The following is a 121,592-nucleotide window of genomic DNA, read 5'->3' as shown; positions in this document are numbered from 1 at the left end:
ACATAAAATTTCTTCCCAAACACTGCTTGGAAAACATTCAAGAGCAAAAACAAATATGAAATTGATCTGGTCACTTACAAAAAGGAATTCTTAATAGAACTTGACTCACTTTTCTCTTAATTCCAATTTCTCAGACTTCCAGTGTATAAGAGTAGCATAAAAAGATACAAGCATCATTCATAAATGTTAACTTTTCAAAGTGTGATGTCAACTGAAAAAATGGTTTATTCAAGTAAATGCTTCAAAATATCTTTGAGTGGGACTTGACTGGGCAGTTGGTAAGCAGAAGGAAAGGCAGTAGAAGAAAATGTATACACTTTGATACTGATGGTAGAATTTGGCATTCTGAAAATCTCAGTTGTACTCTGGAGAAAAACAGTAAAAGTTTTAGAAACCTGCTTTCAAACCACAGCAACCAGAAATTGTATGGACAATGATTTACCAAAGGTATGTGGAGAAAGGGACCAATTGGATTTGTAATGTGAAACAGAAATATTTCCTCTTTATACAATTAGGACAAGCAGAATGATCTTACTAAGAAAATATAGACAGTTACAAGGTGCCCATGTAGAATACAGCTTGTTTTTTTTTCTTGGCACAGTTTTAAAGGTAACTTATGATATTGCTTTGGGCTGTGTTGTTGTAGGATTCCTGACAGGGTTCTTAGTATTATATTTAGGTGCTGTCTTGAAAATTCTGGGGAAAGGCATTGGCGCAGCAGAGGCCCAGATATCAGGTGCCCCTTTCTGGCCAAGTTATGAAAACAAAGGGGACTGAACTTCAGCAGGGATCATGTAGCTCCAGAAATAGGAAGTAGATCAGTTTTGCACGACTTGGCTTGAGAAGCTGGGATTGTTCCAGCAATGTCCAAAAGCCAACAGGTACTCCTCATCTAAACTGTCATTTCCAAATTCAGAGCTCCTTTTCCCCCCTCAGAGTAGTTTTTGGGGAATTACCTCGCAGACTTCAGGCAGTTTGGATTCTGAGATCTTGAGAGTGTCTGAGCATATGCTGCTGACTTGAGGTCCTTATGGACGAAGATGCTATAGTAAGCATTTGGGGCTGGATCAGAACACCAAGCAATATGCAAAGAGACATCAACAAATATGTCCAGAAATTAAAAAGTTAAATAGAGAAGACCACTGTTAGAACAAAATGAAGGATGGTGCCATCAGAGTGCAAAGGTCAAACCCAAGGGGAATGCAAGCAAAAGGTTGTCTTACAAGGTTTTTTTTAAAATCAACGTCAGAATACTTTTTGTAAAGTTTCAAGCGTTTACTTAGCGTATTTATGTAGAAGAAGCAGAAGAAGAGTTTGGATTTATACCCCACTTTCTCTCCTGTAAGGAGACTCAAGGTGGCTTACAAGCTCCATTCCCTTCCTCTCCCCACAACAAACACCTTGTGAGGTAGATGGGGCTGAGAGAGTTCCGAAGAACTGTGACTAGCCCAAGGTCACCCAGCAGGAATGTAGGAGTGCAGAAACACATCTGGTTCACCCAATAAGCCTCTGCCACTCAGGTGGAGGAGTGGGGAATCAAACCCGGTTCTCCAGATAAGAATCCACCTGCTCTTAACTACTACACCACGCTGGTAGTGGTAGTAAATGTTTTAATTCTTACATAAAAACAATGTTGTTTTTCCCATTTTTTGTGACAAAGGTAAGAACTTCTTTCTCATTCATCTTTCAATTTGTTTAGCACAATTTTTGTTACTGTTTCTTTAATGGCTGCCATTATGGTCATGACTTTTTTAAGCCCCTGTACACACCCAGGCTTCTACACGCAAAATAGGACTTTTTCCTTTTGTTTTGTTCAGTTCGAAAGGCATCCCCTTACCCTAATTTCCCTTAACACTTATTTGTAGGTAACTCAACCCAATATAAAGTGTTGTGGCAGGATGGATTTTGGTCTAGGGCCAAGTTACCATCTGTCAGGTATATTTATGACTGAAGTTGATGGTAGACTATGTGCACAGATAGACAAAGACCAGCCAGTGCAAAATCCTTAAAACCTGTAGCAACAGATTATGACATGGCTTTGATATGAGGCAGAGTTTCATGGCTCAATACCTGACAGATAACCAAAACAAAGAGCCCGCTGTAATTCTGTCATCCCTCATTGGCAACAGAAATTCTTAGATAGGAAATGACAGGAAAGGAGAATGAAATCTTTTGGGCTCCTGGCATTAAATGACACTCTGTTTATAAAAATGTGGAGACCTAACATGATAACTTTACTTTTTTTCCTATTTTGAAAAGTTCATGTTAGGATGATAGGTTCTTGAGCTAACCTGTCTGATGGGTTTTTTTCCCCAAAGAAATGATAAGGGAAATCATATTACAGGAGTTTACAAGGTATTCATTCACCTTGGAAAAGAGAGTCTGAGGCCCCTTCCGCACACGTAAAATAATGTGTTTTCAAACCGCTTTCACAACTGTTTGCAAGTGGATTTTGCTATTCCGCACAGCTTCAAAGAGCACTGAAAGCAGTTTGAAAGTGCATTATTCTGCATGTGCGGAATGAGCCTGACGGAAGAAAATGGCTTCATACTTCATGTTCTTTGATCATAAGACACTAGCAGCCCAATCCAGACCCTGGGGTGGTTGGGGATGGTGCTGCTGTCATGCCGGCTCCAGAGGGCTTCCAGGCAACATGGGAAGGCAGAAAGAAGCTGAAATACCACAGCCTCCTGAAAGCCTTCCATAGGGCTTAATGGCGGGGGCGGCGGCGGGGGCGTAGGTCTGCCAACAGTCCTTCCAGTGTTTGCTGGGTCAATGCCTGGTGGAAGCTGACTAGCGTCTACCTCACTTCCCAGAAAACCCCCAGCTGCATTGGCCTCTATATTAGACTGGCACAGCTGTGAACTCCACGGTGCCTGCCCACTCCCTATTTGCCTTCCTAGCTAGTATAAGTTCCACTTATGCCGGCTGTGAGGACAAATGCATTGGGTGAGCCCACTGTGCCTCCCGTGGCCATTCACCCCCCCCCCCTTCCCCATCTGCATTGGGCTGCCTGACTTTTAGAATTTTAGACTCAAAATGACTAAAAAATGTACTCCTTTATTCTTTACCCATCCCATACACATTCATCAGTCAAAATTCCTCTGGCTTGATTCATATGTACCATTCCTTATCATACAACCATACTTTCTTAGGTCAGAGGCCGGAGTCCTTGCTCACTCCCATATTGTGGGAATGTCCTTTTTGGGACCACTTTATACTTAACTTCAAATGAACTATTTCGGCAAAAGTAAAAAAGGGAAAAGATAAACTGGACTTTTTATTCCTGAGACACCCTCTTTTTCTGAGGATGTTGATACTTACAATTCTGAAGATGGTATGTAACTTTGAATAGTTTAAAGCTTTAAAAGCTATGTGTTGGCATTTGGGCAGATGGTACGTAGTGAGGAAGATTTGTGCAAAGCAAAAGTGGGAGATCTTTAGCATCCTCAAAGAAACAAGGAAGAATAACTGTTTTATTGCTTGGCTGAAACCATACCCATATTATCCTATGGCAGTGGTGGCGAACCTTTGGCACTCCAGATGTTATGGACTACAATTCCCATCAACCCCCCGCCAGCATGGCCAATTGACCATGCTGGCAGGGGCTGATGGGAGTTGTAGTCCATAACATCTGGAGTGCCAAAGGTTCGCCACCACGGTCCTATGGGGTCCACCTCTTGTGGTAATGCAGGTGGGAGTGTCTACCTGTCAAGGGTGGATTCCACACAGGTGGATTCCACACAGGTGGATTCCACACAGGTGGATTCCACTACAGCAGCATCCTACCGGCGTATATGATGCCGTTGGAGCCCCAGGGCCGTTTGCACACTGAAGTGAGAGCGGCCCCAGAGCAGCTGCGGCCCGCAGCAGCGCCTCCACATGGAGGTGCCTCCATTTTCTTTCCCCACACTTACCTTCTCTCCCTGCGGAGCTCTGCAGGGACAGGAAGGCACACCTATGTTGCCCTCCGACCCCCAGGGAGTTCCGCAGGGAGAGAAGGTAAGTGTGGGGAATAATAGAGGGAGGAGCCGAAAAGCAGCACCTCCAACCCGGTGTCGTTCCCATGGCACTGGCAGGGAAACGCTATTTACCAAAAGCATTTCCGCCCGGGGGGGGGGGGGGCACAATGCTGACTCGTTGTGGAGGTGGCAGCCGTGCGAACAGTGCCCATGGAACAATGTTTTTACTGTTCCAAGAGCGCTGTTTTTGGCCTGTGCAGACTCTGCCATGGTAACGTAGGCAAAGGGCTTTTAGATTAATGACAGAATTTTGTCTTGTGTATTTCAGTTATATTAGGTTGTATCTTTGAGAAGCTCAGTTTCATTTGCTTCCCAGAAGGCCTTCTGGTCAGGCAATTTACCAGACCAAACCTGCTTAGCTTTAAAAGGAGAACTTAATCAAACTTTTGCCCATCCATCCAAGTCCAGTTTTTATCACTGGACAGTGGGTGTTTGGAGAGGCCCTCATCTTGAAGAAGGCAGTGTTTGACCTGTCTTTATTAATTCCACACTACTGTTCCCAAACACGCCTGAAAGTTTTCTGTACTTCTTAGATTACTATTTTTATGTTTCCACCAGAATTGTGGACGAAATCCTTTTTAAAAAGTGCATCCAGTTTTTTGTTTCTTTTGACACTATTTCAGCAGGCTTGATTGTTTCAAAGAGATTGTTGCTGGAGAGCCTGGTTCTGTCTATTTGTTTTCACTGGCAGGACTTCTGAAGAATAAGGTCACTTCCAGGTCTCTCCTGCAAAAGGCAGGTCTCCTCATGGCAGCAAGCTTTCCATTTAATTCTGCCTAGGAGGTTTACAAGACAGTTTCATAGAAATATTTCATGCAATGTTAGGTCCTGGTTGCTACACAAACTCTAGATGGCTGGTGCCTGATATATATCAAAATTAATATCTTGAAATGCTTCTTTGCTAATAACTAATTTATTCAGCATTATAAACAAACATGGATCATGCTAAATCCTCAAGGTCTCTTTTACGTGCAGACAAACAAAAAAACTAGTTGCCGTTCAGTTGGATTTGCCCTGGCCTCAGTCAAAATTTAGATTTTGGCCCACGGCAGGGCAACCCCCAAGGGAAAAGGCAAGGCTAGTGGAATGAATATTCTCTTAATGCAATTACATGAATGCAGATTTCATTTCTATTGCCGGTGAGGACTCTGGGTTAAGCCACGATTGTGATTGATTCCTCTAATTCCTCTAATTCTAACTTAATGCTGTGGAGGTGAGATTAGTTCACATATTTGATGAGTACATTATGTGAGCTCAGGCTTCGTTTCCTGCAAAATGTATTGTGTTCAGTGTATAACCAAATGTGTTTTAGCAATTTAGTAGCTTTCAATGCCCCCCCACCCCCCAGCATAAGGTCTGTGTTTCCTTTAGCATATATCTAAATCTGAAATCAATTAAGGCAAACCATTTCCTTCAATGTTTCCTCCCTGTAATGTTTCTTTATTAGCAGGCTTAATGGTTGTTTCTGTTAAAAGGCTTGATGAAATGATGCGTCTTTAAATGTGTTGATGTTAAGAACCTAATTAAATATTGCTTGATTAGACTTTGACACTCTTCTTTAGGAGTTTTGAAAAAATGTGTAAACATGGGCATCCTGCAAATGGTGGCCAGACTTTGTAGCTAACTTCCTTGTGTATTAATGACTTCTAACCAGAGGTCATTTGAATAGGGGTAGAAAGAAGCCTGGGGAAACCTCCAAAGCTGCTCATGGAAATGAAAAAGAATCCACATCATGCAAAACCTTAACTTTGGTGTTCATTTGAAAACTGCCATTAGCCGTGATCAGGTGGTAATGCTGACTGAATGCAGAGTGGTGTCTCTCTACCTGTATGGTGAATGCAGAGTGGTGTCTCTCTACCTGTATGGTGAAATCATATGCACTGGAAAATAGTGAAAACTAGTTTAATTTTGTACCTGAACTATAGTGATGTGATTAATTCCTCTTTGGTGCCATTTCGCCAGTTTGAGTTATGGTGACACTCAAAACAGAGATCTCCCTGTGGTTAAGTTTTATCATTTAGCTGTAACTTTCAGATAGGATAGGGCAGTGGTGGCGAACCTATGGCACGGGTGCCAGAGGTGGCACTCAGAGCCCTCTCTGTGGGCACACGCAAACAGAGTCAACCCCCCCCCCCACACACACACACACACATCTAGGCTGGTCTGGGCCGCTGGGCTCGATTATTAGCATTAAACCTAAGACCATGTTTTGGGGAAGCAGTGTAGGTAACCCTGTTAAGCGCTGTTAAACCCCACTGATTTTCATGCAAAGAACAAAAGTGCAGTCCTTTACCTAGGAGTAAGCTCAGTTGCTGGCAATGGGGCTTGCTTCTGAGTAAACCCTCCTAGGGTCGTGATTCACCCGTTGGAAGAGATGCACAGTTGCTTCAAAGCAAAGCCACCGACAACTACCAAGCTTACTCCTGAGTAACGCACGCCTCGGAGCCAACCGTTTTTTCTAAACTAAAACTATTCAGGTTAAATTGTCCTGTTGGCACTTTGCGATAAATAAGTGGGTTTTGGGTTGCAGTTTGGGCACTCGGTCTCAAAAAGGTTCGCCATCACTGGGATAGGGAATCGACAGAGACTGAGCATGTTATTATGATAAATATAAAAGATTAAATTCTTGAGTGGTAAAATATAAACCATTCTACTGCTGATCAATAAAAAAATCAGAAGGCGGCACTAAATGTGAAAGCACAACTATTATTCTGTGGAATAAATTAGGTCTAAATAAAATATAGCTTTAAATATCAGATTAAATATCATACCTTCTTGCTATTGCAATCTGTTAGCGTATGCACATCAAACACAGAACATAGCTGAGCTAAAGCCAAAGCAAATATGAAAGCTGTATATTGAAGGCTCAGGCTTAAAACTTCTGGCATGGATAGCAGAAGGGAATCATACAGTCCAATCCAGAGCCCCTGGTGACTGCAAGCCAGTGCTACTGCGGTGCTGCCCCTCTGCCTCAAGGGGGCTTTTCAGTGGTGCGGGGAGGCAAGATAATAATAATAAAAAAAACCTTTCCCTGCCTCAAAAAGCTCAATGGGATTATGCTGCCCAGTTCCACCCCTGGCCAATAGTGTCCAACCCTTAATTTTCAGCATCGTAAACACTGGCCTAAAATTGATCCTTACAAAAGGAAATTTGTTATGAGATGTAATACTAATACAGTCACCATAGTTACTTCACGTATAAAATTAAACTGGTTTCCACTCCATTTTCCCCATGCAAAAGATTTAGCATACAGTTATGGAGTCACTCTTCTTCATCCAGAGATGATGGTTAATGGTGGCTGTTAGTTGAATACTAGAAGCTGAGGTTTGGTATGACCCTGGCCCTTTATTCATTTCTCTGAACAGCTTTAAAGGATTTTTTTTTCCTGCAGGTTTCTTCTATCTTGGGACTTAAACCTTGGGGGTCATATGTAGGCAATACAGGCATGTTACTTGAGCTGGTTTTTAAGGTACAGCTGGTGTGGTTCTATGTATTGTTCTGAGTCTCTCAGAAACAGTGACATTTTGCACGGTGCTGGTGGCGTGGGCACCAATGTAACCCTTCTGCCACTTCCAATGTAGCCCCCTCCCCACACACACTTCGGATTGCACCATTAGTGTATGTACAAGGGTTTATTTTTTTAATAAGGTGTGGTTTTCCAGCATGCATACGTTTTTGAGTAGTAATAGGCAATAATGTCTGAAAGTTTGGCTTTTCATACTTTATACCCTTGTTTCCATTGTGTTATATGAAAATACCAAATGTAAATAAATGGAACAACTTTTAATTTTGTATTTTCCAATCACTTTAAATTGCTGGAAGGTACTTACAGAACAAATGATGTTCTGTGGGAATCTTTTATTTCGTTTTGTGTTACACTTTGAAAATCTTTATACATAGAATGTATTTCAAGCCAACTCTTGTCTTCAAGTTGGCAGGCATTTAGTTCTATACTTAGGTTTATGTATGTTATAATTCACGCTCAGTTTGGCAGCAGTCCTGAAAACACCTTTACTGTGAATAGTTTACTTAAGGCTATGGCATTATTTATGAACAAGTGATTTCCTAGATGCCCTTTGATTATTATTCAGCAAGGCAAATTTTACATTCAAAATGGAAGTTCTGTTTTTGTTTTTAGCGCAGCTATAAATTTTAGCCCCAGTCTTATATCTATCAGCCAGGTGTGGCCCCAGTACAGTGAGACAAACCAGTGCCACGGAATAGACTTCTTCAAGTTAGGGGAAATCCAAGGCTGCAAAAAATAAAAGTATTAAAAGTGGTTCCTCTATCTCCACTCAGTGTAAAGTATTAAAGTAAAAGTAAACAAAAGAGATTTCTCTGTCCCCATTCAGGCCTTTTCTGCACATGCAGAATAATCCACTTTCAGTCCACTTTGCAGCTGGATTTTGCTATTTGCAGAATAGCAAAATCCACTTGCAAACAATTGTGAAAGTGGATTGAAAGTGCATTATTCTGCATGTGCGGAAGGGGCCTCACTGTATCTGCTTGTGCTCAGATATCAGGGCAAAGGCAGAGTTGGGGTAGAGCTAGGGTTACTATAACAACCAAAGGTTGTATGAGGCATTGAGACATTGGGGAAAAGCATCCAGGAGGAAGGGTAAGATAACTGGGAGATAACAAAATAAATGGAGCAAGTGACAGTAGAGAGGCAGGGCCAGAGAGATTGGAATAGACAAGGAAGAAGGAAAAATGTATGCGTGTGTAGTGCTATCAAGTTGCTTCCGACCTAGAAGAAGAAGAAGACTTTATTTACAGTCATTGACCAGATATTCTTCCGACCTATGGTGACCCTATGACTCAATGGCCTCCAGAATGTCTTATCCTTAACAGCCTTGCTGAGGTCTTGCAGACTGATAAAATGTAGGTGAGGGGAAATGGACAGGGAGTGTAGTGGGGAAGGGGAAATATGTGGGCCAGTGGGCAAGAGTAACTGCTGTGTAGAAGGATTAAAATACTTGGGAATCTTTTATATACACAGATGTCTGGACCAACACCATTAAGTTTAGGATAAGCAGGAGACCCAACTGTTTGAACAATAATATGCCACAGTTTGGTTGATACCCTTTTGCCTGAACTGCTGAGTGCCAGCACATACTTGTGACATCTTGCAGAAGCAAATTTTATGCCCTTCTGACCATTCCTGAAATATTTCCTTGATACCACCACTGCTTGGTTTTGTTGCACTGGTTCATTCCCTGAACAGAAGCTCAGATATACTATAATTTGAATTACTGTGTTATAGTGCCGAACTTCAGTACACTGTTGGAATAGAAACATGTCTTAATTTTTCTTAGTAGACTGGATATTTATTAAAATGTTGCATACCAGAATGCTCCAAAATATTCATTTCCTTTTTCAGTTCATCCTGTCCTAATGTCTAAAAGAACAGAACATCCTGTTTAGTTTAAATTCTGTCAGTTAAATTTAGCAAGTATTTGTTATTGACTCAAAGATTACTGTGTTTTGAAAATTAACTAGAAACAGATTAAATTTATCTCAAAAGATTATATGATTCAGACATCAGAAAGAGCTGGTACTTGCATGTGTATAATTGACCCCCCCCCCCCCCCCCAAAAAAAAGGCTTTTCTGTATTAGGATTACAAAATTTGAGATACCTGTTTGTGCTAAGAATCAGAAGTCCAGTGTGGAGTTACTATTCTTAAATATTTTAAATATCTTTTTCATTGGTTATGGATAAGCCAAATTGAGAACAGTTACCTGAAGAACTGTTTCAACAGACCCCCAAAATTTAGACTGGTTTAAAGCAAGAAATGGAAACAGAAAATACAGCTATCCAAGTTCAATGAGGTTGAGAGAGAGAATGACGGATTAACACCTGACTAGTGTCAACCATCAAAGCCAACTCAAACAAATCTTTTACAAAGTTTATGAAAGATGTCTGGACTTCCAAAGGTCTAGAGGGGAAAGCATGTCTGCTATTATGCAGAAGTGGCCAAGAATGTATTCCTAGATGTACTTCTTGAAGTGCAATCCTAAACAGAATTTTACCTTTCTAAGTTAATTGAAGTCTGTTTCCTTAGAAAAGTGTCTGTTTAGGAATGCACCATTAAAAGCTTAAGATTGTTGAGAGCAATCCTTACCTATAATTGTCTAAACGATGGAATGTTGCGACGAAAAAGAACTCACCAAGTGAGTCCTGCTTGCCCATTGGTGCCCGACATTCCATCCACTCCCCCACCTGCCTTCTTCTGAGACAGGAGCAAACCCAGCTCTGCTAGGCCCCCCAACACTCTCCCGTAACGCCCCCACAACCCCCCACAGTCCAGCTTGGCCAATGGAGCAGCAACAACTTGGCACCCACTGCTCCACCAGCCTTCCAAAACCCTAACTAGGATCATGACCACCCAGGTTCACATTATCACTCAGCCTCAGAATCTTACTATGTGATCTTGACTCACCCTCACCCTCAGCTTCACCTACCTCATAGAGTTGTTGTGAGGATAAAATGGAGGAACATGGAATGATGTAAACTGCTTTGGTTCCTCATTGTGGAGAAAGGTAAGATATAAATGAAATAAAATAATAACAAATTTAGTGGAAGATGGCACCAGATAAAAGATTGGTGGGTGGGTGGGAAGGAGAGAAGAGAAATAGGCTATGGGGTCTTTCAGGGAGGGGAAAGAGGAAATGATGAGGAGTAAGAAATTAGGTACCCCCACTTGTTTTTATACTTTTATGTTACCACTACCATAGCATCTCTGTCATCTCTGTCATTTTAGTTACTCAGAATAGTTATGGGAGTATTATGGAAACACGGCTTAACTCTTTAAAGTACATAAAGGTACATGAAGATACGTACAATGGAAAAATAACTTTTCATTGTTTTGATTTATACTAACCTTGGGTTTATGTATATTTGCTGGAATCAGCTGTTTATATCAGGCCAAAGTTCACCTGAAACCTCATCATCCTTCATGACAGATGGGTTTTCTTTGTCTAAACATTTGTAGATTCTTTATTGAGCCTATTACCAGTTATGGTGACAATGTGGCTTTCTTTTTGAACGTAAAAAGCACTGCTAGTCTGTATTGATTGATGTGGAATTTCAGAACTTGTGTACTATAATCTCTCATGCTTGCTCGTATATTTAAGCAGATGTTAGTAATCTGGAGTCTGATGGGTTCAGGAGAATCTGTGAAGTATATGAAGGTTTAAAAAGTCAATATATTCAAAAAACAGTATTGTAATAGTCAAAATAACATACAAGATTAAGGGAATAATATAAATAGAGATTTTTGGAAGTCTGCTCATATATATATACATAAATATATAGGCATTATATTTTTATTTGTAGTTTGTTTTTTGTTTTTGTTGTTGTTGTCAATGTGTTTGTTTGTTTGTTTATTGTTATGTTTTTCTCTCTTTAATGTGTGTAGGGGTGTGTGGGGATAAGAATTAGGGTTAAGGTGGAAGATATATAAATTTATGTGTGTAACTCTAGGTGTATATAACTTTGTTGATATCCAGTGTCAAAATGTTTGTTTTATATTTATGTATCTTCTTTATATCTGTTGTTATTAATAATAAAAACATTTAAAAAAACAAAAAAAATAAAATAAAAAGACAATGGATCATAACGTAATTAACTCTCAATGACAAAGTGTATTCAAAACCTACTGCCCAACTTTCTTCATTGTTCTTGGTAGAAAAACATGTCTTATTGAAGGCCACAGATTGGCCTTTATAAAAGCATTAAGAGGAGGAGGAGGAGAAGAAGAAAAAGAAGAGGAGGAGTTTGGATTTATACCCCACGTTTCTCTCCTGTAAGGAGACTCAAGGTAGCTTACAAGCTTCTTTGCCTTCCTCTCCCCACAACAGACATCTTGTGAGGTAGGTGGGGCTGAGAGAGTTCCGAAGAGCTGTGACTAGTCCAAGGTCACCCAGCAGGAATGTAGGAGTGCGGAAACACATCTGGTTCACCAGATAAGCCTCTGCCATTCAGGTGGAGGAGTGGGGAGTCAAACCCTTTTCTGGGGAAGGGCTTTTTTGTTTCACTGATGAATGCTGAGAAAGTTTCACTGATTAATGCTGAGAAATGATGAGAAGAGAGTATTTAAGATTTTACCAGCTGCTGGTAAGATGATCAAGACAAGGCTATTAAGTTTTATGGTGCTTCTATTAATGGCACCACTTTTGATGCTACAATTGTAGAAGCTTCAGCATAGAATTACAGTATGGTAATTATATTCATCACGGAATGACGATATAGTAATTATATTCAGCCACTTGATGGACACCTGAATGCATGCAAATGTGCCTCACCCATTGTGAGGTGGATTAAACGTATACCCTACCACACAGTCACTCCACACTGTGCCATGGAGAGAAACACATCTTTACCGTGACATGCCTCTGAAGATGCCAGTCACAGATGTGGGCAAAACGTTAGCAGCAAAAACTACCAACCACAGCCCTCCAGCCTGGAAAACCCACAACAGCCAGACATCCTTCTATGTGCATTTCAGTAGGCCATGTTGTCTTTAAAAGATATCTAGCTGCTGGTGTAGAGTTTTTGCAACAACTAAATGATGACCAAAACATGTTTTTAAATCAAAATTTTAAGTCTCAGAGGATTGGAGCACTGAGTTGGGCTGGTGTCCAGACTCTCAGTAGTGAGCAAAAGCTTTATTTTCCACCCACATCTTGGGTCTGTCTTCTAAGAGCTAATAAAAGGATTTATAGCTGCTGTGGCATTTTATCTTAATAACAGAATGAGTAATGCAAAAGCCCACCCTGGAAAGAATGCTTGGAGCAAGAGCTGCTAGGTGGTTTTTTGAACTTGCATTAACAGATAGTGAGGCTGGGAGTAACTATAAATTATGGTATTCTAAACTCTGAGTCTCAAGAACATGTGTCTGATTCTTCTCTTTATTTCAGAATTTGTTGGGTTGGATATTTGTATAAGCATGAGTTGCCATCATGAGGGAAATTTGTAGGCCCTACATTTAGGTCAAATTTATGTTCTGAAATTTTAATGTAATATCCAGCATTAACTTTATACGGTAGAAGCAAATGAAGCTATTTCAAATTGAAAATGTAATGGGTTTTATTTTTCACATTAGAAAATATATTGTTAGTAAAGCAGGCATAAAGATGTCAATAGCTTTTAACTAAAACCGGTGTAGATGACTGAATTCTGGTCAGGTTTTTCAACTTGTTACTTGTTACCTAGCTTTATATCTGTTCCATGATGTGTTAGAATACAGAAAAAAAAGGGGGGGGATCATATTGCCAACTCTGGAACATTGCCAAGTTCATCTAGCGTCATGAACAAGCACTCCATGGTCAGATACAGTCTGAATCAGCACCGAACCTCCAAACTCACAGACCTTTATGCTGAAAGGGGTGAGATAGCAAACAGAACTTGAATCACAAGCCAAGGTCAGGTCAGGAGAATCAGCGTCAAGCACAGCAAGGTCACTGGCACCAGCACGTAGTGGAGACATTGCTACCACATATCAGCTCTTCCCTCGGCCCTGTTAGGTCCCTCCATTCGTTGGAGGAAAACCTGCTGGAGGTCTCTGACCCGAAAAATATCCAGCTGGCCTCCATGAGGGCCAGGGCTTTTCCGGCCCTGGCCCCTACCATTGTACAACTGGTTTCTGAAGCTTTGGCCTAGTGCCATTATGGGTGGTAGTTCTGCACCAAGTGTGGGCAAATAGCAGGACTCCTTCACTTGCCCCCAAGTAACTCCAGGTGAATAAGAAAGACATCTTGAAGCCCTCTATCTTGGTAGCTGGTTCCCTTCCAGAACCTTCTTCCACCAATATGAACATTAAGTCACGGAACCTTTCTCTTCTCCCCTCTTCTGCTTTCCTTCCTAAATTTCTTTACCTCTCTTTTGTGTTCCTTCCTAAATTTAACCCTCCCACCCTAACCCTCCCACCAGTTATTCGGTTCTCCACCCCATTTCAGGCTGGTCAGCCCCATTGCCAGGGGGCACTTCCCTGTTTCTTATCCTGGTCAGGGATTACGCCCTTCCTATCAAAACCCCCTTCTTTGCTTATTCTACTGATCCTACTTGGGCAACCTCTTCCTCTAGGTTGGGTTGTTCTGGACTAGCCAGAAAACCTTATTTTGGAACTGTAATCTAGTTTAAGGCACACAACCAGAAGCTAGTACTGTTCAGACCAGAAACCAGTACTGTACAAACATGAATTATATTGAAATTACTTTCCATCTTGTACTTTTGTTTTTATTTCCATTCTGTGTCATAGATAAGAGCAATACAGTTCCTTGCTTGTCTCCCTGCTGCCTCTTTTCAAAGGTTTATTCTGCTGCTAGACTGGGAACTATGTGTAGAACAGAATGAGGATTTCCTTTTGTGTGGAACTTGGGTTCTAGATTTTCACATGTAGGCAGTGCTTGTCATATGACACACTTGAGACAGGCATTGATTTGGGCAAGCACTATTGCCATCTGGAACTGATCTTATAGTACAGTGATGGTGAACCTTTTCGAGACCGAGTGCCCAGATCGCAACCCAAAACCCACTTATTTATCGCTAAGTGCCAACATGGCAATTTAACCTGAATACTGAGGTTTTAGCTTAGAAAAAATGGTTGCCTCCAAGGCACGCGTTACTCGGGAGTAAGCTTGGTGGTAGTCGGTGGCTTTGCTTTGAGGCAACCGTACAACTCTTCCAAAGAGTGAATCACGACCCTAGGAGTGTTTACTCAGAAGCAAGCCCCATTGCCAGCAACCGAGCTTACTCCCAGGTAAAGGATCACACTTTAGTTCTTCGCATGAAAATCAGTGGGGTTTAACAGTGCTTAACAGGGTTACCTACACTGCTTCCCCAAAACTAGGTATTAGGTTTAATGTTAATAATCGAGCCCAGTGGCCCAGGCCAACCTAGATGTGTGTGTGGGGGGGGACTCTGTGCGTGCCCACAGAGAGGGCTCTGAGTGCCACCTCTGGCACCCGTGCCATAGGTTCGCCACCACTGTTATAGAACTACAGTCACTACAGCAAACTCTGAAAAGGGCTGTCCTTGAAGACGGCCTGGAAACTTCAGGTAGTATTCTGTGTTGCCCCTACTTTGAGAATCTGTGGAAGCTGCCGATGTGTTTCCATGATCCACTTAAATTCCTCTGACCCGTAAATCTCTGAAAACACCCCAGGTAAAATTTCCTTCTGTATGCTCCTCCGCTCTAATACCGAATCCAACATTAAACCAGTCTGACTTCAGCGAGGCACTCTTTTCTGCAGAAGCCCAAGAACTTGGAATGTTCTGCTGAAAACTAATGTGATGTATAGTTTTGTGAATTGATTGTAGATGTTTTGTATTTCACAGTGAATTTTGAAATATGTACTGCAAGGTATTATATAGAATTCTCATAAATAAAATTACTTTTGCACGTCTCAGTGGCATCTTGTAGATCTAAGTGCATGGGTATCTCTTTAAGCACTATTTGATCTTTTTTTTGCCTTGATCTATAATGCCAGCCAAATCCATCATATGATTAAGATCATTTTGGAATGCAAAAATTGGCAGTACGAAGGGTGAAAAAAGGAGAGAAAGAATATTTCTAAAGAGAGGCAAAAAGAACTTCAGGTATATGTGATTTTTATTTTCAAATGCAACCCTTAAAGCATTAGATAAAACATGCCTAATTAATACTGGCGGCTTGTTTTGTTCATTTGTTTGGATAAAGAAGCCTTGAAGAAATTCCATTTAGGAGTTTAATAAAATTCCATACTAAAGAAACAACTCCCCCCTAATTATTTCTAAGCTGCTTGTTAATCTTCAGGTCTCCTTATTGGCACTCCCACTGGTTGTAATCTTTGTTCAAGCTGGGTTGTATGTTGTCCAAATAGTTTTCTAAAATACAAGCAATAGAAGCCTTCTAAAGGGGAGCATGTCCAGCTTCTAATTTAATCTTGTCAAGGGCTATTCTAATAGCTTTTTGGCCTTTCCAAGAAGGCAAAAGCAGGACAAGGCTACTCTGTGATGTTTGAAGTGATCAATTTTGCACAGCTTACCTTTAATATAGAACAAATTGGTAGGCAGTAGTAGCAGAAATGACTTCTGGATTAAAGATTAGAAAGACATGTTTGTGCTGTTCTGTCTTGAATGACCTTTTCAGTCACCATTTGTATATATTTTTCTTTCCATGGCTGCGTCTAGAAGTAGTATCTTGTTAGCTTGAATAGAAAGCTGTTTGCTTTGTGAAACATAATACACAACACATTCTGTTCGGCAGCATTGAACCTCAATCCTATATGTTCTATTTGGTGCTTCATAGTTTTATTGACTTGACTTCTCTGATTTCTGTGAACCACTTGAACTAGGTTATGTGGTTTCTAAAACATAAGAATGGGGCACTTTTTCATGGGAGCAGCATCTTGACTATGTAAACAAATCCAGTAGGCTTATAGAACCCCTTTCAGAAATTGATGAGTACCGTACTTCCCTGAATATTCTTACTCTAAATGTCAATTCAGGGAACAACTTTCAGTGTGTTATCTGCTAATAACTCTGGTAGATGTACTTAACTTGCTTATAGACCAGTGAGAGTTCATAGAACACAATATTTCATTGACCGTTTTGGAGATGGTATGCTCTCTAGGGATGTTTCTTTCTCTCTTATACAGCGGGACGTATACAATTTCTCTTGTAAAAGTAGAATCAGTGGTTTAGTATTTGTCCTGTCGAGGCCCTCAGGGGTCAAAATCTCATATTTGATCTTCAATATTTATTAAATGAGGTTGCCCATAGCTTCAAGGTTGACTATCACTCAGCTCTATATTTATTCCCTAACCAGGGTCTGGAACTTTGAGCCAACATTAGTTGGCTTCCTCCTGGCCGTTGATCCCATTGCCTGGCGACTGGGTTTTCAGACTATGCCACCGAAAAGATGGAGGAAGTCTGTTAAATCCAGTGGGGCTTCCTGCTGGCATGGAGTCTTTTTTATTTTTACATTTTAAGTCTCCCTATGTCCATGGTGGCGAACCTTTGGCACTCCAGATGTTATGGACTACATTTCCCATCAGCCCCTGCCAGCATGGCCAATTGGCCATGCTGGCAGGGGCTGATGGGAATTGTAGTCCATAACATCTGGAGTGCCAAAGGTTCGCCACCACTGCCCTATGCTGTCAGGAAGCCTCATCGGGGGCGGCAGGGTGGCTTGACCAGGCAACTGGCCGATTGAATGGGGCTGGCAGTTATTCCAAGTTGTGAGGGGGTTTCTGTGAGTGAGCCCTGATGACATGAGCCCAACTTGGGCTGAAGGCCCTCTTGTTTGTCAGATATTTAGTGCATAAAACTGTTTGCACCTGTGACAGCTTGAGCTCTTTTGTTACAGAAGATTAACATTTCCTCAGAATACGGCCTTTTCAGGTTTTCATGCATTAATTTAATTTGTTGCAGCTCAAGGATTCATACAGGTTGTACAGGGGAATGAGTCCAAACATTTCTATACCTCAACTTGCCCATGTTGGCTGTTCATAATTATGTTGCCTGAGAAATAGCGTTAGGTGAGTCATGAATATTCCAGATAAGCTTCCCTTTGCCAATATTATTTTCCTTCAGTTTTTCAATGTAAAATTGATTCAAAGTTTGTGGATCCGGCAAGCTAAAAGTCAAAGCAATTAAAGTTAAAAGGAAAACAGACTGAAATTGTTCTGACAAGCTGTGATAAATGTGTTATTCCTTGTTTTCATCCTTAGGAAAGATGTCCAGTGATCGTGCTCTGAGGAAACAGCAACAACTCAACAACCTGGTAGCTTTAGTGATAAAGCTGGCTAAGCCGGGAGATGTGATTGTGGATTTTTGCAGTGGTGGGGTAATGTATGTTTTCTTTAATAAAATGTAGCCTTGTTTTATTCTGGTCTTTCTAAGTCTACTAGCACATTCACAATGGAAACAGACATTGGAATCTGTTTTCCTAGTCTCTTGTCAGTATTCTTTTGAAATAGTTATTGTGAATTGGATCAGATCTGTGGGATTAAGATTCTGCATTTTCTTTGGTTTTTCACCAGGGACATGTTGGAATTGTTCTTGCTCACATATTGCCCTTATGTCAGGTAAGATGTCAATAAAATATCAGCACAAACTTTTGATAATCTGGAACTTATAATTAAATGCAAACTTTTTGGTGAGGATATGGAGGCTGCCAGGAGGAAAAAAAGAAGAAATCATTTTTGGGGGGCCGGGGGGGGGGCAGGAGAAAGTGTGGTCCCCATACAAGTCCTTGTGCTTTCCCTACTGTGCAGCTAGTCCTGACCTCCCAACAGGTACTGTGTAACTGGGACTGGCCCATTCAAGTGGCTGGAAACACACAGAATTTTCTTGGGAGAGGCTGCAAGGGGGGAGGAAAAGCTAATTACACTTTTTGTGGTGCTGAACAATCCTATGGCTGTTCCAGGTTTATTTTTCTTAATCAGAAATCTTGGGTCAGAGACTGAAGGGGCAGTTGCCCCTGTTTTCCCATTCCTACTGCAAGACTCCCTCAGGCTGTTTCTGCACAGCCAAGGGAGAGAGCCTGCATCGGCATTAATCATGCCGATGCAGGCTCTGGGGCCGTTCGCACAAAGGGCCCCATGGGATGCGCAGCTGTTGGAGCAAGCTCCGCACAGCCGCGTATTCCCCTCCCCGGCCTCAAACGCCTCCTTACCTTCTGCTGGCAGTCGTCGCTCTGAGGAGGGAAGGGGACACACACACCCCATGGCCAGAGCGACGGCTGAAGCACTGGAGGCGTTTGCGGCTGGGGAGGGGAGAGGAGAGGAGGGGGAAACGCCGGCTTCCACCCACTGTCGTTCGCATGGCAGCGGATGGAAGCCGGCGTTTGCAGGAAAACTCGCTCCCCAAGCAAGTTTTGAAAACACTGTTTTGGCAGCGGCGCCTGTGCGAAGGGTCCCTGCCAAAACAGTGTTTTACCGGGCTGAAGCCGTTGCTTTCAGCCCATGCAGAAACCACCATAGCTTATTCCTTAATGTCCTTTATCCCTAAGGAACAGCCTTCCTTGAGTGCAGAATATATATGTCAGACATGACCTGATTCAAGTAGCTCATAAGTTATAGCAGTAGATATTCACTGTGCATCTCTGTATTACACATTTGAAAGAGATCTTCTCTGAGAAATATGAGGTTGATCTTACTGGAGCCTATAACCTGAAAAAGCCAACCTTTTCCCAAAACCTTGAAAACAATCCAAGATGGCCAATAGGCATGGGCTCAAGTGAAGCCTCTAGAACTGTGGTGGCGAACCTTTGGCACTTTGAACCAATTGGCCATGCTGGCAGGGGCTAATGGGAATTGTAGTCCATAATATCTGGAGTGCCAAAGTTTCGCCACCACTGCTCTAGAAGGATCTTGCGTTGTATGGTGAAAATGGTTACAGTATTCCTGCCTCCACAGCAATAGCAAAACCTTATTCTAGGAATGTGGTGCACCAGAATAAAAGTTAAAAGAGGCACGCATAGGAAGTTGTACATTTTGGATAAAGAATCAGGTCGGGCAGAATTTAACTATACCAATGGCTAGATTGATACAGAAGTTGAATATCACAGAGTTGTGGTGGTGGTTGGGGGGAGGGGGGCAGGGTGTCTTCGAATTAACAGATGCATTTTTACAAATCAAAAACAGACCACAATATTATTGTTTCTGTGAAATGTAGATAATATTAATAGAAAACAAAGAGTTGTCACTGATACGTGCTAAAGAAAGAAGTGATGAATTAGGATTAAACAACATTTGGTTCATCCAAGCAAATATGGATTATTTTAAAGGAACTTTTAATATTGGGGTAAGTAATCGTAAAAACTTCATGCATTGCAAATATTTTTAACAAACAAAATACTTTAACCAATGTTTAACGTGTGAAAATATACATTTGTTTTCTATAAGGCCTGTTACGTTCAAGGTATACTCTTGTGGATGGCTCAGGCTAGTGATATTCACTCTGCAGCTCATCGAGGGCGACATTCACAATTGCATGAACCTAAAGAGCAAAATTACTCTGTACCCGGGACATACAGACAATTGGGACATACAGATGAGGAAAACGTAGTTAACTTTAGCGTTCTTGGTCTGACTTTTTCAGGTGGCTTTGCATGCTTGTGGAGTGGCAACAGACATGGTGATCGAACGGTGTACCAAAGTTTGTGCAGCGTTTGTCATCTGCCCTTGCTGCTATGGCTTCATTCAGAATACAGCCAAGTTTACATTTCCACGAAGGTGAACCCCTGTTTGTTATAATTGTATTGGAGGGACGTTTGGGTTAAAATGTGTGACACAGAACACAGAATCTTAGTAACTGTGTTGGTTGCATAGAACAGTAAAAAGTGAACAAGTTGAAAAAAAAGAAAGGAGTACTCTTTAGCTACCCCCAAACTGTTGGGGGGGGGGTCTTAGGACCTGAAGTCTCATGGGCCAGGAGCAGTAAAGAGGCCGGGAGATGGCTAAAATTGAGTAAAAATGCTGGTTGAATCCAACCCAACTTTTAACAGCTAGCTTTTAAAATACTGGAAGCTAGTTCAGAAATAGGCAGCATGATATAGTGGTTAAGAGCAGCTGACTCTTAACTTTGTTTGATTCCGCACTCCTCCACTTGAAGCCTGTTGGATGAGTTTGGGCCAGTCACAGTTCTCTCAGAACTCTCTCAGCCCATGCAGAAGCAGGCAGTGGCAGATGACCTCTGAACATCTCTTGTCTTGAAAACCCTACTGGGTTGCCATAAGTCAGCTGTGACTTGACAGTGCGCGCGCGCGCGCGCACACACACACACACACACACACACATACTTTAGAAAAAAATAATAATACCTCTTGGTAATGGAAATGTATAGCCCCAAAGATAATTTTCTGTTCATGCTTTCTATCTCTGTCAAATTTTTTATGCTACATTGTCTCCAAGGTGCTCAGAATATGCGACTCCCCTCTTTCTGATAACCCTGTAAGACAGGTTAGTATGAGAGAGTGACTTGCCCAGCAGTACCCAGTAACTGCCGTAGCTCTCTAAACATTGCAACCCATGTCACCCAGTTTTTAGTCAAGTCACTGTACCACATTGGCTCTGTTTTGAGGATTGACTGCATTTAATTGTACCATACGAAACAGAGCTTCTGACTGCAGTACTTCCTCATAAATAAAGGCATCCCGCTCCTTTTGTGATCCCAAACTACCAAGGGAGTATGTCAGAGGCTGTTTCGGCACACCCCCGGGACCGTTCGCACAGATGGTCCCAGTAGAGGTGGGGAAGATGGCGCAACCTGCGCAGAGGCTGCGCCATCCCCCGAACGCCTTACCGTCCCCTCCGGCCTTCCGGCGCGTCGCACAGGCCAGGGGACACGCCCCCCTGCCCTGTGTGACAGCTCTGGAGTCGCAGGGCAGGGGGGCGAGAACTAATATATCATGTGCAACATCACCTGAATGACTGAAAGGAAGAAGTGACATTAAAGCGTTTAAGAAAGAGGGGAATGTCGCCTTCCAGCCGCTGCCCGATCTTAAGCACCCTTCGAGGGTTCGCGGGCCAAGCAGCTGCTGCGATGCAATAGCAGCGGCAGTGTGAACCCCTCCCCAGGCACGCTGTTTTTAGCGTCCCTGGGGCGCTCTTTACCACCCGTGCAGAAAGGGCCAGAGAGAGAGAGCTGCATTTCATAATTCCAGCTGAAAATTACCTGTAAAATTTGTAGGGAACAAGTTTAATAGATTTTTTTAAAAAAAACTCTGGGCATAACAGAAATATTTTTAATATGGTTGCATCATTCCAATACAGTACAAAACTTTGCTGTTTGTTTCAGAAAACTTAGCATCCGTGTAGACTTATATTTTACATATTTAGAGAGCTTCCTTGTAAACCTGGCTATGCTTTTAAATAAAGTTCATGATCTAAAAATAACAAACTTTTAATGGGCATATGAGAAGCTCACAAAGCATAGCAATAGAAATCAAGCAGAGCTTCAGAGACGTAATTCAGATTGTTTGGGTTTAATTGAACCTTTTCATACATTCCAGTTATCTTTATTGGCTGTAAAATAGGCCTTTCGCTGTTGAATGGTTGAACTTTTCCCCCTTTGTTCTATTAGAATACAGCACTTTGAAATAGGAAATAATCTCTCTCTCTGCCGAGCTCACTTAATCTAAAGTATGGACACCTAAGAGTGTATATGTTTAATTTTCAAAAGGCAATAGCAACGAGTTGGCTCTTTTCTGCTAACGGAAAGAGGGGCATTTTCACTGCTTTGCCCCTCCTACTACAAACTTCCAATTTGTTCTGCATGCTACTCCTAGTAGTGCCCTGTCTCAAACAAGCAGCATTTTGGGGGAAATCAGTGGGCTGCAGTAGATGGTGGGAAGAACAGAAGTTCTGTGTATTATCGAAGGCTTTCACAGCTGGATTAAACTGGTTTTGGTGGGTTTTCCAGGCTGTGTGGCCATGGTCTGGTAGATCTTGTTCCTAACAAGATGCAGGCGAAACGTTAGGAACAAGATCCTACTAATACAATACAATACAGTACAATAAACGTTTACTGGCATAACATGTTGACGTGTGAATAAACACGATTACTGAATTTGAAGAAAGTTCTACCAGACCTTGGCCTGGAAAACCCACCGAAACCAACAGAAGTTCTGTTCCACCAACAGGAATGATTGGCAAGATTCAACTTTACATGCAGAGTATTTGGAAAGAGTCACCGCTACAATGTTTATTACCAATCAAGACACTATCTTTTATCAAATGTATGTTGACTAATTAGACCCTACTTTTTGAGGTGTGAGCTCCACACACACATTATGACAAACATAGCTTGGTCAAATGTGGGAACAGGCTTTGGGAACCTGTCCGGCTCACTGCTTGCTTACCGCTTACTAGCATAGTGAAGATTTCATGGTTCCCACAGAAGGTATAATTTATTGTAACCTTGGGTTTGGTCTCGTAGTTTGTGAACCGGACCACATCTACACATCTTAGGACCTTGTGTTATCCTTTCACCTTGGCAATGATTTACAACTGGCTTGGCCTGACCTGGTAGTCCCAGACTAGGCTGAGTTCATTAGGTCTTAGAAGCAGGGTCTGCCCTAGCGACCCCCGGGATATCAGGGTCATGATGCGGAAGCAGGCAATGGCAAAACATCTCTGAGGGTCTCTTGCCTTGAAAACCCTGTAAAGATGGCATAAGTCAGCTGTGAGTTGACAGCAGGAAACAAAAATTAAAAACCCACCTGGATTGTTATGTTTCCCCTGGAATATCAGCAGCAGTGGCATAGTGGTTAAGAGCAGATGTACGCTAATGTGAAGAAACTGGGTTTGATCCCCCGCTCTGCTGCTTGAGCTGTGGAGGCTTATCTGGGGAATTCAGATTAGCCTGTGCACTCCAACACATGCCAGCTGGGTAACCTTGGGCTAGTCACAGTTCTTCTGAGCTCTCTCAGCCCCACCTACCTCACAGAGTGATTGTTGTGGGGGTGGGGAGGGAAAAGAGTTTGTAAGCCCCTTTGAGTCTCCTTACAGGATAGAAAGGGGGGATATAAATTCAACTCTTCTTCTTCAAATGGTTGATGTAGAGAAAAATCCAGTCATGTGTGGATGCAACTCAAGAGAAACAAACCATTTTTAATGATTTTCATTATGTCTGAATTAGAGCCAGACATAAGAATTCTTACATTTATTAATTGATCTAAAATGTTTCTGCTTCCACCATAACAATGTCAAGGTAACTTATGGAAGTATAAATCCGAACAATAAATACATTTTGAAAATATAAAACTTAGCAACTTACTTTATCCTTTTTAAAAACATCAAAGCACCATGAAAGATAAATGTTGAAACCAGCAACTGTAAAGGAGTAGATTCTTCTACAATATCAGCGAACAGAGTAAAAGCATTCAAGAAGCAGTCAAGTCAAGGTAGATTATAGATAGTGCATATAATGTAGCAAATCCGTATAAAATGCAGAAGTTTTTTTTAAGTTTATCAAATTAATGTCTTATACAGTACTATGAGTTACTTCATATCTAAAATTATCTGAAGGGGAGAATGTCTGTGAATTGACATATTACAGACCTAATACTAAAATAAAAGTTGTTATATTTTAAGCATTCTATCAAAAAGAAAAAATACTGGATTGTATCCAGCCAGCTTTTCCACTCAGATCTTGTTGAATTTTTTACTGCAACCACATCCACATGGTTTTTGTTCATGTAGGTCCCATATTCCTGGATACATACTTTCAGGGGTTGAAAGAGACAATTCACTCGCTTTTTTCACCAACAGACAGTCTGACTGGATGCCAACAACTGTAATGCTTCTGAATTGTGCTGAATAATTTAATGATCAAAATGCATCTAGATTTTGTTTGGTACCAAGTATGATATATTGCTTTTCTTTTTAAATGCTGACCTCTCATAATGGGTGAATCCATCTCCTTTTCTATTTCAGTCATCAATTCAAGGAAGTTTTATCTTACAAGGTATGCAGAAGATGGCTTAGAGAAAATGCTACTGGAACACAGCCATACAACCCAGAAAACCCACAACACCCTTCTGACCCTGACTGGGGTAACAAGTTACCATGCCAAAGCTACAAATATTTTTTTTTCTGGATCAAGATTTTAAATGATGAACTTATTATATGTAAGAGGATGTTTCTAGAGTATAGGCTCCTTCCTTCTCTTTTTCTAACAAATGTCTTGAATGGGTTGTGCAGTCCAGTTCTTACAGGGTTTTCTATGCTGGTTTGTGTATCTGAAGAGTATCTCCCTACTTTTAGTTCAGCATGCTTCTGATATTTCCCTGTTCGTTTGATTTTCTTCTCCCCAGATTCGCTTTCATCAATATTAGTTTAAAGTGACTTCAACTGGTCATCTCAAATACAAACAATTCTTAATAAAAAGTAACTAAAATATTAAGTATATATAAACTGAGCAAAAGTTTTATACAAGCAAACAGTTGTAACAGTGGAGTCATAAGCAGCGTTACATTTTTCTAAATCAATTGAAGTCAAAAGGCTTAAGATTGCACTGTAAATATTTTTACGATATAATAATTTCTTGCAGAACTGTCCTGGCCAGAAGTGTTGGTTCATACATGAGTTGCATTCAACCAGCACATGTGCCTCAATTTCAGTGGAAGAAGCTATTTCATGCTTGTGTAAGCAGATGGGTGCCTCTCAGTGAAATAAATGATGGCCAACCATGTAGATGACATCTTTATATAGTCATTTGAATTCATGTAACCCAGATTTCAGGATCTGGGTTACTGGTTTTTCAGAATATCAGAAGTGCCCCACTTCTTATTCAGGCCTGTTGAAGGCATTATTTCACTAGAAAGATACTGAAATCTTTAAATACTTAAAAGCTGAGAGAGATCTAACAAGATCAGGTTAACTTGGGCTATCAAGGTCAAAGCAAAAGCTTTTAGCGATGTTAAAATCCTTTTTGGACACACACTGTGGCTTATTAATTGAAAACTAAACGCTGTATTTTATGGATTTTAACTTGGTTTTATTCCACTATATTGTAAAAAGCTACTGAGACAGTTTTACATCTTGCAGTGCAATCCGTTCCCAACTTATTAAGAAACTATTAACAAATGCATCTTTCGCTTAGAATTTTTTAAAATAGTTTCAGCACAATATGACAATTGCAAAGACAACATACCATACAGAGTTCTACCAGTTCCAAGAACATATTTTTTTTATAAAAGTTGTATCACTTTTTTTTACAAGGAGATATGCCAAGAAGCCACTCACGGCTATAAAATGAGTCCAGTTCACATGGTTTCTGTGGAACTGCACCAGATGTTGTCTCTGTCCCAGATTATACGGTTCTATACAATATGCATCTTGACATATTGCATCAATATATTCTTTTCAGTTACTGATATGTTGCCAATACTGGACTGTGGTGGCTAGACACTGTGTCACTGTCTCCACAGTTTATCTGAAATGTATATTTCCTTTCACTGTGAGATTCAAGGACTCAGCTCCTCCTCAAATGGAATCAGAAGAACTGCTGCGAAATATTGCCCCTTTATATACAAAACAGAAGTGGCAACATATTACTGAGTGAAGATTCAACATTCCTAGCTACTTATACCTGTTAGTTGCTGCTGTCCTTTGTAGGATGCATGATTGCAATAGATCAGTATAGGGTTGAGAACATATTATGTACCAGTGAATGTGCGTTGGACTATAACTGCTGATGCATTACACTAGTCAGGGAACGTTGATTGATAGGGATGTCAAATGGAATTCTACTGTTGACCTGAGAAGTGGAAGTTGAGAGTGTCTGCTAGGAAGAAAAGTGGGAAGAGGAGAGCGAGGGATCGAGGAGGATCCCGAAATGAAACCTTTCCTGAAGGAAATAGCTTCTAGGTGATCCCTATCAAGTGTTAAAGAAGGAACACTGGAACCTGTATGTTTCTGCCTCCACAGACTTCAGAAAGTTGTGTCAAATAAGCCAGTGCCTGTTTATCAAAGGAATAACAGCCAAATGATCTGTCGTACACACCTGTCCGTAGAACAAAACATCTACATTGTTGTGACATTCTTCTGTATATCATTATACAAACTTTCCTTCATTCCTGTTCCTTTTCAACGGCACAGTTTAAAACCTGAAACTTCCCTGACTGTCTGACTTTACCATTTCCCTGTAAAAGTGACATAAAACAGTTTATGTTGTGAATTCCTATCAGCCGCTTGTGTGCCATGTTCAGAAATATACCAATGAAGGGTTTTCAGTTCCTCAGCTTCCTAGACTAAGAATGTATCTATATACATTTTTAATGCCTGGTGGACAGACAGAGAAACAGTGGAAAAGAAAAAGGAGCTGCTCCACTAAGAAAAAAAGTGGCAAACTACCATAGCGTGTAGCAGAGCCAGGACACCTTTTCAAAAAGAAAGAAATTCAGCTCTGTAAGGAGGTATTTTAAGTGGGGAAAATGGTGTGGGAAAGGTGCTTAACGATTCCCCTCAACAAAACAAAAACCTGTGTCTTTGCTCCACTAAATATTGCATAGGCTTGAGCACCAATAGAATATCCGTAAATTTTGGGTTCGGGTGTTTTTAACTCGGAAAAACCTCTGCCAAAAATATTTGGCTTAAAAAAACACCATACCTGAAATTGGAGAGAACTTCCCCGTCGGTGCTTCTCAATGTCTGCTGGGCTTGAGAAACGCTGGCGGGAAACAGATCCTGCATGCACAGCTGATCTGCAACAGGCACTAGTTTATTTGACACAAATAAGAGACTTAGGGAGGTGGGTATGTTTAGTCTGGAGAAGAGAAGGTTAAGGGGTGGCATGATGGCCCTGTTGAAATATTTGAAGGGATGTCATGTTGAAGAGAGAGCAAGCTTGTTTTCTGCCGCTCCAAAGACCAGGACAATGAGTAATGAATTCAAGGTTGAGGAAAGGAGATTCCACCTAAACATTAGGAAGAACTTCCTGACAGTAAGGGCTATTCAACAGTGGAATACATTGCCTCAGAGTGGAGTGGAGTCTGCTTCTTCGGAGGTGTTTAAACAGAGGCTGGATGGCCAACTATCGAGAATGCTTTGATTGTGTATACCTGCATGGCAGGAAGTTGGACTTGACGGCCCTTGTGGTTTCCTCCAACTCTATGAGTGCAAGGGTCCCAACCTTTTTGTGCTTGTGGGCACCTCTGGACTTCTGACGCAGCATGGTGGATCCAGCCACCAAATGGCTGCCCCAATCTACCCCCAGTGACACATTCTAAAGATCTTTGAGCTGGGGTGGCAGCTGCTGCCAAAATAACATTTTCAAAAACCTGCCCATCCAGTCAAATCTCAATAGCCAGTCAGAAGACCCACATGGCCCCACCCACTTTGTAGCAACACTCAGTAGACACCAGGAAAGTTGTTAGTCGGCACCATGGTGCACACAGGCACCACATTAAGGACCCCAGGATAGGTGTGTGGTATTTAATGATACATTTATCAATAGCCATAAGTGTTTGATTATGTAATCCACTGCCCTGGAGGTCAAAGGTAAAACGTTTCATTCAACCACACTTAAAACTCCATACCAATAAAAGGCATAAAGAAATGCGTTATTTTTTTCCATTCGGGAGGATTTCTTCCCCGCAAATGAGATTGCCAAAATTCCATACAAACGTTTCCCCCCCACACACACATACTTAGTTCCATCTAGCTAGTGTTTCAAATGGCACTGTCAAGATGTGCAGTTCTGAAATGGTTCTAATTGCTGTGACTTGGCACTTGAAACTGCAGCTGTCCCAGCTAGTGCAGCTGTCAACAAAAGCCATGTCACTGCAGTAGTCTTGCTTGAGCACGTTTTCTACTTTAGGAAAGATCTACCACTTTTAAGGTCTTGCTTTCAGCAAGCTTCTGGGGACAGTTCAGGCTTGATTTGGTCTAGAACCCACCTTTTTTTTGCGGGGGGAGGTGACGGTCCACAATATCGATACCACTGTCTTCCAACACCACATTTCAAAGGAATCAACTTTCTTCCTATCCGCTTTCTTCATTCTCCAGCTTTCACACCCATACATAGTAATAGGGGATTCTGTGACATGAATGGGGAACACTGTGGTAAGATTTCCCTAGATCTTGGTTGCCAGTGAAACATCCTTACATGCAATAATCTATTATAGTTCATTCATAGCTGCCCTCTTTACTCTTAATTTCCGTTTGCAGTCTCCCTTTTGGTTGATGATGGAGTCAAGGGACAGAAAGTCTTCAACAATTTCAATGTCCTCTTTGTCCACCCTGATGCTGATTAATTCCTCAGTAGTCATTACTTTTGTTTCTTGATGGTCAACTGTTCTGTTTTGGTATATTCTCCTTTAACTTTCAGCAGTAGTCCTGTCAGATCTTCACTGTTTTCTGCTGGGAATGTATTATTGGAATATCGCAAATTCATGTGTCCTCCCCCTCCCCCCCAGCAATTTTTACTCCATCTTCATGTAAATCTAATCCATCTTTCTTTCTGATATGTTCTGCATACAGGTTGAAGAGATAGGGACATAAAATACATCCTTGTCTAACCCCTTTACCTATTGGAAACCATTCTGTTTCTCCATGTTCTGTCCTAACAGTAGCCTCTTGTCCAGAGTACAGACTACAAAATGCATCACAACAACCAGATGTTCAATTCAATTCAATCCAACCTTTAATGGCATATAGCACAACAGACAGCTGTTGTGGCAAAATAATTTCTTTCCAAACCATTTCTAGCTTTTCGTGATCATGTTTTGGTTTCCATATTATATTCCATATTGGTATATTTTCATGAAGATGTTAATGTACTCCATTTCTGTGGCTTAGAATAGCCCAGCTGATCTCCCATCTGTTCCTGGTGATCTGTTTCACCTAACTTCTCTCAGTACAGCTTTTGCTTCACTTTCTAAAACTGTGGGTTCTTCTTCAAAAGCTTCTTCTTGGAAGGAATCTGTCAACCTTTCATCTCTTCTGTGCAGTTCTTCAGCATATGGTATTCTGTCCAGTTAATGTATTTCCATGATGATAAGAACATAAGAATATAAGAAAGAGCCTGCTGGATCAGACCAGAGTCCATCTAGTCCAGCACTCTGTGTAAGGAATTCCATAGAAGCAGAAATAAAAGGCTCTTTGGTGAAAAAGACCGTTTATTCAGACATCTTAGAAAGCTCAAGTACACGCAGTGGCAGGAATGACACTTCCCGCCAGAAGCACAGGTTATAACTCTATTCACCCCATCCCCCCTTCCTGCTTCCCATGGGAACGGAGTCCTCATCTCCCGCGCAAAGATAAAGTCTCCTCCGATGAAGCTGGCCCATCGCCCGGGCTGTGGAATGCACTCAAGGTTACCTTACCATCAACACCATTGAAACCATTGAAACCTTTACACTCTGCTACTTGCAGTGGCCCACCAGATACCTTTGGGAGCTCATGAGCTTCCAGTGTGCCTAATCTGAACTGCCCCTAGAAGCTAAAATGACTAAACTGAGGCTGTCGTACTTTGATCCCATAATGAGAGGACAAGTCACGGGAAAAGACAATAATACTAGGAAAGGTTGAAAGCCATCCGTTTGCAAGACCTGAGCAAAGCTGTTAATGATAGGATGTTTTGGAGGTAATTAATTCATAAGATTGCCATAGGTCAGAAGTGATTTGATGGCATTTAACACACACACGCTCACAGGTACTCTTGGGTGCTATCCAAATCCACAAGTCCATAAACCACTAAAGCAAGAATATGCTGAAAAGGCAGCAAGGAACAAACTGCTAAAACTCTGCATAATAAATCGACAGGTGAATTGTAGATCTCGTGATTCCAGCTTGTTTTAACAGTTACTGGCACAGGACCCCCCCCCCCCAAACAAAAAAAACAAATCACAATCCAGAACATGCTTCAAAGTATGGCCCATTATGCATGGGATGCTTACCTTAGGCCTCTTCAGTGTGTAGTGGGGTCTCCTCATGTTTCTCTGTTTACACACAAGGAGGCACTCCCTCCTGGGCATGCAGTGTTTCTGAAGAGCTCCTGGGTCTGCTGTGAACCCTCACTGGCATGCTTTCCCTGGTTTTTTTAACTCTGCCCATCAACTCATTTCTTAAAAGCACAGATCTCATCACACTCAGTAGTCTCAAGATTGTTGCTTTTTAAAGAGCCTTTTAATCACAATATATTGAAATATCGATATTGTAACCCTTTCTAAAAATAACACCCCCTCCCCTCCAAATTCAAAGAGCAAAGCAATTCCCTGGACCACAGGCTGCTACAGAAGGAGACCATGCCTTAGGCCAGGGGACAGAGAGACTCTCTGTTGGGTTGGTGTTTTTGCTAAGCCTGTGTGAGTGAACTTCTTTTCTTTTACTTGAAGCAGCCAGCAATGGGGGAGGGGGCATGGATGACAGAGTGAGGGTGTGGAAAAACCAGCCGTGTTGGAGGGAAGATGTCCAGGGCTGGCAAATCTGCTTGCTCTGATGGTGAAGCAAAATTAAAGTCATGCTAGAAGTAATCTTGCTTGCAACGGAGAGAATTGAAAGTGAAAGCAGGGCTTAGGAAAATATGAGCATACAAAAAATCTTGCTGTGACAGACATTTGCCCTCATTGTGCAGGAAGCACGTTGTGCACATTCGCCCTATGTTTCCTAGCAGAAAGGGGGGGCGTGGAATCCACAACTCCAGTCATCCATTTGTACTTTAGGTATACATCATTCTTGAATGCTGCTACTAACATGGTTATTTTAGAACAATGTAATGGAAGAAGGCTGTGATTTTTTGCTGTTCTTTTATTTTTCATTCCAGGAGCACATGGTCCTCTGCCGATTTGCGGATCAGACAGCTGTCCAACTTCCCCCTGAACGCAGGCGAATAGGTATGTTTATGTACAGAGCAGCTGTTGAGTAGATTACGTGTACTATAATAGTGATGTGCTTACTTTACTATATATGGATAGTTCTAGTATGTTTATCAACAAGAAATGAAAGTTCTGCTTTCTCAGAATTTGAAGACTGGAGTCTGGAGAGAGCGTGAAATATTACACGATACTGAAATTAAATCTACAGCTGAATGTATGACAGAGAGGAGCTTGTGCTTCTCTTCATTTACCTTCTATTTATAGTCAAATACAGAAATTAAATATTGTGAAGTCCTTTGGACATATGCTATATAAATAAGGCTGAAGCAGGGGAAAGATGGGTTCACTAACAGTTTCTCTTTCCTTTGGCAGTTTGGGTGGGGGGTGGGGGGTGATATGTCAAGGAAGAAAAGTATTTATTGAGCCATCCCTCTGCTTCATCTTCTGTGATCATCACCTGAGGTAGCAATGTTCCAAAATGAACCTCTGTTTAGCACCAATCAGCTGCTGTTTAGCAACAACTTGTGGTTTTCAAATAAGCCTTGCAGAGATAATGCGCTGAGTTAGTTTTGGTTGTTGTGGGGTTTCCGGGCTGTGTGGCCATAGTCTGGTAGATCTTGTTCCTAACGTTTCACCTGCATCTGCGGCTGGCATCTTCAGAGGTATATCACAGACTGTGTGTGGTCAGACTCTGTGATACACCTGTAAAGATGCCAGCCACAGATACTGGCGAAACGTTAGGAACAAGATCTACCAGACTATTGCCACACAGCCCGGAAACCCCACAACAACCAGTTGAGTCCGACCATGAAAGCCTTCGACAATGTAATCAACATAGCTGGAGAAAACAATGTCCATGAACATGAACATTAATGAAGTTCAAAATAGTTCCTGGGGTTATAAGAGTACAGTAAGTGCTGAAATGATATAGTGATATCCTTGTTTGCTTTATTTTCTTTCTACTAAAATTGGCAGATCTGTAAAGCTATCACTGTATCAAAAAGGGAAAATTGGCTTTCAGGGTCACAGCTGGAAGTTCAAGAGGTATCACTGCATCAAAAGGAAGTAGGCATTTTTCTAGTATTTTGGAGATGCCGAAAGGAAATGTGTCAGTTAATCAGGAGTGGGGTGGAAAGCTATAAATTAACATTGAAGTGACATTTCAGCATTTCATGAGTTTTGATGCACCAAGACTGTGTGATTGTATCTTACGGTGCATAAAGTAGAAATCTGTGAACCACAGAAATCCTTTTACTTTGTTTTTTGTTCTCTTCATTGTTTCTTCTGAGGATATACTTGACATAAGGCTTATCTGCTCCATTAAAAGAATCTTTTCCATTTCAATCATCTTTCTTCACCTTTTAAACTCGCTAATGGGTGTGCGGTTGGTGTGGATTAAGTTTTGTTTTCAAATGACTGGGGTAAAGGTCAAATCAGATTAGCACCAACCACATGTTCTCTAGGGGAAACTCAGGTATTGAGATTCCACATAAGGTGCATTTTGAATTTTTAAAACAAAACAATATAACAAAAATGCCCTTTCCCTTATATTAATAATAAAACGGCTCATGCGGTGTTTTAATATAAATGTAGATGTACAGTCAATATGAATGTAGATGTATTGTTTTATATATAAAAAGTTATTTAGTTTTCTATATAAAATTCAATTAAATAATGGACATAAATTTAGTTTTACTAATAAGTTACATTAAGGACTGCAACTTATTCTACAATTTTGTTTGATTTTTTTTAAGTCTGTGAGATAAGCATGCCAAATGTTATGCCTACAGCTATTCAGTTTTAGCATATGGGATATTTTGCCCATTTTTTTCAGTATTGGTCTTTGCAATACAGTTGTAGGGAAAGACTTTAGCAAAGTTGGGCAAAGCGCAGATTACAGTGTGTCTGGGGATAAAAAGCTGTTAATTCAAGTGATATGCATACTCGCTAGATTTATGTAACTAATGATGGCTTGGACCATTCTTTTCTCCCATTGCTTTTTTCTGTGGAGGAAACTGGGCTTTTAGATAGTGGATACACCCTGTAATCATTTGGGTTTCCTCTGTGTGTGTATGTATGTATGCCTGTGCTATCCAGTCATAGCTGACCCCACAGGGCTTTAAAGGCAAGAGCTATTCAGAGGTAGTTGGCCATTGCTTGCCTCTACATCGCTACCCTGGGGTTCCTTGGAGGTTGCTCATCCAAATATTCTCCAAAGTGTTGACCCTGCTTAGCTTCTAAAGTCAGATGACATCGGGCTGACCTGGGGCTATTCAAGTCAGGGCATTCCAGAGACGTATCTAGGAAAAATGGAGCCCGGGGACAAAATGTGGATTTTCTGCCCCCCCCCCCCCCCCCCTTTCCCCACAGGCGCTCAGGTCTATCGTTTGCTGGGACACACAAGTAGTTTACCCTCCCCCAAATCAGTAACCTAGCTAAAATGCCTCAACCAGTCATTTCAAAGTAGTGTGTTTAAAAACAGACAGCAGAGATAAATGCCATGAAAACTGTAGCATCATTAATGGTCAGGAAAAACTCCTCTAAACAAAAGTGAATGGTCCAGCCTAGTGTTTAACTACCCCGTTTCTCCGAAAATAAGACATCCCCTGAGAATAAGACGTAGTAGAGGTTTTGCTGAAGGGCTAAATATGAAACATCCCCCGAAAGTAAGACATAGCAAAGTTTTTGTTGGGAAGCATGGCCATCAAACAGAACACCAGAGCATGCAGCTGTGGAGCGGAAAAATAAGACATCCCCTGAAAATAAGACATAGTGCATCTTTGGGAGCAAAAATTAATATAAGACACTGTCTTATTTTTGGAGAAACACGGTAACAGCAGCCCTCCCTGCAAGGTATTTGGTTGATCTTTCTCTGGCCCCTTACTTTCTGTTATTTTCACTCTGAGATGCTAGGAATTGCACATAGGGCCTTTTGTGGCTAAAGCATGTGATCCTCATTGATGTATGGCTCCTTTGATTCATGAGCATAGAATCATAGAGTTGGAAGGGGCCACACAGGCCAACCCCCTGCTCAATGCAGGATCAGCCTAAAGAATCCCTGAAAAGTCTTCGTCCAGCCGTTGCTTGAAGTCGGCTAGTGACGAGGAACCTCCCTAGACAGCCATTTCCACCGCTGAACTACTCTTACTGTAATTTTTTTTGTAGTGTCCAGCCAGTATCTTTCTATTTTTAAGTTACACCCAATCGTTGTGAGTTCTATCCTCTGCTGCCAACCAAAACAGCTCCCTGATCTCGAAGTGTCAGCTTCGAGGATACTTTAAGGATACTTAAAGAGAACATTCATGTTCCCTGTCAACCTTCAGAACGGCTTGATTATTGCTCTTCTCTGCACCCACTCCATTTTGTCTGTGATTCGTTTGATTCTGTAATACATCTGTGCATTTGTGAATCAGTCCGTCATTGGTATTTTTAGGTTACACCAGTCTTTCTGTTTATAATAAAGAGGAACATTAGACACTGAATAAGTAAACAATTTATAGACTATGAAAAGTAATTTGGAGCGCTTAACAGTGCAGTATCCTTCCACTCTATATAGCTAAGTTCTGAGGGCCTCCTTTCCAGAAAAGAGGTGATTGTTCAGTTCACGGCTTCTTCTGACTGAGGTAGACTCCAGACATACTTGAGTGGCAGACGACAACTCAGTATGGTTGTGGTGGGTTTTCCGGGCTGTGTGACCGTGGTCTGGCAGATCTTGCTCCAAATGTACAACTCAGTATGCTTGTTCATTTCACCGTTGCTAAGAAAGATGCCAAAGTGCCCACCACAAATACATACGATTTGAATATTACAGAGGACTTCATATATTCTGGTTTTGTGTGTGTTCTAGGCAAGCGTTGTATGGGGCTGGTGGATCTGGACCGGGCTTGGAGCGTGGAAGGATCATGCAACTACTCTGTCCAAGTGACATCCATGGAACCAGAAATGTGTTCTCCAAAAAACAACTTGATAGTGGGTGTCCCTATTTAGTTCGAAGGGTTTTTTTTCCTTATCAATCTGAATTAATGATCAGTCCTTGCAGTTCACAGTCCAATAATTTTTCGTGGAGGTTCTTACTAAATCTGGGAAGCAGACACTGTACATCTTGAATCCATTGTCTCCAGGAAAAGGAAGCCGAAAAGAAAGAGCTTGGCAGCAAGCGTGCCTGCAGAGCTTCTTAAATCCTGCTTGAAATGTGTGATTAAATGACAGCTGGTTCTCAGAAAAGGAACATCCTGAAAAATTCATCTGCCTGCGCAATAATGCAACCATAAAGGTTTGTTTTTCTCAGTTTCATTGGTGGGAAGGTGATATCTTTTTTTATCCTTGTGAAGATGGATCTTGAATGTTGGAAAACACGCTGTGCTAATGCTTTTGTGATCACGGACTCTTACAATGTAAAACAGTATGCAGCTACTGAATAAAAGCAGCCAAGTTTCCCATTTTTATTCTTTTATTGGGCAACGTTTTACTTGTTTTTTCTACATTGCAGACGTGCAAGTTCTACAGAAACATTTTGTGAAAAACTACACAATGATAATAACTTGGTTCATCAAGATACATTTCTAATCCTTTTTCCCCCTTTAGAAAAGCATTTAGGAGGGTGGTTCTAGACCAAATTACAGATCCTTCACAGATGTGCGGATTAAACCCTGATTACTGCTTCATTTAGGAAAAAGTAGCTTTGGGGCAAGGAAGGGAAGTGCTTATTATTTGCCTTGCCTCTCCTGCTTCATTTATTTGCTTCAATTATACCTTGCCTTTTTTCCCAATGGGAAGACCCAAAGCGGCTTATATCATTCTCCTTTCCTGCATATTATACTCCTAACAACCTTGTGAGGTGGGATAGAGCCCCAGGTCACCCGGCAAGCTTCTGTGGCAGAGCGCGGATTCAAAGCTGGTTGCCCAGATCATGTGACAATATCCTCTATACCACACTGTTTGGCCTGTGGAACTATTCAGGCATCAAGAGGGTTTTTAAATTTCTTTCCTTCCTGCACCCCCCGAAATCCTTTTTCAGGAGGTGCAGTGCCACCTTTGCTGCACTGTTCCTGGGCCCTGCAGAGCTCCCCCACCCCCAGTCTGGAATGGGCAACCTAAGCAGATCTACTCAGATGTAAATCCCATATTATTCAATTTGGGGGATTATTCTAAGGAAAGGGTCCCTAAGATTGCAGCCTAAGTATCCTGAACTGTACTTTTGTTAAGGTACGTTGAATGGAGCCTTGTTTTCACCTGTTGGTTCCCAACTGTCTACTCTCCATCAAAATCATGCATACGCAACCTTCCCACCCCCTACCCCCAAAGCTACTTTGGAAGGTCAGTTTGTATAAATGTACCTAACCCCACCCCCCACCCCAAAAAAAACACCCACACTTTTTTCACTCATAGTTGCTTCTGAAACCACTTTTTCCCAGCACAAATGACTGTTGGGATTTTAGCACATGCACTAAAGCACCAATAAATGTTCACATATGATATACAGGTCTAAACTAGCACTGGTAATCTGTTCTTCAGATTGTTAGCTGAGTATTTGACTCCCTCAAGCAGGATAATAAACAAAATTCTTCAAACTTTTTTTTAAAAAAGCTTTCTTTTGCATGTGAAGTGCTCTGCACTTCATTTGTGTAAGAGACAAGTAGTCTTTTTTGCAGTATTCTTTCCTGGCTTCTTGGGATTAGCAAAACTTTTTTTCTTTTTGAGAAGGATGTCAGTCTAATGTTGGGTGGTAAAGTGGTACTTGCAGTTTTCAAGGCTGAATGTTACTTTCTCTGTTTCTCCAGTTTAATTGTTCATTGCTTTAATGATTTCTTTAAAAACAATTCTGTTCTTTTTTTAAAAAAAAAATGAAAGCTACTGTAGGAATCTCTGTTCTGCGCATTGTGGTGTAGTAATCGAAGAATGAAATGCAATGTGTTTCACATTCAGCAGGGATGCTTCTTAAGAGAAAACTACTCATAACCATCATAACCCTGTGCCCTTTTTCACTGCTCAATTTACAAAGCAGCTCTCTTTTGAAACCTGGAGACAAGACTTTCCTTATTACTTCAAGTCCTACACCGCAACAGTATATAGCATTTGGAATACTGTTATTTTAAAGCCTAATATCGGAGATAAATTATATGATTGTAGTGGGGATATTATTCAGATGAGGATGATTTATGTAAAATGATTATGGGATACTGATTTTGGGAATGGCCAAGCTAGACGTTATACAGTTGATGTGCGAAGCAGAAAGCAGCCACCAAATGGCAGAGGGTTCTTTGTCCGTTCTCCATTTGTGTTTCCGCTCAAGTGTCCCCCTTCAATCCTGATCATTTGCCCTGCAGATTGAAAAGCAACTTGAGAAGAGAGACACTTGAATAGAAAACTAGCTGGTGGGCAAGGGGTTAAGCGTTCTCTCTCCTTGTCGTTCCTGTGCTCAAGGTCACAGGCTTGTCTGTCTGCTTTTCAGCTGAAAGTCGGGAGATTATAAACACATCTGCAGTGTGCTGTCTAATTTGGTTCGAAAGCAGGCTAAAAATATTTCTGTGTTTTGGTTTAACTCTGCAAAGCTTTAATTGACTTGATTGATCGATATATCAGCTAAAGGTTTTGGTGATTAGTTATTTTCTATGGAAGCGAGCTTTCATTGATGAATCAGAAGGTTCTATTGGATTCTACCTGCAATGAAATAAATGATTGAAAATGCCCATTCTTTCTTAAAATGTAGAATAGCATCTCTAATATTTCAGTATCTCAGAAATCTGTACTGCAAATTTTAATCAGTTTCTTTAACAGTGCCTGTTTTGGACATCTTCAACTTTTTATTTAAACATTCGCACCCCAACTTTTTTTTTAATCAGTAGCTCCATAACATGATTTACAACAATATACGACTATAGGAGACAAAGTCTAAATGTTGTAACATCAGTATAATAAACAATTTAGCACAAGGCAGCCAATAAAAACACCACCATTTATTCAGTTCGTTGAACCAATCCTATATACTTGGTGATTTCCAATGCACCTTGTCATTTGCTAGGGCTATGTGGTATGGAATTTTTTATTTGTGATCAGGGTTTCAAGTAGGAAATCTTTACCATGCTCACTAACTTTCAAGTAGGACATTACCGGTTTGGGTTTCAAATCCATATGGGTTTCAGGCTCTATTTGGGGTCATTTTTTCCAGTGGGGAACCAATGGAAAGGTCTGGGATAGTGGTTTTTATGGGTAATGGCAAGAAATTTGGCCAGCACATAACATAGTCCTTTCTCTAATCTACAGTTTTAAGTTAATTATACCAAGGAGTTCAATTCTACAAACTCCTGAAGGTATCCCCAGCCATCCTACTTGCTGAGGAAAAAAGGACTCCACACCTCCATAATGTAGAGCTGGAACCTCGGGGTGGGGGGAGGGAAAGAATTGAGCGGTTGTTTTTCAACCAAATATCATCAAAACTGTGAAGAAGCTAGTGCTGTTTCTCCACTTTTAAAAAAAAAACACAGAACCACAATTCTACCAGACCCTGTACCTCATTTGCACCAGAAACTGCCTTTCCTGGATCTGAGAAATTCAGCGACTCAAAGAAAAACAAGACGTCTGCTGCTGGTGAGCATCTGAATACAAATAACTATATGGATTTTTCAAAGGGGCCGTGTGTGTGTGTGTGTTTCATAATGTTTTAAGAATCCTGGATTTGTGTAACTCTTCTGGTAAATCACGGTAAATTATACCCAACAGCAATTTTCAAGTATGTTTTCAGCTTGGGAATTCTGGAATACACACTCCTCATACGTACTTCATTTATTTGCAACTGTGTTAGACCAGTGATTCTCAACCTTTTTTGGCATTGCGACACCTTGTTATGGTTTGATTTCACAACAGCCCCTTCTTAAATGAATTTTAAATCATATGTCATCAAAGTGCATTTTTTAAAAACTGTGTCATAGAATTCAACTAGGAACAATCAGGTTAACGTATTGCCTTGAAATGGCAATAATAAAGTTAAACTTAATAAAGTTCCATTGGTGGAATGGAATTTCCCAGTTTTCCTCCTCCTGCTGTAACTTACTGTGCTTCTCAAAATTAAGCTCTTGGGAGATGGTCGCCATTTGTACAACAGAAATGATGCTCAAATCCATGCCAGTGCATTTACAAATTTTAAAATTGCCTAGAAAAGAGTGCCGCATGGCATAAATTTTCAAAATATGTCAATAAAAAGTGTTTGTTTTGAGACTGTTCTGCAAATTTTGTGATGTCTTTTGAAAAAATCACAGCATACTCCTGTTGCATTGTTGCTCCACTCTAAGCTTACTGGAATGTTAAATACTGTGCACAGAGAGCCAGTGTGGTGTAGCGGTTAAGAGTGTTGGATTAGTATTAGAATCCCTGCTTGTGCCACAGGAGCTCACTGGATGACCTTGGGCCAGTTACACTCTCTTAGGCCCCTTCCGCACATGCAGGATAATGCACTTTCAATCCACTTTCACAATTGTTTGCAAGTGGACTTTGCTATTCCGCACAGTAAAATCCAGCTGCAAAGTGCATTGAAAGTGGATTGAAAGTGCTTTATTCTGCATGTGCGGAAGGAGACTTAGCCTGGCTGCATGACAGGGTTGTTGTGAGAATGAAATGAAAGAAAAGAGAATGATATAAGCTGCAAAGAAGAGGAGGAGGAGGAGGAGTTTGGATTTATATCCCCCCTTTCTCTCCTGCAGGAGACTCAAAGGGGCTTACAATCTCCTTGCCCTTCCCCCCTCACAACAAACACCCTGTGAGGTAGGTGGGGCTGAGAGAGCTCCTTTGGGTCCCCACTGGGGAGAAAGATGGGTATAAATGAAATAAATAAAATAAATGAACAGGAAGATTTTTTTTAGTTGGTGAGTTCACATAGCGAAAAGTCTGGGATATTAAGGAACTGTAAAAACTGAAAACGTGATACACAATTTTAGTTTGTATTGATTACCACTCAGACTGCTGTACTACATTGTGCCCTGCCCTACAAGTCTATTCCATTGTGAGTGCATAAATGAAGAATATAAGGTATACGTTGTAATACAGAGAAAGAATATAAGAGACTGGATTCTTGGCATCATCCAGTAGTCTTTTCCTTCTAAAATCTATTATTGAGGCCAATGGTCATGTAACCTCAGCTTGTGGGTTCTGTGGGGCAGTACTTGGAATGAGTTGCAACAACAATTTTTAAACAACAAAATGGTTTACTTTTCTGTACAATTAACACTTTTAAAACATCAACATTTAACGTTACAATTCAAGGTCCTGTTCAGGTTGCATTTCAAGTCCTTCTATTTACAGTCTACTGATATTGCCAAGTCCAAATCTTCTTTGCAAGTTGGCTGGCTCCTGAAGACTCCAAGGGCTTGATGAACAGGTTGCAACATGATGAAGGTTTCCAGGAGAACTCTCACCCATTACAACCACACAAGAAAACCCTTAACAAGGTGTTAAGGGCTTATAGAAATCAAGGTCCGAGTCTGGTAGCCTTGTTCTTCTGCAAAAGAGCTCTTTCAGCCTTCTCTGGCTGCTCCGAAGTCTCCACTTCCCCTTACTGGGTCAACCCATTCTGGGCCAACTCCATTTTGGGGCATGGGGGTTACATTCTCCCCACTAAAATTCTGTCAGTCCCGACAGTAATTGCAATGTGCAACTTTTGAAATCATTAAACAATGATTTCCCCAGAGATTCCTGTACTTGGAGGAACCACATTTGGTGCATCTGAATGCAGAACATTGTCTTTCCCTTAAGCTTTCTTAGCTGGCACTGGCCGCTTGCAAAACTCTCTTTACAGCAATTGTTGCAATTCAGCCAAGCAGTTTCTGCAGAAGGGATGGGGGATTGCAACTGAATCCCTTCCCTTCATGCAACTTCCAAACAGTGCTTCAAATTAACACAGCAACATCTCTTGAACTTCTACATCACATAACAAAACACCATTGTATGGGGATCAAAACCCCAACTCTGCTGCACACACTTCCATTGCAAGTAATTTCGAGTATTTGGTAATCTCACTTCCAAGCCCCACGCCTTGGTTGGGCACCCATTTGTAACCTCAGCTTGTGGGTTCTGTGGGGCAGTACTTGGAATGAGTTGCAACAACAATTTTTAAACAACAAAATGGTTTACATTCTTCTGTACAATTAACACACTTTTTTAAAACATCAACATTTAACGTTACAATTCAAGGTCCTGTTCAGGTTGCATTTCAAGTCCTTCTATTTACAGTCTACTGATATTGCCAAGTCCAAATCTTCTTTGCAAGTTGGCTGGCTCCTGAAGACTCCAAGGGCTTGATGAACAGGTTGCAACATGATGAAGGTTTCCAGGAGAACTCTCACCCATTACAACCACACAAGAAAACCCTTAACAAGGTGTTAAGGGCTTATAGAAATCAAGGTCCGAGTCTGGTAGCCTTGTTCTTCTGCAAAAGAGCTCTTTCAGCCTCTCTGCTGCTCCGAGTCTCCACCCCTTACTGGGTCAACCCATTCTGGGCCAACCCATTTTGGGCATGGGGGTTACAGTCACAGAGCAGAAAAGCAAGACACATTGAGATTTCCCCAGCAATAACTTAAACTCAACATTGTTGGCACATTCACAGCTCACCTATACAGTGGAACATTCACAACTCATTGTTGTGGGTTTTCCGGGCTGTGTGGCTGTGGTCGGGTAGATCTTGTTCCTAACATTTCGCCTGCATCTGTGGCTGGCATCTTCAGAGGTGTATCACAGAGGGAAGTCTGTTACACACAGAACAAGACCCACCAGACCACGGCCACACAGTCCAGAAAACCCACAACAACCCGTTGAATCCGGCCGTGAAAGCCTTTGACAATACATTCGCAACTCACCTACACAGTGGGAGAGCAGGTGGGTTTTATCGTTAAAAAATGGTTAATAGCGGTCATGTAATGTCATTTCACAAGTAACAAATCTGGGGAAACAGCAGCTGCTTGTGAACGACGTGGCTACTGAACATCAGGTCCAGCTGCCCAATGGAAGTTCATCAGTGAATTAGACATGGGCGAGAAAATAAGTCTCAGCCTCCTCCTAGGTACACAGAAGCAATTTACCACTGGAATGTATCCTAATGAGACATTAAAGAGAGAGTTTGCTGTCAACACCACCTGCGGTGTGTATATATACAGCCGGTAAGGCCTGGACATGGCTCATTATCTCTGGGCAAGAAATCAATTTTATGTTGCTACTTGTCTCCTCCATACTCATTTCCTTTGCCTGCTTTAGTCCCTTGATTGGTATGTGCCAAGAGAACTTGCTGTCTGCTTTGCAATGGAATTTGTTTAGCTTACTTACTATCTCTCCTTCAACAGCCTTGTGCAGATGTTCAAATCAGTGCCTAAACTGAACATGTATATGAGGGGTGCAGAATCTTGCTCACTGGCCCAGCAGTGGGCTGGGCTTCCATATATTTAGGTCTGTAAAGCTTCCTACGTGCATACAAAGGAATTCACATGGGATTTGCTGTACAATCCAAAAAAGAAACACAAGTTATTGGCCCTGGGTTCCATACTGTTAATAACTATTTTTTCCTTTCCTGCTTCCCCATATCGTAGCTCATTTGTTCCCCTCTTTTGTGCTCTCCCCAGCGTTTCTCTGATTTTTCCAAACCTGTTTCATTGTGATGTTTTGGAAAGGTTGCACTGAACTGATGAAAAGCTGTAGTATGAACGACTGACAAACTCTGGGTTGCCCTGCTTCACATTACTACAATAATACATAATTTCTGAGAACTTCTTTGCTTGCTATTCTTTGCATTTGTTCACTGCAGTGCAACTAAAGCTCATATTTAAAATCTTGCATCGTTTCCCAATCCAGACGGCTTGTAATTTCATCTCCTCAACAGTATGCTTTGTGGTTGTTTATTTTTTCCCTTTATCCAAGAGGGGGCACGGTTTAGGGTGTGTTAGCACAGCATTCCATAGTTATGTTTTCAAATTGGTAAACTAGCTTCCAAAGCATTTTTTAAGTCAAGGAATTTTTAATGCTGCATTTTATTTTTAGCTTTTAGCTTTCTACACGTTAACAAGTTTGTGTTATAAAAACAAAAATTGATGATCCTAATTTCGTTGACTAATTATCTTATTACATCATGTTCAGCATTTTGTTTCTACTAGTTCACAAGTAAAAGTTTGAAGGTGATGGCCAGATGTGATGGTGAGAGCCACTGTGGTGTAGTGGTTAAGAGCAGATGGACTCAGATCTGGAGAACCAGGTTTGTTTCTCCTCTCTTCCATATGACACCTGCTGGGTGATTTTGGGCCAGTCACAGTTCTCTCAGAGCTCTCTAAGCCTCACCTATCTCACAAGGTGTCTATTGGGAGGAAGGGAAGGAAAGGGGATTGCAAGGTGCTGTGAAAACTCCTTGTGGTTGAGAAAGGGGAGGGATATAAAACCAAACTCCTCTTCTTCATCATCCTCAGCATCTGGTGATCAGAAAAATACTGCTTCTTACGCTGGAATCATGAAAAGTCTATTGTCTCTTCCCAAATTTGCTATAGCCTAATGTAGAAGTGTAGATTGCCTTTTAGAAGCATCAGGATCCATGCAAAATCCCAACAGTTCTGGCTTGTCAGCTGGCATGTTTCTTCTCTGTAGGGTGGTTAGGTGAGATCACGATGAGCAGAGGCGTAGCTAGGGGGGAAAGTGCCTGGTGTACCGGTGCGTCCTCCGTCCCATCCCAGAACGCCCTTGCCACGCCCCCCAGGGGCACGTGCCCAGTGCATGGAGCCCTTGGAGCTACACCTTTGTCGATGAGTCCATAGTCACCCAGCACATATCATGGCTGGATTTGAATCTAGATCTTCTAATTCCTACCGCAGTATACCACACTGGCTCTGAACATTTCAGGCAGCCACTGCAGACACACAAACAGCAGAATTTTTGTATTTCCCCTTTTTGGCAAAGATGTATGGCTTTGTTTTCTTTTTCCTACAGTCAACTCTGTATTGAACACATGAAGGTAGACAACCCGTGAGCTTATGAAGACCATGAGCAGTACTTTGTGTATATACTATTATGGCTAACGTGGAATTTCCAGAGAAAACAACACTTGGAAAAAGTGGTATTTTATTTTGGAAGAAAAGAGTTTTAGCCAAATGCTTTATGTTCCAAATGGATTATTTTTCTGTTATGATAGACACATTGCTTTCATAAAAGTCTCCAGTTAAGATTTTTGGATAAACAATGCAAGAGGCTGTGGATGAAAAGTAACGCTAAAATAATGGTTTTGTTCTCCTTCCACATTTCTGAACTTATTTTTCCAGTTGTGGTAGCAGAATGGGCAGGAATGAAGGTCAGTGGTGGGATTCAAATAATTTATCAACTGGTTATTTACTAGCTCCATTTTAACAACTGGTTCTACCAAAGTGGTGCGAACCTGCTGAATCCCACCACTGGGCGGTCTCCATCTTCTACCACTCTCAATCCTTAATTTATTTTCCAGTATGGCATCCAGGATTGCCCCAGAGCCCATCAAAGCGTTTCCATGAGTCCACTTGCTTCTTTCCCCAAAACACTGAGTAATCCTGGCTATCATCACTAAAGCAGAAGACACTTCACAAGACCCAGAAGATATCTCCTTGGGGCTTTCAGGGAGCTCCCATTTGGAAGCAGCTGTTTCCATCACAGGAGCAGGCTTGAGCTTAGAACCTTCCAACCATAACTCCAAGTTGTGGCAGCAGCGTGGGGGAGGGGGGAATTGGCCTCCTGGGGTGCCACACCATCATTTCTGGCTAAGAATGTGGAAAGTGATGTTGCCATATTGTATGATGCCCTAGGATTTTTCCCAACTTCCATATTAAAAACCACAGAAGTTGGGGAAAATCCTAACGTATCACATGATATGGCAATGTCACTTCCATATTCCTTGCTGGTGAAACTCCTAGAGCGTCAGGATAGTGTCACTTCCAGGCTCCAGACAGAAGTGATGTAAACATGAGCACCTATGGGGGATGGGGAGTGCCCAAGGAAATTTGTTTATAGCAATCAAAAGGCAATCACATCTTGTAATTATGGCCATTCTTTTGTGGTGGTGTCCATTACCCTTTCTCAACATTCTAGTAATACCCACTGGCTTAGTGAGGTTCAGACCCCTTGCCAGTACGTATTGCATACCCTGACCTGGCTATCCCAATCTCATCAGATCTCATAAGTTACGGTAAGCAGGGCTGGCCCTGGGTGGGATGGGAGACTATTAAGGAAGTCCAAAGTCTCTACACAGAGAAAGGCAACAGCAAACTGTCTCTGAACATCTCATCTTGAAAACCCCATGTGTGACTTGACAGCAAAAATAACAAATCATTGCCCCAAGTAGGGAGTTACAGGCCCATCAGCAATGCCTAAATATATTCTGACTTGATTCAGTCACATAGTTTATATATTCAAAAATCACAACCAGATGCATCCAGAAGGACAGTGAACAGGATCTGCCCCTATAAGTGTAAGGATCTCAGTCGTTCTTGTTTCCCTTACAGCCAAACCTGGCCCTAAACTTCGTGAAACAGTGATCCTTATTCGGATCCCGCAAACGCTTGCGGATTGGATCGAGCTTGGCTCGCAGGTTGCTGCCTGTCTTGCCTATGCCCGCGCTGGAGGCCGCCCACGCCCGAAACCAGCCAACACGCCGGCGCCGGCCGCTAGAAAACCAAGCCCGGCCGTAGCGGCCGAGACCACGTCGGAACGCCGTTGCCGTTTGGGATTGTGCCTTTACTGCAGAGGTCCTGGCCACCTGGCTGCCAACTGCCCGAAGAAGCAGAAGCCTCCCCTCCCGGGGGCCCGCACTCCTTCTGCCAAGCCTCCACGCAAATCCAGCCTGCCAACTCAAGGATCGTCCAAAGCTACTTTTGATGAGGATGTCGAAGAGGAAGAAACTGCGCTTAGTCTTTCAGCGGCACCCGTGGATCTTAATCCTTCCCTGATCCGGTGAGTGAAGGCAGCGCGCCCATTACTATTTTGACTTCCTTAGCCAACCCCAGTAAACGTGACACGTATTTTGGCCTCTGTACTTGTGGACTCAGTTTGCTCCCCCTGTCTTATGAGCCCGCTAGTGGCGAGGAACTTCGGTTTAGACCGAGTTCCCTTGGTGAAAACCATTACTTTCACCGAAATGGACGGTAGCCCACTGGGTGGTGAGGGTCCGGCCGGTTCAAAACCCAACCGGTACTTCTCCGTTGCAACGATAATTGGGAAAAGATTAGTTTCATTCTTGCTCCAGTTGCAAAGCACTCCATTGTATTAGGTATACCATGGCTACTTTTACACAAACCAACCTTCGTTTGGAAGGAACGAATCCTTCAATTCTCAGATCCCCCCTGCGGAGATCACATGGATGGGGAAGATCCATCGGTAGGGAGGGAAGCAACGATCGCTACAGCTTTCAATGTACTGTCGGCTCCCCTTGCTGTAGAAATTTCAAAGGCGTATCAAGACCTATCCAGAGTTTTCCAGGAACAGGAGTGCGATCAACTTCCCCATAGAGATACCGATTGCAAGATCCTGCTACAACCCGGAGCCCAATTACCTAAGGGTAGGATCTATCGCATGAGTCCCACCGAGGAAAAGGAGCTCCGCGCCTTCTTAGATAAAAATTTAGCCCGCGGATTCATACGGCGAGCCACAAAACACACCCATGCCGCCCCTGTTTTATTTGTTAAGAAAAAAGGTGGTTCATTAAGACTTTGTACTGATTATCGTGGACTAAATGCTGTTTCCATCTCCAACAAATATCCTTTGCCCTTAATAAAGGACCTCTTGGATGCCCTAGGCAAAGGCCGGATTTTTACCAAATTGGATTTGCGGGAAGCTTATTATCGTGTCCGCATCGCGGAGGGGTACGAACATTTAACAGCATTTAATACCAAATTCGGGCAATATAAATATTTAATAATGCCCTTCGGATTAGCTGGGGCCCCAGGGGCCTTCATGGCCCTCATAAACAAAGTATTACATGATTTGTTGTACAAGGGGGTAGTCGTATATTTGGATGATGTTTTGATTTACTCACAGACCCTGGAAGAGCATGAGGCTTTAGTCCGGGAAGTTTTACAACATTTACTTGATAACTCCCTCTTTGCCAAGTTGTCAAAGTGCTGTTTCCACCAATCCTCCATAGACTACCTGCGCTATCGAATATCCTCTCACGGTATAGAACTGGATCCAGCTAAAGTGGCCGCAGTGGTTGACTGGCCTGCCCCTACCAATAGAAGGAATTGCAATCTTTCTTAGGCTTTGCTAGCTTCTATCGTGACTTCATTCCCTCATTTTGCCAAACTTGCCTTACCGCTCACTGATCTTTTACGCACTAAAGGAAAGGGCGCCCAAGCGGCCAAGCCCGAGCCCCCATCCTGAGTCGCAGGAATGCCAATTAAGCGTTCCAGCAGCTGAAAACAGCTTTCACAACTGAACCAATTCTGACACATCCCGACCCTGAGCTTCCTTTCATCGTTCACGTGGATGCTTCGGACAAGGCGCTGGCTGCCCTCTTGCAAAAAAATAAAGACAATAAATTGGTACCGTGTGCTTATTTATCCAAAAAATTTTCTGGTCCCGAACTAAACTGGACTGTCGGAGATAAGGAAACCGCTGCCATCAAACTTGCGTTGAGCACTTGGCGCCATTGGTTGGAAGGAGCCAAGCACCCCTTTCAAGTCTGGTCGGATCATAAAAATTTGGCTGCGCTTTCCACACCCCTCAACATGTCCGCTAAACAATTACGTTGGGCTGATTTTTTCTCTCGCTTTTCCTTTACGGTCCATTTTTTCCCTGGTAAAAGCAATAAGCTGGCTGATGCGTTGTCCCGCCTCCCCGAGGGGGGAGACGCATCCCCACGGGATATTCCACGCACCGTTCTCTCCCCTCCCAGCTGGGATTGGCTGTCACCAGCTCACAATCCTCTATGTCTCCCCACCCATCCCAGCCATCGCCTCCCCCCTTCCTCCAGGAATTTAAGGAGGCGGGATTACGCGAGCTACCAACAGAGGAAAAAGATGCACAGCCACGCTTGGAGGATGGTGTCTGGAAAAGGTGTTGGTACGTTCCTCCTCCCCTTCAAAAGCAGGTTCTTCAAGCATGCCATGATGCCTGCGTCAGGCTGGGCACTTCGGGTTTGTGAAAACCCTTCATCTAGCCCGCCGCCAGTTTTGGTGGCGCTCTATGCGCAAGGACGTTGAGTCTTACATTAAAGGGTGTTCCATATGTGCGGAGGCCAAGTCAATACCGGGGAAGCCTCATGGATTACTGAAACCTCTCCCCGTTGCCTCCCGACCCTGGCAGGTTATTTCAATGGATTTTATCACTGACTTGCCGGACAGTCACGGGAACACTGTTTTGTGGGTGGTGGTGGATCTCTTTTCCAAACAAGCGCATTTTATTCCTTGCACCACCATACCTTCAGCTCCCAAACTAGCCCGGTTGTTCATTCAACACATCTACCGCCTGCATTCCTCTCCTGAGAAGGTGGTATTGGATCATGGCCCCCAATTCATTTCTCGGTTTTGGAAGGCTTTCCTGGAGTTATTGGGAACCACACCAGCAGTCGCCGCCCCCTACCACGTTCAAAGTGACGGGCAAAGTGAACGGACGAACAGAACACTAGAGCAATATTTACGTTGTTATACAAACTACCATCAGGACAACTGGTGTGAATTGCTTCCCTTCGCAGAGTATGCTTACAATAATGCAATTCATAGCAGTAACAGAAACCCCCATTTGAAGTAGTCTCTGGTCGATCCTTCCCGCCGTTGCCCCAGCTGCCGGCGGAGGTATTGCAGCCACCAGAATTCAATCAATGGATTTTGTCACTAGCTGAAGGCTGGAAAACAGTTCAGTCTACCTTAAAACAGGCTCAAGAAGCCCAAAAGTTTCAGGCAGATAAACACTGCTCAGAATTTCCCTTACGTGTTGGGGCTTGGGTTTATTTGTCCACTAAAAACCTTCCAGACGTGCACAAATATTCAAAAGTGGGCAAGAAAGTTGTGGGTCCCTTTCGGAGTACGAAAGTGATCAATGATGTTACTGCGCGCTTAGATCTGCCTAATTCACTAAGTAACATTCATCCCGTCTTTCATTCCAGCTTGCTCAAGGAGGCTCCAGCTTCAGATGCCTGGCACGACCCTCCGGAGACACCCCCGCCAGTTATAATTGATGGACACAAGCATTATGAAATAGATGCTATCCTGGACTCTCGCTTCCTTCGCAAACGTATACAACATCTAGTGTCATGGGTTGGCTATTCTTCTGGCCATAATCAATGGGTGTATAAGGAGAATATCGACGCCCCCTCTTTAATTGCTGCATTTCACCAAGCTTTTCCGGACAAACCGGGGGAGGGGGAAAAGGGGGAGATTTCTTTTAGGAGAGGCAGAGTGTAAGGATCTCAGTCGTTCTTGTTTCCCTTACAGCCAAACCTGGCCTTGACGGAGATTCTTTTGGCCGGGCGTCCGGCCAGGACCTGTAAAAACCTTGTGAGAATGCTTATCTCGCTTTCGCATAGTAGAATTCCGTTCTCATGAGAACGGAGCCGGGGGGGATGGGTTAGTCAGCATTATAACCTGTTGTTTGAGCGGGGTTGCTCATTCCTGCCATGTCGTGTGTGTGTGCTTTCCAGGATGTCTGAATAAACGGACTTATAATCAAAAGCCTTTTTATTTCTGCTCTTTGGAATTCCTTACAATAAGACTCATTGAGTTCATTTTCAGGTTTCGGGGTTTTGCCTTAACCCTTGCCCTTGCCTGAATACTAACCCTAATTTATTTTATTTTAATTTATTCAGTCATAATTGTTCCCAAAATTGTAACAAAAACCCGAAACCTAAAACTGACTACAGACCAATTCTCAGATTGTGCCCTAGAACTCCACGTAACACTAAGGCAAGGCTGAGCCCCTGCCCTTGCGGTAACCCTAACCCTATTTTATTGTTTTTATTTAATTTATTCAGTCATAAATTTTTCCCAAAATTGTAACAAAACCAGAAACCAAAAACTCACCATAGCCCTATTCTCGGTCTGCGCCCTAGAACTCAACGTAACAGCAAGGCAAGCCCAAGCCCCTGCCCTTGCCTTAACCCTAATTTATTATTTTTATTTAATTTATTCAGTCATAAATTGTTCCCAAAATTGTAACAAAACCCCGAAACCTAAAACTGACCAAAGCCCTATTCTCGGAGTGCGCCCGAGAACTCAATCTAACAGTAAGGCAAGCCGGAGACACTGCCCTTGCCTTAACCCTAACCTATTATTTTTATTTAATTTATTTTTGCTGCAATTTTTGGAACAATTTATTACTGAATAAATTAGATAAAAATAATAAGTTTGGGTTAGGGTTAAGACAAGGGCAGGAGCTCTGGCTTGCCTTAGTGTTATATTGAGTTCCTGGGCGCAGTCCAAGAATAGGGTTATGGTCAGCTTCAGGTTTCAGGGTTTTGCCTTAACCCTTCCTCTTGTTTGAACCCCAACCCTACCTTTTACTTTTATTTAATTTATTCAGTCATAAATTGTTCCCAAATTTGTAACAAAAACCCAAAACCTAAAACTGACCATAACCCTATTCTCAGACAGCGCCCTAGAACTCAAAGTAACCCTAACCTATTATTTTAATTTAATTTAATTTTTGATAACAATTATAAGAGAAGTCTGGACACAGTGTATAACAGACTTCTTTATGTGATATACCTCTGAAAATACCAGCCACAGATGCCGGTGAAACATTAGGAACAAGATCTACCAGACCATGGCCACACAGCCCAGAAAACCCACAACAACCAACATTGGAAATGATGCTGTTTGGGGGGTGGGTGGGGAATCTACCCTGAAACAGCATCACTTTCAATGTTGTTTAAACTAGGGAGCCCAGAGTCTCCCTTTAAGTTGGATTTAAGTTGGATTTGGACTGTCTATTAAGTTGGATTTGGGCTCTCTATATTGGTGCTGTTTAAGGGTGGATTCCTCCCCCCCCCCCTCCAAAAATAGCATCACTTTCAAGGTTATTTAAACTAGGGAGTCCTGGTGTGTTCATATTTGTGTTGGGGCATGTTCTATTGTGACTTTGAGATGACCTGGTGCAAGAAATGTTTGGTCGTGGTGAGGGAGGGTGGCCTGCCCATAAGGGGTGGGGGGCGCAAAACTCAGATTGTGTCCCGGGCTCCATTTTCCCTAGCTACGCCTCTGGTTCGGATTTATATTGTAACAAACCGCAGGATTAAAAACTACGGGATCTTTCCCAGGCCGGATCACGCACACCCATTTGGATCCAATCACTGCCTGTTTGGAGCAGGGTAATAAGGGCAGGCACCGGTCTCCTTCCCTCAAGGAGCAGCCAGCGGTCTCCAGCGTCGGGGAGCAGTCGGGTCTTTTGCAAACTGGCCCCGGAGAGCGCGCGGGCGCCCCTCCAGCCAGTTGGGGGCATTGCGCCTTTTCCCACCGCCGCGGTTCCTTGGAAGTGAGGAGGGACGGAGGGAAGGGCTGGGGGCGGAGTGGGGGGGGGGGGGGCTCCTCGCTACTGCTGCTGCCGCCGCCGCCGCTTGTGGACGTCTCGCAGGAGCCAGGATTAGCAACACGCCGGAGGCCGCGGCGGTGCAGTTTACGGCGCGCTCTGCTGAGGCTGGGAGTGCCTCTGAGAGGCGAGAGGAGCCGCTGCGCCTTCGCCAACCTGCTGCTGCTGCTGACTGAAGAAGCGCGGCAATTCTTGGCGTCCCCCATGGATTTATCCCTCCGGCTCCTCGTTCTGTCCTGGCTGTACCTGGAAGCTTCGGGGGACTTTGACGGCAGGTGAGAAGGCAAGAGCTGGGGTCGCTTTTGCAGGGCAGGATGGAGGGAAAGAGGCGCGCGTGAGATTCCTGTCCCCCCGGGCTTCGCTTGAGAAAGTTGCCCGTGGGAAACTGGGACACCTTGCGTTGACACGGCCGCTTGGATTTGGCGACTGGGAATGGAAATCGGAGTCGGCAAAAAAAGAAGGGAGTCGGCATGAGCGTGTGCGCACTTTGGGGAAGAGGTGGGGTGGGGGGGATCGCGCGAATGAATCTCTTAGTTGGCAAACGTTTGACGGCAGAGAGGAAAGGGAGTTGTGTGTTGGGGTTGGCGACCGGAGCACCTGTAAATCCAGCAGGGGATCTGCAGGGGGCATCGAAAGCTAACGAAGAGGCAGGTTTGGGGGAGAAGATCGCGGTTCCCCCATTACGGTGCAAGAGATGCGCCTTGGAACACTTGCCGCTGGCCCCTGTCTTCTGTTTCCCTCGAAGCCACTCCCGCTTGCGCAAGGGAAGCAGTGCCCAGTTAAGCGTAGATAGAGTTTCAGCTTGAATGTGGATTAGGGATTTCTTCACAGCCTCACTGCCCTATTGGACTCTTGACTTGGCAGGGGTAAAGCAGGGTGAGGAAAGGGTGGATCGGGGCCATTTTTCAGGTTAAGGATTCTCATCCGCATCTGAGACTCTGCCCCAAGTCTGGAGGGCAGGAAAAATAGTGACTCTTGATTGACAGGGAGCACAGAAGTCCAGTGTTGTGTTCTCATGGTCCTATGCTTGGGCTTGCCTTAACTGTGTCCAAGCCATTTATTTTTTTCCTTCATGAAACTTTCAAAACATGTCAAAAAGAGCGGTGCGAAGAGGATATCGCTGACTCCAGGGTGTGTGTGTGTGTGTGTGGCAACGCTTTCCCCTCAATTCACAGAAAAACTGAATGGATTGTCTTAACACAATTAATTGTGACCTCCACTACTCATGTGTGTGATTCTTGAGTGGCAAGTTATGTGTGGGGTGTGTCAGGACAGTGCCAGCCACAGTGACGGTATCCCCGAGGTGAATTAGTTAACCAGTGATGAACCCAGGAAGAATACTTGTGACAACTCTTTTCTGTGTGAATGTTTCCCACGAATGTTTACATACATCTCAAATCTATACCTAAAGCCGAAATTAATCAGGAAAGACATAATGCTTAAGGCTAGACTGAATTCCTCTGTGTGCCATACATATTTCAGTTGTGCAGAGATCTGAGAGATGCATGCTTTGACAGGTTTAGGCAACCCAAAATTCTTTTAAACTCCGTAGCTCAGTCACTTCACCCCCATGGCGTACCTGATGCTCTTGGCCTATATATTATTCCTGTGGAATTCATCATTTGCCTCATGGATGCTTTGACCTTGGATAGAAAGCCGGTTCCATTTCAAACGTGGGAAAAATGGGTGACATTTGCTAAGGCACTTCCGTTTTGGAGGCTGCGGAGCGAGCTGGAAGGACGAGCAAATTGACCCTGGAGGTGTTTGTTGCTTTCCATGGGATTTGTTCAGCGTCCTCAGTTATCTCCCAAGCCAATAAGGGGATGCACACCTGGAAACCTTGCCTCATGAGCAGCATGCAAAGGAAACAGGCCTGTTAAACAGTTGGGCGAGTGCCTCATAAACAGTTTATGAGGACACCTGGGGATGGTCAAGCAGACCTCCTCGTGTATACAGTTTGGCAGAAGTTGGCGTAATCAGCTTTGCTAGATTTTGGAAGTGGATTTCCAAATACATCTGCTGTGCAAAAGTCTACTCTCATGTGTGTGTGTGTGTGTGTGTGTGTGTGTGTGTGTGTGTGTGTGTGTGTGTGTGTGTGTGTGTGTAGAAAAGTACTTGCTGCACTTTCAGGAATGCGTATGAGCATGTACACGATCCTGTGCTAAATTACTGTAGTCCAGATAAATGGGATTAAAGTGGAGTAACAGTGGATTCAACTGAACTACTCTGGGAAGATTGCTGGGCCTGAGGTAGCTTGATTGATATTCTTTTCCATTTGTTTGTTTGTTTGTTTGTTTGTTTATTTAACTTCTCTGTTGGTCTTCCTATCATGACAGGCTTAGAGAGGCTAACATCAGGGTATACATCAATAAAACATGTATCATAGCATACAGAAATATAACTTTAGACAATAGAACAACATCGCAATAAAGTGTGGTGCTTTAAAACAACTCCCACAATGGGGAATAGTTAAAAATTTCAAATTTCCTACTGGAAATTTCCTATCCCCATATTATGTTGAGGTGAAAGGAGGAGAGTAGAAATGCTTAAACTAAGGAGGTTGATTTTATCACAGATTGGGTGCAAACATGGCTGATCACTGTGAATTTGTTTAGGATTAGGGATGCTAGGGCTCCTGGAACCTCCTGGGAAGTTGGCAAGGGTGGTAGTGGATGTGACATCACTCTGTAGCGGTGATATCACCATAGAGTTCCTGGAGTGTTGGCTGATGCCCAGGGTTTTGCCTGAACTTGACATCGGCGCATAGCTCATCAGCATTTTCACCACCCCACTGATTCTTCTGCTAGGTCCCGATCCACAGAAGGGAGGGTGGGCGGGGGCACCATCAGCAGGAAGAGCCATCAGCGGGCATCCCTATTGAGGAGTAATGTCTGTGCTGTTTACTACATGTCAGAGGAACACCAAATTGTCAGAAAGATTCTTTGTAGCATCCTGTGTATGCTGCACATGTTGGGAGCCCACTTATGAGGGATACATGCATGAATGCAACCTGTACATTCATCCTAATCTGGCTGTACTCATGTGCAACTGTAGATTTGATCAGTTATACCAGGATGAGGATGCACATTTGAATGTACATCCTCATTGACAGTAATGCAATATGTATAAACAGCATTTACATGTATGTATGTATGTATGTATGTATGTATGTATGTATGTATGTATGTATGTATGTATGTATGTATGTATGTATGTATGTATGTATGTATGTATTTATAAAGGCATATCTGATTTGTTCCTACAGTTGCTAATCCAGCTGGAGAAACTGAGTTACATCTGGTAAAATGTCATGCGTAGGTACCCTTTTCTTTGCCTGCACATCTTGAACGAAGCAGCCATAGATATATCTGTAATCAATTAGCCAGGGCTAATTCCTGTGCCCTATCTCTGTTGCATTCCAACTGATCCCTATTTCTTCAAGATCGAACAGATCTACCAGAAGGCTTGCTTTTGCAAAATAATTCTCAATATATTCATCCAGTCCTATAAACCGATGATTTATAAGCCCGAAGTTGATGACTTCAGCGTGGAGTTGGTGAAATAGTACGTTGAGAAGATTGCATCTCAAGTTTAAACATGAATCCACATTAAGTGAAATGTGAAAGCGAATGCTGGAGAGCAGGAATGTGTGTGTAATTGGTGCTGCTGTAATGTGTCACAATGTGATGAAAAATGTTGATGCAAATAAGGGAGTCGTTCCTACAGAATGCAGAAAGATTGAGCAGGATCCTTTAGGGACAGCCTTAATTGCAGTTTTCATCATTATTTTTGACATCTGTCTCACATGGACATTTATGCTCAGATAATTATATTTTGATCACTTTGTTTTGAATTGCATTTTAAATACACTTTCCCACGCTAGCAACCTGTGGGACCTCTGATGCCAACTCAAAAGGCAGCGAGGAGGAAAATACACCAAATAGTTCTTCTGATTGTCAACATAATTTCTAAAGGCTTGTTTACATGCCTGCCTTTCTCTAAGAAAAAGTTGCATTCGTGTTTTGTATTAGAAAACAAACTGCGGGCTCATAGATTTCACATCTCAGATCTGATGCGGTGTTATGGTGATAGACGAGAAGATCGTGGCACAGTTCAAACTTGGTCCCAGGGAGTTAAGCAACAGGCAGCCCCATTCAAAGGGTTCCAGCAGCCAGGGATGATGCCGCTGCACCACCTCCTGAGGACTTCTAGGTGTTGCTTGAAGGTAGCCAACACAAAGAAAGCCCTGGCTGCCCAGAAAACCCACTTTTGGGCTCAATGGAATTACTTCAAGATCCTGGCTGGAGCACAACCAGTGTGAAAACCTGTGTGGAAGCGGACTAAAGTTGGCTTCATTCCGAAAATCCCTCAACCTGCCCGCTCCCATGTTGGTATCTGGTTGGATGCCAGCATAACTCCGCAGTGGCACCCACATCTGGATTTCACCACCACAGAGATGTGGGGTGGCTGGACACTGATGCATTTGCTGTCTTCTATAGTGGGGTGACCGGACACCAGTGGAGGGAGGAAATGGGTTGGTGCGAGACCGCGCTGCTCCCAGAAGCTGTCCTCCCCCCTCCACGATTGGGCTGTAACAATCGAATTCTTACAGAGAGAGATGGGATACTGTGCAGTGTCTATATGGTTTCCCTTGGATGAGACAAATCTAGATTCAAATCTGTGCTTGGCCAGGGGGTTCCGTATGGTGTAGTGGTGAACCAGGACCAATGAGACATTATTTACCCTAGAAAGTAATGGAACAGCATTCTGTACATGCTCATAATGGGCAAATAATGCCCCTCTGGGCCATCTTAACTTGAGAAAATGGCGCAGTGGGGAGGGCAGAGGACGCTGCTCTCCTCTGCTGCAGTCCTGATCCAAACTGGAGCCTCTGTAGTGCTCTGAGAATTAGTCCCCTGAAGCTGTTGTGTGGGCTGCATGGAAAGCGAACGGGCTTCCCAGACTCATCTTGTTTAAGAATGTTCTATCTAGTTTGACCCCACTGCTACCACCCTAAGCTGAAGTTAATGTATACAAGGGTGGTGCTGCCTAGGAGGGCACAGAAAAGAAATAAATGAATAAATGGTCTTGGGCATATGATGTGCTCTCAGCCTGGCCTGCTGGGTTAAGTTGCCGGGCTGCTCAGAGCTCCTTGGGGAATAGGCACGATTTAGTTGTAATGTGTAAGCATAAATATTGTGGCTCCTTATCCTTTGTTTTGGGTATCATCTTATCAGTTACATCATCAACAGAATAATTATCCGTTCTTTTTAAAGAGCTTATATCAGGCACTGTACTTTATTTCTCACAAAAAGATAATATCCAGTTCATAGCCTTGCCACCTGAAAGACAAATATGGCCCTGATTGGCCAAAATGCCTTAAGAACCACATATGAGCCACCTCCCTCCTTCATTCCAATCATCTTTGGAAGCCCTGCTTTGGTTGGCACTGCCATCTGATGAGAGAAGGAGAAGAGTTTGGATTTATACCCCACCTTTCTTTCCTGTAAGGAGACTCAAGGTGGCCTACAAGCTCCTTTCCCTTCCTCTCCCCACAACAGACGCCTTGTGAGGCAGGTGGGGCTGAGAGAGCTCCAAAGAACTGTAACTAGCCCAAGGTCACCCAACAGGAATGTAGGAGTGCGGAAACGCATCTGGTTCACCAGATAAGCCTCCGCCACTCAGGTGGAGGAGTGGGGAATCAAACCTGGTTCTCCAGATTAGAACCCACCTGCTCTTAACCACTACACTAAACCACTAAAAGAATGATTAGAAAACTAGCTCATGCATACAGGAGAATAAACAGCACAGTAACAACTGTCATGCACAGCAGTGTCTACATGGTAAGGATTTCAAGCAGCCTCCTTGTCAGGCTGTTATTGTGTAACTCTGTCCTAAGAGGAAAGTTAAAAGCATGGCAGAGATTCCTTTCTGATGAGGAAAGGCAGAGAGAACTGGGTATGTTTATCTAAGAAGAGATAATAAAGGGATATTTTAGGTAACTAAAATATTTAAGTAGCTGTCAAGGGAGGAGAAGTGCCCAATCGACTGAGGAGAAGATGAGGAACGCTGGGTTTATACCATAAGACCGATTTATCTTAAACATGTGCAGGGAGCACCTTTTATTGCACTCCTTTGGTATTTTTTCTGTACTCTTGTCCATAGATCGGTGGTTGTGTGGACTGGCTACAATGAGTAGTATTTCATTTAAAGCACACTTAAAAGAGTTCTTGCTGTGGAGTTACATCTATGACGCTTCCAACGTCAATGCAATGCTTGTGTCAGGACCATGCCTGTCAGTATATTGATGTCTAGCTGTGTGTGATTTGCAATTGTTTTCCTGTTTCCCTCTTCCCTTCCTAGCAATCTCCTGGCGCCAGCCCATCTTCAAAGAGGTGTGAAAGGTTCCCAGGTTCTTTGTAGCTTTGTAGTAGTAGAAACTGTAATGGACATTTGGTGTGGGGCAAAACGGGGGTGGGGGGGGGAGAGATTGAAAGATATAAGTCCTGGATCTGAGCTCTCTAGCTCAGATCCTGCTATACCCTGTTACTCTTCACATGGAATAAACTGCTTTTGGACTTTCCTACGGTCTCTGTTATTTCTACGTTCGAGAGTCTGACACATTGAGCTGTAAACATGTAAGAATCAACCCCACATCTACTCCAATAGCAGCTCATTACAATGGCACGAGCTAGCCAGAGTGATTGTTGGCTCCATAGAACTGTTCAATAAAAAGGTTGGAAAGGACAAAAATGTGGGTGCAGAATAGGTGGGATCTTGTCCTTGCGCAGCAGGATGGGCTTGATGGGTTCTCCCAACCACGATCCTTCGTTTATTCTGTTTCCAATGTATTGCATAGGTGGCCCAGGCAAATATTTTCCACGACTGGACTGTGTCGCTTTGGAAGCCGCGTCGACTGCTGCTGGGGCTGGGTCCGGCATTCGTGGGGCCAATGCCAACGTGAGTATGGACTCTGCTGGGGCTTTGAGCCTTTTCAGATCAGGGCTTATAATCTCTCTCTTAATGGCTTTCCCATCATCATAGACACTGACATGATGTGGGGCTTGTGATGTAGATGGGCCTTTTGCTTCTATCGAGAAAGACACTGGCAGGTTAAGGATACTGTGCATTTTAAGCTCCAAATGCCCATGTCACTGTTCTAAAATGAACCTATCTTACACCAACTCGGTTGGTCCTTATAGCTCAGAATTGTCTCTCTTCCACATAGCGGAAGCTCTCAGGGTCTTGGGCAAATAAAAGCCTTTCCCTAAACCTGCTAACCTGTATCTGCTGGGGAGTAAACCTGGAACCTTTTGCATGCAAACCACGTACCCTACCACTGAGCTATACCTTTGCTATTAGTAGGACTTTAAGTCACAAAATTTAAATACTAATTAATCATTTTCCTTAATTGCTTCAATATTACTTTTTTGTTTGTTAGGTTCCCCCCCCCCCCCCCATGGGATAGTTTTTCCCACAGTGTAACTACTGTTATGTTTTCCAATTATATTTTTTAAAAAGCAAAAAAACAAAACCATTTAACACCTCAAGCAACAAAGAAGACCTTCTTTGTTGTTGTTCTGTACTGAAATTGTACAGTTCTCATTGGAAATTAAAGGCAAAAAATTGTTTCCCAAATTTTACAGGCTATGCCAGGGGAAATACTTCTTTTTTTAACATCCAAATTATATTTCTGCATTTAACCTGACAGTGTCTTGTATTGAACTATATCCATATATTAATAACATTTCTCACTTTCTCATTGTCTGATCAACTTCTTTAAGCACTTGAGAAGAGTAGCCCTTAAATGCAGCCCGGGAAGTGCTGGCAATGCAGAAATATTGGCTTTCAGGGTCAAACCAACCAAGAAGCTAGAAGATCTATGAGTGGGTTGTGAATGCTTTTTTAAATTAAGTAACAACACTGGTGGGCCCCAGTTTGAGTTGAGCCTGTGACATGGGGAGGATATCTTCAATCTCCACCTTCCAACTTCAGATGCCCCATAGATGCTGCTTGCCATATTGGAGTTCATTTTGTAGAAAAATAGGTGGAACTGAATTCCCTCTTTCCCTGTGTGTGATCAGAACCACCCTTACAGCTATTAGTTATTGGAAAATGGAACTTATTCACAACTCTTCCAGTGCCTTATGTTTAGAATAGAGTTGCTCTGTCCAGGGCCACAGTGGTGGCAGTTTCAGGTCTGAATCCTGTGGAGACCCACCTATATTTCTGTTGCTTGCATGAATATTTGTGTAAATTGTGCAAGATTAGATCCACGATTTATGGATTCCGAAATGGAAAGGAACAGGTGCAAAAAAATAAAAATCTTGCCACGTTATAGATGATCAGCCACACAGATTTCTGTACCAGTAGAAGAGAGTACATTTCTTCCAACCTCAATCTGTCATCAGTAGCATGATGGAACGTGTTTGGTTCCTGTGTGACAAAAGTGCTCATTGCTGGCACAAATTGGCTCCTCTCGTGTCCAAAATAAATGTCGTTTCTTGGTTCTGTTGATTGATGTTTGGCAGCTGACTTGAATAAAATTAGCATTTAAAGCCTATACCCTGAACATGCAGCCAAAGTTAAGCACTTCTGGCTGAATTCCTAAGAAAACTTTCCTGGATGCAAGCCAAATTGAATAAAGGAGACCTTTCCCCCAGGTAGAACAGCTTAGGGGTTCTCCTCTCGTGACCCACAGCAATTCAGTGATTCCTCCCTGGGCTTGGGGCTGAATGACCTGGGTGGTATGTATGGTGAGAAAGATTCTATAGCTTCAGCAAACTTGAGTCAATCACTCCTGGGTGTGAGGGAACTTCTGGAGACGGAAGAAAAAGCAGCCTTTGATCAGTGTTTTCTTGAAAACATATCAGCAGTCAGGATGCTCCTATGGGAGAGCATCCAGCAGAAATTTCTCTTAGTTAAGGATCCCCACCTTGATTTTGAACTAGATCATTTTATCATCACTGAGTTGGAAGGATTTCTGAGGCAGCCTGAATAGTCATAATTAGCGTGATCTCATCAGAGATTGGAAGTTAAATGAGGTTACCAACAGTTTAGTACTTGGGTGAGAGAACACCAAGGAAGACAGTGGTTGCTGTTGAGAGGAAGTCATTGGCAAACCACCTCTGCCTGGTATGCCCTGTGATTCTGGGGTCTCCATGGCCCCTTCCGCACATGAAGAATAATGCACTTTCAATCCACTTTCAATGCACTTTGCAGCTGGATTTTACTGTACGAAATAGTAAAATCCACTTGCAAACAATTGTGAAAGTGGATTGAAAGTGCATTGTTCTGCATGTGCGGAAGGGCCCCATTAGTTGGTTGCAATTTGACAGCACATAATGCAGTTCAAATGTTGGGGTTTGAGGAGGGGTCATGTGCAAGAGATTGGTTGGCCGTTGCTGCAATTTGGGGACCAGCCCAGGCTGACCATAGCTGACTTTCTGGGGAGAGGGGCTTGCTGTTATGGTTTAGGTGGGAAAGCAGAGGCAAGTGAAACTGTTTTCCTTAATCTAAACTGAAAATTTCATGTTTTCATATAATGCCCCCTGATCAGAAGATTCCCCAGCCTCCCCCTCAGCAAGGGCTTAATCTGCAGAACATGTTCGTGTCTACATCCTGAGGGGCTGCTAAAGGCAAATAAAGAAAGACTAGTAGGAGAATTGGCAGGCTTACACCTGAAATCCAGTGTTAATTAAAAAATCCAGAGAGAATTTCTTTTGGGATCAGGATCAGAAACTCGGGCAAAGTAAGCAAGCGGTTTCGTGCTGAGGCTACCAACACCCTTTAACGTTGTGTGGCTGAATCAAAGTATGTGCAGTAGGCACTTTTTGTGAGCACATTTTCCTCTATATAAAAAGCACCCCACCTTTGGTGTGGGTTTTTTTGTTTTGCAATAAGTAGGGCTTGGAAGGATGCATAAGTGTTGTTTGCTCGAAGTAGGAAAACACAATGCAGGAAGTACAATGCAGGAAGTACTGCCTTAATCTCCCCTCAGTGCCCCCCTGAAAAGAAGTCTGACCATGCACATATGGGGACACAAACACACACACACACAAAGACATCAAAATAGCAGGTGGTCTTGGAACAGCTTGCCGAAGAAAGAAAATTGCTTTTTTTACCTCACTTTTCTCAACTGTAAGGAGACTCAAGGTGGCTTACAAAATCCTTCCCTTCCTCTTCCCTTTGGATTTATATCTCACTTTTCTCTCCTGTAAGGAGACTCAAGGTGGCTTACAAGCTCCTTTCCCTTCCTTTCCCCACAACAGACACCATGTGAGGTAGGTGAGGCTGAGAGAGTTCTGAAGAACTGTGACTAGCCCAAGATCACCCAGGAGGCTTCATGCGTAGAAGTGGGGAAACCAACCCAGTTCATCAGATTACATAGTCAGTCGCTCCTGTGGGGGAGTGGGGAATCAAACCCACTTCTCCAGATTACAATTGACTGCTCTGAACTGCTACTCCATACTAACTGTGAGTTTAAAAGGAGAACGCTGACAGCTTCTTAAGGGGATATTTTATGAGCTTCCAAACCATAATGTTTGACTAAGGAGATACAGTAACAGAACCAGTGTAGTGCAGTGGATAATCTGGAGAACCAGGCTTGATTCCCCACTTTTCCACATGAAGCCTGCTGGATGACCTTGGGCCAGTCACAGTTCTCACAGAATTCCTATCAGCTCCACCTGCTTCACCAGGTGCTTGTTGTGGTGGGGAGGGAAGAGAAGGCGATTGTAAACCACTTTGAGACTCCTTGCGGTAGAGAAAAGTGGGGTGTATAAACCTCTTATTCCGATCCAGAATGGTCCCAGAGACCAGTTTCATAACAAATAGTCAAGGTGTTTTATTACCGTAATTTATTTACTGAAAACATTTCTATGCTACTTGTGAAGCAAAATATGGTAAAAACAAGCCACATTTCCCAACCCTAGGCTTCAGGAAAGATCAGTATTCAATAGGATTGCTGACTGCCTGGAGGGAAAAAAATTATTCTGTTCCCTTAATAGAGGTTTAATAAGATTCTAATTTCCAAGGGATGGTATTTACCTCCCTGCCATAAAAAACTCCAGCTGCACATATCCATGTATTAAGCTTCGAGAGAAAAAGATGGCGTCTGTATAGCACTTCGCTGAGTTTTCCCTGGCTTAATCTCTCTTTGTTATGATATTTTGCTGCTGTATTAAACTTCTGTTAAAGGGATCGGCCTTTTATTAAACATGAGCTGGACTTACCTTGACTGCCAATGGCTGCGTTTGGAAGATTTAGGACCCAAATTAATGTGATGTTCCATAACTGGAATTCCAAATATGTCTTTTTGGCCCCTAAAAAGTAATCAGTGGGTGTGTGGGTATGTGTGCCTGTGTGGAGAGGGGCAGGGCGGAGGGAAGGGTAGATCTGGTTTGGTCCATGGTACTGGAGGAAAGCAGGACAGATTCTTTCTCACTTGATCAGAAATGCTTCCCATTGCTTTAAGGTGGAGGAAAGATGGATTCTTAAAGGAACTTAGTGGGTAGCATGTTTTTAATTGGTAAGATGACAAAGAATTCTGCCATTTGTCCCCAATGTAGTGAGGTTCCAGTCTGTATTGGTGGAGCATATCTGCTTGTTAGGACCAAATTACTCATCTAAAGTTCCTGTCATGGACTGTTCAGCTTCTGAAAGCAGTTTGTCCCTGAGAGTTTCCATGTTTGTATCATCAATCTTAAAGTCTTACCCCCCTCCCCACTTCAAACTTATCTCTCCAAACAAGGCCTTGACATTCAAGAAAGGGAGGACCAAACGCTAAGGACGCTAGGAAAGGAAATTAGAACATGTAACATCAGGCCAAAACGTCATACAACCATCTAACCAAATATTACCTCACTAACAAAAAGTTTTACACAAGATAAGTTTATGCCCAGATAGTCTAATTAAGGATGCAGTTCCATGCAAACTTTGCATTAGGTGTCAAACTCACGGCCCTCCAGATGTTATGGACTACAGTTCCCATGGGAACTGTAGTCTATAACATCTGGAGGGCCGTGAGTTTGACACCTGTGGCTGAACTCAGTGGGCCTTAATTTGAAGTAAATATTTATAATATTGTGCTCCATACTTTCATTTCATTTCAGCCAGCAAAGCAGAGATTCACAGTTCAGTACTATTACATCATCTGGGTTCCAGTTCATTAGACCTGATGTCCATATATAGTCTGTCCAAAAGACATCTACTGTGTGTCTCCCCAGCTAGGCTCCAGAGCAGAGTCCTCACAATCCTAGTAGGATTTTCAGTAACTTTCAGCTTCTCTTGTAGCATGCTATGTATTTTTAAAAATCACTGTGCTGTTTCTGTCCATGTACCACTGATTTGAAGGGAACCCAATCCGCTTAATGAAAGGAGTGCACAGAGAATGACCAATTACAGTTCTTAACTGCGTGTCAATTGATATGTATCAGTCAGGAGGTCCAAATGGAAATTGTCTTCTCATAGCGAGCATTCACATACACTCAATTGCTTCATTTTTGTGTACAGTCAGCATAATACAGGGTGCATCATATTAGAGTTAATGTGCAACCATTGCTCCATTGACCAAATACCTACTGTGCTGTGGGATGGAAAAATTTCTGTATTTTCTGGGTTGGGAGCACTGAACACACACACACACACACACACACACACACACACACACACACACACACACACACACACACACACACACACACACACACACACACACACACACACACCGCCAACATTTATACATTTCCCTTGAAGATTCTGCCTGGAATCAATGTTCATGTTCCATGTTTTGCAATCTGTCTCAGCCAGATGGCTTTGGGAAGACCCACAAGCTGGGTAAGGTGGTAGCCTACAGCTCCTTAGAGAGACCCTGCTGTCTGTCTGACAGCTTATAGCCTACTCTGTTTCTTTAACTGGGCATTTGCACCAGCTGTTCTTTGTGAGATATGTCCCAAAGCATACTATGAACAGCTGGTATAGTCCTGAGTAGTATCCTTGATGGTTAGTACTTTGCTTCTTGGTTGTTATGGGAAGCTCAGAGCTAATTTTTTCCTCAGCATCCCTTGTGACGTCTGGGCAGACTTGAAAATATTGGCCTCCAAGGCTGCATTCAGGCATAAGATGAATTTATTTAAAAAGATGTGTGTAAATCCAGCTCATGCTGCACAGGCTTCCCCGCTCAGCTTCCTCCCTTCTTGTTTAGAGCAACATGAAGGAATTGTAAAGACTATTTCTGGTGTTCCGGTGTGATACATATACAGAAGTCTGTCTTAACTGCTGTCTTTTGTTCAAATGCATCGCACAGAAGTCATGCCAAGCGGAAGAAGAAATTGGGACAAAATTGTAATAGTCGGTATATAATTGTAATAGTCGGTATATAAGCAGAGGCTTATTGGGGGGAAATGGTGCCAGGAGACAAATTGTCTCTGGGCGCCCCACCTGTGCCTGGGGGTGGGGCTCCACTCCTACAGTCCAGCTATTGACCCGCTCCCGGCTCCCGGCTGGCAGCCTGCAGTCCCCCTCCCGGCTACCGGCAGTCGACCCCGCCCATGTTGACATCAACATGGGCCGGGTTGAGGGCACCTGGCTGCTGCCCCACCCTGCCCCCTTTGCTCCCGGCTCCCAGCTGGCAGTTCCTTCTGCCCTTCCCTCTGGGGAGGCCAGAAGAGACTGCTATCCCTGGCCTCCGAGAGCTCCTTTTATAAGCACTGAAGCCAGGGGGGTGGGGCTCATGGGGCGTGGCCCTACTTTGCCCTACCCCTGGGGGCATGGCCATGCCTCCCCAAGCCCCACCCCAGCCTCAGTACTTATAAAAGCAGCTCTCAGAAGCCGGGGATGGCCGTCTTTTCTGGCCTCCCTGGAGGGGAGGGCAGAAGTGACTGCTGGCTGCAGGCCGGGAGCCGGGAACTGGGAGCAACGAGGGCAGCAGCGGCAGTAGCAGGGGGGTGGCCCATGGGCAGGGGTGCTCAAAGATGAGGCAGCAGGAAGTCCTTATCACGTCTTCCTGATCACGTGAGGGGGGGGAATTTTGCTCCCCCCATGTGACCAGATTAGTGGTGCCTGGGGACAAGGGGTACCCCTTGTCCCTAGGCAAATACGCCACTGCCTTTGAGTCACCTTACAGGAGAGAAAGCGGGGATATAAATCCAAACTCTTCTTCTTCTTCTTAAGAGTCCATTTTAGGGTTACTAACTTCCTGGTGGGACCTGGAGATTTCCTGGAATCACACCTGATCTCCAGATGGCACAGATCAGTTATTTTTGGGAACGTGGCTGCTTTGAAGGGTGGATTATAGCATTATATTCTGCTGAGTTCCCTCCCCAAACCTCACCTCCTACAATCTCCAGAAATTTCACAGCCTCGAGTTGGCAACCATACTCCATTTGGATTTTAGGCAACCAGTTTGTGGCATGGTCTGACCATGGCTTAGTTAACAATAGAAAACTAATGTTTATTTCAACAATGGTTCATTTGTGAAACCAGGATTCAGCTTGTAAAGAATTCCTCAACTCTTGGTTTACATTGATTCTTTTGATTCATTTCTTTTCACTCGTCTCCCTTGCACAGACCCAGTCAGTACCCCAGCTTGCTCTGTGCAGAGGGCAGCACCAGGGAAGAAGTCAAGATCTCCACATTCGTGCATCTTGTGAAATCATTGTTTGGACTGTGTTCAATAAACCAGTATGAAACCATAGTTTTGAATCCTGGTTTGGCCTACCCACCCTAACAATAGTTGGTTTAATTAAAACACAGTTTTCTGTAATATTTGAACCAAGTCAGTACCTTGTTCTCTGGATTTCCTCTGAGACAAAAAGTTGCCTTTTACCCGCCTTTCCCTCAAAGCAAGGAAAATGTCTGTGTATTGTCAAAGGCTTTCACAGTTAAAATCAACTGGCCATTGTGGGTTTAAGGGCTGTGTGGCCAGGTTTGGTAGTTTTCGCTCCTAACATTTCTCTGACTCTATGGCTGACATCTTCAGAGACATGTCATGGAAAGATGTGTTACTGCGACATGGAGAAATTTACATCTCACTGTGATATGCCAGTCATAAATGCAGGCAAAATGTTAGGAGCAAAAACTACCAGAGGGCCGCCACGTAGCCTGGAAAATCCACAACACCCAGAAAATGTCTGTCTTCAAAAATATGTTCCTGGATGTGACTAATGCTGCAGTTTTCCGTACCAGAGAACAGAATATCGCAAGAGTCAGTTAACGTGCCCTAGCACTAAATCTGCTATGTCTGGATGAAGTGCAGCTTGTTTAAGGAGAATATATACCACAGTTTATACTCGAATGGAATACCTGTACAAAATTGAAGGGGAAAGACAACCTTCATTTCCAAGTCCTCTTAAAAGACATCCTACTAATGGATGGTTGTGTCTTGACTTTACTTACTCATGTGTGCGTGGTCGGTTTTGTGCTTTTCTCTTGTGTTCTAATTTGGTTTTGACTACCGCTGTGGAATATATTGGGATATTTGTTCCCGCTCTTGCTACTTCCAGCAAAGCTAATATTTGGCTTAAGAACAAAGTATGTGTAAATTCCAGAGTTGATATAAGTTATCTCTCAAGACTGTCAGTCACAGCTGCTTGAAAGATGATGAACATCACCAACTGCATATGTGTGTCTATGAGTGCCTAGCATATCATCTGAAAATTTTCCCCTTATCGGAGGAAAAAAGCTAGATCCTGCTAGGTTATAGGCTAGCCACATGACCATTTGCAGTCCCATAACTGTGGATTATTCCCCACCCCCAGTTGATTGTGTTCTTCCAGTCTATAAAGGTAACTATCAACTTAATGGATCTGATTATAGAATGAGGCTTTTGAACTGACTCAGTTCAGGGTTCAGGTCCAGAATTTATTTTCTGTTGATTTTTAGCAAGCTTAGGGGAGCTTAGATGTTTCATCACCATCGAATTTGTGGGAATTATGTATAGTTGTAACGTTTAAATTTATATATTACATTTATTGTGTGAATTTATGATGTATATACTTTTGTTGTAAACTGGCCCAAGCCTAAAAGGGGAGAGGCGGTATAGACATTTAATAAAATAAAATACATTGGTAGAAGTGTTGGTGTGATTTATGCATTGGAATCATGGAGTTCCAGAATAATGTCATTACTACCATCAAAGTTTGTCTCGCTAATTTTCTGCCAGGCCCTGATCACACTCAGTCCATAATCAGATACAGTGTGGCAGAGTTGGGAGAGATAAACTTCTGTTTTCACGCTCTTTCTGTTTCATTTACACCTGTTTTTTTTTCTTACCTCAGACATGCTTGTTACGTTCTCTCTCCCTCTGTTTTCTCTGCCAGTGGAATTCCCTCTTTTATCCTCCTCCCTCAGACATGCAGCTATTCCCAGTGGCAGGAAGGAGAGGAATGCTTCTAACAATAGACTGAAGAAAAATTGGAACTGTATTGTCCTATGGACAGTTAATATACTTATTAATATATTAATAAGTCTATTAACTGTCCATATATATATGGACAGCTGTCCATATGGACAGCTATATAACACACACACACATATATGGACAGCTATATATAACACACACACACACACACATATATATGGACAGCTATATATAACATGTGTGTGTGTGTGTGTGTGTGTGATTTGTTATATACATGTGTTATATATTGGCATAATAAAATGGGAAAGTGTGTCTAAATGTTACAAGAAGCAAGGGGGGACTTGAACTTGCCGTTTTTGACATGATGTCGCTGCAGGGGGCATAGAACTGTTTGAAATAGATAGAGAGAGAGAGAGAGAGAGAGAGATATGTTATACATATATATATATAGCTGATATATATATATATATATATATATATATATATATATATATATATATATATATATATATATATATATATAGCTGATATATAGCTGATATATAGCTGATATAGCTGTTATATATATATATATATATATATAAATAAAAATAAAAAACAGCTAATATACTAATATTAACATTTTACAATAGACTGGAAGTCAATGGGCGAGTAATGCTAAAATTGAGAGAGAACCTCAAAGATGTATGTTAAAATTCAGTGTAGAATACAGGAAGCATTTTAAAAGTCAGATGTATTATGAAAAATAGCAAGTGAGAAGGGGTGTAATATATATTGAAGGGGTGTAATATATTTTGGCAGCAATAAGAAACAAAAATGTGGGTCAGTGCTTACTGATAGTGTTGCTGAAGTATGCAGTAGGGTTTTAGATGCAGAACAAACAAACCTAACCTAAAGCCTTTCAGAGTGCAAAATATTCCCTTGTTTTTTTATATATGCAATCAGATATGTGTCAGTATTTTAATTTCAAACATTTTGCATAGAAGAATGGAAGCCTTTACATGTCATACTTTTTGCAATTGGGAAGGTTCCTGTCCCCTTAGTGGAAAGTCTGAGATTTTCACAAAATTTCCCAACAGATTAATATTCTCTGTCATAGCATTTCTTATTATGTATTGTCAAAAGCTCTCACGGCCAAAATCACTGGGATGTTGTGTGGTTTGCGGGCTGTATGGCCATTTTCTAGTAGTATTTTCTCCTGACGTTTCACCTGCATCTGTGGCTGGCATTCTCTGAAGTTGCCAGCCACAAATGCAGGCGAAATGTCAGGAGAAAATGCTACTAGAACATGGCCATACAGCCCGGAAACCACACAATACCCCAATTCCTTTTTATAATAGCATGCTTTTTCTATTTGAAAGTTCTTGCTGAGCATGCTGTGGAACGTGGAACTATGTACCTGATATGAACTATACAGAGGAAGAGTTGGCCCTTTTCAGAAGACACCAACAAACTGAAATTTGTTTGTGATGAACATGATTCATGAACATGTTTTCCGGCTGGATTTGTATACTCTTTCTCTCCTCTCCCTGGATATAACTGACAACTACCTGGTTTAGGAAGCCTGATTCCAATTTGTTATGGTGTCCAAATGTAAAGGCTTTAAGAAATTGAGATTTCATGTCCACAAACTTGGATGACAATGAATTCAACTTTGTTGTCATGGATGCATTAGGACATCACAAGAAATTAGAGTTGAATGGAAGTCTTCTGAAACTCAGAATTTTCCGAGTCCATGTGCACCATACACAGGGAAAGGGAGAGGTGACATGCAAACCCAGCAACAGACCAGATTTGTGCTTGTCACAACATCTCATTCAACTTCTGGGCCAGTTCAATAAATGTTTAAATTGGTTGTAAAGAAGGAGGGGACGGGGTGCGGTGGGGGGGTGGGGGGAACAGCAAAAAGATAAATGCAAAATAAGCTGTGACTTTTTCGCAGATGCCTGCTTGTGTAGTTTATATTAGAAGCAACTGCTCTTTATTTTGGTCCTATCCCTGTCCCAGTAGGAAGACTGGAGGAAGGGTCTTGCAACTTTCCAGCCATGTGCTGACAGCTGCTTTACACCACTTGAAAAATTGCCCTCCTTTCAAAGTCAGTAATGCTTGGAATATATGTTAAGTGGCCAGCTATCACATTCGGGTATATTTATGGGATGCTGCTGCATCTGAATGTAATTTCATTAGGATTCTACCATGCAGGACGATTAAGGAGCCGGAAGAGTGAAAAGGCTACATATAGGCATATAGGGATACATCATTTTTAATAGCTTGGAGGGGAAGAGAGTGATAGTTCTGCTTTTTCAATGGTCACAGGTTCCCTTTGGAATGCCATCCCTCTGAGGCTACACCCCAGGGGCCCAAACAACATGTTACCTGAGAGCCAGTGTGGTATAGTGGTTAAGAGCAGCAGACTTGGATCTGGAGAACCAATTTTGTTTCCCATAGCAAAGCTGGGGGTGGAGGGGAAGGAGCCACTGGGCACCACTTCCATAGGGCACATTTTGGGGCTACCGCCCCCTCACAACTGTGCCCCAGTCCAGAAATAAGTTAAGCTTAATTTTAAACCAGAAGTTTTTATTTTTTGTGGTGGTGGGGAAGTGTGGGCAATGTTTCCTGGTTTCACCTCCAAAGCTCCTTCCTTCCCCCTTTCTCTCTCTCTCCCCCCTTCTCTCCTTTTCCCCACTTCTCTTTCATCCTTTCTTCCTCTGTTTCCCTTCTCTCTCCTTCCTGTTTCTCTCTTCCCCCTTTCTCCCCCTTTCTCTGTCTTCCCCCCTTTCTCTGTTGATGGGGGATATACTACTGAGTATCACAATGTATGAACAGGATCTTGGGCTATGAGTGGACAGTAAGTTAAATATGAGTATCCAGTGTGATGCAGCGATCTTGGGATGTGTCAATTGGGGCATAATATCCAGATTGCAAGAGGTTGGGGCTACAGTTTGAGAGCTTGCCCCGGACACCATTTTCTGTAGATACACCCCTGGACCTGGCAACCTCCCAGGGCCCCAGTTTGAATTGTGACCATGATGTGAAGGAGAAAGGGCTACTGCCTCTACCTGTGCCATTTCCCCCAACTCAAAACAGCCTAGCATTGCCAGCCTCCAGGTGGGGCCAGAAGTTCTCCCAGAATTATGACTGATCTCCAGATTATGGAGACCAGATCCCCTGGAGAAAATGGCCGAATGGAAGGGTGGACTAGACTCTGTAGTAGTGTATCCCATTGAAGTTCCTTCTTTTCCCAAACCCTGTCTTCCCAGGATGTACCCCTCAAATCTCCATGAATTTCTTAAACCAGAGATGGCAATCCTATAACAGTCCTGAATAGTGTATCAGGAGGGGGGGGGGGCGCACAAGGCAAATAGCACCCCTCAGGACCATTTGGGATCAGGAAAATGGAACAGAAGGAAAGTTGCAGTCTCCCCCGGCCCCTGTACCATTTGGAAAATCTTCTCCCACTCCTCTAACATCTGATCATCAATCAAAGTCAGGTTGTGGGGAATGCAGACCCTACATGTTACTTGTAATGTGTAGCTTGTCCCTAAAGTGCCTAGTCCAAACATTTCTCCTTTCCTGGGGTTTTAAGTGAAGTGTTTGATCTTTTAAAGCAGTTTTTGGGTGGGTGGTGGTTGAAGTGGCTGCTGACTTACGGTTGCCTTGGTTGTGGTTTGCCTTTGTCCTGGACTTCCTTGGTGGGCTCCTATCAAGCACTGACCAGGGTTGGTCCTGCTGAGCTTCTGAGATCTGACACAATCAGATTATTCCATGAATACCATTTATGTCTTTTTAATTTATCACTTTGATGCTGACAATTTTTTAAAAGATATATATTGTATTTGTTTTTATTTGTGAGTCATTTCAACCAGATCACTGGAAAAATGGCCTGTTTATTTCCCCACTTAATAAATAAATAGTTGTTAAGAACATAAGAACAAGCCTGCTGGATCAGACCAGAGTCCATCTAGTCCAGCATTCTGCTACTCGCAGTGGCCCACCAGGTGCCTTTGGGAGCTCAGATGCAGGATGTGAAAGCAATAGCCTTCTGCTGCTGCTGCTCCTGAGCACCTGGTCTGCTGAGGCATTTGCAATCTCAGATCAAGGAGGATCAAGATTGGTAGCCATAGATTGACTCCTCCATAAATCTGTCTAAGCCCCTTTTAAAGCTATCCAGGTTAGTGGCCATCACCACCTCCTGTGGCAGCATATTCCAAACACCAATCATGTGTTGCATGAAGAAATGTTTCCTTTTATTAGTCCTAATTCTCCCCCCCCCCACCCCCAGCATTTTCAATGTATGCCCCCTGGTTCTAGTATTGTGAGAAAGAGCGAAAAATTTCTCTCTGTCAACATTTTCTACCCCATGCATAATTTTATAGACTTCTATCATATCCCCCCTCAGACATCTCTCCTCCAAATTAAGAGTCCCAAATGCTGCAGCCTCTCCCCATAAGGAAGGTGCTCCAGTCCCTCAATCATCCTTGTTGCCCTTCTCTGCGCTTTTTCTATCTCTTTGATATCCTTTTTGAGATGTGGCGACCAGAACTGAACACAGTACTACAAGTGTGGTCGCACCACTGCTTTATATAAGGGCATGACAATCTTTGCCGTTTTATTATCAATTCCTTTCCTAATTATCCCCAGCATAGAGTTTGCCTTTTTCACAGCTGCCATGCATTGAGTTGACATTCCCGTGGAACTATCAACTAAGACACCCAAATCCCTTTCAACTATCAACTAAGACACCCAAATCACTTTACATTTTACTACATTGAACTGCATTTGCCATTTCTTAACCCACTCGCCTAATTTGTAAAGGTCCGCTTGGAGCTCTTCGCAATTCTTTGTGGTTCTCACCACCGTACATCTTTGCAGTTACAACGATTATTCCCAAATAATATTAATAGTCACTCCGGGAAAACGGGAAGATTGATGATTTGAATGAGCCCAGGATTTTCAATCTCTCTGTCTCCTGGGATTCTTTTGTTGATTAGGCTGTTGGCTGACTGCTTAGGAGAGGATGCATACTGAGTTCTCAAAGTGTGACCTTGCCCATTGGGCTTTAGTATAGCTGCAGGGGCTGAACATCTTGTGTAAATCGTGCTGTGATCTGGGCAAAGGGGCTACACCAAGTCAGGGCACACATTTAGAGATCGTCATACTTTGTTACTGTTGTGCTAGTGTACAAACAAAGTACATTTAGCTGATTTTCACAAGTAACAGCCCACTTTAAATAGGACACCGGTGTCAAGTTTCACAGGCGGTATCTTTTGCCTTAGCAGTATCACTTTTAAAATCAAGCCTTAGAACTGTGCCTTAGAACAAATCAGCTCTTCCCTGTAGCTGGTCATTGCTGGAGAAGATCATTCGTAAAGAAGATTGCTGGACATCACTCAGAGAATTTGCCTGCTATTACCAATTTCCTCACTCAGGAGCCCTTGGTAGCTTCCAGGGGAATCCAGGTGTCCTGGAATGTGGTTAGGAAACTACAAGTACAATCCCAGATCATTGGAATTTTTTTTTTTTTGTTTTGCTAGCTAAACTGAGACCGCTTTGGGCTTGCCTGCATGCCTAGGTGCCGCTTGTTTGTACATCGGTTTTCACTAAGTCAAGGCAAGCTATGCTATACGTGCAACTGCAATGTTCCATTTCACGTTTGGAATGCAGCTATAGTGACAAAAGAGTTCTTTAAAAAAAAATAGGCAATGTGCTCTGTAGATATTTGTTGAAGCTGTAACTGAATGCTCTTAAGTGGACTAACGCCCTATTCAAGTTTATTTCACTAGAATTAAGAGCATTTTTACACTTGGAATATAAATGTGCTTTGTGTATGGGTTGGCTGCCATCTTTTAATGACATGGGACTGCTGCTGTCTCAGAGTTTGGTCCTCTGACGGCTCATTGGCAGGTGCTGATGCATGGAAGCATGACCCCATCTTAGAAATCAGGCACAATTATAGTCACAGAGCACTTCCCAACATGGAGGCAACTCTGTTCATTCCAGGTCTGTCTGTAGATTGTGCCTTGTCCAATTCTGAGTCAGCTCAGAAACCTCTTTTCCTGAGGAATACTAAACAATTGGGTGCGCAGTAGTAACAGATACATTTTTCTCCCAAGTTGGTATTTATTCCCACTATTGGGGACAGCTACTATTGCAGAACAACAACCGAAATTCCTTACAATGCCTTGGAGTTAGAGATCAAGGTTCTCTGGCTCTATGCAATGAGAGGAAAATGGGGAAGGGACGCTCAAGGATCCCCCAGACTCCCTCATCTGACCTATGCCCCCGCTGTTACCCTCTATGCCCCTGCTCACCCCATTTACATGAGCCAGAGTGGTATAACGAGTTGTGGGTTGGACTAGGATCTCGGCCTGAGTTGAGATTCATAGAGTCATGAAAGTTTCTGAGTAACTTTGGGCCAATCGTTCTCTCAGCCTAACTTACACTCAGTGTTGTGAGGATAAAACAGAAGGATGGGATTAAAAAATGAACTGGACATGTTAGGGATGGCATCTTCAGATGAGACCTGGGGATCCTCCAGAACTACAGGTCATATGTAGATGACAGAGATCAGTTCCCCTGGAGAAAATGGATGTTTTGGAGTATGCCGGTGAGGTCACTGTCCACTCCGGGCTCCATCTTCAAATCTCGAAGAGTTTCCCAATCTGGATCCAGCAACCCTACTATTCCACATTCTCCACTGGTAACCAAGGGACCTTGGCAACCCTAGGGTGTATACACAGCTAGAGTATTCCTAAAACTACTCTGGGCCTGTTGACAGAGAAAGGTTAATGGCGAGGAACAAAAGATATTTTTTGTCCTGGAATGTTTGTACTTCTTTGCTGACCTTTCAGGAACTCCCAGTACACTTCCAAGGAATTCTAGGATTAACTGGAACAGTCTGAAAACCTGTGCCCCTAATAGTTGAGGAATAATAACAGGAGGGGGAAAGTACGATGTTAAGCCAGCATCAGTGAAATATCTTTGATCATTAAGTCTAACTAACAACTGGTTGCTTTGCTTTGCCAAGTATTGAGGGCCTTGCATGGGTAGCTACAGCGGGTATTGGAAACGCTCTCACGAAGTACTTTGCATGTGTCTGCCGTCTTGCTACAGCTGTGCAAAAAATGCTATGGAACCTGCTCTTCCTCCTTTATGCTTTGGAAATAAAAACACATGCTAAATTCTGCCATTTCCAATGATCTTTTTTCACCTTTTGATGCATGTTTACACTTAACTATGGGGATCGTGGGGTGGGGTGGGGATGTTTCCCATATAAATCTTTTCATTGCTGGTTTCATGAAATCATACACTTCTAGTTGCTTAGCGTTTGAGTGTTTTTAAACATAAACGCAGGTCTGTATGATAACTTGAGATATCCTAAACTGAAGTCCAATTAAAAACTCAATTTCCCTTTCAGAGATGACACTGTCTCATTGAAAGCAGGAACTATATAATTTGCAACTTATATTTCAAGGTGTGAATGTTTTAAATTTGTTATAATACAGAACTGCGTAGTTACTGTTTTCAAGCAGGAAGAAGGTTCTGCTATTCTTGAATCATTCTCTGTGTTGTTTCAAAACAATATGATGTATTTTAGCAAAACAGTGCAAGTGAATATTCTGTGCTTTAACGAAATGGTATCCTTTCTATGTCTGTTAGAATTCATTTGTCACATACAGAAGATGAGAACCAGCCAACGTCCTCAGAATTTGTAGCAGAGATCAGGAACCTTTATCATTAAATAGCCATACTTCATTAAAATTCAGCACCAGTATAAGAGAGTCCATTGGCATCACAGGCAACTTGGAATGAAGGATAATTGACATTGATTAATAGTATGTAAAGTTTCTATAGCCTCAAAACTGCAAGTCCTTTATTAGGTAATCTCTCATAAGTAATAAATATATCTAGAAGCACCCTGTACAATTATTTTAGTACGCCAGCATAGATAGATCTGTGCAAGTTTTGTACTTACATTACTGGCCTTTACCATTTCTCATTCTGCAAAACATCTCTTCCCTGAGAGCCAGCAGGGTTTAGTGGCTACAAGAACAGACAGAATCTAATCTGGAGAGCTGGGTATGATTCCCTGCTCCTCCACATGACCAGCAGAGTCTTGTCTGGTGAACCAGATTTGTTTCCCACTCCTCCATTCCTGCTGGGTGACCTTGAGCTAGTCTAGAGTTCTTCAGAACTCTCTCAGCCCTACCTATCCCACAAGGTGTCAGTTGTGGGGAGAGGAAGGAAAAGGAGTTTGTAAGCCATTTTGAGTCTCCTTACAGGAGAGAAGCGAGGAGTATAAATCCAAACTCTTCTTCTTACCTGGTTGGCCAAGGCAAGCCTGATCATCAGATCAGAACCCAAGCAGGGTCAGCTCTGGTCAGTACTTGAATGGGAGATCACCAAAGAAGTCCAGGGTTGCCACACAGAGGCAGGCAAAGTCAAACCAGCTCTGTACGTTTCTTGTTTTGAAAACTCAGTGGGGTTGCCAAGAGTTGGCCATGACTTGATGGCACCTTCTACCTCCAAAGCATCTCTTGAGTTCCGCAGAAGTAATTTGCTATTACAGTGGCATAGGGGGAGAAAATGGCACCCAGGCACCAGAGCAGAGATTCAAACCTGGGACTCCCAAATCCTAGACTGACACTCTAACTATGACACCACCCTGGCTCTCTCTCATCTGTAGACAAGACTCTACAATAATAACTAACGGAACAAAATTGGCTGGCTTTGCATGATGAGATTCTGGTTGAACGACAAACCAGAACTGAACCCATAAATGCCTCTGGCTCACTGTTCTCTAAATTCATTTATTTCTAATGGGTCAGTTTTCCTGGAAAATATATCCCAAATTTTGTGAGACTCATAGTGCAATTCTAAAGAGAGTTACTCCTGCCTGAGTCCATAAATTTCATTGGGCTTAAACTGGAGTAATTCTGCATAGGATTGCACTGTCAGAAGGGGCTCGGTTAGGTCATCCCTGGCTTGTGATAGCTGTCATTAACAAACAAGCAGCAAGATCTCTTACATCCATGCAGAGGTGTAGCTGCAAGGAGATGGGGGCGACCCACCGGGTGCACACCCTTGTGGGGGTGTGGCGAGGGCATTCTGGGGCGGAATGGGGCGGAGGACACATCGGTGCACCAGGTGCTTTTCCACCTTGGTATGCCTCTGCCCATGGGCAAATGAATTTTTTCAGAATCGCTCTACAGAAGTAGAACTTGGATACAATAATCCTCAATTCAATTCATTTTTTTTTCAAAACCTGATGCCAGGAATCTTGTACACAATTCCCCTATAAATAAAAATAAGTACCTTTTTGACTGCATCATAGCCAGTGACTGTTTGGCTCTTTTTGCAAAATATTTATGAATTGGGAAGTAGAAGCATAATGTCATTTATCCCTTAGGTTTAATAAAACCCCAAATTAAAAGATGACTACTGTATTTACTGGTTCCCGTTGCTGTTCAAAATAGTTGCAAATGATACTGTGACTAAAGGCAAAATTAACACCCAGAGTAGTAGTTCTTATGTGATGAGGGAAACGTTTGTTTTTATAGATGGCTATGAAAGGATACTGTTTCTTTAAAGGCTCCAAAAATGCTGTTCTAGTGAAAGTACTGCATGAACTGGCTCAGATTTAAAAAACAAAAATCTGTACTATTCACTCTTTCACTGGAATTCTTGAACTGTCTTGACAAGAATAGCATAACATCATTCATGTTAGACACTTTTATAAAGAGCGTATTGCAACATCTATTTGCAAATGTCTTGTAACAAGATAGTGACATAATATATATCTATTTTTAAATGTGTCGCAGTTTATTTTTTATTTCAGAAAAAAAACTCTGAGTGTTGAATGTGTGTAAGTCTTCAGGAATGTAGCAAGTTGATAATACCCCAAGCCAAATCCAACCTCCTTGCAGGAAAAACAAACCAAAACAAAAAGCTGGAATTGCTTTTTATGGACATTTGTTTTGCAGCTTTCTACGTCTTAAGGCACAGAATAGCCAGGATAAAGTGCCAACCTAAAGGTTAGCTGAATCTATTTCTTGAAATAATTTTGGCACGGCTGTGTTTTTGGAGGCATGACCTATCCGATCATATTTGGGGCATTAAAGCTATAAATGCACTTAAAAGGAAATATTTAATTATTTATTTTTAAAGGAAGGTGAACTGTGTTACACATGTGTCACTTCTCTGACTGGTGAGAAGTTCCAGGGGTAGCATTTCACCTGGTCTGGTTGTCTTTGAAAGAGGAGAGAGAGAGTGTGTTCTTGCAGTTCTGCAATTGTTGGTTTATTTATGATTATACAATTATACTTATATGAGTGGAAGCAAAGGGATCCTCCTATAAAGCAGCAAATCCGTCACCTCATTTTAGTGAGAAAGAGAAAGATCCTAAACTTAGCTTCAGCCAACTGAAGAAGTCTGTCTGTTCTTCAAGTGTTACAACTGTGCTTTCTTTTTACACATACATACACAACCTGCCCCCCTCCCTCCAAGTAGATGAGTTGCCTCTTCCAAACCCCATGGCCTTTGGATACATTCCCAACAGTTAAGACCAGGGGTCGGCAACCTTTACCACCCAAAGAGCCATTTGGACCCATTTTCCACGGCTTCGAAGATCTACCGAGCCAGAGAGGCTGCCTCCAGTTCGGCCCCTCCACTCACCTTTTCTTCTAGCACTGGGAGATAGAGGCGCCGGGCAGGGAAACCCCCTCTGCCCAAAGGCAGAAGAGGGATGGTGTCTGTGGCCTGCCTGGTACCGCCACCTCTCATGCTGCGGGAGGCAGTGGCCTGGCAGGGAAACCCCCTCTGCCTGCCTGCTCCATGGGGCAGAGGGGGGATGGTGGCTGTGGGGATGGCGGGGGGATGGCGGCTGCTCTGGAGGGACACGCCCACACTACCCTCCGACCTCCAGTGGTCAGAGGGCAGCATTGGTGCATCACACCAGCCCTCCAGAGCAGTGCTGCAAGGAGCAGTGAGTGGAGGGAACGCGAAAAACGGTGCCCTCACGCATGGAGCCGCCTCTGGTTAGGCCCCTCCACTCACCCTTCCTTCCAGCACTGCTCTGGAGGGCTGGAGGGACACGCCCACGCTATCCTCCGACCTCCAGGCCACGCGGAGCCGCAGTATAAGGCTGAAAGAGCCGCATGTGGCTCTGGAGCTGCAGGTTGCAGACCCCTGGTTAAGACCAATGGAGAAAACACAGATTGCCTTTGTATAGGATAGAGTGGCATTTTTTTCTGAAATAAAATTGGAGGCACTGTTCTTTATTGTCAAAAAAGATAGCATGGCTGAGGGATAGCACATTTAATATCACCTCTACCACCCCTCTACACACACACTGCCTATGTTGGTCTCTTTGCTTAGTCAGGATTCAGGGATGTGGTTGAGATTTCTGGGCAGTGAAGATGCCTTTGAAATTTCCCTGAACTACCCATTGCAATGTGGACTACATCAGGAAATCCATGTATCGGTACTTTTTTGTACTCCTTCCCTGGAGATGATACCAAAGGATAGTGGAGATCTATGTGTACTGGCCAACAGAGGGTGGATATCTGTGTTGCCCAGGGTCTCCAGATCTCATGGGCCAAAGACAGGTGGACGCTTCCAAGATGGTGGCTCAAAGCCCACTTCATCTCCCTCACTGCATACTGGTGTGCAAGATGAACAGGCTGAGAATCACTGCTTCAGGCTTCATTAGATGACTGATTCACTGAATGTTTTGGAAATATTACAGTACAGTGGAATGGGTCCTACCTCTCCACAGAGCAGTTTGAAGCCTTCCTTCAGACTAAGGAATCTTCCTCTACCACCAGAAAACCACTTACATTGGAGGAAGGCTTGAGGAAAATTCTGGAGGAACTCCATACCATTACAAGAATATTTTTGTCATATATGATGTTGATGTATTTTGATTTATTTTCTGTTACATACAAATGTAAGGGTTTAAAACTCTAGGTCTTCTTTCTGTGTATCCGTACATGTGTAGTAATTTTATATATACACAAAGGCTATTTCTAAAAATTGCAACGTGTTATTCATGCTGATTGTTTGCCCACAGTTCTAATCTAATGCCATGGCCCTCTGGGTGAGTGAAAATCTCTTTGGAAACCCAATACTTGCTTTATTTAAACGGGCTATACATTTAGTTCTCTGGTCTTCTAATCTCTCTGTTGGTTATGGAACCACGATCGCAACATTTGGCACTGTCATTCCAGAACGAGTGAGTAAAGAAAGTTTGGCATATCCAGCTGCTTAAAAGATTAAAGGCCAGCTGCCCGCGATAGAGCTTGGTGCAAAAGACATTAACAACTTGCCGTATAATGGCAATGTGTTTCTTGAGTAAAGCAGATGTTTTATGAGGTTGCATTCTGCTTTGTATTGCATTTAATGATAAAAATTTCAATCCCTAGTTATCCAAACAAGGATTGTTATAAATCCCCTTAGTTGGAAGGAACAGTCAACTTCCACAGTATCACAGCTGCATGCAACTTCCCCATTGCCTTTTGCTTTGCAATACTGAAACAAGAAAAAAAAATCCCTGAATTATTGGAGATAATGACTTGGGGATAATTGTAAGCAGGTTTACTCAGCAGTATTCTATGGGCTTACTCCCAGGAAAGGGTCTTAAGAATTGCTTCCTTGCAATTTCAACCCAGATGATGCTGAATGCCTAGGTAAGTTTTTTCATATAACATCTGCTGCTGTGATATGAATGCATAGAACCAGTCTGGAGATAAATAAAATCTAACCTTTTACAGGCATATTGTTATTGAGATGGATATATGATGTATACCCTCACATATCTGTACGCTATACTGCTATGTACCAGGACCATATGGTACCAGGACTACACATGATGGAAGTTTTCGTTGGAGGGGGGTACTGAGCTTGCAAGGAACTCTTGCATTTATGTAAAGCTGTGCATTTTATACCATGTCAGCACAACATTTTATAACAATACACCAATTGGCAGATGTTGTATGTAGTGAAGGTCAATTGTTGTTTAGTAGGAGTTCACATTTTAATTAGTTTTATAAACAGACAAATTCATTTGCACGTGTCACATTTTAATTAATCTGAATTAAAGAGACACTTTTTTCATTCAGGTGTGCACAGTGACTTACAATTTCTTTTTAAAAGAGCTTTTTCAACATTTCTTTCAATAAGGCTTGCCAACTGAGCTGGAGAAAAATAAATTGTCCCTGTCGCGCGGTTGGACCTGGCCTTGGGTGCTGGCGTGATCCCCTGGCGGGGAAGAGGCCTCCTGGCTGCGTGGCTGGGCCTGGCCTCGGGTGCCGGTGCCGGTGCCGGTGCGATCCCCCAGCAGGGGAGAGGACTCTCAGCTGCGCAGCTGAGCCCGGCCTTGGGCACCGGCAAGCAGCGCTTTGGCACTGGGGGAGCTGCTGGGCGCCGGCCAGGTTGCCTGGCGCCCCCCCCCCCCAACCTGACAAGGTGTACGCCCCAATTGTCCCTCTAGTAGAACCTTAATGTGTAGAAATGAGCTGCTGAAGCTTTTCATGGCATGGAAGTAAATAACATAATCTGGACAGGGCATTTTCTACAGGCCGACTGGCAACTCTATCGTTAGTGTTTCAAATGGCAGCTATAATGAAGTTTGGATAATCTGCATATTTAATTAAATATCTCTAACATGTTAAAAGGCAGAAAGTTGACTAAAATCCTTGAATCCTTTGCTAGCCCATATTACAAGTAGTAACACTAATTACATTAATATATTTTTGGCACTTGGGAGTCTGGTTAGAGAATACAGAGTTGAAACTTGGAAAAAGAGTCAGGAAACAATAAAACTGGCAGCAAACCTTCTTTGTCATCACAGTCAAATGTGTCTTGCAGCAGAAAAAATGTTTCCTGGTATATATTTCTTACTTCAGTATTTCCATCAGTGAGTGGATTTAAAAGCTATTTTTTGATCCTATCTAGGCATATAAGCAGCGTTTCCACTGCCTCCTTCCTTTTTGCATGGACTAATTCTAATTTTCTTGAAATTGCAAGTTTTCAGACATTTTCTGACGTTTTGCAAAATTTCATTACTACTTTTTTTGCTTGGTCTTCTACAAGTTAAGCTCAAGCATAAGTTAATACTCATAAAAGGTCCTACTCATGCTTGGATCATGGGAACCTCAAGGATAGGTACATATATGGAGAGAGATGTTTGGTAGAATTAAAAGAATAAAAATCTGATTTGAAAATATATAGGAGGCAAATACTTTACATGAAACATATATACATTATCATAAAATAAGTTTATTCCATAAAGAAAAATATTATTCCCCCTCCAAATATTTCCCCTTTGATCAAATGGCAGTCTCAGTTCTATATTATGAATCTATGACCTTTTAAGGAAACTTATTTGCTACATTCTCATTTTGAGGGAGCTTAATTGTGGCTTAGGACAATCATTATCAGTAGCTATACTCAATTAATTCAGATATGTATCTTTTGCATTTTTTAATCATAACATTTGCCTTAAGGGTGAAAAGGTTGAATACTAAATATTTTTGTATATCTGTATTTTAACAATACCTGGCACATCACATGAGGAAAATGGTTGGATAAGGAGATATTGTCTCAGAAAAGTGGTGGCAGGGAAAAGGGGGAAACCATTCCTTCCCTCATCACCTTCACCTTATTGCTGAACATTTAAAATGCATGGTCAAAATTTAATATCATGTGTGTTTTAATAAGAGCAAAAACTGATAGCTTGCATTTTTTGTATTCACAGCTCTATGTCAGCCTGGATGTAAACATGGGGAATGTATCGGACCAAACAAATGTAAGTGTCAACCAGGATACACTGGAAAAACATGCAACCAAGGTAAGAAAGCCAAAACTTAGCATTCATAACCAAGCTTCTTTGTCATGTTGCTCAAATATATTTCAGATTTTCTTGCAGCAATCTGATTCTCCTAATCTGAGTCATGGCTTACTTTCAGCCCAATTAAGAGCCCTGAGGTGGCCAAAGATGCCACTGCAGCACTATCCTGCCATATAGCCCTCTGAACTGAGTGAGAACTTCCATTATGTTCAAAAGTGCCCGTGATTGGATCGCAATACTTGACAGAAAATGATCGTTTATCAAGTAAATGTGTTGTTGGAGATACACGATCAGCGAGAATTGGATTCAGTGCTAGCAATAGAACATCTAGATTCAAATCCAGTAGCAACTTAGAGACCCACAAGGTTTTGGTGGTGTAAGTTTTTGAAAGTCAAAGTGGCATCTGATAAAAGGAGTGTTGACTCTCAAAATTTAGACCCCCCCCCCAAAGAAAATATTGTTGGTCTGTAAGGTGCTACTGGACTTCAGTCAAGCTGTTCTGCCTGCTTTAGAGGTGTGTAGCCTGAGCAAAATTTCAAAGTGTTAATTCTGCTTTAGGTAGTAAGGATTTTGGAGGGTGTATAACAAAAACTACCATGCAATTTTGAATGATTCTTCCTACTGTCTTTATAATGAGCTCCTATCCAGGAGGTTATAAATGCAAATGACTCTTTTAAAATATGGGCCATTTTTGCCATATTTTAATCACTTACCCCAAAGCATTATTTCACAGAGTGCAGAATTCTCCCCAGTGCTTAAACAGGTCACAGTCACATTCTTCAGTTAACCGTTATAAATCTTTTTAAAGCTTATTATGGAAAAGCAAATGAGCGCTGTAGAGAATGTGACAATTTGAGGGAGGTGGTGCTGAACGAAACTGTGTTCTCTGATACTTGTTAATCCTCTTGTGGCACAGTGGTTGCTAAATGCTTTTTAAAGCTTGACTGTTTAGATATATTAATTCTTCCTTGAAAGGCTTGTGTGGCGTGTGAGCCCACCTTCACCTTGGCAATCTTTCTCGCCCTTCCTTTACCTCATGTTGTTACACATACTTTGGTCAGACCCAACCAACACCATCTTGTGTAACAGTCTGTGTTTTACACTGTAGTTTTAGTTATGTATTTTATATTTCTATCCTGACTTTCAGCCAAAAGCGTCTCCCAAAACAGTTTACTGCAATTAAAACAACCCAATATAAATAACGTTAAAATATAATAAAAATGTTCCTCAGGGAGAAGATTCTTCGCTGGTATTCAGCTGGTATTTAGGCATGATGAACGGGTATCTGGCTACTTCCTGTTCTCCCTCTGTTTTCCTTGATTGCAGTTGAAAGCTGTAAGGAAAGGGGCATCATTCCATGCCACAAAAATGTTTTCTGTATAAAGCAATCAAATCTGTATTCCTCTGCCATTGGGCTCTGTGGCTTTTATGAAACGAAAGTCATGAAGTTTTATGAAGGCAGGGATTTTGTGTCGGAAATTCATACTCTATTCAACATTCCAGTGACTATTGCCCACAGTGGGTCTCATAAAGGTCAGCTTCTGGGTGAATGATACCCACTATAATTAATAATACAAGAGAACTGCAAGAAATTTTGGGCTCTGCAGTCTTACAGGTAGTTCTTGACTAAGTATTATTGTCTTTGGTTTCAATAAGAATTTGGGCCTCTTTCCATTGCACCAAAGACAAATGTTCACATTTCCACTGTGGGCTGGTGTTGTCTTTTTTTGTGTGTGTAATGTGTAGAGCTTTCCCATGTTGGAGAATATGCCAGAAACTCATCCTCAAATGCCAAGGTTCCTGGGGACATGTTTTCAAATATACAAAAGGAAAGTAGAGCTCGTTTGTTTGAACCCCAGACTGCCCAAATCACAAATAGAGCCTCTGGTGAGGATTTGATATTTAGAGCAAATGGACCACCCTGTTTTGGCTGTTTTTAACTTCCCCAACAAGCATTTATCTTGCAGCTGCTGAACTTCCAGTGTCAGAACTTGTCTAAGGAGGAAAAGCCAAGGCTGAGGAGGAGCAGCCTTGCATGGGGTCTGTGTGATAGCAGGGGGAAGGTTTTGCATTCACTAGGCATGAGCTGTTTATGCTCTAAAAATTGCATCCCCAACCCCAAACCCCAGTTTATAGCTGGAGTTTAAACAGCCATCTGTCTGCTGCTGTCAAGTATATTTTGGGCCTGTGCAAGAGATTGTGCTCTTAATGACCAACTCTCTTTTAAATGAAGATTTGCCTGCAAGTTAAATCGCTTACCCTTCCCACTCCTAGCCTTCTAAACTGTTCTTTTCCAGGTCCTTTCCATTTACTGAGAATAAGCTTGCCAGGCCTCCCACTACGGCTGCAGCCTGTAGCCCACTGGCACTCAAGCAAACCAACACAGTGATATCTCCAACACAGGGAAGCTCTAGGAATTACCAGAAACTCTGTGGAGTTGAGCTACTTTTTGTCACTTCTGGGTTTTTACCTGAAAGTGACATGGCAATGTCACCAATGTTGCACCCCTCCCCTCTGTTCTTGTCCCCAGCCCTTGTGTGGGTCTCCAGGCTCAGGCAACCTAGGGGTGGATGCAATGGGGACTAACAGCCTGTTCAGAGAAGATGGATGGTTTCTCTTCCAGCCCTTTCTACTGTGGTGCTGTAGCAAGGAGAGTCCAGCAATTGCCTTGCCCTACATAATAGAACACTGATTATTTTTTCCTCCTATGACTTCCCCACACAGAAAATGCTTTGTGACATGTAACAGTTCATAGATACTAAAACACATTAGTTTGAGGACTTGGCAGCTCAATTATACAAGTTGCTGCTAATTTCAGTGGAGTCTTTTTGGAAATATGGCAGCCCTGATATTTATGGGGCTGATTACTTATAATATGTCATATTGCTACAACTCATGATCCCATATGTCATATCATGTATTTTGAAGGAAATCTGCATTATCCATAGGTTACATTGTTGACTGCCTCATTTGTAGTTCAGCTCCATCTCTGAATACGGATGGTGTTTCCTAGATTTGAAGAGGCTACTTGTATTAAATAAAAGTTCCATTACTGGCAAAAAGGTCAAATAAACATATATTTTCATAAATTGATAATTATATTCCAGAAAGCTACCATTTCTTGTGATTGTGTTTGTATGGCAGATATTGGGATCTTCTAAAGGGCAAAAAAGAAATGCCATTTGTACGATAGGAAATTTAACCTTTTGGTTTCCGTCCACTTCTTGCGGACCAAATAACAGAATCTTAAAATTAAGCTATGAAAATTATGTGACTGATTAATTGCTAAAAATTAATTGATCCTGTTATCAATTAATCTTCCAGTTCTTTCCCTGATTTAACTCAGCTGTAAAATAATTGAAATGGCCTTGTTCATGGTCTGTGGTCATGATGTATTTAGGTTATGATATCATGCACATAGTATTATGAGACCAAGTTGAGTGTCATTCTCAATTGCCATAACTTTGTACTGGAGATGACAGAAGGTCAATTGTGTATTTTTGTGGTAAGTAGCATTTGTTCTTGCTTTTGCTCCAAGTAAAATCTGGTAACTGATTTATAATGAGTTATAAGATTTTGGGGGGAGACAATAACATATGGTTGAGAAAGTACGATTTTAAAACATCTGTTGAAACACCAAGTTCAAAACATGAACAGGTTTTCAGCAGGAATTAGGAGGTCTCCCAGGGTTGTATCAGCAAACATGTTGTCCTAGTCTCATGATTTCAAAAATAATGGGAATATGAGGAGTGAAGAATGAAATATTAATGGACAGGAAAGAGGAAGACTTAACCCATTCCTTGCTCACTCTTCTTCTGAACAAAGTATTCTACCCTCTGGTTGCCTCGAGTAGCCTTTTGTCCAGTAATGTCTGGAAGTTAGGTCTTCTGATTTTTTGGGGGTCATGCAGTGGCAAACCCCCCCCCCCTACACACAGTCTGCTGAGTAAATGTCATGATGTGACATCATTCCATGGGTCAGTAATGACCCAGCCAGCGCTTGCACAGGGGACTGACTACCTTTATCTCTTATATTTATTGGCTTTGTTGGCAGCTGTTCTGAATATTTTAGATTTTTATGGGGCCTTTTGGGGGGAAACAAAGTCCACTGGAAGAAGAGCCTTTTCCTTTAGCAGAAGGCTTCAGACTTGGCTGAGCAGAGTGGAAGAAGATGTTATTTAATTACTATTGTTGTATTCCACATCCCTGGGCATCAGTCATGGAACCTCTGCCCATTGCACAAGATTTGATAGCGTGTTTTAGGACAGTTGGCATAGGACAATACTATCCAGTTCTGTCAGACTCACTGTTGTCCCATGGGTACCCTAAAATACTCCCAATATTCCCCTTAACTAAAACTGATGCATCTTCGTTAATAGTATTTGAACAAACCACTCTGTCATTACTTGGGTCTTAACTTCTACTGTACCTTCTCCCCACCTTGTGAAGCTGAGCTCCTGTACCCACTGTTATATGACTGGCCCAGTGAACCACCTTTTTTCATCCCTCTGGATCATCATGCAGCAAATTTTCCTCTGAGGGGTGAGAAAAATCCTTGACTTCAGGTGGTACGTTTCTTCCACCTGCACGGCTTTGAACTACAGTGAAACCTCTTGCGGATGTGCTAAAGGATAACAAACCTCTGGCTGCCACATCAAAGCCTTGCCTGCAGTAGCATTGGCATGCTCAGCAAGTCAGCATTTGCATTTTCTTGAGGCTGCAAACCTCTCTTCTGGAAAGGCTTGACCCTAGACAGTTCTCTTCATTTGTGCCTGTGTTACTTTCTTGCTTCAGCCTTTCAGGACATGTGCTGCTCTTTCTGAACTCTTTCATAAGCCAAGGGGAGAAAGTGCTGGGTACTTGCATAGGTTAAAGATATTGACACCAGTGGAAAGAGGTTCAGGTTGGTCCAAAGCAAAACCCGTAAACAGAAACTGTATAATACCTTTAATTAGGACTAACCAAAATGATGCTTGGAAGCTTGCACACTGGGGTTTTTTTTTTGGTCATTTAGTTGGACAGAATGAAAGGGACTCCATGAAGTCTGTGGTTGACCAAAATAAGAACATCATACTTGTATTAACTCATTCATGATGTAGGTTTACATTTATCTTGTATATCTCAGGCATTTGTACAGCTGTTTATTATGCTTTAAATACCTTTTTCAAAAAAGTGGCCTCATCATGTGACCATTATTACCTGCTCTGGTCAATTGTTTGTGATGGTGGCCTCATCATGTGACCATTATTACCTGCTCTGGTCAATTGTTTGTGATGGTATACTTTTGAAAGCCAGTCCATTTATGCATTTATGCTGTAAAATGGCAAGAGGCCATATGGCCATTGTCTGCAGCCAATGGGCAGGCCTTAGTCCCTCTTTGTAGGCCACTCATAGAAGTTGGAAACCAACCAGGCTAGAATAAATGCAACATTACAGAACCCATGTGCTTGCTAAGGAACTTTTGGAAATGATGGTGGTAGTATAAGTCTGCCAACAGCTCCAAAGAATTGCTTTCATTGTGGGAGAATTGAGGTTTTGCACTCAAACTAGGATCTTATAATGCTGATCAGTGGTGATTACTAGACCCAGAAACCAGAACTCCACCTTTCCTGTGTGGAAAGGCAGCCTTGTCAAAGGCATCTATTGCGCAGAAGATGAAGGATGACACATATTGCTACAATTCCCCCCCTTCTCCTAAAACAAGTGAATCCTCCATTGTTTAAGGCTGTGTTCTTACCCTCTGCAGTGCTTAAGTGCATCCATCTTACTGTTTGTTACAATAAGAAGCACTACCCAGTTCTTAGTGCTGATATCATACTAGCCATCTGCAACATTACCAAGGCTAGAGCTGGCCAGATGTCCAATCAGCTTCAGAGCAATCTAGGTTACAATGATGAAAACTAAGCCTACCATTTAAAAAAATCTTCATCAATCGATCCCATGAGTTTTAGTCAATTACTTAGTTGCCTTTATGTACATGTGCAATATATTAGTTCTAAAGCAAAAAGCATACTCACTATTGATGTTACTCAGGAAAGTTACAGTAATCAACAGAACAATTGACTTCAATTTAGGAGCTAGGACTCCTAGGAGGGTCACAGAGCTTCTATAGGACTGCCAATTTTGCTGCTTTTTGGAAGAAACTACATGCAGCATTGAGAGCACGGATGCCCTGCTTCCTGCTTGTCTTTGCATACAGACACCAAGTTGCAAGATGGGGTTATTCAGCAATGGAGAGGTTTCCCACATTGCAGCCAGATTGTCTCCTCCATTTCCATAATATGACTGTGGTGTCATTGAACTTCCTATCACGTGCTTGCAGCTCAATTGGTCCCATGTTGCCATCTGGGATTGTAGGTATCATTTAGGTTTGGAAAGATTGAATACAGAGGGAAGGAGGATCTTCTAAAATGGCGTACTTGCTGGCAGTGTTATAGGAAGCAATACATTTGAGTTGAACAATAAGTTTAACAAAACTGCTGCTAATTAATTTTCAGTTTATCAAAGTATGTTTAATGGATTCATCTGAATAATCATTTAAACATTGCAGCCCTAGTTATATTCTTAAGAAGGGGTGCTATATTTCATTTTCATCATCAAAGATGCAACCTTATAATTGTTTGTACTTTGCTAGCAGCTTTTCAGTGCGCAAGCAATAATCTTTCTATGCATTGGCGTTTGTAATTTCTGTCCTGGCAATGTAATATCCAAGCTTAGCAGCTTGTGCTCAAATCTTGGACTGCTTTTCCAGAGTCCTGCAACACACAATCTGCTGCTATATATGCCTTTGAATGTACAGTTTTAATGGTGACCATACTGGTGTATGTTTCTGACTATATAATTGCTACATGTGAATGTAAGATAGCTTCCCAGTCGAATTGTGTAGTTTGGAATTATGAAGGGTATTCTCAGCAGGCAGGATAACAAAGCTCTTTAAAACATATCTCAGGCCTTTTAATAAAAAAAAATAAAAAAAATAAAACATATCTCAGGCTTGGTGTGTCCTCCATTTTCAAATTCAGTACAACTTTTGCAAAAAACAGTATTTTAGGCAACCTTTAAAAAAATTAAAAAGTCATAACTTTGAAAAGGGGGGGTCTTCTTTTTCCTTCCTCCTTCATTCAGGAAGGATTTAAGTAAGATGTAAGGATGAGTCAGGAATTAACTGGTAGATAAAAAGTGCAACACCTGTGTGCAACTCGTTAAGTGCTTCTGCCTCAAGCTAATTACTACCAGCCGTCTCAACCAGAAATACCTTTTCTTATACAACAAAGTAAAAAAAAAACAGACTTAAAAGAAAGCTTGTGTTAAATTCACTGTGGTTAAACAATGGAGTATCATTGCAGAAATCCAAAACTTATCTCTATTGAGAACTCAGTAGATAGTCTTATTATGCAAACCATCATTCTTCCCAACTCCATGCCAAATTGCTCTATTTGCAATATAAGAAAAATAGTATTATCTAGGATAGTTGTGATAATTTCAGCAAGATAATTGACTTGGAGTGCTTTGAACACTCTGCATAAATGCTGATTAGGATGTTGGTTTAAAAATGGTTATGTTAAACAACACAGAAAATGGTATTACATAAATAGAAACGATGTCATGAGAACAAAGTAATCTATGTAGCAAACAAATAATATAAACTATACATAGTCCAGTCTCATTGCCTTTAATAAAGCACCTCACAGAACCATTCTGTTATAAAATAACCATGTTTCCTTTATTAAAATAGTCTCCCAAACCATTTTGTTTCACACAGTATGTAGAACAGGAGCCTTCCTGACCTCCTCAAGGAGGTCGTTCCACAAGGTGAAGAAGAGTTGGTTTTTACACCTCACTTTTCTCTCCTGCATGAAGTCTCAAAGTGGCCTATAATCACCTTCCCTTCCCCTCCCCACAACAGGCACCTTGTGAGGTAGGTGGGGCTAGGACAGTTCAAAGAGAACTGTAACTGGCCCAAGGTCACCCAGCAGACTTCTTCAGGAGGAGCGGGGAAAACAAATCCAGTTCACCAGATGAGAGTCTGCCCTTCATTTGGAAGAGTGAGGAATCAAACGGGTTATCCAGATTAGAGTCCACTGGTGTTAACTACTTCACTACTATGCAGTACATAACAGAGAATGATTGTGGATGGGTGTTTGCTGATCTTCCCCAACACAAGTGGGAAAAGCAAATCCAATCCTAGGAATATTCCTAATATTTCCAGCATATTTTGTAAAGCATATTAAATTAATCTCTAGAAATGCTTCCGTTAATTCACTGTGAGGAAATCAAATGAAACCCACAGAAATGTTGAATATAGCTTTAATTAAAATTCGTTAAACAATAGTTAAGACTTTTATACCCCATATCCTATCAATATATTCTCAATGAAAGTTCCAGACAAGCAATAAGTAAAATGGTACCTGTATAAAATATTCACTCCAAAAGTGGTTAAAAGATTTTTAAAAGTGGTCAAAATTATTTCAAACCCATTCACAAACCAATAACCACAATCAAAATAATCACAATGGGGAAATAACATGAACTCGACAATATGAGTTAGATGGCCCAGTACATAACTCACTGTTATGTAGCTGCATGTGTTCAGTTAAACTAAGAGACGAAACACAACATTACAAAACTACAAAAACGCCTGGAGAAAGGAAATAGTTTTGCCTGGGGCCTTAAGCTGAGAAGGTTAGGTACCAAGTAGGTCAATTTGGACAGACTCAATGTGCCACAGCAGAAAAGACTTTGTCCCAGCAAGTTGGGAGAGCACACGAAGAGCCTTAGCAGCAGATTTTAATAGATAAGCTGATAAATGTGGAAGAAATCAGTTTTAAAAATACTGCTTTCTAGACCATTTAGAGCTTTATAGGTTAAAAAAAAAATCACAGCTTTCAACTTTGCCTTGAAGCAACTTGTCAGCCAGGATAAATCTTTTAGGAGTGGTGAGATATGATATCCAACAGCAGCACCAGTGGAACAAAGTATTAATAAAACTTACCAGCATAAACTCTTAATATATACTTACATTCTTTGATGATACTGTTAATAGCTATCCAATATTATAGCCTAAACCTGTGCGCCAAAATATGTTACTCCCAGAGGTGTTATGTTTAGAACTCTGTAAAAAGTTTTTTTACAAAGCAAGTAGAAGGCTGGCAATTTTATTATGCCATTGCATTTTTATAGATATGACTGTACCTTATGCACTAGGTTTATAAGATATTTTCCACTTAATAACAACATCTGCTTCTAGAACCAGACTTTTATAACAATTAAAAAAAGTCTAAAGCGTGGGTATAAAGAAGTATTTTGGTTTGACCCTTCAACTAGATTAGGATAGTTTGTTATTACAGTGAGATGCCAACTTTCATGTGGGCTGCTAGGAGTTCTCCCAGGATTACAGTTGATCTCCAGGTGACAGAGATCAGTTCCCCCGGATACATTATACCCCGCTGAGATTCCTGCTCTCCCTCTCCAAAGCTCCGGAAATCTCCCAACCCCGATCTGCAATCCTATTACCATCAGCTTTAATGCTGTTGGCAGAAGTGCAGAGAGTAGGGTATGTAAAGCAGATCTCAGCTGGCACACTGGATACACAGACACAGCTTTATTAACATGGTCAGTGGACCTTTCAGTAATACATTTATTAAAGCAAAATGTAGGAATTGTAAACATTGGATTAACAGAATCCTTTCAAAGTCAAGAATCTAGCCTGAATGGCTACATTCAAAAGACTTTTCCAGTGACGTGCGCATGCTTCCCAGCAAAGAGGAGTCACTAGCCACTGAGCTAAACTACCTGGTGACATAATTTAGAGTGGAGGAGTTCCATCATCTCTAACTTGCATGAAGTAACTACAGAACAACAATCTCAATCTCCCCTGCAACACAAGGAAATAGTTGAGCATTTGAAGACAGGTGCTTGGAAGGACCATCAGCGATTGCTGAGGGCAAAACGTTACAATGCACAAATGTAGAAGCTCTACCGCATTTTGGTACACATTTTATAGAACTTGCACGTTTCTTAGGTACTGGAAGGTTTAGCAGGCTAGACAGTACTGAAATCTTAAGTTGTTTAGGACTTTGAAGGCAGAAGCCACCAGTTTGAATTGTACTTGGAAATGTAGTCATAGTTAAGATGGACAGAAGTAATTGGTGGTGGGCAAGAGAGAGTCTGCAATAGTACCCTCTTAACTATGGTCATGGGATTAAGATTCTGGATTAAGATTATTACTTGTACACTGGTCCTCTATTCTTATGGGATGGAAATGATTAATATTTCAAATATCTTCTTTGTAGTAACCATTTTTATATGAATTTTCAAGGCAAAAGCCATAACACACACAAAAATAAAAATAGACCAAATTATAAAGTACTAATTTCATAGAAACTGCTAGTTTCCTCTGCATCCATATGAACCCTTAAATCCCAAACTTTCAACCCTTGGCCATTAAACATCAAAATAGAATGAAATCTTTAATATATTTCAGACATCTCAGAATCCATCAGGGCTAAGTTGCAAGAGAAAGAAAATATGTCTGCTGCCTTCTCTGAAACTGTAAAAAATGCAAATGTGTAATAGTTGCTCTATTTTGTTTCCTCCCTGTTTGTTTTAGATCTCAATGAATGTGGACTGAAACCAAGACCATGCAAACACCGGTGCATGAATACATATGGCAGCTACAAGTGTTATTGTCTGAATGGGTACATGCTTATGCCAGATGGATCATGTTCTAGTACGTCAGGAGCCCTCTGCTGAATAAAAATTCATATCCATCATTTTAAAAAAATATATCATGAATTAAGATTAAACTTTGCTAAATTAGATAAGGAAGTATAGAATAATTCATTTGGATGGTTTTATTGTCACAACACAACAGAGCTCTCAGTCATAATTTATTTGGGAATGCATGAGACCTTTATTATCGGCATATGTTGCTGTACAATGTAAATGTGACCCATTAAAAATGACAGATGTCTTCTTCTGTGCCTATTTTAAAGCTCTAGTGTAAACTCCCCAAATGTCAGGTTCTTTATGGATCATATGGAAGGGGATATACTTTGAATACTAAGAACGGGAAAGAGAATTTGCTTTTCTTGAAGGATTATACAGAATCTTTTCTGCAGTGTGAAGAGATTAGATTTTAGAACTAGACTTTATAATGTGTTAAGAATGTACTGGCTTATTTTAAGCATCAAATCCCTTTTTAGCGAGCAGTTTCCAAAGGCTCTACTTCTTTAAGAATTGTGAACAGCCTTCCTGAGTTACTTCAGGATCCTAAAGTCTCACTGAGAATATTTTTACCTCACTCTTGTACCGGATGTGCGGTTAAAATTTCCCTTTACCTCATGAAAGGACAAAACATGTGACTGAATCCCTCCAAAAATACTTTAGGGATTTGCCTGGAAGGACAAATTGGGGTGGTACAAAGTATGTGTGTGGTGTGGCAGGGGGAAATCAATCAGATGCTTTTCCTCCTAAAATCAATGGTAACCTTTCCATAGACTTTCTCTGTTATTAAATTAATTCCATAATTAAGCTTGATAGACTACACTCTTGACACAGAATTTAAATACTGAGTCGCTTCTAATTGTTTGTAATGATAATCTCTCAACAGATGCCCTCACATGTTCAATGGCAAACTGCCAATATGGCTGTGATGTCGTGAAAGGGGAGGTACACTGCCGCTGCCCCTCACCCGGTTTACAGTTGGCACCCGACGGTAGAACATGTATTGGTAAGTCAAGAGCTATAAACGTATAGTTCCATTCTGTCCCTTTGCAAAGCAATAGGAAATACTTGACAGGTTTCTCAGAATCGGCCTTCTTTGGAAGAAAGGGACTTAAAGTCCTAGAGTTTCCCTGCCATAATCTGTATACAGTTACATCAAGTTGAATAAATATTGTGTGTGTGTGCGTAAAGTGTTGTCAAGTTGCAGCTGTCTTAGGATGACCCCAGCAAAGGACGTGCAAGGCAAGTGACAAGCAGAGGTGGTTTGCCATCGCCTTCCTCTGCAGAGCCTTCCTTGGTGGTCTTCCTTCCAAGTACTGACCCTGCTTAGCTTCTGAGATCTGAGATCAGACTGTACTATGCTACCTTGCTTTGAAAAGGTGTTACAAGGTGGCAAATGGAAACCACCTCAAATTCACAGAAATAGTAGTCCATTCTGCCCCCAGCAATCATCTTCATTCTTTTGGTTTGTCACTTTTGACATGATATGCCCCGAAGGCTAATATGAATGTGTAGCAATAGCTGTTCAATCATTCTACAAATTACAAAACCCACGATTCAGTGTTGACTGAAAACAAGACAAATCCTTCCCTAATCTGTGTTTAAATTAAGTGATAGATAATGAATAAATTCATGTTTAAGTAGTCTTCACTAGAGTTCAAATTAGTAGGCAGATGGCATACAAAAATATCCCACCTGAGAAAGATGAACCTAACAGAACAAAGAAACCCCTGCGCTGGGTTTGTGTGTGTGTGTGTGTGTGTAAAGTGCTGTCAAATTGCAGACAACTTATGACAACCCCTTATAGAGTTTTCAAGGCAAGAAACTAACAGAGGTGGTTTGCCATTGCCTTTCTCTACCTGGTATTACTTGGCGGTCTCCCATCCAAATACTAACCAGGGCTAACTCTGCTTAGCTTCTAAGATCTGATGGTATCTGGCTAGCCTGGACCATTCAGCTCAAAGTCTGGGTTTTCACACATACTTATTAAAAATAAATGGCTTGTTCATTCTAGGAGATGAAGAAAAAAGAAACAAACTGAGCATGGGTTTGTCACATTAACTCACAATTTCTATCTAGCAGCACATACAAAAACAGAATGAAATGTAATTCTCTCCCCTCCCCTGCCCAATTTGTGATTGTTCAGGTTTGCTAAGACAAATATTAAAACAAGCTTTAATGCACAAAGTCTATTGCAGCTGACTGACTGATTTTGGCTCGTAGATGTTGATGAATGTGCCACTGGGAGAGTGACCTGTCCTCGATTTAGGAAGTGCGTCAACACGTTTGGGAGCTACATCTGCAAGTGTCACAAAGGCTTCGATTTGATGTACATTGGAGGCAAATACCAGTGCCATGGTAATCAAATTAATTATCTCAATAGCTTTCCTAGAAGGATACTCTAAAACACTATGTGTATGTGTATAATGTGTTTTTGTTTTGGAGAGAAACTACATGTTTTAGGCTTCCCCCTCCCCCCCCCCCCCCCATGTTGCCAATCTCCAAATAAGGTCTTGAAACCTCCTGGAATCACAACTGACCATCCGATCATTCCCTGGAGAACATGGCTGCTTTTGAGGGTGGACTCTATGACACTATGCTCCACTGAGGTCACTTCCCTCCCACACTTCCCTCCCACTTCCCTCCCTACCCCAGGCTCCACGCTTAAAATCTTCAGGAATGTGTGACCCTGACCCACACTGTTCTTTTCATGATGTTCTCTGTTTCCCCAGTTCTTTCAGGGGTAGCCAAACCATTCTTTCTCCAGCTCTGTTTCTCGTTGTTGGCTGCCCCTGAAGGAGGCAGAGACATGAAAATATCATCACAACCAGGTGTGTTACTCTGTGGCTGGAATCGTGAGGATTTTTTTTTCTGGGGATGAAGGACAACTAAATAAAATAGGGCTTACTAAATGAAATAGACCTACTGAGAATTGGTCTCGTTGTTATGGAAGGGTGAGGAAGAACTCAACAGAACAAGGTTGTTTTTGGAGGCAGTACTGTGTTTCTCATATTGTGTCTTACAACAAGCCCCACAAAGTCCGGTAAGGAGGCTAAAATGTTTCAGACAGCCTTTCAAGCAAGTAATCATAGTTTTTTATTTTAACATAATTATACAGGAGTTGTTAATTCCCCAAGTGCAATCATTCACTGTATACCATTAAAATTTTCTAAAATAGTTGAACTTAAAGTGAAGCCGACTTGACAGATAACTTTGATTGTGTAACAAGTTCCCTCATTTCCAGTCAGCTTGCTGAAATGAGACATTCCATTACTGTTTGTGTGAAGCAGAGTACTAATTTAAGATTTACTCAGATTTACGTTCTAAGAAGCTGTAGAAAGAAAAGAGGCTTCTTGGTGCATTTTGGACAAGGTCTTCACAGTGAAATGATCTGCAAAAGTATAAAGCAACCAACACAAATGTTATGTGTGGAAACAGTCTATGATCTGGAAGTAAGAGTTCCTCCTTTATTAGGTAACAGAATGATCTCCATGACAACTACGGTCCAAGCATAGATCTACATTCAAACATCGTGTAGGATTGGCTCAAAATGGGGGACTGATTTCCATTGCCAGCTCAGATAATTGCTATTCCTGGGATCATTGCCAAACAGTTTTCTTATCTGTGACCTAACAAAAAGCAAACAACTGACATGTTACCATTTTTCCCCCGCTAATGTAGATGCCCTTAACCACGCTTCAGAAGGGCATTTGTTCAGTACTAGAGCAAGTAATGTACCGAATAAGATTCAATAAACTGAAGCTTAATCTGGAGAATATGGAGGCACTGCTGGTAGGCAGTGAGGGAGAAAAAATAAATCCCATCCCCTCCCTTACATGCCACCCCTCCCTCCCCTCCCCCCTCTGCTAAGGTGGGTGGGCCAGGTCCAAAATGCTGGGCCCCCTCCCTCCCCTTGCATGCCACCCCTCCCTCCCCTCCCCTTCTCTTGCATGCCACTCCCCTTTCCCCTCCCTCCGCTAGGGTGGGTGGGCCATGTCCAGATGCTGGGCCCCCTCCCTCCCCTTCCCCTCCCTCCACTAGGCTGGGTGGGTCATGTCCAGATGCCGGGCCCCCTCCCGCCCCTCCCTTGCATGCCACCCCTCACCATCCTCATAATGTCTCTTGTTAGGAGTAACTACAGTGTCACAAAACTATGCGCAAGCTTTTGAGTTCCATATACCCTTCCACAAGCTTAGCCTTGTCAAGAAGAAACGGCAAGGATCCCAGCATATATTTAGGTTGCCAATCTCTAGGTAGGGCATAGAAAGGGGATTTGGAATGCCTTCCTCAGATCAAGCAGTTCAGCTGCTCAGAATAACAAATTTCACTGATTCTGCATGACAAAGCACCATTAAAACCACCCATGTGATATTGTTTCTTTGATTTTCACCATTAGCTTTAGTAGAGTAAAAGAGAGACTGAGGACTATATAGCTTGAAGATGCTGCACATGATGTCTGTCATGTGGAAAGGCTTTTATGTTTGTTTGTTTTTTGTGATAGATATTGACGAATGCTCGCTTGGCCAGTATCAATGTGGAGGATTTTCCCGATGCTACAACACTCAAGGATCCTATAAATGTAAATGTAAGGATGGATACAAAGGTGACGGAATGAACTGCATGAGTACGTAATGATCCTTGCCATCTTGAATTCCAAAACCAAATGAGATGGAAACATAATCAGGCATCTTTTGAGATCCAATCATGTCTGTCTCAATTTCACTCAGATACTTTAAAGGAATGGACAGTATATTTAAAGTTTTATGAATCTTAACATGCCAGCATAAAAATACTCAGCTTCAAGTTCCTTTCATTCTTACAGTGAAAATCCACTGAACCCAGTTTGCACTTTCATTCTGTACATAGTTCCAGTAGTAGTAATACTTTGCAGTCCATGTGCTTTGCTGCTAACAGGAATGTGATCATGTTGTATTGGTCCTTACTGTAAGTTGCTACCACTTTCATTGCCTGATTATATGTTGTTTAAACTTTGTCATGATAGTTGTCCCAGGCCAGAAACATTTCGTTATGGAGATCAACCACTAGGCGATGTTGTCTTAACAGGTCCTCCACATGCATACCTATTATATCCCTGACTCAGTCTGTATTTTCACACATGCAATATATCAAGGCCCCAATACACATTTTTAGCAGCCTGCTTCAAATATAGCAGACCCGGGTTTAATCCTGTGCATTTCCAATCTGCTTGTTCATCATTTCTCATCATTTCTCCTATACCAAACTTTATGTGAAGAAAAAGCCTCTGGTGATTCCATTGTAGACTCCTTTGTCTTGTAGGTCTTTTCCCCACCATCCCAAGTAACTCCTTTCTGTAAAAATACTCACAAACGGAAAATTAAGTTGAAAATCTTGGTGGGATAACCCGTCAGATTTTGCGGAGTTGGCCAACAGAAACTTTCTTCTTTTTTCTGCAAGCCTTTTGGAGCATGGAACAAGAGATAACAATATCATATATCAAGATTGTCTGAACTATCCTTTGCTTATTTTGTTGTGATTGCATGCATGTGCAAGGAAGGAATTTGATTGCTTGCTTTCAGCATTTGTGAAAAACTGAGCTTGGGGGTACGTTAGCTGAGGTGCATTCATACCTGATGTTGGTCAGGTGACCTGCATGACAACTCTGAACGAGCCATTTTATTAAATTAAATGGAAATCTTTTTTCTTTGGAGCCCTTGGCAGAGACCCTTGTTGATAGTACTAAATCTTTTGCCAGCTTTCGATGCCCTTGAAAATGAAGCTGGTTTTGACTCGACTGAGGGACGTGGCAGAAGTGAACAGGACTCTTTTAATGTGGTTCTCTCTGAGATGGTATCTCAGAGGGAGTTGTGGGGTAAGGGGCTGTCTATATCTGTGTGTTTTTTTGTACAGTTCCTAAAGCAATGCGGCTTCAGTGATCCTTATGAGCAGATTCGGATACTAGTTAGATATAACTAATTAAAATTAACAGCAGTGAATTACAAATGCTCGGCCTTGGTAGAAATTCATTTGCTGACCACCGCTGAAGTAATGATGCTGCTACAGCTTAGCACTAGAGGCTTCCAATGTTTTCGTTTTCTTAAAGCTTGCCATTTATGTTATCTTAAGCATAGTGTTAATCACACCAGCCTTCTAGAACAAATCTGTGAATTGCATTTGTTATGGGGACTCTGCAAAATATATCTTCTGTGTGGCAGCAATACACATCTTGGCTAAAATGTCTAGCATTACTTAGTACATGAATTGTCACCATGACATTGCATGGCCTCCCTAACATTGGCTGATGTAGGTTTTTCAGGCTTTGTGGTAGGTTTTGCTCCTAATATTTCCTCTGCATCTACAGCTAACAAGTCCTACAGAACTGTGACATGTCTATGAAGATGAAGATGCCAACTGTAGATGCAGGTGAATCGTTAGGAGCAAAAACTACCAGACCACGGCCACAAAGTTTGGAAAACCCACAACAGCTAGTTGATTCTGGCCATGAGAGCCTTTGACAATATTCTCCTTAACCTTCTTGGCAGAACCATGGAGACTCACCTAATGGATTCCCTCTCACGAACAATTTGAGTGTGCAAATGAGTGGGATGGAAAAGAGCTAAACTGAGTCTTAGTACTGTAATTGACGGTTTTTGTCTTTTGTGCCATTTTGTTGCTGGTTCATATCACAACAAGACATAGGTCTGTTGAAGCTATGGAAGATTTAGAGGTCAGCTGTGCCATCTGCTTGCTCTCTCAGGCCTTCTTTTCCAAGTGTAGAATCACACTTTGCCCCAGTGGCATAAAACTATATTTATGCTGCCATAGCATGTGTCAGGTGGATTATTTTATCCAGTCTCATATGTGTAGTTTTATGAAAAACATTTTACTTCAGGTCAAGTAACATGTATTTAATGTGCTCTGTCTATGGGTGGGCACTGGTGCCTCCTATCCCTTACTAAGAATATGCCCAGAGGATCCAGTCGCTATTACCACACCACTGAAAAGCTCTTGCTTTAACCATAATGATTGTCAACCGTGCAGAGAATCTTCTGGTACTGAGGAAGAATGTGCTATCTTCAATAATGTTATGGAGGCCCACACAAGTAACACTTGGCAATCACATTTCAAAAGTCTGTAAGAGGAACTGGTATTTATAAAAACTACAAGCAACATGCAATATAATCCTTCTGGTGTAACTGTGGTTGCTTTGCAGTAAGTGATTTAGTTGTTGCTTTTGCATTGTGTCCTAGGTTTGCTTTGTGCAGAGAGATGACTGTTGTTTTTTTCATCCCCAGCTATTCCCAAAGTTATGATTGATCCATCAGGCCCGTTTACTGTATTGAAGGGGAACACTACCTTTCCTAAAGGCAGCAGTGGGATGACCAACACGATACCTGAAACTGGAGGTGGAAAGCAGCCTGTCAAAATACCACCTGTCCCAGTTACAGTAAGGCCTCCACCCAGGACAACAATGAAGCCTGCCCCAGGGCCAACCATGAGGTCAACGCAAAAGCCTTTTACCAGATTCGTCACAAAGCCTGCAACAACAAAACCAGCCTGGAAGCCAGTGACAAGACTTCCACCCGTAACAAGACCTCTGCCAGTTACAAGACCTCCAACGCCACCCCCGACACCACCCAGGCTCATCACAACACAAGCACTTACAACTAAAGAGCCTCAACACGTTCCTAGTACAGCAACACCTCCTCAGGGATTTACAGTTGACAACAGGATACCCATTGATCCGCAGAAACCACGGGGCGATGTATTTAGTAAGTGACATTCAGTTTCGTTACATTAATACAATGGTCCATGATCAGCTCAGTAAGCAGGGTATTATCTCTGCAAAACTGATTGCAGAAATTGCATGCCATGGAGTAGTTCTGACTACTGCAAGGGCTGGAGGTTTGGAGCTGTGGGTGGTGCTCCTAAACCAAGCCTATGCTGGGTGTGGTGGTCTTGTGTGATGCATTATATCGCTGTCCTTATTTGTTTGTTTGTTTGTTTATTGATAGTCTGTCTTTCTCACTGAGACTGAAAGCAGATGACAAAAAATGGAAAGCAATTCAACCATGCAGCATAAAACAGCTGATAAACAATGCAATAGGATTAGGATCGCAGAACCAGAAAACAATGCAAACAAAAACCTGTGTAAAGTATGAATACTGTAATGCAGAAAGTGGACTACAAGGAAGAAGACAATGCAGGACCAGCAAAGTGTTACATATAGCAATGCAATTAATACAATAGACTACAATCCTATTATATTATAGAAGTGACCTCCTGAGTTATTCCATTATATTCTAGACCCATTTGCATCATGTAAAGCATGAACATTTGTAACATGTACTCACCAGCTTCTCTGCACACACAGTAATCCATCCTGCAGTACAATTTCATGACTCATGAAAGGAAAATATATATCTGCAATGATGTGCGTTGATTAATTCACAGTAAGTTTACAGCCTAAGCTGGACTTCTGTGGACCCAGTAAAGCAGGGGTGGGCAATTATTTTTTCCATGGGGCTGCATAAGAAACAGAAAATATTGTGGAGGGCTGGGCCAAAAGGCAGGGGGGCGAGGCGCTTTTGAAAGCCCCACAGAAGCCGGCAGCCAAGGCAACCGGCTTCATGCTTGAGGGCTTTCAAAGATGCCCTGCGCTCCCAACAGCAACGGCGGGGGGGGCAGTCAGGGTCTGTCGGTCATCCAGACCAGGCTAGATGTGGCCATGGCAGGCCGTATAATGCCCAGGTCTGCAGTAAAGGGTACTAATTTTCCTGCCTGCATACTGAGACTTTTTCAGTACTTGTCCAATGAAACTCACCTGGCTATCTAACAATGGAACACTTTCATATCCTGAACTCTGAAAGATGTTCAAAGGCCAAATTGCGATTGAGAATATAGACCTTCCTAATGCCGCGACCCTTTAATACAGTTCCTCATGTTGTGGTGTCCTCCAACCCTAACATTTATCCATTTTACACTGATATAGATCAAGACCTGAAATTATTGCAGTGGTATTGAAAGTTCTTTTTGTTTTTTACTGTTAATGAAATGAAAGTCACAGGTGAGCTGAGAATGGCTTGGGACCCAATTCTTTTTTAATGTCCAAGCTTCCAAATTGCAGAATGCTGTCCCTTGTGACTTCACATTGTCATTCACAGGCTATGTATTGCTAAGCAACTGCAAGGATCAAATTAAAAATAACTTGTGGTTCCTGTTTTATGGAATGTGACCACCAAAAGGGGCATCGTTGAAGCTCATGATTGTGAAAATGCTCCATACATGTGGAATTCTCAGTCAGAGAACTATACTGGTATTACATTGCTATTATGCTGGTTTGTCTTTGAGTCATAGGTGACATTGCTGCCTTGCGCATTTCAGATACTTGCATGTGAGCTCCCAAAGGTATCTGGTGGGCCACTGCGAGTGGCAGAGTGCTGGATGAGATGGATTGTGGTCTGATCCAGCAGGCTGTTTCTTATGTTCTTAAGAGTTTCTTAACCTTATCTAGTATTGACAGCCCCTCATTACTCCAGAAAGGAGGAGTAATCCACAGCCAATTATGCACAATGTGTTTGCTGTGTGGTGGAGGTGACTGTCCATCGCAGCAAGATTTATTGTACGGACATATTTCTTCAAGCCCCACTTTTCACTTGTTATTCTCCCCGCGGCAAGCAAGACCACTTCTAGTGCAAATTTAATTTTGCTTCTCTGCCAGAACAGGGAGATTTGCCAGTCGTCACAGCTTTGCCCTGGACATCTTCACTCCATTAAATATAATATACTAGAAATGCCCTTCCACTTCATCACTCTGCTTTGCAGTCCCCATTCCATGCTGCTGACTCCTTTCTGCTTCTCTAAGTGCACATATTCAGAGATCGATATCTTGATCTCTCCATATAAAATAACAACTAAGAGGGCTTTTATAAGGCAGCATACAAGCAGGGTTCCACCCCACATCTCCTGCTCTGCTTCCACCCTCCCAATGATTGGGAGGACTTTTAAAACTTTATTTCGGACAAGCCTCTCTCCTCTCTTCTTTTGTGATAGCAGCAGCCAGAGACAGTGTGTGTGAAGGGGAAGAAAGGGGAGAATATCAGCTCTAGTGTTGAGACTTCCCCATGTGTTGAGATCTGTGCCTTTACAGCTGCTGATGGGCAAAGTTAAGAGAACCTGAAGGACCAAAACTGGTTTGAGACTTCAGCAAGCAGCTGGAGTGATAGGTATGCCTCCTTACATGTAAACAGAGAAGTGCGAGGAGAGCCCTCTGTGAGCCCAGTGCACTGAGAACAGCCTTGAGGTAAGTGTTCCATGGGTAATGGTCACTGTCACAAGTCTATCTGAGTATGCAATCCTTTGCATTCGACCTTGAATTACTTGAGGAATAGAGTTTAATCTTGCAAGCATAAATGCTGTATCAAGGAATAGTTTTTAAAATCTGTTTAATGCATCTTTGAATGCATAAAGGAGAGAATACCCTATGAAGGGGAAGTTGTCAATTCATCTAGGATTTAAATATAATATGACACAAATGCTAATAATTGCCTTTCTAGTTAGCATGGAAGTCAAAAGTTGGTCTTTGTTCTGTCATTCATTAAAATTTGTTTAGACATGCCATGCTACACAAAATCAATAATCAAAATGCTACTGTCAGCCGACATTAGGCAAAAAGGTAGCTGTAGCACCAAAGCTCTGCTTAAAATCACCTCGTGGTTTGCCAATTCATGAGTAATTTTATTCTTATCAAAACATAAGCACAACTGGCACAGGCAGCCGGTCAGAGGCACTGCCATAACAGAGGCTTTGCAGTGAGACTTTAAGGCTTAATATTCTTTGTTTCATTGGTAGTAAATTATTTTTCACCTGTTAGTGTCATGGCAGGACAGGTGATCCTTCAGGTATGTACAGAGTGTGGTTTTAAAAGTAAATCTTGAATTGCAAAAAAAAGGGCATAGGGTGTACAGTCCATGTGGCCCACACTAGATAACAGACAGATGCTGCATATTCCACCAAGTTTAGTTTGCAAATCATCTTCAAGGACAGCCCCACATAGAACACGCTAAAATAGGTACACCTTAAAGTCACTATTGCATGGTACTTGTGAGACATTAAGGGTTGCAGCAAGAAAAGAAGGCTGCAAAGAGCTCTTTCATTTCTGCTTTGCTCACATTTGCTCACTTTCACTGTTGGCTTAGGCAATGGTATGGCCAATTGGCCATGCTGGCAGGGGCTGATGGGAATTGTAGTCCATAACATCTGGAGTGCCAAAGGATTCATACTACGGACCCTATGTTTATGCAGATCCAGGAAAATCGGTGTTGCCTACTAGACCTTTCCCAAGTCGTGCGTTCACGGCGTATTCGTCTTTATTTTAACTCCTGAGGTGTTCTGTTTCCATCGTCACGCAACTGGCACTCCTTGTTTTTCTCGACTATCTTGTTGCTGCTTGTGAAGGTTGGCAAAGTCCATCAGCAGCAGCTATGCATTTTCTCCCACACCCCCGTTCTTCTGCCACTGCTTGCAAAAAAATCATCACAATTATATTTAATGAATTTAACAAGCTAAAATAAAAATGAAACAGAAACCGATCTCTTCAACTTCTTCGAGCCATGCAGTAATAATAATGAATGTGTTCTGCATACTTCGTTGCCGATCCGTGTCAGTGGATTTTTTTTTCATTTGTTGGTAAGGCAAAATTGTAGGTTCAGGCAAAAGTTAATTAGTTCTGCCTTCAGTTTAAAAAATCATGTTTGGGAGGGAAGGGGCAGGAAGGAGTTCCTGGAGGCAGTGAAGAGGCACAATTTTTTTTTTTAGAAACGTAGCACATGCTTGAGGTTTGTTTGGCTTCTACAAAGAAAACTGGCTTGTTGGATAACAAGAGGCTTGTGACGGCAATAACCTTCGTTACTTGTTTCCGAAGTCACGCGACATTTCATTATTAGATCGAGATAATTTAGAGCAGCGGCGGTTGTTGTTTGTACTGTTGTGACAACCAATGAATTCTAGCATGCCAACAACTTAGAAGAAGATTCGTTTCACCTATACCCTACCTCTGCTCCTGTAAGCAGACTCAGAAGTGGCTTACAAACTCCTTTCCGTTTCTCTTTACAACCCAGACGTCGTGAAATTTAGGTTGGGTCTGGAGAGAGTTTGGAAAAGAACATTGACTGGCCAAAGGTCACTTGGCAGGAATGTAGGGGTGTGGAAGCGTGTCTGGTTCTCGCACTAGATAAGGCTCCTCCTAAATGAAAATCAGCAATTCTCCAAATTCGGAATCTACCTGCTCTTAACCATTACACCACGCTGGCTCTCAATCAAGAATCACTGAATGAGAATCTGGCGAAATTACCTATCAAAGCTTTTTACCAGGTGCTCCCCCCCTATCCACAAATCTGGGGGGTTGGGAGATTAGGGTTGCCAGGTCCAGGGGATGAAGCCTGGGGAGGTCTCAAAGGATTCTCAAATGAGTATAATAGTACCATGGGAATGCCTTCCAAGGCCTCCATTTTCTCCAAGATAACTGATCTCTGTAGTCTGGGGATTAACTGTAATTCCAAAGGATACCTAGGTCCTAATGGTATCCTCTCAAGATACTTGGCTTCAATATTAGTTGCCTGGCGTATATTTTTATGACAAATATCTCCCCAGAAGTCTTCTGCCACTCGCTTTTCGGCCTTTGATTGGGGTCATTAGCTTAAACTGATTTCCAGATAACTATTGATGGTCTGGTACGAGTTAGGGTCGGGAACCATACTCAAAGAGCCATTTGGCTGGCATACACTTGGAGCCATGCGCTTGCTTGCCCGCGCGTGGCCGGCTATGGCAGCAGCTCGCGCGCTTCTCCACCGCTCACTTGCCCGCAACCAGCTCACTTGCTTGCCCCCCTGCTCACTTGCCCACTTGCTTGCCCTCGCCCCCGCTCCGCTCGCCTGTTTGCCTCGCTCGCTTGTTCGCAACCAGCCTGCCGCAATGCTCAATAGCGCGCTGGCCTGCGCAAACACATCCTTTCATATAACGCGCTCCAAACGACTGTTTGAAACAAGCTCGTACATAATAGCGCCCGCCCCGCCCCCTGCTCGCTTGCTTGCCCCCCCGCTCACTTGCTCGCCCGCTCCCCCACTCACTCCTCCGCCCACTCGCATATCGCCCTCACCCACTTCGCCACGGCGCGCTTGTTACTTCCCCGGCTCGCTTGCCCACTACCACCGCCCGCCAGCGCTATATGTTGGACCTCGCGCACTTGCCTTACCTGCCTCGCTGCTCGTTTACTCGCCCTTAAACCGCTCCCACTCGCTCAACCTCGCACAAACTGGCTCAACAAGCTTGTATTGCAAACTTGTTCGCTCGGCTGTACGCCGCTTCCGCTTGCAGCACCTTCGCTCACTTGCTCGCCCGCTCGCTTATGCTTGCTCTGGCAGCGCAGCGCAAGCTGCCTTTCTGCCCGGGAGCCACACGAGAAGCAGCGAAGAGCTGCTTGCGGCTCGCGAGCCGCGGGTGCCCGACCCCTGGTCTAGTATCATAGAATTTCCAGAGACTCCATCCCAATGGGAGGGGGAAATTCACCCGTTGGAGCAGTGGGGCGGCTGCACTGGTGGATTCACCCTCTCTGGGGCACTTACCCTGGCAGAGGGCAAAACCGCTGCCATGCAGCTGCTGCCGCCCACCTCCAGTGGTTGGATGCAGTGCAAGATTCAGTGGCAGTGTCACCAATAATGTCTCCACTGCGCTTTGGCGCGGCATGCGATGCGACTAGAAAAGGGCCTGACATTAATCTAAACATCAATACCAGTGTTTGTTGGTTGTTGCTTTCGCCGCCCTATAAATCCTGACTTAGTGCAGACTTTTGGCTGGCGTAAGTCCATTGCTCGGCTTCGTGGGGCATCAGCGGCAGGAAGACTGTCACATTTTCACAGGCCTCCCCGTACCACTGGGGAGCCTCTTTCGATGTCGATCCCGAGGCTAGCCAAGAGGCCTAATGTCATTTCTGGAGACGGTGACATCATAATGTTACTGATGGCTACCACCTCTGCCACACCCTGTTGGTAGGACTAGTACTCCTAGCAGGAAGAAACCGCAGGCTGGAACCTGACAATATGGCAGTTAGAATTTTGAAGTTTCATTTGTGGTCTTTGGAAAAGGGGGTAATCTTTTGTTTTCTTAAGCTACTTTTAACTTAGCAGAAGTTTTGTTAAGTGTTCTTTCCTATGCACATATACACACACAGCCTTTCCTTGTACCTGTCATATTGTATGAACAACCCGCCTATTAACAGCCTATTGTTAAAATGTTTCAGAGATAGCAAAGATCTGCTCGCATTAATATTAGTTGGAGCAAAAAAAAAGAACCCTATTTCTTTGGGATGGGATGTCATATCAAATGTTTTTTCATGCAACGCTCATAGATAATCTCTAGGTTTTGCTTCAAACATTTGCACTGCAATTTTATTTAGGTTTACTTTCTCAGTACAGGTGGTTAAACAAAGCCCCAAATATTCTCAAAGCTTTAATATCTGCAGACCACAACAAATCTGAAATGCACGGCTACTGTCACTAATGATGTGCTAGACGTCTTTTGGTGTCTGGAAGAGGAATTTTTGAAGACAGCTGTAACAAATGCAGTAATCCATTTAGCTACAGCTTACAGCTGTTCTTCACCAGCAAATTTATATATTTGTCTGCTAAATTTGGTGCTAGGTAATATGGTAGAACAGCCTTCTAAGGATGGCTGAACACAAAAAAGCCTCTTAGTGTAACCAGTTTCTTGACAGAGTCCCATTTTTGAGCCATATGGTTGCACAGAGAAAATATCTTGATCCACATTAGTGAATTGATGCATACAAGAGGTCACTAAGTGAGAATAGATGTCCAATAAAATAATTTAGAGAAGAGTCAGATAAAGGGTTCCCATTTGCCTATTTATGGCAGGAGACCTCCAGATAATTGTGGCCCTTCTGTATCGATGTTTTCCTGATCAGAGGTCAGAAACTTCAGAACTAGAGAGGGAGAGGGTTCCATTATCCTAGAGAGAGAAAATACAAAGAAAAACAAGGCCTTGACAGCATGGTAATCCTACATTAGAGCTTCTGGTGATTCCTGGAGTACTTGGCTGTACAACAGTAGCATTAAGAATTGGCAGAAACTCTGTGGCAAAAAATTCCTTTCACTATGTCATGGATATCATCTTATCTTGCTATTTGCCTTTTTTTAATAAGAAGAGAAGAGTTTAGATTTATATCCCCCCTTTCTCTCCTGTAGGAGACTCAAAGGGGCTTACAATCTCCTTGCCCTTCCCCCCTCACAACAAACACCCTGTGAGGTGGGTGGGGCTGAGAGAGCTCCGAAAAACTGTGACTAGCAGAAGGTCACCTGGCTGGCGTGTGTGGGAGTGTGGGCTGCGGTGATCTGGATTCCCTGGATGGCCTCCACAGCTCAACTCTTGGGCGCAGGGAATCAGAGCCAGATTCCTCCCAGATCAGAATGCACCTGCTCTTGGTACTGCTGCTCTTGGCCTCTATGCCTCAACATGGGCGAAATCGTTTGCTCTCTTTGGGCCTAGGTGGGTTTTCTGTCCAATATGCTGATGAAAGTTCTTACATTCTATATGTGAGCCCCTCAGTTAGCCTTCAGAGTTCCTGAACTTGGTACTGCGGTTAAGTGGCTTAAGATGAAGAAACTGAATCTGAATCTGGCAAGATAGAAGTGATGGTAGTTGGGAAGGCCGAGATCTTGAAGGATATCATGTTTCCCATATTTAATGTGATACATCCGGTATTTTCTGACTCAGTTTATTGGTTATACTGGGCGCAGCATTATTAATGGAGAAGCATGTTAATGCACCTGCAAAAAATGCCTCCGTCTTCATTTAACCTAGCAGATGGTTCCCTACCTTCATCTGACCAATTTGACCTTGTAGAACCATTTCACGGTAGCTTTGAGGATGGACTGTTTTGATGCAAACTATATGGGTTTTGATCTTGAATTCAGCTTGGAAACTCCAGTTGGTGTGGAATGTTGCAACTCATTTACTAGCAAGAGCGAAGCAGAACGGATTTCTCACACCAGTTCTGCAGTCAGTTACTAATCAGTTATTGGTTATAGTGAAGGTATGCCATGGACCCACAAACTATTAGGACCATTTCTCCCATTGTGCTGTTTCATGACAGCTTCATTCATCTTAGGGTGCCAACCTCAAAAAGGTAAAATCAGAAACTGCCTATACCTGAGCATTCTCTGCAGCAGCTTCCATCGAATGAAGCAGCCTGCCTGCGGAAGGTAGGAAGGCTATGACAATTCTATCATTTTACAAAATATGTAAAGCAGAAGGGTTGGGGGGGGGGGGCATTTCTAAAAGGATTGTAGTCTATTGCAATGTGTTTAGTGTGATCTTCCTTATCTTTCTAATCTACTTCCTGCATTACTTATAGTAGGTCATACCTTAGTTTTCTGTCAGCACAATTTCTAACTCTGTAACCCTAGTTCTGTAATATTGTTTATTAGATGGCTTGTGCTGTGTGATTTCATTTTTAAAATATTTTGTCATCTCTGTTGAGTTTCAATGAGAAAAGTGGGCTATAAATGAAACAAATAACTCTTCTGCAATGTATTTTGAATGGTTTTCACAGCTGGAAACCACTGATTGTTGTGGGTTTTTCGGTATTGTGGCTGGTTTTTGTAGTTCCTAATGTTTCACCCACATCTATGGCTGTTATCTTCAGAGGCTGTGTGCCATGGAGCAAAACACTTCTTGCTGTAACATGCCACTGAGGATGCCAGTCACAGATGCAGGCAAAATGTTAAGAACTGAAACCACCAGATACTGGCCACACAGCCTGGAAAACTCATAACAACCAACTCCTTTATAATTGAAGTTAGTTTATTTTCTTCTTAATAAAAGGTGAGCATTCCCAGTGCTTTTGTGTTAATTGGCCAGAACACTGAAGACCAGGAGTAAGTTTACTTTGTATTGAGCAATTGGGTAGGGAGCTAGAATATCTTGGAAGGAGCAGCCCGCTGTGACTTAGTTAATTAAATGCCCAGAGAAAACGGGAGTTTTTCATCACATATTTTAGTGCATAAACAAAAGGAGCCAGGCAGAAGCCAGGGCAACAGGCAATCACAGTGCAAGATTTTCCAATGGCAACCAGACCAGAAATCACGTGAATGATGTGCATTTGAAATTGAGGCTGAGTGTGGGCTTTTTGCCTACAAAAGCTCATGCCCAGTCAAGGTAGTCTACCTCTTTAAAAGTTAGAGGAATCTTTAGACTTCTTGGCTTTTCTTAGATCGTGAAATGTAATACAACTACACAGTGGTGGGATCCAAACATTTTAATAACAGGTTCCGATGGTGGGATTCAAACAGTGGCGGCGCCGCCGCACACACACACCTCCAGTCCCTGTTGGGCAGAGAGGTTGCTTTAGTAACCCCTTCTCGGCACTCAGAAAAAATTAGTAACCACTTCTAGAGAAGTGGTGAGAACTGGTTGGATCCCACCTCTGAAACTACGGCTAACATGTCCATAGAAGCAGCTGAAGTCTTTTTTTTTCAGACTTCTTTAAAATTTACCTTCGGAGGAAACCTGATAAATGTTACTGCATAAATTATTGAAATGGGATGGTTATGAAGCTACACATCAAATGTCATAAAATATATTGCATTTTTCAGAAGCATAATGCCGGAAGCTTTTTCCTCCACATTTTATTAAAGATAAAATTAGTCATTGTCCTATTGCCTTATCTACCTCATTCATTTCTTTCCAATTGCTTTCCTCCCTCTCCCAGTCCCACGTCAGCCTGGAGTGAGTAATAATCTTTTTGAAATGTTTGAAATTGAAAGAGGGGCGAGTGCTGATGAGGATGAGGCCAACGATGATCCAGGTAGTTACGAGGTTTCTCATGTTGGGAATTATTTTTGTGACCACTAGATTTTTTTGCTATTCTTTTAAAAAAATCTTCTGTGACCATTACATGTTTATGTTGATGCTGATGCTGTGGTTAACATGCCTGAAATGTTCTGCCACACTGTCTAAAACTTTGAGGGTATTTTCACACGAGAATGAGCATACACCTACTTTAATGCTGATACATATTTGACTTATCTATCCCTTATTGCCAAAGAATGGCTTCAATGAATACTGGAGGCGGTGGGGTGGGGTGAGGAAGACACAATAAAAGTATGCACTCACATCCTACCTCTAATACATAAAGTTTTTACTCATGTCTTACTAAACTGTATTAAGGATAAGATCACTCAGCAGGGAATAAGTCAGCTGGAAGTGAGGCTGTTTCCTAACGTGTGGGCAGCATATTTGAATGTTAAGTATTTGTGCAGCAATTCTGTTTGCCTATTAAAGTACGAACCTGTCTACAGTAACTGGTGAAGGGGTGCTATACTTAACCCCCTTTTCTTGAAAATTTAATTAGTTAAAAAAATATTTTTGAAATGTTATACATTTCAGTCTACCTGTTTGCTGTTGACATGTTCAACAGCCACAGCAGTTGAGTCCTTTGTCCATTTTGACCTTCAATATCTTCCTTTCAGGTGTCTTTGTTCACAGCTGTAATTTTGATAATGGCCTTTGTGGATGGATGAAGGAGAAACGTGATGATTTGCATTGGGAACCTGTTAAAGATGTCTCAGGTATTGTGAATTTTATTAGAGCCTAATGAGATTTTTAATTTGGAATTTAAGAGATCTTGGCGCCTTAGTTTTTATTTACAATGTCTTGTTTTTTATTTGTATGCATTATTTGTATTATTTGTAATAGGGTCAGAGAATTTTTAAAAAAGTATAATCTGCTTTTCGCCTCCTCAGATGGAAAAAAACATGCTCCCCGAGAGGAGGAGACACAATCGTCGGGTAGGAGTTAGCAGCTGCCAAGGGAGACAAAAAAAATGCGTGCGGAACATCAGAAGCTCAGCAACTTAAACAGTTTCTTCAAAAATTTGCATCAAAGAAGTAGGAAAGCCAGCTTCAGGGAGGCGATTTAGGCCTGTTAGATGACGAAGGAACAAAAGGTTTGCTAAAGGATGACAGGGAGATTGCAGAGAACCTGAATGAATTCTTTGCATCTGTCTTTTACCCAAGAGGAGGTGAGGAAAATTCCTGCACCTGAACCAAGCTGCTTAGGAGGCAAATCTGAGGAACTAGCGAAGATAGTGGTAGACAAGGAAGAAGTTCTGGCAGCCATTGATAAACTAAGTGCTACCAAATCTCCTGGCCCAGATGGTATTCACCCAAGAGTTCTTAAGGAGCTCAAACATGAAATTGCTGATGTTCTCACTTTAATATGCAACTTATCCCTGAAATCAGCCTCCATCCCTGAAGACTGGAAGATGGCCAATGTCACACCAATGTTTAAGAAAGGATCTGGGGGGACCCAGGAAATTACAGGCCAATCATTGGCATCTGTTCCTGGTAAATTTATAGAATCTATAATTAAAGATAACATTATAAAACATGTAGAAAAGCTGAGGAAGAGTCAGCATGGCTTTTGCAGAGGCAAGTCCTGCCTTACAAACTTACTAGAGTACTTTGAGGGTGTAAACAGGCATGTGGATAAGGGGGAACCAGTGGACATTGTCTACTTGGATTTTCAAAAGGCTTTTGACAAAGTTCCTCATCAGAGACTATTGAGAAAACTCAGCAATCAAGGAATAAGAGGGGAAGACCTCCTATGGATTAAAAACTGGTTGAGAAACAGGAAGCAAAGAGTGGGTGTAAATGGATAGCTATACAATGGAGAGCAGTAAAAGTGGTAATACAAGTATCCGTTTTGGGACCAGTGCTCTTTAATCTATTCATAAATAGCTTCAAATTCAAGTTTGCGGATGATACCAAATTATGTAGAGTGGTGAGAACTACAAAGGATTGCGAAGAGCTCCAAGCGGACCTTTATAAATTAGGGGAGTGGGCTAAGAAATGGCAAATGCAGTTCAATGTAGCAAAATGTAAAGTGATGCACATAAGGGCAAAAAAATCCAAACTTCACTACACGCTACAGGGGTCAGTCTATCAGTCTTTCTTATGTTCTTATGTTTTTAGAGGTGTCTTGACAATATGTAGAAATTCAGTCTAAAAATGAGTTCTTTGCACATTGATTTCTTCTGCTCTGCTATCCTACAGTGAATTCTTCCCTTTGTGCTAACACTAATGTAATGGAGTAATACATTTTTGTCTTGAAAGATGCAGACCCTTAAACAGCTGTAGTCAAGAGCAGTTAGTTGTGAAAACATCTGGCATTTCTGGATCTGAATGTTTAACCTCATTTATATCAAGAGGCACATCTAGTCAGTTTAATAGGGTCAGAGAATATTTTTGATTTGAAATGAAGATGTACATCTAGATACACATTGGCAGTGCATGCCAAATACTGTTCTATACTTCTCTTGCTAGATTGGAGCAACAGCTTTTTGTGTGTGTTTTTTTCTTTTCATATAAAAATTATATTTCCTCTTGGGTATTTTTCTGTCTTCAGAACACCTAATAAAATGAGTTGAAAATAAAGAAATCCTCATTAATGTAGCAATGTGATGTTTATAAAACTTGAAGATACCACTTATCAATGTTTTGATTTTGTACATGAAAAGACCAGTCAAAAAGCTTATTGGTTTTACATACCCTTTTGATTTTTGGCTGTTCCAAGTGGTGCCAGTCTTCTGTTTTTTATTTAGCAGCTGATGGCTTTGGAGCAGATAACTTCCAAGAAAGGAAGAGACACATGAATGACTTTGAATAAGTCCCACATGTTTGGCACCAGTCTAACATGGCAGTGAGCAGGGGCACTGGAAAGAGTTGGTGCCTTATTCCATGTTTGTGGGATTTGGGATTTTTTTTGTTTGTTTTGCATGCACGGTCTTTTTAAAGTTTTAAATATTTTTAAAGTTTTAAAAACCATGAGCTGTAATCCTGTGCACATTGAGTTATGGCCAAGGTTGGTGAGAAAGCTATCTGGGTAGATAAAGTACAGGCAATATATCTTGATGTTGTTGTATTTTGCATCTCGTAACAACTGATATGTATACATTTTAAGCCACAGAAGATGACTCCTATAATTAGGCACCCCCTAGTCTCCTCAGAAAAAGAACGGGGCCATGCTTCTCACACACACAAGCATTCCCCAGCTGCCTGTGCCCTGAGGGAAAATTTTCCCTCCAAAATCTCTAACAGAACAGCTCTGACTGAGCAACTTTTTATTGTCCGAATAAAACAATTTTTTTAGTAACATGAAAGGGATGTTTAAGAGTTTATATTTCTCTTACAGTTTTCCCACGTATATTTTTTTCAAACAAGTCATCTAAATAGTCTCTAGCTGCTCTTCCAGGGCACTTGTCTGTTAGGCAGGGCAGCATCTCTGAAAGAAAACTAAAATAACCTGTTGTCTTTCTGTCACAAACTAAATAAAGAAATGCTGCCAGAGGCTTGTAAAGTTGAAACCATACATTGAAATATTTTATTTACAGGAGCAAAGTTAAAAGAGATAAACTAGCAAAGTATTAAGGAGAAAGAAAAGGACACTGGTTTTAGAGAGACTACTATGTACCAGATTTTGTTTAGTACATTTTTTTCAGTTGATACAAATTACAGACAAGGCACTCACTATCTTTGTGCCTTCCTGATGATACTGTCACTTTGACACTAGACAAAATAAATCTGTTACTTCAGTATAGTTGTTATGGAGTTCGGTTTGGCTGTCTAGCCCTTTTCCTAAAAATCTTACTTTTTACCCTCAGGTAAGTACTACACACACACAATTCTTTGGACACTAACACTAAGACAAACTCTCCCTTAGAGTGTCTCTCTTACACAATGGTTATCATAGAAGGGTGGGTTCTCTCCCTGAGGAAGCTCCAATCCTCTGTATATAACAACCCATCTCTCAGAAGCTTTACTGCTTCAGATCTGAGTGGGGTTCTCCACAGAGAAAAAAAAATAACCAAGCCACCAGTGTGATTAATCAGTGCTACTGTATTATGTTTAACTCCATAAACTCTGGTACAGATTCCTTTACTGAATTCTGCCCTTCCTGGCACTTAATTCAGAGAAGCACAGCTCACTGGCTCTCTGCTTCCAGAGAACAGAGCTACTTCTGAGCTACTGTTCACCCTGGCTCTCACAACAGAAACCCCTCCCCCCCTTTTTTTTAGAACTCTGTCCTCCAGCTGTATAATGCTGTACAGGTCTCAAAGCCAATGCTGTGGAGTTCTAAATTAACACTTTGGGCTCTGAGCATTCCATTGACTGCAGTGCTTGTATATGTTACAACTCCTATGTCAATGAATCATTTCCAACCCTGCAGAAGGCAAAGTAAAAAATGACATTCAGACTCCCAGTGATCAATTCCACGTTTTAACTAAAGGAACATGCTAAGAATGATTCTGAAATAGCTATTTTCTGTTTTTAACAGGTGGACAGTATTTATCCGTCTCAGAGCCCAAAGGCAAGGCAGGACGCGTGGCACGCTTGATCCTTCCTCTGGGCCATTTAGCTCATTCAGGGAATCTGTGCCTGTCCTTCAGGCATAAAGTGTCTGGACTGCATTCTGGATTGCTTCAAGTCTTTGTGAGAAAGCTCGGCGCTCATGGAACAGCAGTTTGGGGGAGGAACAGTGGTCATGGCTGGAGACAAACACAGATTACTTTCCAAGGATCTGGCATCAAAAGTGTAAGTACAGTACTGAGAAGCAGGATATGGAGAAGATAGAGCATTGGTACAATTTAGTTCCTGTGTACCATTGTCATTTATTAAGCTATAATTAGAAGAAGAAGAAGTGTTTGGATTTATATCCCCCCTTTCTCTCCTGCAGGAGACTCAAAGGGGCTTACAATCTCCTTGCCCTTTCCCCCTCACAACAAATACCCTGTGAGGTAGGTGGGGCTGAGAGAGCTCCGAGAAGCTGTGACTAGCCCAAGGTCACCCAGCTGGTTTGTGTGGGAGTGTACAGGCTAATCTGAATTCCCCAGATAAGCCTCCACAGCTCAGGCGGCAGAGCTGGGAATCAAACCCGGTTCCTCCAGATTAGATGCATGAGCTCTTAACCTCCTATGCCACTGCTGCGTAGATTAGATTAAGAGTGACTAGTGATTCCGAATACTTATGATTTTCAGATGGTGAAGTTTAGATGTCTTCAAGTTATCACTTTTCACTTTTTAATAACACATTCCAAAAAAAATCAGACTCTGTCTGGATCCTAAGATCTACTTTATTATCTTTGTGCCATTTACCTGCTCTTAACTAACCCCCTTCAGATATAGCAATTATATGTCTAAGCAGAATACAAAAAAACCCACAGTTTATTCTTTATTTTGTTGAGAAACACCTCAAGAGCATCAAGGGTGTTCTCCACATGGGGACAGACTGGTCAAGTTTCCCCATTGCTGACATGGCGGCTGATTCAAAGCAGTGGTTTCAGGTGCTTTAGGCATAGCCCCCTAAAATGGTGCTCAGGGCAAGCACAGTGCTTTGCCCTGCTCCCAACTGCCATGTGGAATTCAGGGGCAGAGTGCGCTTGTTCCACACTGGGCGCAACTGGGTCAAGCTTTAAACTGCAGGCTTTGAGCCTGCTATTTAAAGCTTGACCCAGCCGAGCTGTGCCCAGTGTCAAACTTAGTGCTAAGTCTGACTGATTCCAGCTTTATACTACTGCCTCCCCCTAAGCTCCATCTGACCTTTGGAGGTGGAGTTTGAGGGTGGAGACAGCAGTATAAAGTTGGAGCCAGCCAAACCTAGAGGTCAGCTCAATGCTGGGCTCAGCCTAGCTGGGTCAAGCATCAAACTGCAAACCTGCAATTTAAACCTGTGCCTGTCCCACTTTCCAGACTACACATGGAGTTCAGGGTGGGGTGAACCCAGTTGAGCACTGGCCAGGCTCAGCATTCAACTGCATGCCTGCCCCTGAACTCCATGTAGAGTTTGGGAGTGGGTTGCAGTTGCTCAAGAGGAAGGGAGCAGCCCGCTAAATGTACACACACACCCCATGTGATCTACTGAAGTGGCGCCTGGGGCTTCAGCATCCTTGGGCTTCCCTTAGTTATTCCACTGGTAATGAGGCTTCCACGTGGTAGTTGCTCTGGCACCAGTCCCCTAACAGTGACCGTTCCACCTTCCTTTGTTGTTTGTCTACAATTTATGGATACAGATAGAAGATGTGTGTATATAGCAAGGGAAGGTTTACTCCAATGGGATGCTTGGAAGGTCCAGCATTCCAAGACTTTGGTGTGTTACATGGCATTACATTGCACGATAGCTAACATATGAAAACAGGATTCAGTCAAGACTAAACAATCTCATGACTAAATGATCCCATTATAGTAAGCATTGGTCAATCTCAATGCTTAATGAATTGGCAAAGCAAGATAAGCATAACCTATTAGAAGGGACAATTGTTTCTATGGTGAGCTCGAGTTGGGGTAAATTCATTTACTGTTATGGATTCTTTTAAATGCTTTCAATATTTTTTAATCATGCAAGGATGTGGGATTAAAATAAGTTTTAACAGGCACACGTGGCTGTCTGCAAGCCATGTGTTGTCCTCTCATGAATACCATTCCCATCTTGCTTTAGAAATGACTTTCCACGGGATTACTGTTGGGGATAATTAGTTTTTTGAAGGAAGTGAATGTCTCAGTGAAACAGAATGTCTCCAGATGCCCCTGCCACCAAACAAAAGGGAGATATATTTAAAAACCAAACTTCGTAAATGACAATAAATGTGTTTGACAGTAAAAATTCTTCCCAAGAAAACTGTTAGAAATATATATCAGAGATTTCACTAGTTAGCAGATGCTAGGTATAAGGCAGCATTAACAAAAGCAGAATCTTATATTTAAGAATACAAACATACTCTTTTGAGTATTCCAAGTATATATGTGTGCAAAAGTATACCATTACCATGATACTTTTATTTTCTTCAAGAAGACGTGTGGGTGGTTGTCCATTCTCTGCCAAATTCAGGTGTATAAGTGTGTGTGTGTGTGTTTCTTTTTACTGTCAGATTTTTCTACCTCTTCCTAGTAATACTGTTGATTTCATTTGTACGTCTTAAGTTTTAAGTTTTTATTTGTCTGTTAGTCATTATATTTTTAATACAGGGTTTGTTGGGCTGGTACTCTGCCCCATGCTGAAGGGACATTCCATTTGGGGCAGAGCTTCAGTTATGGATGCCTTTCTGCCCCATCACACTCACTGAGCAGCAGATTCTATAATCTCTGCTGCTTGTGAGAGCAGGCAAAGAGGGACCTTTTCTCCTGTTTCGCAGGGAAGACAAAACAAATGCCCCTGCATTATTCTTTGCTTCAGGCTCCACCCCCATTCTACTTCCACCCTCCCCAGATAATCAGGAGGGCTTTTAAAAACTTTATTTCAACTATAAGCATTTGTACCATATTACATCTATTGAAATAATGATAGGTCTAATACAGGAGTATCGAATAACAAGCCTATCCTTTCTACTACATCAGCAGCAACAGTAGGAAGTATGTGTGTATGTGTGTGGATGAGGAAGAGAATATCAGTTCTACGATGTGATCACCTTCTTCAGCAGAGTGTGGTCCAGGGAATTGCTTTGCCTCTTTCATTGTGGGGGAGGGTGATTATTTTTTGAAAGGGGCTACAATATCAATATAATTGCAACAATAGCAAAATCAATACAACAGTAAATTTGAAGGACTTTAACAGAATCAGCAATCTTAAGACTACTGGGTCTGATGAGATCTGTGCCTTCAAGAGCGGTCCATTTGAGATTCTTGTGAGGAAAAAGCTATCTCACTGAGTTTGCAAGTGTAAGGATATCACCACTCCTCTCTAAGCAGAAGGGAATAATTGGATCTGGGCCATCCATTCCAGCTGTAGTGGTTTTTATTTTGGCTTCTACATGACCATTTCCCCCTCTGCAGGTTTCCTGAAACCTGCTTTGGTGCAGCCTTTCCTGGAAGTTCATAATAAAAGTGGGTTTGGGAAAGCATGGATGGGAAGGTGCCTTTTTGCCATTTTCCCATATTCACCTCTGGTGGGCTTTTTGACAAAGAAAGGATTGGTAGTAGGTACACACATACTTCCTGGAAAAGAATAGTAGAGCAAAAAGCCGACTGATGGTGAGAGGTTAGGGAGTGATGGGCAGAAAATGACATCTTGGAGGAAATCTCCATGTGGAGACTCATTGCTATTGTGAAGATCTTTGTATTCACATGGCAATGAGGAAAATGGATTATTGGTCTTACGCAGCTTTAAGTTTGCTGGTCGTATTGTGTTGATCCATTGCCCAAAAGCCATGAATTTAAATAAATAAAGGAGTACTGCACAAGAGGACTTGGCAAGTAATTTGAAAAGGTTTCCTCAAAAATGGCTGCATTTTGAATCAGCTGATACACTCTCTGTATCCCTGAGTTTTTGTGTGCATGTTCCTACAATTACAGAAAAAATAAAGAACACTCACTATGGGGAGGAAAGAAGATGTGAAATCATTAAAGTTTCATTTCAAACTGTAGGTGCACATGCCATCCTAGGTGAAAGCCAAGAATACAGGTCTGCTGGGATTCTTCAGAAGCACTGCTGCCATTTTGGTTCAAAGTTCTGGTGATATTGCTTGTTCATGGTGACCACTTACCATCTTTAAACCCTTTGTTTCCCCCCCCCCCTCCAGGTCATTTTTAAAGGTGAGAAAGGAAAAGGAAGAACGGGTGAGATCGGCTTGGACGATGTTAGCTTGAGGAGAGGCCATTGTTCCCCAGAACACTAGTGGTACAGGCCGACTGGCAAAGGACACACTTGTATTTTCCCATGCCCCCTAAGTGGGAGAGCCAGTGGGCGGATGACTACTTCTCTCATTTGTGTGCTTTGTGAGATCCACTGAACCTCCATCTGAGTAATGCAGATTCTCTTTGAAATGGCAAAATAATATTGGGTATTTCCATCAACAGTTTTTTCTGTTCACATTGTCCATGTGTAAAGGATATCCGTGTCCTTCATGAAGAAGAAGGTGTCAACAAAAGGAGCCTGGCACAACAGGCAGTTGCATCAGTGTGTTTTCCATTTTCTTGACTATACAATGGGACTGGTTCACCTCCATCAACTGAAACTAACTCAGGCTTAGACGTAAGCTTCGGGTGTTCTGCTGCCATTCATTTTTAAAGAAGGGAGTGTTTATATATATATATAGCATTTATTCCTTATTGTCAAGAGGCAGTTACTCTAGAGTAGGCACTGCATCCCTTAATATTGGTAGTGCTGTGTTCTGTATGAATGTGTATGATTATTAATGTATTTATATGTGTTGTGTATTTACGAAATCTAGATGCAAAATAAATGGCAGCTGTGCATGCCCAATCTAGACTAAGACCCATAAACCTACACCGACAGCTGTGCAGGGAATAATCTTGTCACAACCTCTTGGTCAGTTCACTAACCGCTAATGGCTAGTTTTTTTATCGCTTAAACCACCTCATTATTTTATATGCTTGCGAAGGCACTGATCATCAGTATAAATGAATGCGATGACAAGCTAAAGGCTGACTTTGGTTTATTCATCAAAAACCTCTTGCCTTGAAAACCCTATGGGGTTGCCATAAGTCATAAGAACATAAGAGCGAGCCTGCTGGACCAAGTCAGCTGTGAATTGGTGAGGAAAATGTGATCTTCTGTCTTATGGGGAAAAATCACTCGTGATTGGAATCCAAGGCAAATCTTAACCTCACAGAATTTTTTTAATAGCCACATGGCAAGGAGAGCTCTGTGGCTCCCCAGTAGATATCAAAGGCAAATAAATTAACTTGGATTAAGAACTGGCCATTCTGAAGGTGGCCTACATTAGGCAGAGTATAGCCAATTACCTACCAGCACTCTGGTGTGTGGTGG

At 42.3% G+C, this 121,592-nt stretch overlaps 2 protein-coding genes across 9 annotated transcripts in view; both read left to right on the top strand.

Moving 5' to 3' along the window:
• The window catches only part of GSTCD (glutathione S-transferase C-terminal domain containing), a 52,623-nt gene extending 16,853 nt beyond the window's left edge, over positions 1-35,770 (top strand). For 3 of the 4 annotated variants that reach the window (XM_048509039.1, XM_048509038.1, XM_048509037.1), the window contains 7 exons: positions 17,737-17,852; positions 18,049-18,093; positions 19,685-19,813; positions 20,111-20,244; positions 24,448-24,478; positions 31,280-31,349; positions 35,179-35,770. In XM_048509039.1, coding sequence (XP_048364996.1) covers positions 17,737-17,852; positions 18,049-18,093; positions 19,685-19,813; positions 20,111-20,244; positions 24,448-24,478; positions 31,280-31,349; positions 35,179-35,318 — 665 coding nt within the window. In that variant the 3' untranslated portion in view covers positions 35,319-35,770. The remainder of the gene's footprint in view (positions 1-17,736; positions 17,853-18,048; positions 18,094-19,684; positions 19,814-20,110; positions 20,245-24,447; positions 24,479-31,279; positions 31,350-35,178) is intronic. The other variant, XM_048509040.1, reaches the window with a different exon arrangement.
• Positions 35,771-51,858: 16,088 nt separating this feature from the next.
• On the top strand, positions 51,859-121,064 carry NPNT (nephronectin). Of its 5 annotated transcripts, XM_048510042.1 has the most exons (14): positions 51,859-52,105; positions 58,690-58,790; positions 78,174-78,224; positions 82,946-83,038; positions 93,647-93,766; positions 94,649-94,768; positions 95,986-96,120; positions 98,264-98,347; positions 99,497-99,613; positions 101,037-101,513; positions 111,524-111,619; positions 112,284-112,382; positions 116,149-116,405; positions 120,382-121,064. In XM_048510042.1, exons 1-14 carry the CDS (start codon positions 52,035-52,037, stop codon positions 120,475-120,477), a joined length of 1,917 nt encoding a protein of 638 aa, XP_048365999.1. In that variant the 5' UTR covers positions 51,859-52,034; the 3' UTR covers positions 120,478-121,064. The 5 variants fall into 5 exon arrangements, with proteins under 5 accessions (XP_048365999.1, XP_048366000.1, XP_048366003.1 ...); XM_048510043.1 differs by lacking the exon at positions 78,174-78,224; XM_048510046.1 differs by lacking the exon at positions 99,497-99,613.
• Positions 121,065-121,592: the final 528 nt, after the last annotated feature.

Source organism: Sphaerodactylus townsendi, linkage group LG10, assembly GCF_021028975.2.
Source record: "Sphaerodactylus townsendi isolate TG3544 linkage group LG10, MPM_Stown_v2.3, whole genome shotgun sequence".
Classification (NCBI taxonomy): Eukaryota; Metazoa; Chordata; class Lepidosauria; order Squamata; family Sphaerodactylidae; genus Sphaerodactylus; species Sphaerodactylus townsendi.
Note: the sequence above shows the minus strand (reverse complement) of the source record. Positions and strands in the feature narration are given on the sequence as shown.

Coding starts and splice junctions, on each gene's coding strand:
- NPNT (XM_048510042.1), top strand. CDS start 52,035: ATGGATTTATCCCTCCGGCTCCTCGTTCTGTCCTGGCTGTACCTGGAA. Junction 94,769..95,985: donor CGACGGTAGAACATGTATTG/GTAAGTCAAGAG, acceptor TTTGGCTCGTAG/ATGTTGATGAATGTGCCACT. Junction 98,348..99,496: donor AGGATCCTATAAATGTAAAT/GTAAGGATGGAT, acceptor ATCTTTTGCCAG/CTTTCGATGCCCTTGAAAAT.